The sequence below is a fragment of the Mustelus asterias genome, chromosome 21 (assembly GCF_964213995.1).
Source record: "Mustelus asterias chromosome 21, sMusAst1.hap1.1, whole genome shotgun sequence".
NCBI classification, from domain to species: Eukaryota; Metazoa; Chordata; class Chondrichthyes; order Carcharhiniformes; family Triakidae; genus Mustelus; species Mustelus asterias.
In genome coordinates this window covers 66,482,795-66,626,973 of record NC_135821.1, presented here as the reverse complement: position 1 = coordinate 66,626,973, position 144,179 = coordinate 66,482,795, and the positions used below count along the sequence as shown (strand labels likewise).

The window sequence follows — 144,179 nt, the reverse complement described above, 5'->3', positions numbered from 1 at the left end:
TTTTAAAATCTGAGCATTATAACTTCCACATCCCCATAACCCCATCTATTTACCCTGCTAACCCCCTGACAATAAGGGGCAATTTAGCCAATCAACCTAACCTATACATCTTTGTGTTGTGGGAGGAAACCGGAGCATCCGGAGGAAACCCACGCAGACATGGGGAGACTGTGCAAACTAGGCACAGACAGCGACCCAATGCCGGAATTGCACCAGGTCAATTAGGTGCTCGTGCTCAATTCCCCCAGTCCTCATGCGCCACTTTACCTGTTCTGGTGGGTTCCATTGAATCCACCCTTCGTGTGCTGCTCAACTCTCTATCTCATGGTCTCATCTTGCACAGTCCTCAACACATCACAAGCTGAAAGAGTTATTAATGCATGCTATTGAGGTAAACCACTGTTAGCTTATTACCTGTATATGTGATATGCCTGGATACATCCCTGTCGGGCCTACCCGAGACTCCTCCCACCGCCCTCCCTCCCCCCCTCCCCCCCCCGGTCCAGGTATACAGGCGACTGCTCCCCACCCCCCTGCCTCAGTCTGGACCAGTTCATCAGCATGGGTGTGCTCCAAGTCTTTTGCTAATAAAAGCCTATTTGTTCTTGCATACAAACTAGTCTTTGCTCGATTGATGGTGCATCAGCTATTCAATCCCAATACAATACAATGCAACACTCTCACACAATGTATTATGAGTCTGATTGACATTTCCTCTGTCACCACCTCAAGGACAAAAGCACTCAAGAAAATAAAGAACAAAATGGAGTAAATACCTTTATTCACAATCCATCTTTATTGAAGTCAGTAAAGAACTGAATGTTATGGTATAGCGTTGACACAAACTGGGACTTGAGGTGCAATCAATTCATCCAAGTGAAAGCAATGCTAAGAATAACTGGTGATCAATTTATATTAATTGCATTTGGCAATCTGCACTGAGCACTTGACATTTATTTTCTGCTCCAGGGAACTATAATTGCATTTTCAGAAACTTTCCTTTCTGTGACATTATTGTAATTTGCCATCCTCAAGTAGTGAAGCAGAGAGTAATTCCGTTTTAATGACAGTGGTTTCAAACTTCAACCCATGATTTCCAAGGTGAGTTTGCCCAGTTAGAGGATCTCAGTAAACAGCAGAAGTCATTTTTAATCTGGGCTGGGGTGGAAGCCGGAAACAGCGCGCCAGCGAGATGTTACACCCATGCCCAATTCACCGATTCATTGAAGTCAGTGATGTATAACAGAGAGTTGCTTCATCACTGAACGATCGCCATCACCAACAGAAATTGGGATCATCCCTTCTGCAAGACTGCAAGAAACTACAAAGGATCGTAAATGAAGCCCAGCCCATCGCGCAAACCAGCCTCCCATTCGTTGACTCTTCACAGCCTCAGAAAAGCAGCCGGCATAATTAAGGACCCCACGCATCCCGGACATTCTCTCTTCCACCTTCTTCCTTTGGGAAAAGGATACCAAAGTCTGAGGTCACGTACCAACCGACTCAAGAACAGCTTCTTCCCTGCTGCTGTCAGACTTCTGAATGGACCTACCTCACACTAAGTTGATCTTTCTCTACATCCTAACTATAACTGTAACACTACATTCTGCACTCTCTCCTTTCCTTCTCTATGAATGGTATGCTTTGTCTGTATAGCGCACAAGAAACAATACTTTTCACTGTATGTTAATACAGGTGACAATACTAAATCAAATCAAATCAATTTTTGCCATGCACAATCTAATAGTTGTGTTATCACTACCTCCTTCATTTATATAAGGTGATAATGATGTATTAACTTACTGACCATAAATTATCTACATTTCACTCATTTTGCCAATAACAAAGATAATAGATTATTGATTTTTCTCTCCACCGCTAGACAAGCACTTTGTTGTTGTCACCCACTTCTCCAAAATGTCAATTTTCTAGAAATATATAATAAATGATTGTTTTTTTTACAAACCCATTTGCCTTGAGATCCTTTCAAAAAGAGAGCCATTAAAGTAAATATACATTAAAATTGTGTACAGATAATTGGGCATTACTCCAAATTAAAGCAGAACGTCAAACATTTTATCACCGCTTTCTTTGAAACTTGATTACTTAGAATAAAGCAAAGTGAGATTTCTTAGTGTCCACCTGATCCCTCCTTTTGAATGGATCATCGTAGAGTATGGTTAGAGCATAGAACATAGAACAGTACAGCATAGGAACAGGCCCTTCAGCCCACAAAATCATGCCAAACATGACATCAGATTAAACTAATCCCTTCTGCCTGCCCTTGGTCCATATCCCTCTATTCCTGGCATATTTATGTGCTTATCTAAAAGTTCCTTAAAATCCCCTATCGTATCCACTTCCACCGCCACCCTTGGCAGCGCATTCCAGACACCCACCGCTCTCTGTATTAAAAAAAACATGCCCCTCGCATCTCCTTTGAACTTTCCCCCTCTCACCTTAAGTGCTTGCCCCCGAGTATTAGACATTTCAACTCTGGGAAAAAGATTCTGACTGTCAGTCATATCTATGCCTCTCATTATTTTATAGACTTCCATTAGGTCTCTCCTCAGCCTCCGCCACTCCAATAATCGAAAAATTATTTTCATTTTACATTGAACTGTGAAATATCCTTTTGGTCACTTGTAGCATTTTATTTGGAATGTTTGGGGTTGAACTATCTTCTTGCTTCTGTTATTGATATTGGTACAATGGAATTGTTGCATCTTGCTGGCTGCTGAGGAGGCAAGGAGAGAAGAATACAGTTTCCATTGTTACACGTGGATTAATTCCTTCAATGGTTCAATGTCTGCCACTAACATTACGAACAAATCTTTAACTTCAGATAAATCGAAAGGAAAACATAAATGCAATTAATTCTACACATTTTAATAATTGACGTTTCACTTCATTCCCTCTTTCTACACTCACTTTCTACTACTTGGCATGTCAGCTACGACTCTCACCAACTTTTACAGATGCACCATAGAAAGCATTCTTTCTGGTTGTATCACAGCTTGGTATGGCTCCTGCTCTGCCCAAGACCACAAGAAACTACAAAAGGTCGTGAATGTAGCCCAATCCATCATGTAAACCAGCCTCCCATCCATTGACTCTATCTACACTTCCTGCTGCCTCAGAAAAGCAGCCAGCATAATTAAGGACCCCACGCACCTCGGACATTCTCTCTTCCACCTTCTTCCGTCAGGAAAAAGATACAAAAGTCTGAGGTCACGTACCAACTGACTCAAGAACAGCTTCTTCCCTGTTGCCATCAGTCTTTTGAAAGGAACTACCTCACACTAAGTTGATCTTTCTCTACACCCTAGCCATGACTGTAACACTACATTCTGCACTCTCTCCTTTCCTTCTCTATGAACAGTATGCTTTGTCTGTGTAGCATGCTAGATTCAATACTTTTCACTAATACATGTGACAATAATAAATCAAATCAAATCTCATTTACCCAGATTGCTTCAAACTTTAATAAAAAGAGTTTCTGAACTTTTTCAATCACATTTACAACGAAATGATACTTGCTTTAAGTGCCACTGCCTATCTTCATGATAAAAAGTTATTGTGAATGTCGAGGTAAACACCCTGTGCAAATTTCAAACCATCTGTCACTTTAATTTGCTGCAATTTATCCTTCAGTAATGACAGAGCGTCACTCACAGAAAAACACAACCAAATTCACATCAAGACAGCAGTCCAGCACTCAGAGACAAAACAACTGTTGGGAAAACGACATCTCCTCCGGAGCCTTCAACATGTCATTGATGAAGACAAACATCTCGCCAAGGCCATCCCCACACCCCCACTTCTTGCCTTCAAACAACCGCACAACCTCAAACAGACCATTGTCCGCAGCAAACTACCCAGCCTTCAGGAGAACAGTGACCACGACACCACACAACCCTGCCACAGCAACCTCTGCAAGACGTGCCGGATCATCGACACGGATGCCATCATCTCACGTGAGAACACCATCCACCAGGTACACGGTACATACTCTTGCAACTCGGCCAACGTTGTCTACCTGATACGCTGCAGGAAAGGATGTCCCAAGGCATGGTAAATTGGGGAAACCATGCAGACGCTACGACAACGGATGAATGAACACCGCTCGACAATCATCAGGCAAGACTGTTCTCTTCCTGTTGGGGAGCACTTCAGTGATCACGGGCATTCGGCCTCTGATATTCGGGTAAGCATTCACCAAGGCGGCCTTCACAACACACTGAGCAGAAACTGATAGCCAGGTTCCGCACACATGAGGACGGCCTCAACCTGGATCTTGGGTTCATGTCACACTATCTGTAACTCCCTCAACTTGCCCGGACTTGCAAAGTCTCACTGGTTGTCCTGTCTGGAGACAATACACATCTCTTTAACCTGTGCTAATGCTCTCTCCACTCACATTGTCTGTACCTTTAAGACTTGATTAGCTGTAAAGACTCGCATTCCAATCATTATTCATTATTCTGTAAGTTGAGTTTGTGTCTTTATATGCCCTGTTTGTGAACAGATCTCCCACTCACCTGACGAAGGAGCAGCGCTCCGAAAGCTAGTGGTGTTTGCTACCAAATAAACCTGTTGGACTTCAACCTGGTGTTGTTAGACTCCTTACTGGGAAAATTGTGGACATGCTCAATTCAATCAGCAATTGTAATGTTCAGATTACTGCAGATTTCACAACAATTAATAAACCTGATCAAAGTGAATAAGAATTCGTAACAGCATTTGTTGTATATTGTTCCCAAAATGTGAGCCACAGGGGGCACACGTTTAGGTGCAGGAGTGAGGAGGAAGTCATTTCAACTTTTTTTATTCATTCATGGGACATGGGTGTTGCTGGCTGGCCAGCATTTATTGCCCATCCCTAGCTGCCCTTGAGAAGGTGGTGGTGAGCTGCCTTCTTGAATCGCTGCAGTCCATGTGCTGTGGGTTGACCCACAATGCCATTAGGGAGGGAATTCCAGGCTTTTGACCCAGTGACTGTGAAGGAACGGCCGATATATTTCAAGTCAGGATGGTGAGTGGCTTGGAGGGGAACTTGCAGGTGGTGGTGTTCCCATGTATCTGCTGCCCTTGTCCTTCTAGATGGAAGTGGTTATGGGTTTGGAAGGCGCTGTCTAAGGATCTTTGGTGAATTGCTATTATGCATCTTGTAGATAGTACACACTGCTGCTACTAAGCGTCAGTGGTGGAAGGAGTGGATGTTTGTGGATGTGGTGCCAATCAAACGGGCTTCTTTGTCCTGGATGGTGTCAAGTTTCTTGAGTGTTGTTGGACCTGCACCCATCCAGGCAAGTGGGGAGTATTCCATCACACTCCTGACTTGTGCCTTATAGATGGTGGATAGGCTTTGGGGAGTTACTTATTAAGATATTGTAAAATAATTTTCAGCAAAGCATTCTCCATCTCTTTACTTCAGTCGACTGGCAAATTTAATTCAAATCACACACTACCCTGATCTCACCAGTCATTCGCTGTTACTGGATCCTGGAACCCCCTCCTGAATAGCATTGTGGGATTAACAATCGACAATGGTTTCATGGTCATCAGTAGATTACTAATTTTTTTTTAAATTCAAACTCCACCATCTGCCATGGTGGGATTCGAACCCGGGTCCCCAGAACATTAGCTGAGTTTCTGGATTAATAGATTAGCGATAATACCATGAGGCCATTGCCTGCCCTTCAAGAAGAAGGTACCTTCTCAAGGGCAACTGACGATGGGCAATAAATGTTGTCTCTGCTGGCAAATCCAAAATTCCAAGAAATTGTTTAAAAATAAGCCCTGATTGAGCAAGTGGTATCTAATTGTGCTTTTCAACTTCTGCAATTGGGATAAAGAGTTTTATGAACAACACCTTCTGGGCAATATTTCACAAACAGAAGGAACAATGTGTGGCATTGTGCCCCCTGTATCCCACATAGATTATTAGCATGGGCACAGACCCTGAGGTGTAACTGCTGTCACTCTTCTGCCTCGGTTATTAGCCTGATGGTTAGGTTTAAGCAGTGAAGTCTGATCTTGTGTAAGGTATCATAGTGCTTGTAATCCATTGCGAGTTCAGATCCCATCACAGTACAATTGGATTTTATAAATCCAATCGTCTGTGAGATGGCATCAGAAAAATGACCACAAAATCATTGTGATTTTGGACTCTCGTTTCCTTCTCTATGAACGGTATGCTTAGTCTGCACAGCACGCAAGAAACAATACTTTTCACTGTCTGTTAATACATGTGACAATAATAAACCAAATCAAATCAAATCAAGTTTGACTCTCTGGTAGATAGTGGCGATCTGCGCACTCACCTCCAAGGTCGCCCTCGGAGGTGAGGTCATCGGGTTCACATGTTTATAAAGCCGGCGATGTTTGAATATCAAGGCAGGTGGAAGTGACAGTACAATTGCCCGCTTAGTAGATGTTAATATGTTGAAATGAGGTTCCCAGCCTTCCTGGGTAGGAATCTCGTTGCGTCACCAGCAAAGGATGGGGGAAAATAAGATCTCACCGGCAAGAATCTTGTTCTCCAACTCTCAATATTTTGAGAGCACTACGGGCTCAGAATCACCCCCACAATCCATCGTTCAGATACCATCTTGCCTGTCAATCTTTGATTCCAGCTGATCTGGACCAGATCTTTTCTCACACCAATGAAGTTGGCTTTTTGGATTATCCTTTTCCATTACCAACCAGAATCTTATAATACAATGATCGCTGTCCTCTAATTGTTCCCCCACTGAACTTGATCCATTCGGACCATCTCCTTCCCAAGGACTGGAAACATAGTACTGCAGGATGTTTTTCTGAACACATTCTAGGAACTATTCGTGCTTCAAACTATTCCTCTCCCAGTCTGTATTTAATGAAAGTCTTCCATTGTAGCTCCTCTATAATTCCCGGACTCTGTAATTTCCATGCAAATTTTTAACATTTGTTGGTAACCTGTCGCCTACACTAAGCAATGTGATTGCATCATTATTATTCATTAGCTCTCGCTAAATAGATTCGGTCCTTGACCCTTCTGGGACATTCTCTCTCACTCCAACATTGCAATGCTCTCCTTAATCAATGCTTCTATTCCTCTTCCTTTCCTATCTTTCCTGAACACCTTGTAATGAAGAATATTTAACACTTGTTAATTACTTAATTAATTAAGTCCTGTTCTTCTTTGAGCCAAGTCTCTGTCATAGACACATTGGGGGCGATCTTACCAAAAAAATTCTAAGTGCTGAACGAGCGTGAAAGCAGGAGAGAATTGCACCCCATTATTTTTTTCAGCAAGCTTTCAGCCACGATTTTATACCACTCAGTGCAAAAAATGAGGCAAAGTGTGATTCACGCCAGTAGGGGCAGTGGATGGAGTGTATTCGCGCCAGAAAGCCGGCTGCTCACAGCAAGGGGATGCCATTGCAAATGCACAGATCTCTGTGTTCTGTGTAAAGTGTACATAGGTCCCTGACCATACGTGATCCTCGCCAGTGAGAACCACCACCAGTGAGGCCATTAATGCAAGTGAGAATGAACAATTCCATCCCGTGCCCACCGACCATATTTTAATGACGATTTAAAGTTTGTGAGAGGCCGGAAACTGGGCGTGAACCCAGTTTTTCACCTCTCTCGCAATCTTACCGGCTCGCCGCACTGATTGACAGGTGTGACAAGCCAGAAGGATCAGCCCCTCAGTCTTTAAAGAGCAATACTCACCAGCCAATCAACTTATGACTTTCATAAGTTGACACGGTGGCACAGTGGTTAGCGGTGCTGCCTCACAGCGCCAGGGACTCGGGTTCAATTCCAGGTGACTGTGTGGAGTTTGTACATTCTCCCCTATGTCTGCGTGGGTTTCCTCCCACAATCTAAAGATGAACAGGTTCAGTGGATTAGCCATGATTCCTGCATGGGGTCACGGGCAGGGATGTGAAAATTGAATACTCCTGCGGAGGGTTGATGCAGACACGATGGGCTAAATGGCATCCTTCTGCAATGTAAGGAGCTTATAGATTCCTGCAATGTCATGGTTTGGGTTTTTTTGCTTGCTGTCAATTTTTAGACATCCATTTTCAATCTCAAAAGACACAATCAAATTTTGCACATGAGTTTGCATTAATCACATGCAGCTATTGATTCGGGCCTCGTAGAGACAAGTGTGTTTGAAAATGCTAAGTCATGTAGTTTAATTTCTGGATGATTAATTATAAATGTTCAAATGACATTTTCATTTTATTTAAAGTTTTGCTTCCCTGAGATAAAGGTTCACTCCGAGGCTACTTTCTGAGGTAAATTTGGAAATCTGATACATTAACTGAGTGGAACAAAGGGTATAAATTAATTCTGTGCGCTTGGTGTTTCCATTTTTGGATAGGTGGTCTCTCCTCTCTCTAACCACCTAAAGTGTGAAGTGAAATTATTTCGATTAAATTCCTACAGTGCAGAATGAGGCCATTCGGCCCATCCAGCAACTCTCTGACAGAGGATCCTACCAAGGCCCACCCCTGCCTTATCCTTGTGACCCCACATATGTAGCCCAATAAACCCCTCCTATACATCTTGGGATGCTAAGGGGCAATTTAGCATAGCCTAATCACCTAACCTGCACAGAGAATCTTTCTGCACTACCAACCGACCCATCTAGTCTGCGCTGGCTCTCGGAAAGAGCATTCCACCTAGGCCCTCCTCTCCGTCCTATCCCCATAACCATTTACCATGGCTAATCCACCTAATCTGTACATCTTTGAACACTAATGGGCAATCTAACATGGCCAATCCAACTAACCCGCACATTTTTGGACTGTGAGAGGAATCCGGAGCACCCGGAGGAAACCCACGCAGACACAGGGAGAATGTGCAAACTCCACACATGACAGTGACCCAAGGCCGGAATTGAACCGAGGTCCCCGGTGCTGTGAGACGGCAGTGCTAACCACTGTGCCACCATGCCGCCCTTGGATTTGATAGATTTGACAGCACACCTCAAAGTTGTCTTGCATCTGGAATTCATTTGCAACAACATTGCAACCTCTAAGAGGCTGTGAGAAAGCTTTGGAACAAATGTTTTGCACAGTGCTAGAACGAGTTAGTTTTAAATAAAACATTAGTGCCGTGTGGAAAGACCCTTTCAAACATAATAACAGAAAATGCTGGAAATACTCAGCAGGTTATAGCAGTAATGCTTCATGTCGATGACTTTCCATCAGACCTGGGAAAATCGAAAAGCTGAGGTACTGTTCCTTTTCACCTTTCGATCAGGCACTTACAGCATTCTCGGCTGAACATTGAATTCAACAATTTCAGGCTATAATCTCCATTCCATTCTGTTCCTTTGCTTGCTTCTCTTTCAGTCAACGGTACTGTGACCAACGCAGCACTGCATGCACAAATCCAGTGTGGAATTAATTCTGAAACCCTAGGCGCATCTTTAGTGGCTACAAGAGCAGATCAGAGGCTAGGAATACTGCGGCGAGTAACTCACCTCCTGACTCCCCAAAGCCTGTCCATCACCTACAAGGCACAAGTCAGGAGTGTGATGGAATACTCCCCACTTGCCTGGATGGGTGCAGCTCCAACAACACTCAAGAAGCTTGACACCATCCAGGACAAAGCAGCCCCGCTTGATTGGCACCACATCAACAAACATTCAACCCCTCCACCACCAACATTCAGTAGCAGCAGTGTGTACTATCTACAAGATGCACGGCAGCAATTCACCAAAGATCCTTAGACAACGCCTTCCAAACCCATGACCACTTCCATCTAGAAGGACAAGGGCAGCAGATAAATGGGAACACCACCACCTGCAGGTTCCTCTCCAAGCCACTCACCATCCTGACTTGGAAATATATCGCCGTTTCTTCGCAGTCGCTGAGTCAAAATCCTGAAATTCCCTCCCTAACAGCATTGTGGGTCAACCCACAGAACATGGACTGCAGCGATTCGAGAAGGGAGCTCACCACCACCTTCTCAAGGGCAGCTAGGGATGGGCAATAAATGCTGGCCAGCCAGTGACGCCCGTGTCCCATGAATGAATTTTTAAAAAAGTTTCTTTGTCAAACAAAAGCAGGACATGCTGGAAAATCTCAGCAGGTCTGACAGCATCTGTGGGGAGAGAATAGAGCCAACGTTTCGAGTCTGGGTGACCCTTCGTCAGAGCTCCAGCTCTAACAAAGGGTCATCTATACTCAAAATGTTGGCCCAGCTCTGACGAAAGGTCATCTAAACTTGAAACATTAGCTCTATTCTTTCCCCACAGATGCTGTCAGACCTGCTGAGATTTTCCCGCATTTTCTGTTTTTGTTTTGGATTCCAGTATCCACAGCATTTTGCTTTTATTTTAGTTTTTTAGTTTGTTATTCCATTACAATCTATGGCCCTGGAAGATTCTCTTTTCCATCATCCAATATCTCTTGACTTTCACCCTTCACAGACCTTCCTTTTCTCCGTGTCCCACCCACACCTTACTCAAAGACTTCCGACAACTCTAATTTTTCCCAGCTCTGAAGCAAGGTCATCACCTGGAATGTTAACTCTGTTTCTTTCGCAGATGCTGCTGTGACCTAGTGAGTTTTGCCTGCGTGTTGTGTTCCTACTTGAGATTTCCGCATTTGCAGTACTCTCCTTTTCAATTGCACTTTCATGCATGTTGCCTCTGCCCCCCTATTCAACAAGGATGATTTGCTCTTCTCTCCAGCACTGCTGAAGTTGCAGTAGTATATAGAATACCTACAGTGCGGAAGAAGCCATTCGGCCCATCGAGTCTGCACCGACACTCTGATAGAGTATCTTACACAGGCCCTCCCTCCCACCCTATCCCCGTAACCCCACATATCTCCAATAGCTAACCCTCCAGACCTGCACATCTTGGGACACTAAAGAGGCAGTTAAGCACGGCCAATCAACCTAGCTTGCACATCTTTGAACTGTGGGAGGAAGTGCCCAGAAAGATTATAGTCCACAATACACTCACCCTTTCCAGAAAGAGCTTTTACAAAGCAGAAAATAATCTCTCAAAGAGCCAAGCCAACAGCTGCCACAATAATGATATTTTGCTTTACAGAACCTCATGTATCTGCTTTCTCTAACCAGACTTTTTTAGTGCATTTTAATTATTGTAGATGAATATAATTTCATAGTAACTTCATTGGAGTGCTAATGTCAGCCCATTTGTGATACTAATAAATGAACTTTAAAAAGCTTTTAAAACTTTAAATTTTAACGCTATAAATTCCGAGGAGTGGCTATCGCAGTCAGATTGCTGTTCTGCTCCCAGTTACTTACCCCTAAACGGAGCCACACCTTCCTCACCGAGCTTTCTGATTCAGGCTGGGTGACAGCAGTGCAGCGGATTCCTGAGACCGTCCGTCGAGGGAAGGCACCTTTTTTAACGGTGCTGTGTATGCGGTGTCTGTCTCTTTAAGACTGATGTGGAGATGCCGGCGTTGGACTGGGGTGAACACAGTAAGAGTTTTAACAACACCAGGTTAAAGTCCAACAGGTTTATTTGGTAGCAAATACCATTAGCTTTCGGAGCGCTGCTCCTTCGTCAGATGGAGTGGAAATCTGCCAACAGATTTCCACTCCATCTGACGAAGGAGCAGCGCTCCGAAAGCTAATGATATTTGCTACCAAATAAACCTGTTGGACTTTAACCTGGTGTTGTTAAGACTGTTACTGTCTTTAAGACTGTACAGTAGATGTGGGTCACCTGACTTGAAGAACCAATGGGGACTGAGAGTGAGTAATCACCTCAGAGGGTGAAGTCCTCTCTCAGGCAGAATCATCAAGCAGCCATGTAGTAAGCATGTAAAGACTGGAGATTCTGCTCCAGGCAGCTCAGAGCTGCCAACCTCCCATGCCTAAGTTTCTCTTAGCAATAAATACTGTTTGTTCTGAATAAAGTCTGAAATCTCTTGATGACACCATAACAGCCATAACATGGAATAGAATCATAGAATCCCTGCAGTGCAGAAAGAGGTCATTTGGCGGGGGGGGGGGGGGGGGGGGTGGGGGGGGAGGGGGGGGTGTTGGGGGAGGGCGGGGGGGGGCGGTGGGGGGGGGAGGGCGGATGAGGACCATGCAAAGTCCGTTGACCTCAGGTGGGATTTTCTCGTTTTGGGGTGAGTGCAGCCAGAAAATTCCACCCATTATTTTTTTCACAGTCCAGCCTACACAATGTGGGAACTTGGGAAAAGGCAATTATTTCTAGACTGTTTCAGCAATTGTCGCCTCCATCATCGCACAAAAAGGTACCTGCGTCTGTGCAATTCTGACTTTGTCTCTTGAGTTATTCAAACTGCAAGTATTTTACAATGGTTATTATCTCACGCCGGAGCAGGTGTTGGAACTCAGCCATCTCAAACAATCGAGACTTTGTGCAACAATTTTGTTTCTTTCATCATTTCACAATTCCAATGTTTAGTCGTGAAATACAATTGACTTGTTGAGGCCCAGACAGATCACTTGGTGGAGGGCAGGCACAGGGGAATGGGGACCAGAGGAGGGGGCCCGTAACAAGGGCTGCTTCCAGGATGCGTTTGTTAGCGCTCTCCGTAAGGACTAATGCCACAGACCGTTTTGTGAATTTGCCTTGACTGCACAGAGGTTTCTGTAGATTCTGTTGGTTAAGGTGTGAATCATAGAATCCCTATAGTACAGAAGGAGGCCATCAGCCCATCGAGTCTGTACCGACCACAATCCCACCCAGGCCCTATTGAACCCACATTGTTGGTGTCGTTCTGGATCGCAAAGCAGCCATCCAGCCAACTGAGCTAACCAACCCCAAGCTAATTTGTACTTGTAGGTGTTGTAGTGTTTGAATTTTTTTGGGTGTGGCAAATGTGACCCAGAAATTTGTGTGTGCCCATCTTGGGCATGCTGGCCCATAGATTATAGTTATAGCCCATAGCTATAGTTAAGGAAGCCCCCCAATACTTTCTCAGGAGGCTAAGGAAATTCGGCATGTCCGCTACGACTCTCACTAATTTTTACAGATGCACCATAGAAAGCATCCTTTCTGGATGTATCACAGCTTGGTATGACTCCTGCTCTGACCAAGACTGCAAGGAACTACAAAGGGTTGTGAACGTAGCCCAGTCCATCACGCAAACCAGCCTCCCATGCATTTACTCTGCTAATCCCCCTGACACTACAGGGCAATTTACCATGGCCAATCAGCCTAACCCACAATTCTTTGGACTGTGGGAGGAAATCGGAGCACCCAGAGGAAACCCACGCAGACACGGGGAGAATGTGCAAACTCCACACAGACAGTGACCCGGGGCCGGAATTGATCCTGGGACCCTGGCGTTGTGAGGCAGCAGTGCTAACCACTCAGCTCATTGGGGGAATCCCATTTTTCCCCAAATCAGTTGTAAGCAAAATACTGCAGATGCTGGAAATCTGAAGCAAGAACAGAAAACGCTGAATAAGCCCACCCCCCACCTCCCACCCCGACCCCCAGGTTTGGCAGCATAGGTGGAGAGTGAAACACAGTTAATGCTTCAAATCTGCATGACCCTTCTACAGGCTCGAAACATTAACTGTGGGCCGAATTCTCCAACCTCGCCCTTGGCTAGGATTTCCGGTCCCGCTGCTGTGACTGGAGTTTTGGCTGGGCGCCAAGTTTTCCGTTCTCGCTGGCAACAGTGGTGGAGTGAGCAAGATTGGAGAATGCAGCATGCGTTTCTCTCTCCACAGATGCTGCCAGGCCTGCTGAGCTTATCCAGCGGTTTCCATTTTTATTCCCCAGATCGGTTCCTGGGATCCTGGATCCAGTCAATTGTCAAGAAGAGGGAGAATTTAGTCTTCAGGGTCCAGCTTTCGATGAAGAGAATGCTGGGGAAACTGTAAATATGTTATGATAAACTTGTTATGGAAGTTATGATAAACCTGTATAAAACATTAGTTAAGCCTCAACTGGAGTATTGCAAAGAGGCACCAGGTTTTAGGAAGGATGTGAATGTATTAGAGAGAGTGCAGAAAAGATCCACAGATTGGTCCCAGAGATGAAGATGGTTCTCCTTTGAGAAGGTTGAGAGAAGATTTGATAGAACTATTCAAAATCATGAGAGGTGTGGACAGATGGGGAGAAACTGTTGCCATTAGTGAATGGAATGAGACTAGAGGGCATGGATTTAAGTTTAATTTTAATTTTAATTTGTGTCACAAGTAGGCTTACATTAACACTGCAATGAAATTATTGTGCCACACTCCGGCACCTGTTTGGGTACACTGAGGGAGAATTTAGCACGGCCAATCCATCTGACCCACACATCTTTCAGACTGTGGGAGGAAACCGGAGCACCCGGAAGAAACCCACGCAGACATGGGGAGAATGGTAGCACAGTGGTTGGGGCGGCACGGTAGCACAGTGGTTGGGGGCCGCACGGTAGCACTGTGGTTGGGGGCCGCACGGTAGCACAGTGGTTGGGGGCCACACGGTAGCACAGTGGTTGGGGGCCACACGGTAGCACAGTGGTTAGCACTGCTGCTTCACAGCTCCAGGGACCAGTGACCCGGCTTGGGTCACTGTCTGTGTGGAGTTTGCACATTCTCCTCGTGTCTGTGTGGGTTTCCTCCGGGTGCTCCGCTTTCCTCCCACAGTCCAAAGGGTTAGGTTGATTGGCTGTGCTAAAATTGCCCCTTCGTGTCCTGAGATGCGTAGGTTAGAGGGATTAGCGGGTAAATATGTGGGGATAGGGGGGGTAGGGCCTGGGTGGGATTGTGGTCGGTGCAGACTTGATGGGCCAAATGGCCTCTTTCTGCACTGTAGGGTTTCTATGTTTCTATATGTTTTTTTTTAACGTGCAGACTCCGTACAGACAGTGACCCAAGCCGGGAATTGAACCTAGGTCCCTGGCGCGGTGAGGCAGCTGTGCTGACCACTAGCCGCCCCTTTTAAGATTAATGTCAAAAGAAGCAGTGGTGACATCAGGAAAATAAGACCATAAGGCATAGGATCAGAATTAGGCCATTCGGCCCATTGAGTCTGCTCCACCATTCGATGAGATCATGACTGATCTGATATAATTCTCAATTCCACTTTCCCGCCTTATCCCCATAACTCTTGGTTCCCTTCCTGATTAAAAATCTGTCCATCTCAGCCTTGAACAGACTTAATGACCCAGCCTCTACAGTCCTCTGCGGTAAGGAATTCCACAGGTTCACCACTCTCTGAGAGAGAAATTCCTCCTCATCTCTGTCTTAAAAACGTTTCACTGTATTGAGTGGTTGGGATCAGTGATGTACTGCTCGGGAGTTTGGTGGAGGTAGGGTCAACAGAAAAGGAAAAATTTGCACGGATGCAGGGAGTGGAGGGGAGTGACACGAGGCAAATTGCTCCTTCAGAGGGCCAGTATGGACATGACTGGCCAAGTGGCCTCCTGCTGTGCTGTAATCATTCTATTCTAACAGTAATATTAATTTAATGTTTCAATATATAATAATGAAGTTCCCATTCCTTTTTAGTGACAGCTGCTTCTGCCTGGTTTAAGCTCCCTTTGGAAGTGCACTGGTCAATTATGAATGGGAATCTGTTAATGCACCAATCCAGATCCTACTGTACATCAACAACAAATCTGATTCTCTCGTGTTCCTTTTAAGCTGTAACTTTAAAATTTGACAATCTTAATCCTGAATTTTAGGTTTTTTTTGTTTTTGTAACATGACGCTATAGTTAAGAAAGCCCACCAACGCCTTTACTTTCTCAGGAGGCTAAGGATATTCAACATGTCATAGAGTCATAGAGTCAGAGAGGTTTGCAGCATGGAAACTGGCCCTTCGGCCCAACTTGTCCATGCCGCCCTTTTTTTTTAAACCCCGAAGCTAATCCCAATTGCCTGCATTTGGCCCATATCCCTCTATACCCATTGTACCTATATAACTGTCTAATGCTTTCTAAAAGACAAAATTGTACCCGCTTCTACTACTACCTCTGGCAGCTTGTTCCAGACACTCATCACACTCTGTGTGAAAAAATTGCCCCTCTGGACCCTTTTGTATCTCTCCTCTCTCACGTTAAACCTATGCCCTCTAGTTTTAGACTCCCCTACCTTTGGGAAAAGATATTGACTATCTAGCTGATCTATGCCCCTCATTACTTTATAGGCCTCGGTAAGATCACCCTTCAGCCTTCTACGCTCCAGAGAAAAATGTCCCAGCCTTCCCACCAGAGACTAATTGAGGTCCTTAACAGGCTACCAAAGGGCATCATCACACTGTCGCTGGTATTCACCCAGCAGTGGGCAGGGACTCGCCATGTGGGGTGGCCACCCAAAACATCTGGTTGAGCTTGCCTACAGCCCAGCAGGAGGACAGTGTCCCTTATTAATAGGCTCTCCAATCAAGGGACTCAGTAGCAGAAAGGGGAAAACCTGCAGGAAGCCACCTCCTTCTCCTTGCTGTGGACCCTCTTCCACCTCACCGATGCCCACCTTCCCACAACCACCCATCCCGCCTGCACTCATCTCTGTCTGAGGGATCCATTGGCAATCCTCAAGCTCGGCCCCACTGTAGTATCGGCAGTGGCCACTGCACTTGGTGGTGCTGGAGAGCTGCCAACAGTTTAATTGGCTTGCTGCTCTCAGGGGCGGGAATTCCACCTGGCTGGGGGCCTTAATTCAGAACAAGGCCAGATGTTGTCCAGGTAACTGCCTGATTATCTCAGGATACCTCCAGGTCTCCCAGGGTAGAGCAATGCAGGTTTCCTGCTTCTTTTCCAATAGGTGGGCGAGTCCCCTATCACCCATAATAAATCCCAGCCAATAAACCTACCTTCCTCTCTCCAAAGTGTAATGACATCAACCAGGCCATTGAGGTTGGCCTATTGAATATGAACTCCCTGATTAAGGAGTGAATTTGTGAGCCAACAGGGTGTGTTTTCCTTGTATTTAACTGGGAGTGTCAGTTCCTCTGGCACTCCCGAAGGTAGACTGCTGACTGATAGCATTCTGTGTACTGCTGTTGGAATTGTAAATAAAGAAATTCTGGTGAAGGGACTTCTGCCTTTGAAGATTTATTACACAAAGATACTGCCTGAACTTTGATTTGATTTATTATCAAATCATAATACTATTATTGAGAAGAGAAAAGTACTGTTTCTTGCACGCTATACAGACAAAGCATACCGTTCATAGAGAAGGAAATGAGAGAGTGCAGAATGTGTTAGTCATAGCTCAAGAAAGATCAACTTAATGTGAGGTAGTTCCATTCAAAAGGCTGATGGCAGCAGGGAAGAAGCCATTCTTGAGTCGGTTGGTATGTGACCTTAGACTTTTGTATCTTTTTCCCGACGGAAGAAGGTGGAAGAGAGAACTTCTATAAAGGCAAAATACTGTGGGTGCTGGAATCTGAAACAAAAACAAAAAATGCTGGAAAAACTCAGCAGGTCTGACAGCATTTGTAGAGAGAAAATAGAGCCAACGTTTCAAAGCATTGGCTCCATTCTCTCTCCACAGATGCTGTCAGACCTGCTGAGTTAATGCCAGCATTTTCTGCTTTTGTTTCTACCTGAACTTCTAATCATTTCTAATATTTGTATTACATATATGACATTGAATGTAACTCACCTGATGACGAGGCAGTGCTCCGAAAGCTCGTGATTCCAAATAAACCTGTTGGACTTTAAACTGGTGTCGTGAGACTTCTTACTGTGCCCACCCCAGTACAACGCCGGCATCTCCACATCATGGCATTAAAGGTGCGATCATAGAACATAGAACATAGAACATTACAGCGCAGAACAGGCCCTTCGGCCCACGATGTTGCACCGACCAGTTAAAAAAAAAAACTGTGACCCTCCAACCTAAACCAATTTCTTTTCGTCCATGAACCTATCTACGGATCTCTTAAACGCCCCCAAACTAGGCGCATTTACTACTGATGCTGGCAGGGCATTCCAATCCCTCACCACCCTCTGGGTAAAGAACCTACCCCTGACATCGGTTCTATAACTACCCCCCCTCAATTTAAAGCCATGCCCCCTCGTGCTGGATTTCTCCATCAGAGGAAAAAGGCTATCACTATCCACCCTATCTAAACCTCTAATCATCTTATATGTTTCAATAAGATCCCCTCTTAGCCGCCGCCTTTCCAGCGAAAACAATCCCAAATCCCTCAGCCTCTCCTCATAGGATCTCCCCTCCATACCAGGCAACATCCTGGTAAACCTCCTCTGCACCCTCTCCAAAGCCTCCACATCCTTCCTGTAATGTGGGGACCAGAACTGCACACAGTACTCCAAGTGCGGCCGCACCAGAGTTGTGTACAGTTGCAACATAACGCTACGACTCCTAAATTCAATCCCCCTACCAATAAACGCCAAGACACCATATGCCTTCTTAACAACCTTATCTACTTGATTCCCAACTTTCAGGGATCTATGCACACATACACCTAGATCCCTCTGCTCCTCCACACTATTCAAAGTCCTCCCGTTAGCCCTATACTCAACACATCTGTTATTCCTACCAAAGTGAATTACCTCACACTTCTCCGCATTAAACTCCATCCGCCACCTCTCGGCCCAACTTTGCAACCTGTCTAAGTCTTCCTGCAAACTACGACACCCTTCCTCACTGTCTACCACACCACCGACTTTGGTGTCATCAGCTTCAGATCTTGGGGTTCTGTTGCGTGATATTAAATAAAACCTTGCAGATTAATGTCACTAGTTCATCCCACATAATCAGGTAGGAAAGACTAACAGATAAAGCTCGGCACAATATCGTGGGCCGAAGGGCCTGTTCTGTGCTGTACTGTTCTATATTCTATAGCTTTACAGCTTTGATTGAATTTTCCTTTTAATTTTACAATGATGAACACAGCAGGTGATCTTAGTGCAATTTTTAAGCTCAAAATTTAGTCGCAAACAGATCAAGCAGCAGCTGACAATTTTACTTTAAAATTCTGCCACAAGATAACAGAATCTATTTGACTAAATATAGTAGAAAGCTTATTAAGTAACTCACCCAGTCAGCCTTCAAATATTAGTTGCAATAATTGTCCCTGCACAGTCTTCTACTGGGGTGATGTATTTCGCTCTCTCACGAATCTGTTCCCTATTATCATCCTGTCTGGAATGCAGATTGCTAATCACGTAACTTCAAAATAATTAGTGGGATGTAGATGTGCTTTAATAAGAATGAAAAATGCACCATTAAGTAACAATTAGACTCAAATTCTAATTGACAATTTATTAATATTCCAGTGCATTCGTCAGGAACCTGTTCCGATCTGAGGAACATTTATAATGTTCAGCCTCAGATGCAGATCTCTATTGTTCTATTGAGCAGGTATAGACGAGCTAGAAGATTGCTTTTTATTTTGATTCAGGCAACTTTCTATCTGTTGCCATGACTGAAGTCTATTGTGGATTTGCGCACCTTTCCGTGTTTAGCATTTTTTTCCATTACGTCGTTCAGACTAATAGATTCAGCTGAAAGGGCCTCAGGTAGAACCCCAGAATCCCTCCAGTGCAGAAAGAGGCCATCCGGCCCATCCAGTCTGCACTGATCCTCCAAAAGAGCATCCCACCCAGGCCCTGCCCTTGCAACTCTGGACATTTACCCAGCTAATCCCCCACAATCTGCACATCTTGGGACACTACAGAACAATTTAGCATGGCCAGTCCACTGAGCCTGCACATCTCTCGGACTGTGGGAGAAAACCAGAGCACCCAGGGAAAACCCATGCAGACCCGGGGAGAACGTGCAAACTCCACACCCAAGGCCGGAATTGAACCTGGGTCCCTGGAGCTGTGTGGCAGCAGTGCTAACCACTGTGCACCGTGCCTCCATGAAATGGTTTCATGCAATACTTGGAGAGGGTACCATCAGTTATTGGGAATGGTTGTGAAGAAGGGAAAGGGTTAATGTTTCTTTTGTACTCAATGTATTTTGTACCTAAAGGGTTAATGGGTTTAGTACCTAGAATGTATCACAAGCATAACCCTTCATTATGGCTAGTCCCCTTGTTTATACTGCTTCTGACATTAATACAAGTTAACTTTTATTCTTGTAGTGATAGACGGTCAAATGTAAATGTAAATGTGTTTGTGAAGTCTTACCTTTCCTACAGGCTTGCATGGTAAATGTAAATGGAAGAAGCAGCTGAAGATGTGAAGTGCGATATCGGCCATTTGAAGAGAAACTCCCGCTGGGGCAGCTGCAAGTGCACCGGGAACTTCAAAGGGGAGCCGCGGAGAACAGGAAACCACAGCCTGCTTCGTGACCTAAGAATACCAGATACCCCTGGTTTATGGTCAGAAGCTGTAAATATATTTTTGAATCGTAACTGGTCTGCAGTTTAATTCATGAGCAGACCAGTGTTTGCGTTGTGACTGGAGCTGGGAGACATGCTGTATATATATGCCCACTTTTCTGTGTTCAGGGAGAACTTTGGCTTCTGCTGTCAAGGGGTCAAGTTCTCCCGCAAGCTTGTGAGAATAAAGCCTTTCTGTATTTTGACTCAGACTAGCCTCAGAGGTATTTTTACCTACAACAGTTGCGTAGTTGTCATGTTACTGGAGACCCCAGACTATCCCTCCAGAGACATAGGTTTAGATCCCACCACAGCAGCTAGTGGATTTTGAATTCACTGCCAGGCCAAGTCCCTCTGCCCCAGGGAGCTACACCGACCTTTGCACCATAGAAATCATAGAAACCCTACAGTACAGAAAGAGGCCATTCAGCCCATCGAGTCTGCACCGACCACAATCCCACCCAGGCCCTATCCCCATATCCCTACATATTTTACCCGATAATCCCTCTAATCTACACATCCCAGGACACTAAGGGGCAATTTTTTTAGCTTGGCCAATCAACCTAACCCGCACATCTTTGGATTGTGGGAGGAAACCGGAGCACCCGGAGGAAACCCACGCAGACACGAGGAGAATGTGCAAACTCCCAACAGACAGTGACCCGAGCCAGGAATCGAACCCAGGTCCCTGGAGCTGTGAAGCAGCAGTGCTAACCACTGCACTACCGTGCCGCCCTTTTAAGGATGACAGATTTCCTTTCCTAAAGTACATTAGTGTACCAGATGGGATTTTACAACAATCCTTTCATGATCATTATTAGATTAATTCCAAATAGTTATTGAATTCAAATTTTACCATGGTGGGATTTGAACTCTGGCCCCCAGAGCATTACCCCGAGTCTCTGGAATACTAGTCCAGTGACAATACCATTATGCCAATGCCTCCCCCTGAGGAATCATCTCAACAGGTTCATGTCTGGGTGAACCTGTTGTAAACCGTGCTGATGTGACATCACATTGGCAAGATATGAAAATCTCGTGAGGGGGAGAATCAGATGAGGGGGGTCTTTGATTACATTTAAATTTATTAAAATACATTGAAACCGGTTCGCGCCCATAAGGTGATCATATCACCAGCGAGGGGCAGCGAAAATCAGAGATCATGATCTCGCTGGTACCATTCGTAATTTCTGGGTTTCGCTGGACTTGGGCCCCTGCCACGATCTCGCGAATGGAGAGTGTGGGCTCAAGATCTCGCCCATTGACTCTGAACACACAAAGTGTCCGGCCAACAGAAGTAAGGAAACCTCCAGCTGATTACCACCTCTCACCCTTTGTCAGCTGATGAATCAGTTCTCTTCCATGTTGAACACCACTTGGAGGAAGCACTGAGGATGGCAAGGGCACGGATTGTACTCTGGCTGGGAGACTGTCTTGTCCATCACCAAGAGTGACTCGGTAACGCCACCACTGACTGAGCTGGTGGAGGCCTGAAAGACATATCTGCCAGACTGGGCTGGTGGCAGGTGGTGAGGGAACCAATAAGCGGGAAAGTCCTGCTTGATCCCGTCCTCACCAATCCACCTGTCGTATGTGCATCTGTCCATGACGGTACTGTTAGGAGTGACCACTGCACAATCCCTGAGGATACAATTCTCAGCTTTACATTGAGGATACCACCAGCATATTGTGTGGCACTACCACCATACTAAATGGGATAGATCCAGACAGATCAAGCAGCTCAAAACTGGGCATCCATGAAGTGCTATGGGCCATCAGAAACATAATTATATTCAACCACAATCTATAACCTTGTGACCCTGTATATCCCCCACTCCACCATTACCATCAAGTCAGTGGATCAACTCTGGTTCAATGAAGAGTACAAGAGGGCATACCAGGAGCAGCACCAGGCATATCTAAAGTGAGGTGTTAACTGGTGAAGCTACAACTCAGGGCTACTTACATGCCAAAGAGCAGACACAGCATGTGATAAGAACCAACAGATCAGATCTAAGCTCGGCAGTCCTGTCATATTAGGTCATGAATGGTGGTGGACAATTAAATGATGAACCAAAGGAGGAGGAGGAAGTTCCACAAATATCCCCATCCTCAATGGTGTGAAGCATTTGGAAACATCTTCAATCAGAAGTGCCGAGTGAATGATCCATCTCGGCCTCCTCCAGGGGTCCCCAGCAACACAGATGTCAGTCTTTAGCCAATTCGATTCGCTCCACATTTTATCAGGAATTGGCTGAAGGCGCTGGATACTGCAAAGACTCTGGGTACACATTGTCTGAAAGGGCGGTTGCCTCAGAAACTCTCGTAACATTTAAGAAGTATTTGGACATTCACTTGTGCTGCCGTAACTTCCAGGGCCACGGGCCAAGTGCTGGAAAATGGGATTAATGTAGTCAAATCTTTGTTGGCCGGTGTGAACACAATGGGCCAAATGGCCTCCTTCTATGCTGTAAATGGCTATGTATCTTTAAATATCCTGGCAATAGTATTGAAGACCTGTACTCCAGAACTTTTTGTACCCCTAGTCAGGCATCTGGCATCTACCTGAGAATGTGAAAAATCACCCAGGTATGTCCTGTATATAACAAGAAGCACAAATCCAACCCAGCCAATTACTGCCTCATCAGTCAACCCTTAATCATCAGTAAAGTGTCATTGACAGAGCTATCAGCAACATATACACAGCAATAACCAATTCACTGACACTCAGTTTGGATTCTGCCAGGGCCACTCAGCTTTAGGCCACATTAGAGCCTTGGTCTAAACATGGAGAAAAGAGCTGAACTCCAGAGGTGAGGGGAGAGTGACTGTCCTTGACATCAAGGTAGCATTTGACCGAGTGTGGCGTCAAGTCACCTCCGGGCAAAATCACATTTCCTTCACTGTTGCTGGATCAAAATCCTTGAACCTTCTTCCTGAGAACACTGTGAGGGTACCTAAACCACATGAACTGCAGCGGTACAAGAAGGCGGTTCACCACCACCACGTTCTCAAGGGCAATTAGGGATGGGCAATAAACGCTGGTGTCGCCAGTAGCACTCACATCCCCAAGAAAGAATTTGACAAATCATATTTGGTAAAGAGCTCAAAACATGATCATATTTCACTCCACGGGGTAGCATTTGGAACTAAAACATTATTGTAACGCTGACTTTCCAATCTACGCTCACTGTGAATCCAGCTCTCTTGAGGCGTTTGGAATCACGGAATTTAGCCTCGAATCCACATAGAAAAATACCTTTGAGACTATCTGTTACCTTTCAGATTCTTGCCAGTATTTCTTCACAAAACAATAAAATGTGTTCAAAAGGTATAAGAAGTGCAGTTATTTCCGTCGGGATATTTTTATGACTTTGAGATAATCATAGAATCATAGAATCCCGACAGTACAGAAGGAGGCCATTTGGTTCATCGAGTCTGCACCGACAACAATCCCACCCAGGCCCTATTGCCGTAACCCCACATATTTACCCTGCTAATCCCCCTGACACTAGGGCCAATTTAGCATGGCCAATCCACCTAACCCACACATCTTTGGACTCAAAGCTTGTGGAGGCAACAAGCAGAGGGGTCAAGCAGGAATCCTAACAACTGGCAAGATGCCAAGCTACAGAAAGTTTCATCAATAATTCGCTTTAAATTGGCCTCAGAATCTATTTACGAAGGTGTGGCGGTCATTCCTATTGAGCTAAGGAGCATTGAGGGCCAAGCTGCCTAGTGTAGGGGCAGGAGTCACATGTAGGCCCGACCATGTACAACCGTAAGGGATGTTTATGCATCAGTTGAGTTAACACAGCAGCTTTGTTCGTCATTTGCTCAGACCATCCGACAAACCCATTAAATTCCATTCCCCAGGAGCTGACTCATATGGGAAATTCTAGCTGAACACAATAAACAGTCCACTGCTGCTCCAAACATCCCTGAGGTCATTTCCTTCCAAATGTTTATAAAGTTCAAATGTTGATGAGGTAATTGTACATTGTTGCATGTCCAGTCTTTCCTGAAGAAATATTTATGCAATTAATGTGTGGACGTAATATCTTTCACTGCACAAAATGGTTCATTCCTAGCAGTTTAGAGTATAAATTATTCCAAAACATAATGCATAAGACATTAAAAGACGTTGAGAATCTTAAGTAACGTGTTCACACTCCTTGCACCAGACAGTTAATAGTGGCACAGTGATTAGCACTGCTGCCTCACAGCGCCAGGGACATGGGTTTGATTCTCGGCTTAGGTCACTGTCTGTGAGGGGTTTACACATTCTCCCCGTGTCTGCGTGGGTTTCCTCTGGGTGCTCCAGTTTCCTCCACAGTCTGAAAGACGTGCATTAGCCGTACTAAATTCTCCCTCAGTGTACCCGAAAAGGCGCCAGAGTGTGGCAAAAAGGGGATTTTCACAGTAACTTCATTGCAGTGTTAATGTAAGCCTACTTGTGACACTGATAAATAAATAATAGAATACAACTTACCTTATTTAATGAGACCTCTCTGGACCTCCTTTCATTCTTTGGTGCTCATTAAACACACCGGCTAAGAATTTTAGGTTCCATCTCTGTTCTCTGGAAGGGGAGATGATCTGTTTCTGTGCTGCAGATTCTATGTAATTCAATGGGCTGAATTATAGAATAGAGTAAGAAGTCTCACAACACCAGGTTAAAGTCCAACAGGTTTATTTGGTACCAAACGCCACTAGCTTTCGGAGCGCTGCTCCTTCATCAGGTGAGTGGGAGTTATTTTCACAAACAGGGCATATAAAGACACAAACTCAATTTACAAAATAATGATTGGAATGCGAGGCTTTACAGGTAATCAAGTCTTAAAGGTACAGACAATGTGAGTGGAGAGAGCGTTAAGCACAGATTAAAGAGATGTGTACTGTCTCCAGACAGGACAGCTAGTGAGATTTTACAAGTCCAGGCAAGTCGTGGGGGTTACAGATAGTGTGACATGAACCCAAGATCCCGGTTGAGGCAGTCCTCATGTGTGCGGAACTTGGCTATCAGTCTCTGCTCAGCGACTCTGCGCTGTTGTGTGTCATGAAGGCCGCCTTGGAGAACGCTTACCCGAAGATCAGAGGCCGAATGCCCGTGATCGCTGAAGTGTTCCCCAACAGGAAGAGAACACTCTTGCCTGGTGATTGTCGAGCGGTGTTCATTCATCCGTTGTCGTAGCGTCTGCATGGTCTCCACAATGTACCATGCCTCGGGACATCCTTTCCTGCAGCGTATCAGGTAGACAACGTTGGTCAAGTTGCAAGTGTATGTACCATGTACCTGGTGGATGGTGTTCTCACGTGAGATGATGGCATCTGTATCGATGATCCGGCACATCTTGCAGAGGTTGCTGTGGCAGGGTTGTGTGGTGTCGTGGTCACTGTTCTCCTGAAGGCTGGGTAGTTTGCTGCGGACAATGGTCTGTTTGAGGTTGTGTGGTTGTTTGACGGGAAGAAGTGGGGTGTGGGGATGGCCTTGGCGAGATGTTCGTCTTCATCAATGACATGTTGAAGGCTCCGGAGAAGATGTCGTAGCTTCTCCGCTCGGGGGAAGTGCTGGACGACGAAGGGTACTCTGTCCACTGTGTCCCGTGTTTGTCTTCTGAGGAGGTCGGTGCGGTTTTTCGCTGTGGCGCGTTGGAACTGTTGATCAATGAGTTGAGCGCCATATCCTGTTCTTATGAGGGCATCTTTCAGCGTCTGGAGGTGTCTGTTGCAATCCTCCTCATTTGAGCAGATCCTGTGTATACGGAGGGCTTGTCCGTAGGGGATGGCTTCTTTAACGTGTTTAGGGTGAAAGCTGGAGAAGTGGAGCATCGTGAGGTTATCCGTGGGCTTGCGGTACAGTGAAGTGCTGAGGTGACCGTCCTTAATGGAGATGCGTGCGTCCAAGATTGCAACTGATTCCGGAGAGTAGTCCATGGTGAGTCTGATGGTGGGATGGAACTTGTTGATGTCATCATATCGTTGTTTCAGTGATTGTTCACCATGAGTCCAAAGGAAGAAAATGTCATCGATGTATCTAGTGTATAGCATCGGTTGAAGGTCCTGTGCGGTGAAGAGGTCTTGTTCGAACCTTAGGACTTCTTCCTTCTTCCTTTGGACTCATGGTCTCCAGCCAATTCGATTCACTCCACGTGATATCAAAAAACTGTTGGAGGCACCGGACACTGCAAAGGCCCTGATAACATTCCGGCAATAGTACTGAAGACTTGTGCCCCAGAACTTGCCGCTCTCCTAACCAAGCCCTTCCAGTACAATTACAAAACTGGCATCTAACCAACAATATGGAAAATTGTCGCGTTATGTCCTGTACACAAAAAGCAGGACAAATCTTATCTGTCAATCTCATCAGTCTACTCTCAATCATCAGTAAAGTGATGGAACGGGTCATCGATAGTGCTATCAAGCAGCACCTGCTAGGCAATAATCTGCTGTAATATCCCATTTGGGTTTCGCCAGGGTCACTCAGCTCCTGACCTCATTACATCCTTGGTTCAAACATGGACAAAAGAGCTGAATTCCAGAGGTGAGGTGAGAGTGACAGCCCTTGGCATCAAGGCCACATTTGACAGAGTGTGGCATCAATGAGTCTTAGCGAAACTGGACTTAATGGGTATCAGGGGGCAAACTCTCCGCTGGTTGGAATCACACCTGGTACATAGGAGGATGGTTGTGGTTGTGGAGGGTCAGTATCTCAGCTCCAGACATCTCTGCAGAGTGCCTCAGGGTAGTGTCCTAGGCTCAACCATCTTCAGCTGCTTCATCAATGACCTTCCCTCCATCATAAGCTCAGAAGTGGGGATGTTCGCCGATGATTGCACAAATGTTCAGCACCATTCACAACACCTCAGATACTGAAGCAGTCCATGTTCAAATGCAATAAGATCTGGGCAATATCTAGGCTTGGGCTGACAAGTGGCAAATAACACAAATGCCAGGCAATGACCATCACCAATAAGAGACAATCTAACCACTGCCCCTTGACATTTAATGGTGTTACCATCACTGAATCTCCACTGTCAACATCCTTGAGGTTACCAATGAGGTGATCAAAAACTCAACTGGACTCACCACATAAACACACTAGCTACAAGAGCAGGTCAAAGGCTAGGAATACTGTGGCAAGTAACTAACCTTCTGACTCCCCAAAGCCTATCCACTATCTACAAGGCACAAGTTAGGAGGATGATAGAATACTCCTCACTTGCTTGAATGAGTGCAGCTCCAACAACACTCAAGAAGCTTATAACCATTCAGGACAAAGCAATCCCTCCACCACCGACGCTCAGTAGCAGCAGTGTGTACTATCTACAAGATACACTGCAGAAATTCGCCAAAGATTCTTGGACAGTACCTTCCAAACCTACGGCCACTTCCATCTAGAAGGATAAGGGCAACAGATACATGGGAACACCACCACCTGCAAGTTCCTCTCCAAGTCACTCACCAGCTTGGCTTGGAAATATGTCTCCGTTCCTTCACAGTTGCTGGGTCAAATTCCTGGAATTCCCTCCCTAATTGCATTGTGGGTCAACCCACAGCACATGCACTGCAGCGATTCAAGAAGGCAGCTCACCACCACCTTCTCAAGGGCAACTAGGGATGGGCAATAAATGCTGGCCAACCAGCGATGCCCATGTCCCACGAATTAGTAAAAAAGAAAGTGATGCAAGCTAGCGTATGATATGATAGTTGGAGCAGTGATGATAACACATAACACGTGCATGAAGCGTTCCCCTGGAATACAGTTAGTCTTCAATAAAGAATCCTTCATTAGATTATCAATCATTATCACAGTTTAGTACGTTTGTGTGAAGAGTCAAAAACACATCATCAATAGCAAATGGTTAATGTGTGGATTATTCTTGTCTTACTTTCTTTCCTGTATCCATTGTGCAGGCTGGATCCCTACAGTGCAGAAGGAGGCCATTTGGCTTCTCAAGTCTGCACCAACTCTCCAACAAAGCATCTTAGTCAGGCCCTATCCCTGTAACTCCACATATTTAGCCCGCTAATCCCCTAATCTACTGGGTAATTTAGCATGGCCAATCTACCTAACCTGCACATCTGTGGGAGGAAAATGTTAAAGTTAAAATTAAAGTTTATATATTAGTCACAAATAGGCTTACATTAACACTGCAATGAAGTTACTGTGAAAATCCCCTAGTTGCCACACTCCGGCACCTGTTCAGGTACACTGTGGGAGAATTTAGCATGGCCAATGCAACTAACCAGCACATCTTTCAGACTGTGGGAGGAAACCGGAGCACCCGGAGGAAACCCGTGCAGACACGGGGAGAACGTGCAAACTCCACACGGACAGTGACCCAAGCTAGGAATTGAACCCGGGTCCCTGGCGCCGTGAGGCAGCAGCGCCAACCACTGTGCCACCGTGACTGAATCACCTGGAGGAAACTTACGCAGACACAGGAAAAACATGCGAACTCCACAGAGTCACCCAAGGCTGGAATCGAACCTGGGTCCCTGGAGATGTGAGGCAGCAGTGCTAAGCACTGTGTTACCTTGCCATTATCATAATCCTTTGTCATGAATTGAAATTTTCTCCCTCGCGTGCCTTATATTCTTTCCTTTAGGCGTAACAATGAGTTTCCCTAGTCAGTTCATGATATTCAGGAAACAAATCTCAGGGACATAATCATAATTCTTCACTTTCTCCCAGCCCATGTCAATTCCTGACACGTCTAACTCGTGCCCTCAGAACATCACATTGGCCTTAGAGAATTCACACTTGTCATTCCTTTTGAAGAACGGCATTAATGTTAATCTCCCCATAGGGAGAATCCTCCAATTCTTTGTTGGTACAAATCACAGTTGGTACAAATGAATGCCTGGCTAAAGGACTGGTCCAGGAGGGAGGGCTTCATTTTCATAGATCAATGGGAAGTTTTCAGGAGAGGATGGCACCTGTACAAGAGGGAGGGGTCACAACTAAGTTGGAAGGGCACAAATATCCTGGCTGGGAGCTTTGCTAGTGCAGTTCGGGGGGGTTTAAACTAGTATGGCAGGGGGGTGGGGATCAAAATATTAGGTCTACAAGTGTGGAGGCTGGGGACGAGCTTGGGGCTGGGACAAGGCTGGCAAAGAAGAAGAGCACTCTGGGGGAGGACGACCTCACTGGGCCTGGAGGTCTGGAGTGCTTATACTTCAATGCAAGGAGCGTAGCAGGTAAGACAGACGAACTTGGGGCCTTAATGCGCACGAGGAATTTGGATGTGGTTGCGGTGACAGAGACTTGGTTGAAAGAGGGACAGGACTGGCAGCTGAATATTCCAGGGTACAAGTGTTTTAGGTGAGACAGAGGAGGGGCCAAAAGAGGTGGGGGAGTAGCGGTATTAGTTGGAGAGCATATTACAGCGGTGCAGAGGGAGGACAATTCAGAGGGGTCGTGTAACGAGTCACTCTGGGTGGAACTTAGAAACAGGAAAGGCGCAGTCACTATGTTGGGGGTGTACTACAGGCCAAGGGAAGTGGAAGAATGGATATGTCAGGAGATACTGGATAGGTGCAGGAAAAATAGGGTTGTTGTAGTGGGAGACTTCAATTTCCCTGGTATAGACTGGAAATCGCTGAGGGCAGGGACTCTGGATGGGGAGGAATTTGTAAAATGTGTACAGGAGGGTTCGTTGGAACAATATGTAGACAGCCCGACTTGAGAGGGGGCTATACTGGACCTGGTACTGGGGAATGAGCCCGGTCAGGTCTTCAAAGTTTTAGTAGGGGAACATGTGGCAAATAGTGACCACAATTCTGTTAGCTTTAGGATAGTGATGGAAAAGGATGAGTGGTGTCCCAAGGGTAAGGTGTTGGATTGGGGGAAGGCTAACTTTAGTGGGATCAGGCAGAAATTGGCAGCTCTTGATTGGGAGAGGCTGTTTGAGGGTAAATCCACATCTGGTATGTGGCAGTCTTTTAAGGAACAGTTGTTAGGGCTACAGGACAAGCATGTGCCTGTAAAAAAGAAGGATAGGAAGGGTAGGATTAGAGAACCGTGGATAACCAGGGAAATTGAGGGACTGGTCAAAAAGAAAAGAGAGGCGTATGTTAGGTCCAAGCAGCTAAAAACGGAGGGAGCTCTGGAGGAGTACAAAGAAAGTAGGAAAGTACTCAAACGGGGAATTAGAAGAGCAAAAAAGGGGTCACGAAATGTTCTTGGCAGACAGGATTAAGGAGAATCCCAAGGCATTTTATTCATACGTTAGGAACAAAAGGGTTGTTAGGGAAAAAATCGGACCTTTCAGGGACAAAGGTGGGGACTTATGCTTGGAGCCCAAAGAAGTAGGGGAGATCCTAAATGAATACTTTGCGTCGGTATTCACAAAGGAGAGGGATGTGTTAACTGGGAGTGTCTCGGAGGGGAGTGTTGAACCGTTGGAGAAAATCTCCATTACAAAGGAGGAAGTGTTAGGTTTGTTAGAGAATATAAAGGCTGACAAATCCCCAGGGCCTGATGGAATCTATCCAAGGCTGCTCAGGGAGACGAGAGGTGAAATCGTTGGGCCTCTGACGCAAATCTTTGTCTCGTCACTGGACGCAGGTGAGGTCCCAGAGGATTGGAGGATAGCCAATGTGGTCCCGTTATTTAAGAAGGGTAGGAAGGATAACCCGGGTAATTATAGGCCGGTGAGCTTGACGTCCATGGTGGGGAAGTTGTTGGAGAAGATTCTTAGAGATAGGATGTATGCGCATTTAGAAAGGAATAAACTCATTAATGATAGTCAGCATGGTTTTGTGAGAGGGAGGTCATGCCTCACTAACCTGGTGGTGTTTTTTGAAGAAGTGACCAGAATGGTTGACGAAGGAAGGGCCGTGGATGTTGTCTATATGGACTTTAGTAAAGCGTTTGACAAAGTCCCTCATGGTAGGCTAGTGAAAAAGGTTGGATCCAATGGGATAAAGGGGGAGGTGGCTAGATGGGTGGAGAACTGGCTTGGTCATAGAAGACAGAGGGTGGTAGTGGAAGGGTCTTTTTCCGGCTGGAGGCCTGTGACTAGTGGTGTTCCGCAGGGCTCTGTATTGGGACCTCTGCTGTTTGTGATTTATATAAATGATCTGGAAGAAGGAGTAACTGGGGTGATCAGTAAGTTTGCGGACGACACAAAACTGGCAGGACTTGCAGATAGTGAGGAACATTGTCAGAGGCTACAGAAGGATATAGATAGGCTGGAAATTTGGGCAAAGAAATGGCAGATGGAGTTCAATCCTGATAAATGCGAAGTGATGCATTTTGGTGGGAATAATGTAGGGAGGAGCTACACGATAAATGGAAGAACCATAAAGGGTGTAGAGACGCAGAGGGACCTGGGTGTGCAAGTCCACAGATCTTTGAAGGTGACGTCACAGGTGGAGAAGGTGGTGAAGAAGGCATATGGCATGCTTGCCTTTATAGGACGGGGCATAGAGTATAAAAGTTGGGGTCTGATGTTGCAGATGTATAGAACGTTGGTTCGGCCGCATTTGGAATACTGCGTCCAGTTCTGGTCGCCACACTACCAGAAGGACGTGGAGGCTTTGGAGAGAGTACAGAGGAGGTTTACCAGGATGTTGCCTGGTATGGAGGGGCTTGGTTATGAGGAGAGATTGGGGAAACTGGGGTTGTTCTCCTTGGAAAGACGGAGGATGAGGGGAGACTTAATAGAGGTGTATAAAATTATGAAAGGCATAGATAGGGTGAACGGTGGGAAGCTTTTCCCCGGGTCGGTGGTGACGTTCATGAGGGGTCATAGGTTCAAGGTGAAGGGGGGGAGGTTTAACAAAGATATCAGAAGGACATATTTTACACAGAGGGTCGTGGGGGCCTGGAATGTGTTGCCGGGCAAGGTGGTGGAGGCGGACACACTGGGAACGTTTAAGACTTATCTAGACAGCTATATGAACGGAGTGGGAATGGAGGGATACAAAAGAGTGGTCTAGTTTGGACCAGGGTGCGGCGCGGGCTAATTGTTCTTTGTTTCTCGTTTCAAGGCTTCATTCTATGATCATCTTGCTGGTGCCAGTACAGAGCGAGACTGCGGATAGTTGGGAACCTGTCTCGGGGGCAGGGAATTCAGATGGTGTTCGTAAAGCAAAAGTGGAAATGAATAGGGTTGGGAAGCATTTTCTGATCAGGGCCAGTGTGATCTCCTGGACTCGTTTCGATCGCCACAGGGGGTCGGAGAGGAATTTCCCAGATTTTCTTTTCCCCATATTGGCCCTGGGGTTTTCACTCTGGTTTTTCGCCTCTCCCTGGAGATCACATGGTCTGGAATGGGGCGGTGGGGGTGAGTTAATAGGTTGTGATGAACAAAGCATCGTAGCTGTGAGGGACAGCTCAGTGGATAGGATATTAGGATGTAGATAGGCTGGAAAATTGGGTGGGGATCCTGGATTCAGGATTCAATCCTGGACCGGGGAGCGGCACGGGTTTGGAGGGCCGAAGGGCCTGTTCCTGTGCTGTATTGTTCTTTGTTCTTTGTTCTTTGTTCTTTGCTGTGGACAATGTGGTTGCTGCATCTCCCACATGACAACAGTAACTGCATTTCAAAAGTACAACACCATTAGCTGTGAAAAACTTTGACATGAACTGAGGTCATGAAATGCACTGTTTAAACACAACCGTCTATTTTCTACCTGTATTAAATTTGCATTGAGTGTGTTTCTATGGTACATTTTGGATTCAATTGGCTGAAAGCACTTTGTAAAATGTATCATTTTAAGCGCAGTGGCTATATTATCATTGAATCAAAGAATCTCTGCAATGCAGAAGGAGCCCATTCAGCCCAGCGAGTCTGCACCGACTCTCGGAAAGAGCATCTTACCTAGGCCCACCCCACGCCCTATCCCTGTAACCCTACATATCCACCCCGCTAATCCCCCTGACCTACACATCTTTGGACACTAAATGGCAATTTAGCACGGGTAATTCCCCCTAAGCTACACATCTTTGGACACTAAGGGGCAATTTAGCACCTAACCTGCACATATTTGGACTGGGGGAGGAAACCAGAGCACTCAGAGAAAATCCGCACAGACACAAGGAGAACGTGCAAACTCCACACCAACAGTCATTGCACCCAAGGCTGGAACTGAACCGGGTTCCTGGCGCTGTGAGGCAGCAGTGCTAACATTGTGCCACCGTGCTGCCCAAAGCTCTTGGTGCTGAAGGGATCAAGAGATATGGAGGGAAGGCAGGATCAGGATATTGAATTTGATGATCAGCCATGATCAAAATGAATGGCAGAGTAGTCTTGAAGGGCCGAATGGCCTACTCCTGCTTCTAGTTTCTTTGTTTCTATGTTTCTACATGTGCAAATCTGCTAGCCATTTTGCCCCAACAGTGTTCCACGTGATGGAAAATTAGTCGGAGTAATTTGTAATGCTGATTTTTAAAGGAATATTGTCCAAGAGAAATTATTGGACACGTATCAAAGGGGAAGACTGGGAGTTTAATGTTGTTTCTTGCCAATTACTCACAACATAGATTTTTTTCTACTTCTGCTCTGTAAGCAGTAATTCAACTCCAGTGATTTATGTCACATCTTTTTTCCAAGTGGCTGGATGTTTATTCAGCTGCTGAAGTTTTCCCAATGCGTCCAGCTCTGGTTTTCCAATTACCAGGTTTCAAAATCCCAGTTTCCCGTGGTCATGCCTATTGTTATGTATAGTTTAAAGGACTGCAAGAAAACCGCCCCTACTTATTACAGTATTGTTTACGTGTCAACTTCACTCCAAATGAAATGACTAACAAGGCCACATGTTGAAATTCAATCCCCAGAGAGCCTTTAGAATGTGGAAGGCGATGCCACATGAAGTAGCCGAGGGGATCAGCAAACCAGCCTTTGACGTAGGAACATAGGGGCAGGAGTTCAGCCCATTGAATCTGTTCAATGATCATCGACCTTAACACCACTTTCCATGCTCTACCATGTCCCTCAATGTCATTAGTATCCAGAAATCCATCGGTTTGTGCCTTGCACATGCTCACTGATTGAGTTTCCACAGCTCTGTCATTGAGGGGAAGTTAGATTATTACCCGAGGGAAAGAGAATATGCTGATAGGGTTTGAAGTAGACAGCAAGGGAATATGCAAAGCATAAGCACTGACGTGGGCCATTGGGCCAAATGTTTCAGTGCTTTGGTTCTTTATAGCTGAAACATGAAGAAGAACACTCATTATCCAGGGATTCTGTCTTTTTTGCTGTATTTCAGTCAAAGATACAAATGAGAATTTTCATTTCCTTCAATGGTGTCAGCTGCTTTTTGCTTCTGCAGACTGCCTGGGAAAACTGTGCAATGTATAATGTATTGATCCAAGCCAGAAACTCCAAGGTGTTTTACAAAGTTAGCCTAGACCCTAATTTTTACATTTGAATTTGGCGCAGGTGGGCATAAGATGTTTCACTCCAGGTATGATTCAAGTGACCCACTAGGAAGCTTTTATCATACAAAGTTTATTTAACAACACAGTAAAATGTAATAAGAAAAAATAGCATAACTTTTACCACTTACAAGAAAAAAACCATGATATAATATAAACCTTAACATCGATGATGTTCCAAGTCAAACAACACCCACAAACATACACTCCTTTCTAGGTTTGGCACAAAAAACAAGTTTGCTCGCATGATGCTGGATTTTGCAGCTTTTTAACACTTGCTGTGAATCAGTTCTTTATATGTCAGATTCAAACTCTGAGGCTTCCCAGTTCTGAAACTTTCAGCACGCCTCGGGAGAGAGAGAAAGGCAGAGATACTGCCTGCCTCCACCATTTTCTAACTGCAACTAACAGACAGCAGAATCTTCAACTGCAGAGAGAGAGGAAAACCAGAGCCACTGCTTTCTGTCTCACATCCAAACAAATTCAAAACTGAAACTAAATCCTTGAACTTTTTCTGTGGAAAAAAACCGTCCCTAGGCAACACTTGACCTGTCAAAAATGTTCCACCCAACAATTTCAAAAGGACCATAAAACCCCCAGGACACTGCATTAGCCCAGGTTAAAAACAAACATGAAGTCTATTATATACTGCTTCAGCAACAAGTAGAGGACACCCAGTCACAGACAGTACCGCAACAATAAAATACCAGGGTCTATTTGAAAAATCTGCAAGGGAAGATTAATTATAATTAAAATATACCTCCCTAAGGTAGAGCATCATCACTATAACCCTTCTCTTTCTAGCTGGCTGCACATCTATAAGATCTAGGCTGAATGTAAAATATCCTTTGCAGCTCTTTATGACCTCTTCACTCAAGTTTGGCTTTGCTATAGAGTGGCTGGCTGCTTATTAAACTGATGGAGTTTCCCCAATGCTTCCAGCTCCCGTTTTCCAACGAGCAGGTTGTGAATCCCCACTTCTCTTGGTCTTGCCTTACGTTGTTAAATAGTAACGGACTATAACAAAATCTCCCCCTTTATTACAGTATTGCTTACGTGTCAAGTTCAGTCACAAAAATGTTATTTCTGCAGACCTCAGATCATTAGGTAAATGTATTTTCCTTCTGTTCGCTATCTCAGTTAATAGAGAATAGAGAAAACTTTGCTTCCTCCCTTTTCTCCAACTATTTATAGATCAACTCGTCCTTTCCACATAAAGAAGAAATATTTCTATGCTGTTCAAATCTTTGAAGAAAGGTAGCCCATTCCATCAGCTTTTTGAATTTAACAGGGTTATCATCCTTTCCAAGGTTCAGATGGAATCACAGGCACAATGGACATTTTTTCCTGGGCAGTATTGAATTGAGTTGAATTGAATTAAATTAAATTGAATGGAATTGAACTGATTTATTATTGTCACATGTATTGGGATACAGTGAAAAATATTGTTTCTTGCGCGCAAAACAGACAAAACATACCGTTCAGAGGGTGCAGAATGCTGTGTTGCAGTTACCAATAGGGTGTAGAGAAGGACCAGCTTAATGCGTAAAAGGACCATTCAAAAGTCTGATGGCAGCAGGGAAGAAGCTGTTCTTGAGTCAGTTAGTACGTGATCTCAGACTTTTGTATCTTTTTCCCGATGGAAGAAGGTGGAAGAGAGTACGTCTGAGGTGCATGGAGTCCTTAAATACGCTGGCTGCTTTTCTGAGGCAGTGGGAAGTGTAGGCAGAATCAATGGATGGGAGGCTGGTTTGCGTGACGGACTGGGCTACACTCACAACCCTTTGTAGTTTCTTGCGGTCTTAACTATAACGTCAGCGTAGATGGACCAGGATAGATTGTTGGTGACCTGAACACTTAGAAACTTGAAGTTCTCAACCATTTCCGCTTCATCCCCGTTGATGTAGACAGGGATGTCCTCCGTTATGCTTCCTGAAGTCGATGACTATCTCCATTGTTTTACTGACATTGAAGGAGAGATTATTGTCACCACACCAGTTCTCCAGGCTCTCTGAGCCCTATTTTACCATTTTCATAGAAACCCTACAGTGCAGAAAGAGGCCATTTGGCCCATCGAAGCTGCACCGACCACAATCCCACCCAGGCCCTAACCCCACATCCCCACACATTTACCCACTAATCCCTCTAACCTACGCACCTCAGGACACTAAGGAGCAATTTTAGCATGGCCAATCAACCTAACTCGCACATCTTTGGACATTTTGATTTTAATTGCTGGGTGGACTTGAAACTGGGAGTGTTTCGGATCCGACTTTTAGACCCGTTCTGAGGCGCCCCCATACGCACTCTGCCTGAAAAAATATCAGCGATTCCGAATCATGCTGCAGAAGCCTGTGAGTGGGGCTTAATGCACCCGAAACCCTGCAGCTCTGCTCGGCATCTCCAACTGTGCATACGCAGAAAATAAATGATGGAATAACGTCCCCCTGCCACATCCCTCCCAGGTCAATTAATGCTTCCCCAGGCCCCCACAGACATTGCTCCACCCCGACAAAATTACTGACCCCCTTATCCCCCCACCCCCTCCGCCACCCAGACCGATCGTGGGCCCCTCCCCCTTCCCCCCTCACTAATCTTAGGCAGCGTGGCAGCGGGCTCCCCCCCCCCCCCCCCCCACTGATCTCAGGCAGAGTGGCTGCAGACCTCGTCTTCCCCTTCCCCCTCACTGATCTCAGACAGAGTGGCAGCAGACCCCCCCCCCCCCCCCCACCACCGACCGATCTCAAGCAGAGAGCCGTTGGACACTCGGCAATTACCTCCTCACTAACTGGAGCACCCAAATTGGACTTTTGTGGAGCATGTCTGTTTTGCGCTGAATCTGAATGGGGGAATGCGGTGGTAAAGGAGGAAGTGCCGATAAGGTTGGGTGCCCAGGCCATTAAGTCAATTTAAATGCATAAAAATACATTTAAATGGCCGTTGCGCCCATTTCGGGAGCGGTCCCGATGGCTGCCATTTTCGGCTCTTGGTAAAGGGGGAACCGGCGCGGAGGCGGTCGTGGATCGCGACTTTACCAAGTTTTCACACCCAAAAATGAACGCAACTTGATGGTAAAATCAGGCCCTCTTTCTCTTTCCTGTACTCCATCTCATCATTGTTTGAGATCCAACCCACTACGGTGGTGTCATCAGCAAACTTGAAAATGGAGTTGGAGCAGAATTTGGCCACACAGTCATGAGTGGAGGTCTCACCTACCGGAATGCAAGTCAATGAGAACCCTGCATTGCCTCTTTCCAGTGAGGTCTGCCACATTAACTGGGCAGCAATCAGTCCATCCCAGGGTTAGCTGCCCAAGGGCTGGAAACCCCACCTGTCAAGAACTGCCAGCCAATCAGAAGCCAGCAGCTCTTAGGTGGTGGCTGTTGTTGGTACTACACCCACCCATGGACCCAGGCACAGGGAGGTGATGGCAGGATGAGGGGTCATGGGGTGGAGGCTCAGGGGAGGGGGTCAGCAGTTAGAGTACAAGAATGGCCTTCAGCAAGTTCCCTCTTCCCAATGCTGTGTCCTTCAGTCAAGCACCAAGTGCCTGACAAAGAATGACATTCCCCACCAACTTGGCACGACATAACATTCAGGGCTATGGGCCAAGTGCTGGCTGATAGGATTAGATGGGAGTTGAGGTGTTTCTAATGTGTCAGTGCGGATTCGATGGGTTGAAGGGCCTCTTCTGCCCTGTATGATTCTATATAAATACTGTGGCTACAAGAGCGGATCAGAGACTAAAAGTCCTGTGGTGAGTAACTCACCTCCTGACTTAGAATAGAATAGAATAGAATCATAGAATACCTACAGTGCAGAAGGAGGCCATTTGGCCCATCAAACCTGCACTGGCAACAATCCCATCCAGGTCCTATCTCCGTAACCCCATACATTTACCCTACCAATCAACCTAACCCAACTTCCCAAAATCCGTCCACCATCACAGGTCAGGAGTGTAAAGGAATACTCCCCACTTGCCTGGATTGGTGCAGCTCCAACAACACTCAAGAAACTTGACACCATCCAGGACAAAGCAACCCACTTGATTGGCACCCCTTGCATCACCTTCAACATTCACACCCTCCACCACGGATGAACAGTGACAGCCGTGTATATCATTTCCAAAATGCATTGCAGGTCCTTGGACAGCACCTTCCAAACCCACGACCATCTAGAAGGACAAGGAAGGCAGATACCTGGGAACATCACCACCTGGAAGTTCCCCTCCAAATTACTCACCATCCTGACTTGGAAATATATTGCTGTTTCTTCACTGTCGCTGGGTCAAAATCCTGGGACTCCCTCCCTAACAGCACTGTGGTTAGGTGCATTGGCCATGCTAAATTCTCCCTCAGTGTCCCTAGCAACCAGAGTATTTTCACAGTAACTTCATTGCAGTGTAAATGTAAGCCTACTTGTGATACTAATAAACAAACTTCAACTTAAAAAATGTTATTTAAAACCTCATATTAAGTTGATCTTTCTCTACACCCTAGCTATGAGTGTAACACTACATTCTGCACTCTCTCCTTTCCTTTTCTAAGTATGGTATGCTTTGTCTGTATAGCACGCAAGAAACAATATCTTTCACTGTATACTAATGCATGTGACAATAATAAATCAAATCAAATCAAATTTATTATGAGAAGGATTAAACATAAAAGTACGGGTAAAAGCAAAATACTGCGGATGCTGGAATCTGAAACAAAAACAGAAAATGCTGGAACAGCTCAACAGGTCTGACAGCATCTGTGGAGAGAGAACATAGCTAACGCTTTGAGTCTGGATGACCCTTCATTAGAGCTCTGAGTCATCCTAACTCAAAACGTTGGTGCTTCTCTCTCCACAGATGCTGTCAGAACAGCTGAGATTTTCCAGCATTTTCTGTTTTTGTGAAAGCAAAAAGGGTGTTATGTTTCAGTTATACAGGGCATTCGCGAGATTGCATCTCGAATACAGTTTTGGTCTCCTTAGTTAAGGAAGGATGTAAATGTGTTGGAGGTGATTCAGACGAGGTTTACAAGACAGATACCTGGAATGAGTGGGTTACGTAAACTGGGCTTGTTTCCACTGAAGTTTAGAAGAGTGAGGGGTGACTTGATGGAAATATATAAGAATCTGAACGGTACTGAGAAGGTGGACGTGGAAAAGATGTTTCCTGCTGTGGGTGAATCCGGAACTAGGGGACACTGTTTGGAAATTAGGGGTCGTCCTTACAGGACAGATGTGAGGAGAATTTTTTTCTCTCAGAGGGTTGTGCAGCTTTGGAACTCTCTGCCTCAGAGGCAGTGGAACTGGGGTCACTAAATATCTTCAATGTTTGATTCTTATTAGGCAAGGGAATCAAAGGGTATCAGGGGTAGAGGGGAACATGGAACTCAAAACACAAACAGATCTTCTTGAATGGCGGAGCAGGCTTGAGGGACCAATTTTTTTTATTCAATCATGGGACATGGGCGTCACTGGCTGGCCAGCATTTATTGCCCATCCCTAGTTGCCCTTGAGAAGATGGTGGTGAGCTACCTTCTTGAAATGCTGTAGTCCATGTGGACTGAAGTCCTTCAATGCTACATAATACACTAATTATTAGTGTCACAAGTAGGTTTACGTTAACAGTGCAATGAAGTTACTGTGAAAATCCCCTAGTTGCCACACGCTGGCACCTGTTCAGGTACATTGAGGAGAATTTAGCATGGCCAATGCAACTAACCAGCACATCTTTTGGACTGTGGAAGGAAACTGGAGCACCAGAAGGAAACCCATGCAGACACGGGGAGAGCATGCAGACTCAGCACAGACAGTGACCCAAGCTGGGAACTGAACCTGGGTCCCCAGTGCTATGAGGCTGCAGTGCTAACCACTGTGCCACGGAGCCGCCCTCCTCTCCATCAGGTCTTGCAGCATGAGATACAGCATAATATCGGGGTGGGGGGGGGAAGAAAAACATAGATAGTCAAGAGACTATACAGGCATACAGGACTAACTGAACCAAAGTGACCAGACAGAGACAGAATCACAGACATACACAGAGCAGAGAGATAATTACAGAGACAGAGAAAGAACCAGACACACACAGGAACAGAGTTAACACAAAGAGAAAATGCTGGAAAATCTCAGCAGGTCTGACAGCATCTGTGGGGAAAGAATAGAGACAACGTTTGGAGTCTGGGTGACCCTGAACACTTTTGTTCTCTCTCCACACATGCTGTCAGACATGCTGAGATTTTCCAGCATTTTCTGTTTTTGTTTCAGATTTCCAGCTCTTGCGGTAAATTGCTTTTATCTTACAGGGACAGAGTTTTTGTCCTTACTGTAATGGGCGGGCATGTGAATGAAGGCGGGTCTTTCAATGCATTTTCAAACCAGTTTGGACGCAACAATATTAAGTTTGTGTTCACCGACCTGCAGCTTGGAGAATGATCGAGCAACTTAGTTCTCCCTACTCTTAGAAGCGCTCACATCCGCGTGTGTATCTAGATCAACCATTCTCCCTTCGACAACATTGCTTTGGAACAGGGAGACACATTGCTTGACACTGGCTGGCTCTCAGCATCAGCCTGGCGCTGTCCACAGGGGGAGGTGCTGACATTGGGAACCGAGATTGCAATCTCCGCCTGCAACAGTTCTTAACACCCTCCTAGCAAGACCAGCCTCAACCGGAGCCAAACTGAAACATCCAATTACAAACCAATGTAATATCAGGGAGCTTTTGTTTTATTTCATTGAGAATCGTTGACAACATCTTCAACACTTAGAGGAAAATCTTTGCTGTTCTGTGATATTCCAGCGTGAATTCACACTCCGTGTGAGGAAGTGGCTGACGATTGTAACAGGTAATACAATTCGTTATTCATTCTGGGATAATACTGGCTTGCTTTAATAGCATAGTGTGGGGTTAGAGTCCAAATAAGATAGATATTCTGCGAATGTTCACGATTCTCAACCCCAGTTAAAATTCTTGATTCTGGCCGGGAGTGGGGTTTATTCATCGAAATGAATGTGCAGATTTTCAACTTAAATCTTTAACTTGACCTTATTGAATGGCGGGGCAGGCTCGAGGGGCTAGATGGCCTACTCCTGCTCCTATTTCTTATGTTCTTATGTAACTTCGCCGCGTTAAAATGCAACTGTTACCTTATATCGACCCTGAACTTGAAACTGTTCCCGCTGAAATGTTGTCCAATATTTTATTGGTAAATTATTGGTATACTGACTGCAATTGAATTCCCAATGGTTAACTGATCACTAGCCTTGGGCAATCGAAGACTTGGAGGAACAGCAGTAATTCTCCAGTATTCAATATTATTGGATTGTGTATTTAACCCCCAAACGCACCAGTTTGATGAGATTCGATAGGATTTCACCCGAACAGCAACTTCAAAGCATCAATTGAGTTCCAGGAATAAAGTAGAATTATTTATCGTCAGTGAGACCTATAAAAATGAAAGAAAATCAGAAAATGACTCCACAGTCTGAAGATGTGCGGGTTAGATGGATTGCCCATTCTAAATTGCCCCTTATTGTCCAAAGATGTGTAGGTGAGGGGAATTGGCCATGTTGAATTGCCCTTTATTGTCCAAAGATATGTAGGTTATGGGGATTGGCCACACTAAATTGCCCATTAGTGTCCAACGATGTGTAGATTAGGGGGATTGACCATGCTAAATTGTCCCTTATTGTCCAAAGATGTGTAGGTTCGGGGGATTGGCCATGCTAAATTGCCCATTAGTGTCCAAAGATGGACAGGTTAAGTGGTTTGGCAGTGATAAGTTATCCCGTGGTGTCCCAAGATGTGTAAGTTAGATGGATCAGCCATGGGAAATGTATAGGTTTCGAGGGATAGGGTGGGGAAGAGAGACTGGGATAAGATACTCAGTCAGAGAGCTGGTGCAGACTCAATGGGCTGAATGGCCTCTTCTGCACTGTACGGATTCTATGATTCTAAGGTACTTACAGTTTATTATAGGAACTCATTTATTAAGAATAAAGATTTTCAATCTACATTTAATCTCCTCATAAAAATAGCAACGTTCCAATGAGACAGGGAAGTTATGATAGGTTACAGGAACCGTGGTATACAAAGGTTGTAATGAATCTAGTCAAGAAGAAAAGAAAAGCTTACAAAAGGTTCAGGGAGCTAGGTAATGTTAGAGATCTAGAAGAGTATATGGCTAATAGGAAGGATCTTAAGAAGGAAATTAGGAGAACCAGAAGGGGTCATGAGAAGGCCTTGGCAGGCAGGATTAAGGAAAACCCCAAGGCATTCTACAAGTATGTGAAGAGCAAGAGGATAAGACATGAAGAATAGGACCAATCAAGTGTGACGGTGGGAAAGTTTGTATGGAACCGGAAGAAATAGCAGAGGTACTTAATGAATACTTTACTTCAGTATTCACTATGGAAAAGGATCTAGGTGGTTGTAGTGCAGACTTGCAGCAGACTGAAAAGCTTGAGCATGTAGATATTAAGAAAGAGGATGTGTTGGAGCTTTTGAAAAGCATCAAGTTAGATAAGTTGCCGGGACTGGATGAGATGTACCCCAGGCTACTGTGGGAGGCAAGGGAGGAGATTGCTGAGCCTCTGGCGATGATCTTTGCATCATAAATGGAGACGGGAGAGGTTCTGGAGGATTGTGGATGTTGTTCCTTTATTCAAGAAAGGGAGTAGAGATAGCCCTGGAAATTATAGACCAGTGAGTCTAACCTCAGTGGTTGGTAAGTTGATGGAGAAGATCCTGAGAGGCAGGATTTATGAACATTTGGAGAGGTATAATATGATTAAGAATAGTCAGCATGACTTTGTCAAAGGCAGATCATGCCTTACGAGCCTGATTGAATTTTTTGAGGATGTGACTAAACACATTGATGAAGGAAGAGCAGTAGATGTAGTATATATGGACTTCAGCAAGGCATTTGATAAGGTGCCCCATGCAAGGCTTATTGAGAAAGTGAGGGGGCATGGGATCCAAGGGGACATTGCTTTGTGGATCCAGAACTGGCTTGCCAACAAAAGGCAAAGAGTGGTTATAGATGGGTCATATTCTGCATGGAGGTCGGTCACCGGTGGAGTGCCCCAGGGATCTGTTCTGGGGCCCTTACTCTTTGTGATTTCTATAAATGACCTGAATGAGGAAGTGGAGAGATGGGTTGGTAAATTTGCTGATGACACAAAGGTTGGAGGTGTTGTGGATAGTGTGGAGGGATGTCAGAAGTTGCAGCAAGACATTGATAGGATGCAAGACTGGGCGGAGAAGTGGCAGATGGAGTTCAACCCAGATAAGTGTGAGGTGGTTCATTTTGGCAGGTCAAATAGGATGGCAGAATATAATATTAATGGTAGGACTCTTGGCAGTGTGGAAGATCAGAAGGATCTTGGGGTCTGAGTTCATAGGACGCTCAAAGCAGCTGTGCAGGTTGAGGCTGTGGTTAAGAAGGTGTATGGTGTACTGGCCTTCATCAATCGAGGAATTGAGTTTAGGAGTCGTGAGATAATGTTGCAGCTATATAGGACCCTGGTCAGACCCCACTTGGAGTACTGTGCTCAGTTCTGGTCACCTCATTACAGGAAGAATGTGGAAGCCATAGAAAGGGTGCAGAGGAGATTTACAAGGATGTTGCCTGGGTTGGGGAGCATGCCTTATGAGGATAGGTTGAGTGAGCTCGGCCTTTTCTCCTTGGAGAGACGAAGGATGAGGGGTGACCTGATAGAGGTGTATAAGATGTTGAGAGGTATTAATCAAGTGGACAGTCAGAGGCTTTTTCCCAGGGCTGAAATGGTTGCCACAAGAGGACACAGGTTTAGGTGCTGGGGAGTAGGTACAGAGGAGATGTCAGGGGTAAGTTTTCCACTCAGAGGGTGGTGGGTACGTGGAATGGGCTGCCAGCAACGGTGGTGGAGGCGGATTCAATAGGGTCTTTTAAGAGACTTTTAGATAAGTACATGGAACTTAGTAAGATAGAGAGTTATAGGTAAGCCTAGTAATCGTTGAGGTAGGGATATGTTCGGCACAACTTTGTGGGCTGAAGGGCCTGTATTGTGCTGTAGTTTTTCTATGTTTCTATGTTAAAAATGTTCTTGAACTGATCCAATGATAAATCCTGTGGGATTTGCAACAATCCAAACAATCCTATTGGAAACAGTTTTAAACTGACACCAATAGGGACAGACTTAAAGCCCTCAATAAGGTTGCCAGTTTTGACTAACATTTAGGAAGTGCCATAGACTGACGGCACTAAGTGTGAGTTTTCCCCATGTGGGTGAGGTTGGGTTTCGTTATCTTTGATGCCCTGGGAAAAGAGGGTGGGTGCGATTCAGTGTGCCCTGTCATCTTGGGGAACGCATGTTTGGCTAGAAGTGTCCCTTTAGTCTTTCCATAGAGTCACTGAGGGTGCGCAATCCTCGGCTGTGTTAAATGAAGCTCGTTGAAAAACTGGAAGAGCTAAAACCACCAGGACCAATGCAAATACAGAAGGGAATGTTGCAACATTGGATGGAAACAAAATCTGGAACAGAGACAAATGAACACAACAAATGATTGAATGTGGGTGAGAAATTAGTATTTATCACACATTTGAAGATGCTTTAGACAGGCAAAAGCTAGAAGCTCTAATAAAAACATTTGAAGGCATTTTGCAGGAAAATTGTATTAGCCGAGAGACACATGTTTAAGGTAGTCAGTAATGTCACGAGGTTAGTAATCCAGAGACTCAGGCTAAAGTTCAGGGAGGGGGTCATTTCATAGAATCACCACAGTGAAGAAGAGGCCATTCAGCCCATTGAGTCTACACTGATTCTCTGACAGAGTATCTTACTCAGGCCCTCTCCTGCCCTATACCTATAGGTGGGGTTATTGCTGATCCACTTAACCTGCACATCTTTGGACTGTGGGAGGAACCAGAGCAACTGGAGGAAACCTACACAGACACGTAGAGAACGTGCAAACTCCACACAGTCACCCAAGGTCGGAATTGAATCCGGGTCCCTGGCACTGTGAGACAGCAGTGCTAACCACTGTGCCACCATGCCACCCATTCCCCAGAAGAGTCATATTGGGCTGGAAAGGTTTACTCTGTTTTTGTCTCCACAGATGCTGCCAGACTTGCTGAGCCTTTCCAGCATTTTCTAATCTCATTTCAGATTTCTAGCATCCGCAGTAATTTGATTTTATAATACGCTGGGAGCATGGGTTCAAATCCCATTACAGCAGCTGACGGAATTGAAATTCAATGAATAAATCTGGAATATAAAGCTTATCTCAGTAATGGTGCCCATGAAACTATCATCGATTGTCTTAAAAACCCATCTGATTCACTAATATCCTTTCGGGAAGGAAATCTGCCGTCCTTACCTGGTCTGGCCTACGTGTGACTCTAGAGCCACTGCAATGCGGTTGACTCTTAACTGCCCTCTGGAAAGGGCTAGCAAGCCACTCAGTTAAATCGTATTTAGAGAAGGGCAATAAATGCTGGCCTTGCCAGGATGCCCAGGTCCCATGAAGGTATAAAGGAAAGCTTGTATTCAAATAGCACCTTTCACATCAACAGGGCATCTCAAAGTGCTTTATAACCAACAAATTACTTCTTAAGTATAGTCTCCATTTCAACAAAGGAAACATGGCAGCCAGTTTATCCACAGGAAGCTCCCATAAACATTAATGTGAAAATCATAGAATCATAAAATCCCTAAAGTGCAAAAGGAGACCATCAGCCCATTGAGCCAGCACCATCAACAATCCCACCCAGGCCTTATCCCCATAACCCCACGTCTGTACCCTGCTAGTCCCCCAATGCTAAGGCGCAATTTAGCATGGCCAATTAACCTAATCTGCACATCTTTGGACTGTAGGAGGAAACTGGAGCACCCGGAGGAAACCCACGCAGACACGGGGAGAACATGCAAACTCCACACAGACAGTGACCCAAGGTCAGAATTGAACCCGGGAGCATGGCGCTGTGAGGCAGCAGTGCTAACCACTGTGCCACCGTGCTGCCCCAAAATGACCAAATAACTTTTCTTGTGATGTTAACTGAAGGATAATTATTGGTCGGGGCACAGAGAAATCGCCCTTCTACCTCTTCAATATAATGTCATGAGATCTTATGTGTCCAACTGAAAGGGTAGACATAAGGTTTAATATGTCACCCAAAAGACGGTACCTCAGACAGTGAAGAACTCCCTCGGTACTTAGAAGAGTTCACACAACTGAGAGTAGATTGACCAATCTGTAATGGACTTTAAAATAAAGTCCAGGCCCTAAGAAGGGTGTACTGTGTGGAGAAGAGGGGGTCACTTTATTTGTATTTGACACTTAGGGCTCGATTTTACCAACAGTTTACGCCCGTTTTCGGGCGCGAAATCGTGGTAAAGTCGGGTGTGAGGCCTTTATCACGATCTGCACCCGCATCTGCGCAGATCGCCACTTTACCGAGACCCGCGAATGGCGGGGATCCGTTCCACGCCCAAATCGGGAGCAACGACGATTTAAATGTATTTGCATGCATTTAAATTGAATTAATGAATTAATGAACTGCCCGCCCAACTCTATCAGCATTTCCCCCTTTACCACCACGTTTACCAATCCGGAACCGCACTTTTAGGGACCTGCTGAATAAAACTCTGAATCAGGCGCTTCCTCAGTGAGGGTTGGCGAGGAGGTAGATGCATGGCGTCCGAAAGCTCTCCGCTACTCTCGGGTCTCCTGTTGTTGCGGCCATGTTGCCCTCAGGGCCCCCCCAACAGAATCCACGACAATTCATTAATAGGAAGGGGTTCCACTCCCTGAATGTCCAAATCGTGTGTGACCACAATATGACCATCATGCACGTCTGTGCCAGACATCCAGGCAGCGTGCATGACAGCTTCATTATAAGGAGGTCGGACATCCCGCAAGCATTTGAGGAGGAGCCCAGGCTGCGGGGGGTGGCTCCTGGGTGATATGGGTTATCCACTTCGGACATGGCTGATGACGCCTGTGCGGAGCCCTGTGACTGAGGCGGAGACCCGCTATAATGGGGCCCATGTAGCCACCCGCGCGACAGTAGAGAGGTGCATTGGGCTCCTCAAGATGCGATTCCAGTGCCTGGACCAACCTGGAGGGGCCCTCCAGTACAGCCCCCTGATCTCCTACCGCATAGTGGTGGTGTGCTGTGCCTTGCACAATCTGGCTCTGCAGCGAGATGACCTCTTGGAGGAGGAAGAGGACGTGGAGAATGACCAGCCGGCCGTCTCTGGAGAGGATGACCAGCAGGAGGAGGAGAAAGGGGAGGAGGAGGAAGAGGAGGATGAGAGCACCTTGGAACACCTGCCAGGTGGTGCAGGGCTGGCATCTCAGCTGAGGCATGGAAGGGTGGCTAGAGAGGCTCTGATAACTAGGCGGTTCAGTCGCTAGGGGATGGTGATTGTGGGTTCCATTCCCCCCCCCCCCCTCCCCCTCCCCCCGCCCCCCACCCCCGAAAAGTGCCTTCCATTTATCCTGCACATTGTCACAGCAGAGTGGTGGGCCTGGGGACTCTGTGCTCGCGATATTTTTTCTAGGCAGGAGGGTGATGACAAGCGCCACTCCTCCCAGCAGCCTCGCAGTCGGTCCAGTGTGGCTGTCAGTCCCTCCTGCATTCCCTGGCTCTGTTGCTGCATCTCCAGCAGCTGAGGGAGAAGTGATCTCAGAGGCCCAGCATGTAGAAACATAGAAACATGGAAAAACTACAGCACAAACAGGCCCTTCGGCCCACAAGTTGTGCCGAACACATCCCTACCTTCTAGACCTACCTATAACCCTCCATCCTATTAAGCTCCATGTACTCATCCAGGAGTCTCTTAAAAGACCCTATTGAGTTCGCCCCCACCACCACTGACGGCAGCCGATTCCACTCGCCCACCACCCTCTGTGTGAAAAGCTTACCCCGAACATCTCCCCTGTACCTACCCCCCTGCACCTTAAACCCGTGTCCCCTCGTAGCAGCCATTTCCACCCTGGGAAAAAGCTTCTGAGAGTCCACCCGATCTATGCCTCTCAACATCTTATACACCTCTATTAGGTCTCCTCTCATCCTTCATCTCTCCAAGGAGAAAAGACTGAGCTCCCTCAGCCTATCCTCATAAGGCATGCCACTCAATCCAGGCAACATCCTTGTAAATCTCCTCTGCACCCTTTCAATCTTTTCCACATCCTTCCTATAGTGAGGTGACCAGAACTGAGCACAGTACTCCAAGTGGGGTCTGACGAGGGTCTTATATTGCTGCATCATTATCCCCGGACTCCTAAACTCAATCCCTCGATTGATAAAGGCCAGCACATCATACGCCTTCTTAACCACCTCCTCCACCTGCGGGGCCGATTTCAGAGTCCTATGGACCCGGACCCCAAGGTCCTTCTGATCCTCGACAGTACTAAGAGTCTTTCCCTTTGTAGCCTGGTGCCAGCTGAGTCCATGCCTCCGGCAGGCCTCCGCATGCCAGAGGCCTCAGACGTTTCCTCCTCCACCCGATGTACATCAGCAGATGTGTCGTGCTCACCAGAGAGTGACCGAGAAGCCTCAACACTAACTGGACCCACCGACGTGTCTGTTTCTGCTATGGTGATTTGTGAGGTAGAAGCTGACGGATAAACGGTGCCACCCTCGGAGGTCCCTTCACCCATATCCTCCGAGGACTCGTCCGAGCTATCGGTCCCAGGATGGATGGGAGCTGTAGCCGGGGCTTGCGGTCCAGAAGGACCCGGGGCGTCAGGATCTGTCCCTGAAACACAGGACACAAGGTTAAGTGCAAGGGAGGGAGAGGAATCCGGGATGCCAAACACATGAATCACATGGCTCCCTTGAACATAGAACACTGAACCCAGACAATTACATCACAGGGATAGGCCCTTTGGCCCTCCAACCCTGTAGCGACCAGGCTGCCCATCTGATTTCTCTGCCCCTATATGCCTCTGCTCCATCCCATTCAGATAGCTGTAGAGATGCCCCTTAAATGTCCCTATAGTTTCCGCTTCCACAACCTCCCCGGGCAGTGGGTTCCAGGCACCCACTATCCTCTCAATGCAAATAAAATGCCTCATACATCTCCTTTACACCTTGCCCCTTGCACCCGAAACTCGTGCCCCCAATAAGTTGCCTCAAAGTGAGTGTAGGAATGACAGGTGCTCACGTCTGGATGGCAGACCGACCATGCTGTCACTGACAGCCCGCGTCTCCCCTTCTCTGGTGAGATCCAGCGCCCGCTCCTCGGACGGGGTGAGGACCCGGAGATCTGGCTCACCATCCCCTTTCTTCGCCCTCTCATGAGTGTTGTGCTCGGTCTTCCTCTGTGGAGACAGATGGAACCATGAAATAAATAGTGGCGTGACTCATGCAGAGAATCAGGTGGTGACCCTTAGAGGGCAAACACAGTGAGGCTCATTGGGGGGAAAGGAAGGAGGTGCTTGGGGGTCAGGAGCTGGAAGCATGCAGGGTGCTGGGAATAGGAGGATCTGGGGGAGATATGGGGGAGCATGCTGAATGGGGTTCAGCACTCACCCTTGCTGCACTGATTTGTTTCCGGCACTGCCTCACGGTTCGGGGGGCCAGTGCCCTGGCACTGACCGAGGCAGCGACTGCCTCCCAGGACGCATGGCCATCAACCCCCCAGGGTCTGCGTCCTCCTGGGAGGAAGAGGGAGGGGAGAGGGAGGGGGGAGGAGGGGGAGGGAGGAGGGGGAGGGAGGAGGGGGAGGGAGGAGGGGGAGGGAGGAGGGGGAGGGAGGAGGGGGACGGAGGGGGGGAGGAGGGGGGAGGGGAGGGGGGAGGGGAGGGGGGAGGGGGGGCGGAGGGCGGTGGTGGTGGATGAGTGCCTCAATGATTAGCGACAGGGGAGAGGGAGGGGGGTGTCACACAGCCATCGGAGTGTAAGTGGGATGGAGCCTTGTGCGGGATTATCCGGCACGGCAGTCATGTGACGGGTGCGCTTTTTCGATGTTTTTTCAAACTGCGCATGCACAGTTCAGAGCTCCAATCGTTCCGGCAGCACTAAGCCCCGCCCACAGCGCGAATCGGACTGGAGATGGCTGAGAGTGTATGGGGGCGCCTGAAAGCAGATTTCTAAGTTGGATCTATATTCCGCCCAGATTCGGCACTTAGAATGAAAATGGTAAAATCGGGCCCTTAGGGTGGGATATTACAGCCTCGCTTGTCCCGAAACAGTAACATCCCGCCGGAGATCAACGGACCTTCCCATTGTCCGCCCCTCGCCTGCTCCGATTCCCGTGGCGAGCGGGGTTGTAAAATCCTGGCCTTAATCTCCCTGGTGGCAAATACACTCTCTTTAAATCCTACTGCGGTGAACACAACAGGTCCCAACTGGGACTAAAAGGTTAATGGACCCTCTCAGGGTCTTGCTTTATACTGGGTTTGGTATACGAGCTCCGCCTGGTTGGCTAATTACCAATCCCCAGGGAGCTCGTATTTAATGAGCCCAATTGGGAGGTGGATTAGTGATTCCCCGTGCAAGTCATGGGGTTATCACATTGATTATTGTCGAATGCTGTCTCTTTCTCTCTCGATGTGGAGATGCCGGCGTTGGACTGGGGTAAACACAGTAAGAAGTTTAACAACACCAGGTTAAAGTCCAACAGGTTTATTTGGTAGCAAAAGCCACACAAGCTTTCGAGGCTCTGAGCCCCTTCTTCAGGTGAGTGGGGATTCTGTTCACAAACAGAACTTATAAGACACAGACTCAATTTACATGAATAATGGTTGGAATGCGAATACTTACAACAGGAGCTGGAAGCATGCAGGGTGCTGGGAATAGGAGGATCTGGGGGAGATATGGGGGAGCATGCTGAATGGGGTTCAGCACTCACCCTTGCTGCACTGATTTGTTTCCGGCACTGCCTCACGGTTCGGGGGGCCAGTGCCCTGGCACTGACCGAGGCAGCGACTGCCTCCCAGGACGCATGGCCATCAACCCCCCAGGGTCTGCGTCCTCCTGGGAGGAAGAGGGAGGGGAGAGGGAGGGGGGAGGAGGGGGAGGGAGGAGGGGGAGGGAGGAGGGGGAGGGAGGAGGGGGAGGGAGGAGGGGGAGGGAGGAGGGGGAGGGAGGAGGGGGAGGGAGGGGGGTGTCACACAGCCCCCTCCCTCTCCCCTGTCCCCTGAATGCAAACACGGGACACAGTGGACAGAGTACCCTTCGTTGTCCAGTACTTCCCCGGAGCGGAGAAGCTACGGCATCTCCTCCGGAGCCTTCAACATGTCATTGATGAAGACGAACATCTCGCCAAGGCCATCCCCACACCCCCACTTCTTGCCTTCAAACAACCGCACAACCTCAAACAGACCATTGTCCGCAGCAAACTACCCAGCCTTCAGGAGAACAGTGACCAAGACACCACACAACCCTGCCACAGCAACCTCTGCAAGACGTGCCGGATCATCGACACAGATGCCATCATCTCACGTGAGAACACCATCCACCAGGTACACGGTACATACTCTTGCAACTCGGCCAACGTTGTCTACCTGATACGCTGCAAGAAAGGATGTCCCGAGGCATGGTACATTGGGGAAACTATGCAGACGCTGCGACAACGGATGAATGAACACCGCTCGACAATCACCAGGCAAGACTGTTCTCTTCCTGTTGGGGAGCACTTCAGCGGTCACGGGCATTCGGCCTCTGATATTCGGGTAAGCGTTCTCCAAGGCGGCCTTCGCGACACACGACAGCGCAGAGTCGCGGAGCAGAAACTGATAGCCAGGTTCCGCACACACAAGGACGGCCTCAACCGGGATATTGGGTTTATGTCACACTATTTCACATAAATATTTCTGCTTTTTTCCTCCTGAGTCTTTATCATGCGATCCTAGAATCAGAATTTATGTCACACTATTTGTAACTCCCACAGTTGCGTGGACCTGCAGAGTTTCACTGGCTGTCTTGTCTGGAGACAATACACATCTTTTTAGCCTGTCTTGATGCTCTCTCCACTCCCATTGTTTTGTTTCTTAAAGACTGGATTAGTTGTAAGTATTCGCATTCCAACCATTATTCATGTAAATTGAGTCTGTGTCTTATAAGTTCTGTTTGTGAACAGAATCCCCACTCACCTGAAGAAGGGGCTCAGAGCCTCGAAAGCTTGTGTGGCTTTTGCTACCAAATAAACCTGTTGGACTTTAACCTGGTGTTGTTAAACTTCTTACTGTCTTTCTCTCTCCACAGATGCTGTCAGACATGCTGAGATTTTCCAGCATTTTCTGTTGTTACATCTTTAACCAATCAGATGGAAGAGTCCTCATTGAACCACGTAGGTCAAAAATCCCATTGTGCAGCAGCCATGCTTTTGGCTCCAAAGTGGCGCCCACAGTGTTGTTGCACCGTCCCAATGCTATCACGCCAGCCGTCCTGTTGGTCAGGCTGTGAGTGTAGGTACAGGGGAGTATGCGCTGAGAGGATGTAGAGTAAGCAGCTTGTCACATCAGTCTAACTGCGGGACTGATTTGACTGCAGCACTGCTGTTTTTGACCTGAACACACCAGCTGACCTGTGCCCAGCCACAGAAAATGCTGCCACTATTTATTGGGAAGGTGGCCTGTTCAGGTTAGCTGCTGAGTGATTTTTACCCAATGAGTTAATGTTTCGGTAGTTTGCAAATTATAGCTGTTGAAGTCCACAGGGCTGTGCCACCTGCTGTCAGCTTTCATTATGACTTCTGAGAATTCTGTTCAGACGACTTAATGCGTCATTGTAAAACTGAGGCTTGAAAATTCAGAGGCTACTTTGTGAGAAAGGTAGATTGCTCTATAACATAGACAATAATGAAGTCCCCAAAGTTCAGTGGCTGACATTTCAGTCCTTTCACATTCTGTTAAATCCAGCATTCCAATTCCACAGGGAGCAATAAGGCCATATCTCCAACATTTCCAAGCATTATTCATTGCTGAAAATATCTGTATAAAATCATGTTTCACTGCATTTTACCTTCCATGGCCTCCAAGTAGTACATGCTTCAGCTACAGGTTCAGGCAGCATGGTGGTACAGCGGTCAGCATTGCTGCCTCACAGCGCCAGGGACCCAGGTTCAATTCCCAGCTTGGGTCACTGTCTGCGTGGAGTTTGCACGTTCTCCCCGTCTGTGTGGGTTTGCACCAGTTTCCTCCCATAGTCCAACAATGTGCAAGTTATATGCATTAGCCACGCTTAATTCTCCCTCAGTGTATCTGAACAGGCGCCGGAGTGTGGCGACTAGGGGATTTTCACAGTAACTCCATTGCATTGTGAATGTAAGCCTACTTGTGACTAATAAATAAACTTTATCTCACCAATCATGCTACTTTATATAGTTGAAGAAAATCAGACTGACACAGGGGGGAGTTTTCCTGTCCCGCCCACCACGAGAATCGTAGTGGTTCGGGGAGTTGGACCATTGCAAAAGTCCGTTAATCTCGGATGGGATTTTCCAGTTTTGGGGTGAGCACAGCCGGAAAATCCCACGGATAATCTCTGAATAATAAGTGTGCTTCATATTAGCACATGATCAAAGTGTTTTTCCTATTTCCTGGTTGTACTGAACTAATATTCTTCCAGTATAGGAGGTCTTGTGGTGCAGTGGTAGCATCTCTACCTCTGAACCAAAGCTTCAGGTTCAAGTCCAACACCTGGACTTATTGGCCACGGGAGGAGGATTCATAATATGATTTAATGGGCTGATAATCCACTTGGGAATCCTTCCCCCACTTTTCCCCCAAAGGGAAAAAAGCTTGGTTGGAATTTTCCTGCCATTCGTGCTGGCAGGATTTTCTGCTTCCGCTGCAGTGAACAGAGATTTGGCTGAGTGACAAGTTCTCCATCCTTGCTTGCAGCGACATTGGGTGGGAGAGGTGAATGGTCAGAAATTCCAGCGTGTGTGTGTGTGTGTATGAAGATATGCTCAAACATTTTTTAAATTCTTATAATTATTGGACTCGCAATTAAGGACCCATTAGTAAAAGTTTATTCAGCTAAATTGACAAAAGTTATGTCCAGGTTAAGTTTCAGCTTGTCCTGAGAGATTGAAATTAATAAACTCACAATATCCAGTGACTTCAGCCAGTCAGGAAGGATTCAGAATTTCATACTTAAGACAAATCTTGATGATAGCTCATTATGCAAAGTGAGGGAAGTGATGGCCTAGCAGTATTATCGCTATTAATCCAAAAACTCAGCTAATGATAAGGAGAACTGGATTCAAATCCCAGCACAGCAGATGGTGGAATTTGAATTCAATAAAAAATATTTGGAATTAAGAGTCCACTGATGACCAGGAAACCATTGTTGATTTTTGGAAAAACCCACCTGGTTCACTCATGTCCTTTAGAGAAGGAAATCTGCCGTCCTTACCTGGTCTGGCCTACATGTGATTCCAGAGCCACAGCAATGTGGTTGACTCTCAACTGCCCTCAGGCAACTAGGGATGGGCAATAAATGCTGGCCAGCCAGCGACGCCCATGTCCCATGGATGAATGAATAAAAAAAAGATTCTGATACAGTCTTACTTGTCTTCAGGACCACTTAGAAATGGATACATTTTGATGGTTCTGGTCCAAATATCTTCCTTGTAGAAATTCTTACGAATGTTCATCCTATTTTTCAGGTTTTGGAGTCCTGATTACATTCAGCTATCTAAGTAACTACCTGACCGGCACAATGATGTTGGAGATGAGTTGTGCTGACATGTGCCCCAATTCCAGGGACACAACCGGATATTTTAATGGTATTTTCCGTGTGGTTAATCTGACCGCTCCCATCTCCAATGTGACACCGATAGGAGGAGCCAGCCTTGACAATGACGCTGAATTTCTGCAGTACATATGGAGGGAGTATCTCTATCCCAAGCAGTACGAGTGGGTCTTCATAATGGGGTACATTATTGTCTTTGTGGTGGCTCTGGTTGGAAATATTTTAGGTAGGTAAAAGGCTTTTAAAGAAAATAAATCCACATGTCGTTGAAAAGCTGATGAATTTCACTGCTGGTAGATACCAAGGTTGCTTTGGACACCAGCACTTCCCAACCTCCCTCCATTTAAGGAATACTCTGGCCGGAATTTTCTGGCTGTTCACGCCCTGCCTCCGATGCAAACAAGGATGGGGAATCTGGCGCTTAGCCAAATCTCCATTCACTGCAGCGGGACCAGAAATCCCGTCGGAATGAACGGCCGGAAAATACCGCCCCTATCTTCCTGATTTTTCTAGCAAAGTGGATCGCCTCACACTTATTCACTTTATATTCCATCTGCCAAGTTCTTGCCCATGCGATTAGCCTGCCCAAGTCCTTTTGAAACCTCCTTGGATCCTCCTCACAATTTACATTCCCATCTGGTTTTGTGTCCTCAGCAGGTTTGGACATATTACAATTGGTCCCTGCATCCAAATCAATTAAGTTCAAGTTCATTTATTAGTGTCACAAGTAGGCTTACGTTAACACTGCAATGAAGTTACTATGAAAACCCCCTAGTCACCACACTCCGCCGCCTTCTTGGATACACTGAGGGAGAATTTGGCATGGCCAATGCACCTAACCAGCACGTCTTTCAGACTTTGGGAGTAAACTGGAGCACCCGGAGGAAACCCACGCAGACACGGGGAGAATGTGCAAACTCCGCACAGACAGTGACCCAAGCCGGGAATCGAACCCGAGACCCAGGCGCTGTGAGGCAGCAGTGCTAACCATTGTGCCACCATGTGTGGATCCAGCACTGATCCTTGAGGTACTCCACTAGTAACAGTCTTCCATCTCAGGAATGACCCATTTATTCCTACTCTGCTTTCCATCTGTTAACCAATTCTCGATCCATGCCTGTATATTGCCCCCAATCTCATGAACTTCAATTTAGTTTACTGAAGTCCTATGTGGGACCATATTAAAAGTCTTTTGTCTGAATATTAAAAAATCTAAATATACCACATCCACTGGTTTTCCTTTATCGATGCTCCGGGCAACATCCTCAAAAGTCTCCAACAGGTTTGTCAGACATCTGGATGTGAACCAACTAACCGCAGGACTCTGCCACAGTTTGCACCATGCTTACTGTCCATGTTGACTGCCACGTTACAGTAAATAGCTCTCAGTCAAACAAGATCTCAATTCCAGTGACCTGCTTCAGAAAGTTGGGATACTTTCTGTTCACGAAGGTGACTTAGTTAAAGTCTGACGCTGCAATCACTGAATGAAGTGAGGTTAATTTGGAGGGTCTGCCTGCAATTGAACAATGGAGACTGAAATATCCTGGAGCGGTTGGTGGGCTGGGAGACAGTGGGATCAGTGGAATATTGGGAGGGGCTGCGTTGAGACGGTTTCCCAACACATTTCCACTACAGGGTCAATTTCCCGTTAGTAGGACTCGATGCAGAATGGTTGCCAGCTCCAAGGAGGTAGCCAACCATGTTGTATAGGGTCATAGATAGAGTCATAGAGGTTTACAGCATGGAAAAAGGCCCTTTGGCCCAACTTGTCCATGCCACCTGTTTTTTTTAACCACTAAGCTAGTCCCAATTGCCCGCATTTGGCCCATATCCCTCTATACCCATCGTACCCATGTAACTGTCTAAATGCTTTTTGAAAGACAAAATTTTATCCCCCTCTACTACTCCCTCTGGCAGCTTGTTCCAGACACTCACCACCCTCTGGGTGAAAAAACTGCCCCTCTGGACACTTTTGTATCTCTTCCCTCTCACCTTAAACCTATGCCCTCTAGTTTTAGGCTCCTCTACCTTTGGGAAAAGATATTGACTATCGAGCTGATCTATGCCCCTCATTATTTTATAGACCTCTATAAGGTCACCCCTCAGCCTCCTACGCTCCAGGGGAAAAAGTCCCAGTCTATCCAGCCTCTCCTTATAACTCAAACCATCAAGTCTCAGTAGCATCCTAGTAAATCTTTTCTGCACTCTTTCTAGTTTAATAATATCCTTTCTATAATAATATAAAATATCCTAATGCGAGTGACTGGCATCCTGCCAATGGCAGGGTGAGCACCCACTGCATGAGGAGGTGGTCACCATGCGGTTGCCCAGGGAAAGCGTCAGAACCGCGGGCTCTACGGCCTAAAGAGGGTACCACAGGTGGGGAAGCAGCCCCCCGCACCCCCCCACCCCCCACCCCCGGGCCCCAGTGATACCCCTAGAATGGTTTCCATTTGATCCACCGCCCCTCAAATTTTTATTATTTTTCTGGGACTTAACAGTCGGAGGCTCGAGGTCTCCTGCCTGCCCCAACATCACCCACCTCCCCCAGTGCCATCAGAGCTGCCAGCCCTCTGATTGGCCCAGCAACCTCAGGAGCACGCCCGCTCTCATTAGCTGTTGTGTCCACAAGCAGCCAATAAGGAGGCCCGTCTGTTGTCAAATGACTGGGACTGCCCCGTTGTTGATAGGTGCGGATCTCTACCCCGTTGGAATTCAGAAGGACGAGAGATGATCTTATTGAAGCCTCAAAGATGCTGAGGGAATTTAATAGGGTGGATACCCAGGGAATGTTTCTTCTTGTGGGGAATCTAGAACAAGGGGACACAATTTAAGAATAAAAGGTCCCCCTTTTAAGACTGAAACGAAGAGAATTTTTTCCTCTTGGGGAGATGTTAGTCTGATCAATTCTCTTCCCCAGAAAGCAGTGGAGGCTGGGGGTCATTGAAGGTAATCTAGGCTGAGTTAGACAGATCTTTGATAAACTAGGGAGACAAGGGTTTGAGGGAGGGGTTGGGGGCAGACAGGAAAATGCAATTGAAACCACAATCAGATCAGCCATGGTCTTGCCGAATGGTGGAACAGACTGGAGGGGCTGAGTGGCTTATTCCTGTTTCTAAATCTTACATTCCTCTGGGCCCAGGACCTGTTTTCCAGCCTGACGTTGGGACTCTGAGGTCTACAGTAAAACGGCCTTTGTTCCTTTGCCTGAAATTATCCAGATTGGCAACTAAGTCCAAAGTACATCAACAAGGGGTATGTGCACAGAACAACCAGAGCTTTTAGGATTGCCTAAGCATTTTGTACTGAAAATTTTGTTTAAATTAGCCAAAAATGTAGACTTTTCCTTCAGCAGTAACTCATTGTAACTCACCCATGTCCCACGTGTTGCAAAGTTTACTGATCCACTGCAAAACTGGTTTAACAGATTAAACCAGTTACTATTTATGTATTTAAGCAAAGTATGTTAATGAACCATGGAATTACCCTAGAATTTTCTTATATAATGTACCAGGTTAGTGCCCCCCCCACACCCCCCCCCACACCCCCACCACCACCCCCCCCCCCACCCCCCACAAACCCCCCCCCCCCCATCAATTTTCATTCCAAGTATGGGCAGCACGGTAGCACAGTGGTTAGCACCGCTGCCTCACAGAGCCAGGGACCCAGGTTCAATTCCTGGCTTGGGTCACGGTCTGTGGGGAGTTTGCACGTTTTCCCCGTGTCTGCGTGGATTTCGTCCGGGTGCTTCGGTTTTTTTCCCACAGTCTGAAAGACGTGCTGGTTAGGGTGCACTGACCCGAACAGTTGCCAGAGCGTGGCGACTGGGAGAATTTCACAGTAACTTCATTGCAGTGTTAATGTACGCCTTGCTTGTGACTAATAAACTTACTTTAAGTTTGTGCAATTCCTGTAATCCATTCTGTCCTCTGCTTGCAGTCAGCTCACTGATTGCTGTAAGGTTAGACTGCCCTCTGCTGACAAAACTGGGTTGTGAACCTGACAACATTCTGAGTTATTATTGAATCCATTTCTCAATGTGCTTGCAGTGATTGGACTGGGGGCACAGAATGACTGTCAGACACAATGAGGCAAATTCAAAACTCAGCTTGATTTGCTATTCTTCATTTGAAAAGTGGATGGTGCGATAAAGATAGTAATATAAATCTTTGGCAGTGAATCTCCTGTGCATCCCCTTTAGTTTCTTATCATTTGTACATGTTACTGCATCAGTCACGTAAAGGATGCACGGTTAGTGTGAATGGTGCTGTTCTCCACCTGATTCACTGCAGAATTGAAATAACAATTATATTTATCAGAAGAGATGTTTATTCCTGCTCATTACAGTCCATCTCTACTGACCATCAGGAAGGAAATGCCTCGAGTCCTGATCGTTGCAATGTCTTGACATGTCCGGATCTTTTCACTTTAAGGATCTAAACTCTAGTTTGGGAGATTATTTTTCTGAGGGTTTTTGGTAGTTATTATTCATTGTGAACTATTATTCATTAAGGACTTTATTTTAATATAAAACTCTTGTTATAACCATTGAAGAAGAATGAGGGATCTGTGTAACTCATGAAGTGGAATTTAATGCCCTCCCCTGGTGGCAAGTGGTATTAATCAGGCAGGAGGATGGCAAGTAGGGGCCCCCCTCCCCCGATTAAATCCATGGTAGAAAGACACCTGGACAACCTCCTGCCCTGCTGCCAATTGAGGCCCTTTCTTGGGTAATTAAAGCCCCCTGCTGCTGCTGTTACTAACCCAGTGGTGGGTTACGACTTACCAAAGGAGAGAGCAAGAAGCAAACCCTTGTAGGGTTGCTTGCAAGCTCACAGGAGGGTTCTGCTCCTCAGCTCTTGTCCACTAGGAGTGACACCCTGCCCTTTGGTTGATGCCCATCACCCTGTCAGCCCCATGACCCCCAAACCCCCTCCATGATCTCTCACCTGATCCTGGGGTCCACCAACTATCCCACACCCCTGAGTGGGTGCATTACCGGCAGCAGCCACCCTCTCCCCTGTGGCGCTGCAGTTCAATAGAGCTGCTGGCCTCTGATTGGCCAGCAGCTCTCTGGAGGCAAGAATTTCAACCACCAGCCTCTCCCCCACACCCCGGGGTCTTTGATCCCAGGGAAGATTGGCCACTGTCCAGTTAAGTGCCTGAGTGGCACTGTTTCATGCAGTCTTCTTCCATGTCTGTCTCAGTGAGAGGCTTTATTGAACCTTTATGGCAGCCTTCAGTGAGCTTACCTCATGGCAGAGTCACGTGACTACAGCAAGCCAGATGAGACATGTTGCACAGTTACATTTCAAAACCCAAACATCCCCTTCTTCATACCAAACAAAAGATCCAAACAGGCATTTAATTCAGCCTGCTATCCCTAAAAGAGGCAATGTTGGGGATCTCACCAGCTGTCCATCTCTGAATCTCCCGCCTGATTAAATGCCCTCTGCCACCAAACTCCTTGTGGGGGTGGGGGCGTATTAAATTCCACCAATGGCCCAGTGCCAAAAACTGTAGGAAAGGCACAATCAGAAACTCTAAATTCTCAAAAGTGCTAAATGGGCCAATCGGCATCTGAGAGAGAACTGATTTATAATTTTGGGGTGGGATTTTTCATTTTCGTTCAGTCTGACCTTTACCGTGTTCTAGTGTGCCTCGCAGTGTGGAGGAACCATCACATGCACACCGTGACAAACTACTTCATTCTGAACCTGTCAGTGGCGGACGTGCTGGTCACTGCTATCTGTCTCCCTGTCAGTCTGGTGGTGGACATCACCGAGACCTGGTTTTTCGGTCAAGCCCTTTGCAAAGTGATACCCTATTTACAGGTACGGCTAATCTTGTCACTTTGAACTGCCATTTAACCACTTAACCTCTCTGCCTTTGAAATTACAAGTGGGGACATTTTAACAGAGGCATTAACTCATTTAAAATAGGTGGAATATTACCTTCATGAGATCGGCGTGGAAAATAATTTCATATGAACATGCCTGAATCCCACAGCTCAAGTTAAGACTTCCGACCTTCATTTCATAGAATCCCTACAGTGCAGAAGGAGGCCATTTGGCCCATTGAATCTACACCGACTCTCCGACAGAGCATCTCACCTCCACCCTATTCCCGTAACCCCATATATTTACCCTGCTAATCCTCCTAACCTACACATCTTGGGACGCTAAGGGGCAATTTAGCATGGCCAATGCACCTAACGCGCACATCTTTAGATGGGAGGAAACCGGAACACCCGGAGGAAATCCACACAGACATGGGGAGAAAGTACAAACTCCACACAGACAGTGACCCAAGCTGGGAATTGAACCCCCTGGTGCTGTGAGGAGGCAGTGCTGACCACTGTGCCGCCATGTCACCCATTGTGCACTGTGCCGTCCATTTAACATTGTTCAATTATCATCGGACCATTTAAAAATAAATTCTAATCATCACTGCTTTTCTCTTCTGGATCGTTTCTATTTTCTTTGTCTCCTAATGGATGCTCCAGGCCAAAGACTCTTTACAGCTATTTCCTGTCTGACAGAGAGTAGGGTCATTGTGAGGAAAACCATTCCAGCCAGTAGTTTGTCCCTCACAACTCACCCACCAAGATCAATCCCAGCATCCTAAATGACAACTTGGCAAACTCTTGCAATGAGGACTTGTTTTCATTGAATCATAGAATCCTTACTGTTCAGAAGAGGCCATTCAACCCAATGAGCCTGCACCGACTCTGACGGAGTATCTTACCCAGGCCCTCTTCCCCCACTTCATCCCTGTAACCTCGCACATTTACCATGGCTGATCCATCTAACCTACACAGCTTGGGACACCAAGGGGTAATTTAGCATGGCTAATCCACTTAACCCGCACATCTTTGGACTGTGGGAAGAAGCCGGAGCACCCGGAGGAAACCCATGCAGACACGGGAAGAACTGTCAATTTTGTCAATCAAAGTGGAGCCTTGAACTTTCACCTTTTAATGGGAAGTCAAAACCCCATTGCAGTGTTGCACGTGAGAAGGACTGCAAACCAAATCCAGCCAATCGCAGCATTTAATGTCTTGCAGAATTTATTTTTCAAACATTTTCCATACAATGCCTCTTTGAGGTCAACTAGAAACATCGAAAATAGGAGCAGGAGTAGGCCATTTGAGCCTGCACCGCTATTCAACATGATCATGCCTGATCCTCTATCTCAACCCCATATCCCAGTGCTCCCCCAACACCTCATGACACCTTTAGTGTCCAGAAATCTATTTCTTTCTTTCTTAAGTACATTCAGTGACTTGGTCTCCACAGCCTTCTGTGGTAGAGAATTCCACAAGTTCACCATCCTCTGGGTGAAGAAGTTCCTCCTCATCTCAGTCCTAAATGGCCTACCCCGATCCCAAGACTATGACTCCTTGTTCTAGGCTCTCCCAGCCAGGGGAAACAACATCCCTGCATCCAGTCTGTCCAGCCCTGTCAGAATTTTATATGTTCAATTAGATCCTCTCTCATCTTCTAAATCCTAGCGAATACAGGTCCAATTGACCCAAACGTTCCTCATACAACAATCCTGCCATCCCAGGAATCAGTCTGGCGAGCCTTCACTGCACTCCCTCTATGTCAAGTACATCCCTTCTTATATAAGGAGACCAATGTTGCACACAATACTCCAGGTGTGGTCTCACTAAGGCCTGTACAGCTGCAATAAGACATTTTTGCTCCTGTATTCAAGATCCCTTGCAATGAAACCCAACATATCATTTGCCTTCCTAACTGCTTGCTGTATCTGCATGCTTGCTTTCAATGACTGGTGTACCCAGGTCCCTTTGAATGTGAACATTTTCCAATCTATCATCATTTAAATAACTCTGCCATTCTGTTTCTTATTCCAAATTGGATAACTTACATTTATCCATGTTATACTGCATCTGCCACACGTTTGTCCACTCACTTAGCTTGTCTAATCACCTTGAAGCCTCTTAGCATCCTCCTCACTATTCACATTCCCACCAAGTTTTGTGTCATCAGCAAACTTGGAAATATTACATTTGATTCCCTCACTGGGGCCCAAGCACTGATCCCTGTGAGACCCCACTAGTCACCTCTTGCCACTTCAGAAAAGACCCAATTATTCCTTCTCTCGGTTTCTTGCTTGCTAACCAATTCTTAATCGTGCCAATATATTACCCGAATCCACAGCACTTTAATTTTGCACACTAACCTCTTATGTGGTACTTTATCAGAAGCTTTCTGAAAATCCAAATACACCACATTGACTAGTTCTCCCTTATCTATTCTATTAGTTACATTCTCAAAAAACTCTAGTAGGTTTGGTAAACATGATCCCCTTTCATAAATCCATGTTGACTTTGTCTAATCCTGTTGATATTTTCTAAGTGTCCTGTTATCACATCCTTTATAATACTCTAGAATTTTCCCTATTGCTGATGTTAGGTATTTTGTCCCTCCCTCCTTTTTAAATAGTAGGGTTACATTTGCCACCCTCCAATCTGTTGCGGAATCTACAGAACTTTGGAAGATGACAACCAGATCATAGGATCGCTACGGTGAAGAAGGAGGCCATTCGGCCCATCGATTCTGCACTGACCGCAATCCCATCCAGGCCCTATCCCCGTAACCCCACATATTTACCCTGTTAATCCCCCAGACACTAACGGTCAATTTAGCATGGCCAGTGCGCCTAACCAGCACGTCTTTCGGACTGTGGGAGGAAACCGGAGCACCCGGAGGAGACGCACGCAAACACGGGGAGAACTTGCAGACTCCACACAGACGGTGACCCAAGCCGGGAATTGAACCCGGGTCCCTGGAGCTGTGAGGCGGCAGTGCTAACCACTGTTCCACCGTGCCGCCCAATACATCTACTATGTCCATGGCCACTTCCTTTAGTATCCTGGGATGTAGACTATCAGCCCTCGGGATTTATCAGCTTTCAGTCCCATTAATTTCTCCAGAATCATTTGTTTAGTAATACTAATTTCCTTCAATTCCTCCTTCTCACTAGACTCTTCCTTAGCATCTCTGTGTCTTCCTCAGTGAAGACAGAACTGAAGTAATTCTTTAAAACTCTGCCATTTCCTTGTTCTCTATTGTAAATTCTCCTGTTTTGGACTATGAGGGACCTACATTTGTCTTCACTAATCTTTTTCCTTTGATATACTTATAGATCTTTTTATATGCTCAGGCCACCTGAACTGCACTATTCAGATAAGTTTAAGTTTCAAGTTTCAGTTCAATACTCATCCCTTCATCTGACTGTAACATTCCCACTGTAAACTGAGGAAAATGACTTTTCACCAATTACCTTGTTATTGTTGGAACGGGACACATGTTACCCGAGATTTTCATCCTCCACCCATCAGGGCAAATACAAGAACACCAAATTTCAAACAATCACAACAATTTATGCTACAGGAGAAAAGGTTGCTGATTGATTGGCAAGTTGGATCTGATTGGCTGAGATGTTGCCATGGAGAAAGCAATGGGGAACCGTAAGCTCCCCAAGCTCCCAAGTAATTAAAAAAAGATGCCAGGCTTGAACATGTTCCTTTTGTTTGTAGATTGTGTCCTTGGAATGAATGTATGTCACTTTTAGCAAGTGTAAATGAGCCACATGAGAGTATTGTTAGCTGTGATTCCATAATTGGGCAGCACTTGCTGAACAATCCTGAGTGCGCTAATAGCTACATTAACAATTTAAGCTAATCAGTTGAGCTTGTAACATGACTTATTTCCACTTGCTAAAAAAATTGGTGTTCATGCATTCATCATAGAATCATCATAGAATCGCTACAGGACAGAAGAGGCCATTCAGCCCATCGAGTCTGCACTGACCCTCTGAAAGAGCACCCTTCCTAGGCCCAATTGCCCTCCCTAACTCCATCAGCCCACACATTTCTCATGGACAATCCACCTAATCTGCACATCCTGGGACACTAAGGGGCAATTTAACACAGCAAATCTATCTAACCTGGACTGTGGGAGGAAGCCTGTTCCTGTGCTGTACTTTTCTTTGTTCTTTGTTCACCTGGAGGAAACCCACACAGACACAGGGAGAATGTGCAAACTCCACGTAGACAGTCACCCAAGGTTGGAATCTGTATTTGAACCTAGGTCCCTGGCATTGTGAGGCAGCAGTGCCAAACACAGCGTCACCGTGCCGCCCCCCCCCCCCCATTAATCCTGATGAAAAGCTTTGGCAACATGTTTCTCTGTCCAGCAATATCCAAGTGCTGTTTCACTTCGCAAATTTCTGAACCAACTTGCTGTGAGTTAGCAGGTGGAGCAGAATGTGTCCTGAGAATCTAACCATCGCCTCTCCACTGAGCCCAAGGGTAAAAAGGATCAACACAGGACTAACCCTCGCCAATATTGGTTTTAAATTATCAAAGATTTGGTATAAAGGTGCTTGCGGGAGCGGCACGGTGATGCTATGGTTAGCACTGCTGCCTCGCAATGCCAGGGACCCAGGTTCAAATCCAGATTCCAGCCTTGGGTGACTGTCTAAGTGGAGTTTGCACATTCTCCCTGTGTCTGTGTGGGTTTCCTCCGGGTGAACAAAGAACAAAGAAAAGTACAGCACAGGAACAGGCCCCCTGGTTTCCTCCCAAGGGAACTCCCAGCACTGGTTGCCATCCAGTAGCACCCACTCCTTCAATGGCAACTGCAATATAAACTTGTCAATTTCACAAAGATGGGGAAACCTTGTAGAAAAAAATATTTCACATTGACATGCACCTGAAACGAATTTACATCAATTTTACAAAATGAGGATGCTACTTTTTTTAAAAATCGATTTGAAATAAAGATCCTTTACAGAAAAGCTCACAGAATAAGATTAGCATAAATTACTGCTACCAAAGCGGATAGAAGTGGTTTCAGATTCACAACAGACCAATTGTGCTTTGGTTTGATTCTGACAATGACCTTTCTTTTGCAGACAGTCTCGGTGTCTGTGTCAGTTCTGACTCTCAGCTCCATAGCTCTTGAGCGCTGGTATGCAATTTGCCATCCTTTAATGTTTAAAAGCACAACAAAGCGGGCAAGGAACAGCGTCATCGCTATCTGGATCACATCCCTGCTGATAATGATTCCTCAGGCGATTGTAATGGAATACAGCAGCATAATCCCAGAACTAGCCAACAAAACCCTGCTTTTCTCCGTCTGTGAAGAGCAGTGGGGAGGTGAGTACAGAATACATTACTGAGCCGTGTTGTATAATAGCTGAACTAAACAGACTCCTGTAGACGCGTATGGTTTAGTTAACCTTTATCTCTTGTTCTTTCTTTTCCCACCCCCAGTGGGGCGCAAGACTAAATGTTTTCACTGGAAAGATGGAGGCTGAGGGGAGACCTGATAGAGGTGAACAAAGTTATGAGAGGCATAAACAGGGTGGATAGCCAGAGGCTTTTTCCCAGGGTAGAAGTGTCAGTTACAAGGGGGCACAGGTTCAAGGCGAGAGGGGGAAAGTTTAAGGGAGACGTGGGGGGAAGGTTTTCACGCAGCGAGTGGTGGGTGTCTGGAACGCGCTGCCAGAGGAAGTGGTGGAAGCAGGCACATTGGCAACATTTAAGAGGCAGCTGGATGGGTCCATGAATAGGGAGAGAATAGAGGTAAATGGACTGGGTAAGGGCAAGAGGTTTTATTTTGTTTAGTTATGGCATCATGATTGACAGTAAGAAGTCTCACAACACACAACAGGAGCGAGCTGAAAAAGGGGCTTAGGAGAGCTAGGAGGGGACACGAGAAGTCCCTGGCGGGTCGGATCAAGGAAAACCCCAAGGCTTTTTACTCTTATGTGAGGAATAAAAGAATGACCAGGGTGAGGTTAGGGCCGGTCAAGGACAGTAGTGGGAACTTGTGTATGGAGTCAGTAGAGATAGGCGAGGTGATGAATGAATACTTTTCTTCAGTGTTCACCAAGGAGAGGGGCCATGTTTTTGAGGAAGAGAAGGTGTTACAGGCTAATAGGCTGGAGGAAATAGATGTTCGGAGGGAGGATGTACTGGCAGTTTTGAATAAACTGAAGGTCGATAAGTCCCCTGGGCCTGATGAAATATATCCTAGGATTTTTTGGGAGGCAAGGGATGAGATTGCAGAGCCTTTGGCTTTGATCTTTGGGTCCTCGCTGTCCACGGAGATGGTGCCAGAGGACTGGAGAATGGTGAATGTTGTTCCTCTGTTTAAGAAAGGGAATAGAAATGACCCTGGTAATTATAGACCGGTTAGTCTTACTTCGGTGGTTGGTAAATTGATGGAAAAGGTCCTTAGAACATAAGAACATAAGAAATAGGAGCAGGAGTAGGCCATCTAGCCCCTCGAGCCTGCCCCGCCATTCAATAAGATCATGGCTGACCTGACGTGGATCAGTACCACTTACCCGCCTGATCCCCATAACCCTTAATTCCCTTACCGATCAGGAATCCATCCATCCGCGCTTTAAACATATTCAGCGAGGTAGCCTCCACCACCTCAGTGGGCAGAGAATTCCAGAGATTCACCACCCCCTGGGAGAAGAAGTTCCTCCTCAACTCTGTCTTAAACCGACCCCCCTTTATTTTGAGGCTGTGTCCTCTAGTTTTAACTTCCTTACTAAGTGGAAAGAATCTCTCCGCCTCCACCCTATCCAGCCCCCGCATTATCTTATAAGTCTCCATAAGATCCCCCCTCATCCTTCTAAACTCCAACGAGTACAAACCCAATCTCCTCAGCCTCTCCTCATAATCCAAACCCTTCATCTCCGGTATCAACCTGGTGAACCTTCTCTGCACTCCCTCCAATGCCAATATATCCTTCCTCATATAAGGGGACCAATACTGCACACAGTATTCCAGCTGCGGCCTCACCAATGCCCTGTACAGGTGCATCAAGACATCCCTGCTTTTATATTCTATCCCCCTCGCGATATAGGCCAACATCCCATTTGCCTTCTTGATCACCTGTTGTACCTGCAGACTGGGCTTTTGCGTCTCATGCACAAGGACCCCCAGGTCCCTTTGCACGGTAGCATGTTTTAATTTGTTTCCATTGAGATAGTAATCCCATTTGTTATTATTTCCTCCAAAGTGTATAACCTCGCATTTATCAATGTTATACTCCATTTGCCATATCCTCGCCCACTCACTCAGCCTGTCCAAATCTCTCTGCAGATCTTCTCCGTCCTCCACACGATTCACTTTTCCACTTATCTTTGGGATGGGATTTACGACCATTTAGAAAGATGCGGATTAATCCGGGATAGTCAGCACGGATTCGTGAAGGGCAAATCGTGCCTCACAAAGTTGATAGAATTTTTTGAGGAGGTAACTAAGTGTGTTGATGAAGGTAGGGCAGTTGATGTCATATACATGGATCTTAGTAAGGTGTTTGATAAGGTCCCCCATGGTCGGCTTATGATGAAAGTGAGGAGGTGTGGGATAGAGGGAAAGTTGGCCGATTGGATAGGTAACTGGCTGTCTGATCGAAGACAGAGGGTGGTGGTGGATGGAAAATTTTCGGATTGGAGGCAGGTTGCTAGCGGAGTGCCACAGGGATCAGTGCTTGGTCCTCTGCTCTTTGTGATTTTTATTAATGACTTAGAGGAGGGGGCTGAAGGGTGGATCAGTAAATTTGCTGATGACATCAAGATTGGTGGAGTAGTGGATGAGGTGGAGGGGTGTTGTAGGCTGCAAAGAGACATGGATAGGATGCAAAGCTGGGCTGAAAAATGGCAAATGGTGTTTAACCCTGATAAATGCGAGGTGATTCATTTTGGTAGGACTAATTTAAATGTGGATTACAGGGTCAAAGGTAGGGTTCTGAAGACTGTGGAGGAACAGAGAGATCTTGGGGTCCACATCCACAGATCTCTAAAGATTGCCACTCAAGTGGATAGAGCTGTGAAGAAGGCCTATAGTGTGTTAGCTTTTATTAACAGGGGTTGGAGTTTAAGAGCCGTGGGGTTATGCTGCAACTGTACAGGACCTTGGTGAGACTACATTTGGAATATTGTGTGCAGTTCTGGTCACCTCACTATAAGAAGGATGTGGAAGCGCTGGAAAGAGTGCAGAGGAGATTTACCAGGATGCTGCCTGGTTTGGAGGGTAGGTCTTATGAGGAAAGGTTGAGGGAGCTAGGGCTGTTCTCTCTGGAGCGGAGGAGGCTGAGGGGAGACTTAATAGAGGTTTATAAAATGATGAAGGGGATAGATAGAGTGAACGTTCAAAGACTATTTCCTCGGGTGGATGGAGCTATTACAAGGGGGCATAACTATAGGGTTTGTGGTGGGAGATATAGGAAGGATATCAGAGGTAGGTTCTTTACGCAGAGAGTGGTTGGGGTGTGGAATGGACTGCCTGCAGTGACAGTGGAGTCAGACACTTTAGGAACATTTAAGCGGTTATTGGATAGGCACATGGAGCACACCAGGATGATAGGGAGTGGGATAGCTTGATCTTGGTTTCAGATAAAGCTCGGCACAACATCGTGGGCCGAAGGGCCTGTTCTGTGCTGTACTGTTCTATGTTCTATGTTCTCTATGTTCTAACACCAGGTTAAAGTCCAACAGGTTTATTTGGTAGCAAATACCATAAGCTTTCGGAGCACTGCTCAGAGCAGTGCTAAGAAAGTGACTCAATCTGACGAAGGAGCAGTGCTCCGAAAGCTTATGGTATTTGCTACCAAATAAACCTGTTGGACTTTAACCTGGTGTTGTGAGACTTCTTACTGTGTTCACCCCAGTCCAACGCCAGCATCTCCACATCACGATTGACACAGGCTTGAAGGGCTTGTTCCTGTACTGTACTGTTCTTTGTTCTTTATTCTAACTTCCATCTGTTCCCTTAGCTAGATTTTCCCCTCAAACTGGTCATTTGCCTATCGTCAGAGGGTTATATCTTGAGGGTCTTCACTCCACATCAAGATGGCTGACCAGAAGTCTCTCCTTCTCTTAACTGCCTACAATTGGTGTGTTGAAAGGATTTTACAAGTTGATACTCAACAGATTCCCACCTTGAATATTCAGATGATCATTGCCCTGCCATTTGAGATGGGATAGATACCACAGCAGCAGACAGAAACCTATCCCATCTCACCACTCTCCATCCCTTCCAGAGACATTGAGGGATCACCAAGCCTTACAAAACAAGTTCACATTAGTTCAGCGTTTGTTATAAAGCATTTGGTTGGTCAGACTCAAATTGGAAATCAAGGGATGTGGTACATTTGTAAATATACAGTGGGAATAAATCTTAGAAATAAACTTTCTCACCCATAATTGTTTTATGTGAAGGAAAGATCAAGTTTACATTTATTATGATGAGAGATTGGGACACTGTCAAATTAATTGGTTATCATAAACATTGAATCCCTACAGTGCAGAAGGAGGCCATTCGGCCTGTCGGATTTGCACCAGCTCTTCAAAGGAGCACCTTATCCAGGCCCTATCCCCTCAACCCCACGTATTTACTCCACTAACCTACACATCTTGGGAAACTAAGGGGCAATTTAGCACAGCCAGTCCACCTAAGCCGCACATCTTTGGACTGTGGGAGGAAACCAGTGCACCCGGAGGAAACCCACGCAGACACGGGGAGAACGTGCAGACTCCAGACAGACAGTAACCCAAGCCGGGAATCGCATCCGTGTCCCTGGCACTGTGAGGCAGCAGTGCTAACTGCTGTGCCACCGTGCCAACCATTGTGTTAAACAATTAAACATGGCTAAATTAACTAGGTAGCAAATTCATTAATTTTTTTGTGAAAATTTGATGTTCTAACTGATGGAGAGATACAGGAAGAGAGGAGGAGATCTTTCATCAATCTAGCAGCCTGGGGGAAGTTTAACTTGATGCTCATTGAAGACAGGAATGTCAGTAATTGGAATTCAAACACTTTCTAATTTTTGCTGCATTAATATCACAAATATTCTGCTCAGGTTTGTTAAAAGCAGCAGAATATTAAATGTTCCTGCACTCTGCCTGACAACACAGCTTAACATCAACATCAGAACAGCGTCCCCTGCAGCAGCAGTGTGGATTTTTCGATTTCCTGCATCTCCTGGATTGGGATTGCTGCGTCAATTTTACTCACATTAAACAGAGAGCTCCTCCAGCATAATGAGACACTGAATTCAGCACTGCTGCTTTTCAAAGGGATGCTGTTGCTGTTTTGAGCAGTGCTGCAGGAAGCCACTCCAGGAACACTGTCGCAGAGCAGCCATGCGGAACACCACAATGTGGTTACACAATACATTTTTAAAAATTTGTTCTTGTGATGCTGGCTAGGCCAGCATTTAAGTTTAAAGTTTATTTCTTGGTGTCACAACGAGGCTTACATTCATACTACAATGAAGTTACTGTGAAAATCCCCTTAGTTTTTAAAGTTTTATTTATTAGTCACAAGTAGGCTTATATTAACACTAGAATGAACTTACTGTGAAAATCCCCTAGTCGCCACTCCGGCGCCTGTTTGGGTACACGGAGGGAGAATTTAGCACGGCCAATGCACCTAACCAGCACGTCTTTCAGGCTGTGGGAGGAAACCGGAGCACCCGGAGGAGACCCACGCAGACACGGGGAAAACGTGCACAGACAGTGACCCAAGCTGGGAATCGAACCTAGGTCCCTGGCGCTGTGAAGCAGCAGTGCTAACCACTGCGCCACCATGCCACCTGATTGCCTGTTATTGCCCGTCCCTAATTGCCTTTGAGCTGAGTGGCTTGCTAGGCCATTTCAGAGGACATTTAAGAGTCAACCACATTGCTGTGGGCCTGTAGTCACATGTAGGCCAGACCAGGTAAAGACGGTGGATTTCCGTCCCTAAAGGACATGAGTGAACCAGATGGGTTTTTACAACAACCAACAATGGTCATCATTGGATTTATAATTCCAGATTTCTTTTGAAACCAACCACCATCTGCCGTGGTGGGATATGAACTCAGGTCCCCCAGAACACTACCCTGAGTCTCTGGAGTACTAGTCCAGTGATAATATCGCTAGGCCATCACTTCCCAATGTTAAAGGACAAACATTTTCACATTTTTATGAATAGAATGGTAGCAGAAAATAGCATCACCAATCACCTCACTGGGCCCTATTTGCTGCAGAGAAGGGCCTTGCAAGATACCTTATCATATTTTCTTACATCTTTCACAGTGCTCTGGATTGGCTCACTGTCTGCTGAGCCTTCACCCTGAATCATTTTATCTTGGCAGTTTTTTTGGCAGTGGCGGTTCGCATGCTAGCCATTTAGTCAACTGAGTCAACCAGCCCCCATTCACCAGAATAACACTGCCAATTTAAATGTGTCATTGCAAGTCGGAGTTTCTCTTCCACCCTTTCCTGGTGGCTGTGATGTCAATTTAATGGCTTGCCTTGTGCACAAGTGTTCCATTCAGATGGTTTCACATGGATCAGTGAAATAACTTGTCGTGTCCCTAAGACATAAAACGGACCAGGAACTGTTTAAATCAAACCTTACCTTTTTGCTTATTTAAAAAGTGGAACTTGCTCAACCAAAAAGATGGCTGTTACAGGTCTCATGATTCACAAGTTGGCAGCGTTTCTGGAAGTTTCCAACAGTAGTTATATAAGTTCAACCCACATCCTTGTGGAATCTCACAACTCCCATCACGAGGACACATTACAATCAATGAAACAAGGGACTAGCAATCTGTCTTCAAATCCTCATCCTTTAACAAAGAATTGAAATTCATTACACCTGCAGATAAGCTATAAACCATTTATCTCCTTTGGTGAACATTGGATTTTGACTAGAGGCTAGAAACTGCTTGTTAGCCTGCAACTGGCTCATTAATGGACAACATCATTGATCTAAGCTTCTGGCCTTTGAAAAGTTTTAATATTGCATTTCTAGACTCGGAACCTGGAGCAGCACGGTGGCACAGTGGTTAGCACTGCTGCCTCACAGCGCCAGGGACCTGGGTTCAATTCCGGCCTTGGGTCACTGTCTGTGTGGAGTTTGCACATTCTCCCCGTATCTGTGTGGGTTTCCTCCGGGTGCTCCGGTTTCATCCCACACTCCAAAGATACGCGGTTTAGGTTGATTGGCCATGATAAATTGCCCCTTAGCGTCAGGGGGATTAGCAGGGTAAATATGTGGGGTTACGGTGATAGGGCCTGGGTGGGATTGTGGTCGGCGCAGACTTGATGGGCCAAATGGCCTCCTTCTGCACTGTAGGGATTCTATGGATTCTGGCTCAGTCTGCTTTTTAGCCTCCAGCATGCAAACATCACAGCAGGACTCCAGGCTGACCAACAGCCTGCATCAGTCTAAACCTCCTCAGAGTCATTTTCTCTGCAAGATTTCTGTTTTCTTCTGCCAAGCAGACCAAGTCTCTGTGTACCAACCTCACCTTTGTCGCCATCGACTTTAAGCCAATTCTGCAAATTCTGTTTCAGCTCGCTGAACTGTAACTCCTCCATGACGAAACCCTCACCGAACTCTGACTTTGTGGACTCTGACAATCACATGAATTGATGTGTATAACTGTGGCGCTTTTTCTTTTAAGTTATTCAGAGTTGTAAAAGCTCCTCTTTTCGATCTTGTTATTGTGTGCTTGTTTGTGTGTGCGAAGTTACGGCCAATCCCCGGGTTTGAATGCGTGAATAAACTAAACTTCTGGGTTAATCCTAAAGAGAGTTTGCTGCAGGTCACTTTAAAAATTGACCTCACAAACGGACGGCTTGGGGAAATGGGCCACAGCCTGTTTCAAAAATTAAAACAACTCTGCTGCGGACAGACGGGGAGACAAATAAAAGGAATTCAGGTTTGCCTCTCTCCTCTGTTCGAAAAAGAAATTAATAACAGCAAAATATTTTGACAAATAAAGACTGATTTTGTCTTTTAGGGAATAAAGGGATGAAGTTTTAAAGCAAATACATAACGTTTGTCAGCCATAAATATCAACCAACAAGTAGGAAAGTTTAAATCTTGTTTCTGAGAATTCAGAAATTAAAGTGAACATCCTTCATCAAGCAGTGAGGAGATTTACCAGTCCAGAGGAGAGCATTTTCTCACACTTTTATTCAATGAAGAACAGTATATTATTACTGGGATCTTACATCTTAAGAGAGAGATGGTGGTGGAGTGGTAATATCGCTGGACTGGTAATCCAGAGGCGCAGGCTAATATTCTGGGGACACAGGTTCAAATCCCACCACCACAGCTGGTGGAATTGAAATCCAATTAATAATCTGGAATTAAAAAGCTTGTCTCAGTAATGGCGACCATGAAACCATCATCAGTTGTTGTTAAAAACCCATCTGGTTCACTTAATATCCTTTAGGGAGGGAAATCTGCCATCATTACCTGGTCTGGCCTACATGTGACTGCAGACCCACAATAATGTGGTTGACTCTCAACTGGCTTCCGAATTGGCCCAACAAGCCTCGGTTCAAGGGTAATTAGGGATGGGCGGACAAATGTGGGCCCAATCAGTGACACCCACATCCCATGAAAGAATAAATATGCAGGCTCAGAACTCAGGACATCCCAAGGTTGGAAAGAGCAGTGAAGATAATATAAACCCTGTAGCTGGGAGAAGAAAATGGAGATTGACAGAAGTGAAACATTCCATTGTCCCATTAACAATGACGATAAAATCTGCCTTCTTCTTTTCAGATAACATCTACCCCAAGGTCTATCACGTGTGCTTTTGTATAGTAACCTACGTGGCTCCTTTATGCTTGATGTTTCTGGCATATTTTCAAATATTTAGAAAGCTTTGGTGTAAACAGGTAAGTAAGTGCAGGAGCAGCATTTGGCAAACCAACATTTTAACATCTAGGAACTGGCCATTTCCTAAAAAAAGCCAATGAAAAATGGTGCCCTCTGAAAACATTATGCAATGTGTAAACTTTTTATTTGTATAAGACATGCCAAGTGTTCATGACTGAATACAGGGCGGCACGGTAGCACAGTGGTTAGCGCTGCTGCTTCACAGCTCCAGGGACCTGGGTTCGATTCCCGGCTTGGGTCACGGTCTGTGTGGAGTCTGCACGTTCTCCTCGTGTCTGCGTGGGTTTCCTCCGGGTGCTCCGGTTTCCTCCCACAGTCCAAAGATGTGCGGGTTAGGTTGATTGGCCGTGCTAAAATTGCCCTTAGTGTCCTGGGATGCGTAGGTTAGAGGGATTAGTGGGTAAAATATGTAGGGATATGGGGGTAGGGCCTGGGTGGGATTGTGGTCGGTGCAGACTCGATGGGCCGAATGGCCTCTTTCTGTGCTGTCGGATTTCTATGATTCTATGAATTTGAAGTTGATTGGATGGAGTGCATATATGTCAAAAGTCTGGTCATTCTTTCCAAAAGTGGCCATTTCTTCAAGGGAATGAATCAGTTTATCATCCAAAATATTTGTAAAAACAGTCACTTGTATTTATGTGTTGCCTTTTACCAATGTGGGCCAGCACGGTGGCACAGCACTGCTGCCTCATAGCGCCAAGGGTCTGGGTTCAATTCCGGCCTCGGGTCACTGTCTGTGTGGAGTCTGCATGTTTTCCCCGTGTCTGCGTGAGTTTCCTCCGGGTGCTCCGGTTTCCTCCCACAGTCCAAAGATGCGCAGGTTAGGTGCATTGGCCATGCTTAATTGATCCCTAAGTGTCCTATGATGTATAGGTTAGGTTTGTTAGCCATGGTAAATGTGTAGGATTACGGGGACAGGGTAGGGGGATAGCCTGAGTCTTTTGGAGGGTGGTGCTGACTTTATGGGCCAAGTGGTCTCCATCTGCACTGCAGGGATTCTAAGGTCCTAATAAAACAACATTTCCAAATATTTCACAGAGGTATTATCAATACTAATAGATGGCAAGAGGTCAAAAGAAATATTAAGGAGAGTAACTAAAAAACTGCCCATTTTCACCCCCATAATATTGCCCACCTCCAGTTCTAACTTATCCCATCTCATGGTCAAACTCTTGCCCACACTGTTACTACTTCCAGACTCAACAATATTCCAAATTCCACTTAACTCTCCTTGTTCCCGTAACCGTCACCAACCATAACAGTCTCTCAAAGCTCCCATTCCTGGGCCTCTGGGCCCTTGTGAAGGGAAGGAACAATTTGCAGAGCGCGTTGGGGATGGTGGGGCCTACTTACCTGAAGACATGAGTGCCAGTAATGGAATGAAGAGTGGGGGTCAGTAGGACGTGGCGCTGGTGAGGAAGCGGGAAGTGAAGTTTCAGATGAGTTTGGATAGAAGAGTGGCTGAGGGAGCATTGGAACGGTTGAAGATTCAGAGTGAGCAATCCCATGGGAGAGTTGCATGGCACATAAAGAGTAACAAATAAGTCATAAATAATTTGTTTCAAAATCAGAAACCTACATGGAAATGGTGGTAAAGACAAAAGTGGGTTGCAATAATATATTTTTATTTTTATTTTATTTATTAGTGTCACACGAGGCTTACGTTAACACTGCAATGAAGTTACTGCAAAAATCCCCTGGTCGCCACACTCCGCCGCCTGTTCGGATACATTGAGGGAGAATTTAGCATGGCCAATGCACCCTAACCAGCACGTCTTTAGGACTGTGGGAGGAAACCGGAGCACCTGAAGGAAGCCCACGCAGACACAGGGAGAATATGCAAACTCCACACAGACAGTGATCCCAGCTGGGAATCAAACCTGGGTCCCTGGCGCTGTGCAGCAGCAGTGCCAACCACTGTGCCACTGTGCTGCCCCACAGCTCCAGAGCAAAAGCCATACTTCCTGAGTGTCTAAAATTTGAATACTTTCGAACATTGATGCTGGGGAACATAGAAGCAGGATAAGGGGAGGCGGTGGCGTAGTGGTATTGTCACTGGACTAGTAATCCAGAGACCCAGGATCATGCGCTGGGGATCCGGGTTCGAATCCCACCATGGCAGATGGTGAAATTTGAATCCAATAAAAATCTGGAATTAAAAATTCGAATGGTGACCATGAAACCATTGTAATTGTCATAAAAACCCATCTGGTTCACTAAGGTCCCTTAGGGAAGGAAATCTGTTGACCTTATGGCCTACACGTGACTCTTAAATGCCCTCTGAAATGGAGAGCAGTTAGGGACAGGCAATAAATAATGCTCGGCCCAGCCAGAGCAACACCCACATCCCATAAAATGAATTAAGAAAATGTTCAATTGGTCCTTCGAGCGTGCTCCACCACCCTCCCCCCCACCACACCCCGATTAATAAACACCTGTCTAACTCTGCCTTGAATATAGGAAAATCATTTGGAAAAGCAGAGGAATATCTTCCTATAAAAACTATACTATAAATGTTTGATAAAATATACATGTACCTGCCACGTTTCATAATACGTTTGCCTTCAATGGCTTCATAAAATATTCACATGCATAGATTATTTCTAAGAATCCAATTTTAATTTTTTTATAAATCACAAAAGGAAACATATTAGAAATTGATCCAATAAAGAATTTTGTTTCTCCAGTTTCCTGTTTTATTCGTAACTCACTTTTATTTTTATACCCGCTTTTCACTCTGATATTGTTCTCATTTTTTCTGGAGTTTTCTTCTTGTAGCCACCCACAAAGTGCTGACTTGTGCAGTGGTGTGGTTCCCCCCACTCTGGTATTCCTCTGGCACCTGTGTAAATACGTGGCTCCTCGACAGTGAGTAGTAATGGGCTGATGGACCACAAAGGCCATCACAGTTAAGCCAAATTCTGGCAATCCTACCCTTCTCTATCACTTGGCATGCCAACATTCCCACCCATTTGGCACAACCGGAGTTCCAACTTGGGAGCCACGTGAGGTTGCCAACCACCCAGGAGTATTCCAGAGTCTCCAGAAATGGAAGATTTATCTTCTGTGGAGTTTGCACATTCCCCCCGTGTCTGTGTGGGTTTCCTCCGGGTGCTCTGGTTTCCTACCACAATCCAAAGATGTGCGGGTTAGGTGCATTGGCCATGCTAAATTCTTCCTCAGTGTACCTGAACCGCTGGAGTGTGGCGACTAGGGGATTTCCACAGTAACTTCATTGCAGTGTTAATGTAAACCTAAATAAACTTAAACTTTACTTTAACTTTGCTCGTCCTGTGAGCAGCCCAGGATGAAAATCCATTGAAAATCGTCGTGCTTTTTATTTCATTTTCTTTGACCACTTTTATTTCATGGTGGCACAGTGGTTAACACTACTGCCTCACAGCCCACGAACCACCAGTTTGATTCCCGGCTTGGGTCATTGCCTGTGTGGTGTCTGCACGTTCTCCCCATGTCTACGTGGGTTTCCTCTGGATGCTCCGGTTTCCTCCATCAGTCCAAAAGACGTGCTGGTTCGGTGCTACATTCTCCCTCAGTGTACCCAAACAGGTGCCGAAGTGTGGCGACTCGGAGATTTTCACAGTAACTCCATTGCAGCGTTAATGTAAGCCTACAAGATGTGCAGGCTAGGTGTGTTGGCCATGCTAAATTGACCCTTAGTGTCAGGGGGACTAGCTAGCGTAAATGCATGGGATTGTGGGGATAAAGTCTGGGTGGGATTGTGGTCGGTGCAGACTCGATGGGCCAAATGGCCTCCTTCTGCACTGTAGGATTCTATGATTCTACTTGTGACACTAATAAATAATAAATAAATAATGGTTATCAGAATATTGGAGATAAGAAAAAATGGCCTTTTGATTGAAATCTTTGGAAATGCGTCCAAGCTGATTTGGTAGCTTATTTGACTCGTGTATCTGGATTCCACACCTTGTAATCACTGAGTCATGAGAAACCCTCAGAAAATTCTCCTGTTTCTTTCCTCAGATTCCTGGAACATCATCAACTACGCTTGCGTGTAAATGGAAGCCACACTCTGCACATTGTTCCACTCATTCACAGGAAGGCACAGCGCAAAGGACACTGACAGCAGAGATGAAACAGATGAGGGCCCGGAGACAGACAGCTCGCATGCTGCTGGTGGTACTGCTAGTGTTTGCATTGTGCTACCTTCCCGTCAGTACATTAAACATCCTGAAGAGGTGAGTTAATGTGAGGAGCTCTCACACCTTTGCAAATGGGAGGTTAGTTAGGAAGGTTCAGTCGCTAGGTATACATGGGGAGATAGTAAATTGGATTAGACACTGGCTCAATGGAAGAAGCCAGAGAGTGGTTGTGGAGGATTGCTTCTCTGAGTGGAGGCCTGTGACTAGTGGTGTGCCGCAGGGATCGGTGTTGGGTCCATTGTTGTTTGTCATCTATATCAATGATCTGGATGATAATGTGGTAAATTGGATCAGCAAGTTTGCTGATGATACAAAGATTGGAGGTGTAGTGGACAGTGAGGAAGGTTTTCAAAGCTTGCAGAGGGGTTTGGACCAACTAGAAAAATGGGCTGAAAAATGGCAAATGGAATTTAACGCAGACAAGTGTGAGATATTGCACATTGGAAGGACAAACCAAAGAAGAACGTACAGGGTAAATGGTAGGACTCTGAAGAGTGCAGTTGAACTGAGGGATCTGGGAATACAGGTACAGAATTCCCTAAAAGTGACGTCATAGGTGGATAGGGTCGTAAAGAGTGCCTTTGGTACATTGGCCTTTATAAATCGGAGTATCGAGTATAAAAGTTGGAGTGTTATGGTAAGGTTATATAAGGCGTTGGTGAGGCTGAATTTGGAATATTGTGTACAGTTTTGGTCACCTAGTTACAGGAAGGATGTAAATAAGATTGAAAGAGTGCAGAGAAGGTTCACAAGGATGTTGCCGGGACTTGAGAAGCTGAGTTACAGAGAGAGATTGAATAGGTTGGGACTTTATTCCCTGGAGCGTAGAAGATTGAGGGGAGATTTGATAGAGGTGTATAAGATTTTGATGGGTATAGATAGAGTGAATGCAAGCAGGCTTTTTCCGCTGAGGCTAGGGGAGAAAAAAACCAGAGGGCATGGGTTAAGGGTGAAAGGAGAAAAGTTTAAAGGGAATATTAGGGGGGGCTTCTTCACGCAGAGACTGGTGGGAGTGTGGAATGAGCTGCCGGATAAAGTGGTAAATACGGAGTCCCTTTTAACATTTAAGAAAAACTTGGACGGGTTCATGGATGAGAGGGGTGTGGAGGGATATGGTCCAAGTGCAGGTCAGTGGGACTAGGCAAAAAATGGTTCGGCACAGACAAGAAGGGCCAAAAGGCCTGTTTCTGAGCTGTAATTTTCTATGGTTCTAAATATCATGTGCTTTGTGGTAGTCATAGAACCATAGACAATCTCTACAGTGCAGAAGGGGGCCATTCAGCCCATCGAGTCTGCACCGACAACAATCCCACCCAGGCCCTATCCCCGCAACCCCATGTATTTACCTTAGCTAGCCCCCCTGACACTAAGGGCAATTTAGCATGGCCAATCCACCTAACCTGCACATCTTTGGACTGTGGGAGGAAACTGGAGCACCGGAACTCCACACAGATAGTCACCCCAGGCCGGAATTGAACTCAGGACCCTGGCGCTGTGAGGCAGCAGTGCTAACCACTGTGCCACCCTTGTTATTTGAGCATGTCCAGGCGCTAAATGATTTCAGCATCTTCTGTGAGTTCCCCCCGTGTGGCTAAAGAGTTTGATGCAAATCGACATGAACATTCCGAGAAGCAGTGGCATGAAGAAGCCTCATGTTGTGATCAAATTGGAATAAATACCAAGGTGGGCAGTTTAATAATATAAAACAATGTTGATTTTCTGAATTGTAAGTTTGCTTGCTCTTCAGGGTCTTTGGGATGTTTGAAAACTCTGATGAAAGAGATGCCATCTATGCCTGGTTCACCTTCTCTCACTGGCTTGTGTATGCAAACAGTGCTGCCAACCCCATCATCTACAACTTCTTCAGTGGTAAGGCTTTGAGACTTTGAGGGCAGTGGAGAATATTACTGTCCCAGGAGAGCAAAGTTATTCTTCAAGTGGGCTAACACTAACGAAGAGATCATAATCTTACCAAGGAGAAAGACTTCAAAAGATAATTTACAGTACTGCATGATATCAGACTTGTTGAAGGCACTGCCCATGGGCCGGATGCGACACCCAAAGCCCCTCTATGTGGCACTGAATCCCCTCTATGTGGCACTGAATCCCCTCTATATGGCCCCAAATCCCCTCTATGTAGCCCTGAATCCCCCTATGTAGCCCTGAATTCCCTCTATGTGCCCCCAAAACCCCTCTATGTGTGCTCCAAAGCCCCTTTAGGTATGATTTGATTGACCCACTAGGAAACTTTTATTAAAACAAGCTTTATTCAAGAACAGTTAAGCTATGACAAAAATAATTAGCATAACGTTTACCAATTAAAATACTTAATATGGCAAAGTATAATTGTTAATAGCCAGACTTCAGAGAGACGCAGAGCTATTTCTGCTCTTTTCAGATCCAAACATCAACTGAGCTGGTTTTCTCTGTGTAATCCTAGCCCCGCCCAGTCATATGACCCTACCTGTCAATTAACCTAATCAAGCCCCATGGAAAACTCTAAAATAACAACCCTGCATTGGTCCAGATTAAAACAAACACTTTGGAAATTAAGATCAATTATGTTGCTGCAGTAACAACAGGGACTGCCAGATCCAGACAAAACGACACTGGGTAATAGAACTGACTGGTAAAACAGATCCTGCACAAGAAACATGACCTAAATACAGTTCTTAAAGGCAAGTATTGTCACAGGACTCCTACAAGTACACTTAAACCAAAACACTTTAATGTTTTGTGATACTACTGTCACCAGTATTTTGTGTTGATGCAGCTCATCCCAAAACAATCTCCCACAATATATAAATCAAAGATTTACACAGGTAGCAGAGGAATGCCAAAGATTGTACAGCTGACTGAAGTCAAACGGACTTGGTGTGAAAATCCAGTAACCCTAATGCCCTTCATCACATCACTAGCACTGTTGGTAAATGCTTGTTTTGCTCATGTACCTCCAAATGTTACCAATAGAAATGAGACATGGAAAGAAATAAATTAAGTTAATGGCAAGTAAAAATGTCCAAGACCTAAAGTATACTCCGGGAGGTGTGTTGACTAAATGAACTGTTCTCTTTTCTCAGGGAAGTTTCGGGAGGAGTTCAAGGCAGCATTTTCATGCTGTCTACCTGGAGCTCAGTCACGAAACAAGTTCAAAGGTCAAACACACACAAGGAGCCAAAAATCTATCACTGTGAAGCATGGCAAGTTCGACACTGTATCCAGAGTTTCTGAGCCTCTTGTTCTGACTGGCGTTGCCACTGTGCTCTCATAGATCATCCAGAACCAGGAGCAGCCAAACATATAGGCCGGAATTCTCCAGCCGCTCATGTCCCGCCGCTGCTGCCAGAGAGAATTGGGCACTCAGCCAAATCTCCATTCACTGCAGCGGGACCGGAGAATCCCAGCTGCGGGCAAGGTCGGAGAATCCAGCCCATTGTGTATCTGAATAGAAGCTCATAGGAGAATTTGGAACCTACCCCACCTGATCACTAGTTTAGCATCAACTGAAAGGTTGGCTTTTCGGCCCCTGAATAAGCAAAATGGAAATTAATTTTTTGCAGCACTGAAAGATTTGAACACCAGAAAAAATACTTGTGCTGCAATTATTTCAACTGAGCAGATATTGGGTATTACTTATTCTGATTCGCACTCTTTATTGACTACAGCTCAGTCTTCAACAACATTATCCCAACAAAACTCATCTGCAAACTCCATGGCCTAGGGCTCGGCTCCTCACTCTGCAACTGGATCCTAGATTTCCTAACCTACAGACCGCAATCAGTAAGGATAGGCAACGACACCTCCTCCATGATGTTCCTCAATACCATGCCCCACAAGGCTCTGTCCTCGGTCCCTTACTGTACGTATACACTTATGACTGTGTGGCCAAATTCCCCTCCAATTCCATTTTCAAGTTTGCTGATGACACCACCATTGTGGGTCGGATCTCAAACAATGATGAGACAGAGTACAGGAATGAGATAGAGAATCTGGTGAACTGGTGTGACGACAATAATCTCTCCCTCGATGTCAACAAAACGAAGGAGATAGTCATCGACTTCAGGAAGTGTAGTGGAGGACATGCCCCTGTCTGCATCAACAGTGATGAAGTGGAAATGGTCGAGAGCTTCAAGTTTCTACTATCCAGATCACCAACAACCTATCCTGGTCCCTCCAAGCTGCCGCAATAGCTAAGAAAGCCCAACACCTCTACTTTCTCAGGAGGCTAAGGAAATTCAGCATGTTCGCTACGACTCTCAACAATGTATACAGATGCACCATAGAAAACATCCTTTCTGGATGTATCATAGCTTGGTATGGCTCCTGTTCCATCCAAGACCACAAAAAAACTAGAGTTGTGAACATAGCCCAGTCCTTCACGCAAAGCAGCCTCCCATCCAGTGACTCCATCTATACTTCCTGCTGCCTCAGGAAAGCAGCCAGCCTAATCAAGGACCCCATGCACCCTGGACATACTCTCTTCCACCTTCTTCCGTCGGGAAAAGATACAAAAGTCTGGTACCAACCAATTCAAGAGCAGTTTTTTTCCCTGCTGCCATCAGACGTTTGAATGGCCCTTTCACATATTAAGCTGATGTTTCTCTACAGCCTAGCCTTGACTGTAACACTACATTCTGCACCCTCTTTTTCTCCCCTATGTACTCTATGAATGGTATGCTTTTGTCTGTATAGCACAGAAGAAACAATATTTTTTACTGTATCCCAATGCATGTGACAATAATAAATCAAATCAAGTCAAACTTGAAGATTTTCATCATTTTTTCATCTGTAGAAGTGATTTCCAAGTTGAAATTCCAATTATAAATATTTCAATATATAAATGCTCATTTGCTACACAATATATTCTAATGAAATCAGATTTCTAACAGTACGGAAGAGGCCATTCAGCCCATGGAGTCTCCACCGACTCTCAGACCAGGCCCTCTCCCCCACCCTATTCCTTTAACTCCATGCATTTACCATCCACCTAACCTGCACATCTTGGGACATTAAGGGGCAATTTAGCACGGCCAATCCACCTAACTTGCACATCTTTGGACTGTGGGAGGAAACCAGGGCACCCGGAGGAAACCCACACAGACACAGGGAGAATATGGAAACCCCACACAGCCACCCAATTGAATCTGGGTCCCTGGAACTGTGAGGCAGCAGTGCCAATCACTGTGCCACCATGCTGCACCCCCCCCCCCCCCCCCCACACCGGACAGAGATAAAAAGAAAATAATTAGAAATGACCCTAATGAGTAAACCTGATAAAGTTCTTTGAGAAAGCAAGAGACATAGTGGAGAGGAAATGTGGATTTTTCAGAAAGCCTTTGACAGGGTTATTGAAGTTCAAGGTGTATACAGTTCAGGAGGAAGCAAATAAATTGGATTGAAGTTTTATTAAAAAGAAGCAAGCAGAAAATAGGAATTAATCAACCATTTCTCTGAGATTGTAGTGATGTTCTGCTCAGTTTTCAGTGATGGCTTATGTTTATCTAAAGCTTAAATGCTGCCCTTCAGCATCATCATGCAAAAACACAATAACAGCTTCCACACCTACAGGAGTCCAGCTCTACCTCACCACCAACTTTTTCAGTTCCTCCACTATTTGTCACCCTGCTTGTCTGACATCCAGTATTGGATGAGCAAAAACTTATTTCAATATTGGGCACCTGAAGCCATTTCTTTCAGCCTTTGCCATTTGCTAGTCATCAATTCCATCCTCCTCTCTGGCCAATGAGGCTGCTCCAACCTTGTCACACACTTGGCATTTGACCACCCCCCCCCCCCCCCCCCGAGTTCAGCTTTTGACCCCATGTTCTCTCCATCACTAACACTACCTACTTTCTTCATCCCTCTCTGTTCCTGCTTGCTATATAAGTATAGACTTATACTTCTATCAGCCACTCCATCATTGCTGCAGGATCACATCCCTGGATCTCCCCAAAAGTAACGTGGGAGCACTTGGTCATTCTATTATAGAAAGGATATTATTAAACTAGAAAGAGTGCAGAAAAGATTTACAAGGATGCTACCGAGACTTGATGGTCTGAATTATAAGGAGACGCTGGATAGACTGGAACTTTTTTCCCTGAAGCGTAGGAGGCTTAGCGGTGATCTTATTGAGGTCTATAAAATAATGAGGGGCATAACTAGGATAGTCAACATCTTTTCCCAAAGGTAAGGGAGTCTAAAACTAGAGGGCAAATGTTTGTGAGACGCAAGAGATACAAAAGGTCCAGAGGGGCAATTTTTTTCACTCAGAAGGTGGTGTCTGGAACAAGCTGCAGAGGCAGTAATAGAGGTGGGTACAATTTTGTCTTTTAAAAAGCATTTAGACAGTTACATGGATAAGATGGGTATAGAGGGATATGGGCCAAATGCAGGCAACTGGGACTAACAGTGGTAAAAACTGGGCAGCATGGAGAAGTTGGGCCAAAGGGCCTATTTCCATGCTGTAAACCTCTACAACTCCATGACCTCACAACACAAACTTTAAAGTGACGATCCACCTTACTTTCTCAAGTACAATTAGGATTGGGCAATAAATACCAGCCTCGTAAATGGCCCTGCATCCCAAATAAAAGAACAAAAAATCATGGGTGGAAATTTTAGATAACACAAGCCTAAATACAGGGGCACACACACTGTTCCAAAATTTTGGATTAAAACGTTATGCAAAAGAAAAAGCAAATAGGTTAAAAGGATAGCATTTAATGTACTGCTGACGACAGTTCTGCGAACAGTAACAACCTGAGATTTTTTTTAAATTCCTTCATAGGACATGGGCATCGCTGGCTGGCCAGCATTTATTGCCCATCCCTAGTTGCCCTTGACTTTGTAGTGACTGATACAACTGAGTGGCTTGCTAGGCCATTTCAGAAGGGCAGTCGAGAGTCAACCACATTGCTGTGGCTCTGGAGTCACATGTCGGCCAGACCAGGTAAGAACAGATTTCCTCCCCTAAAGGACATTACTGAAGCAGATGTTTTTTTCTGACAATTGGCAATGGTTTCATGGTCATTGGTAGATACTTAATTCCATTTTTTTTTATTGAATTCAAATTAATGATAATATCACTAGGTCATCGCCTCCCCATAAAATGCTGTGGATGCCAACAAACCCCAATATAAAACTGTTCACAATTCTAAATCACATTACTTGCTAACATTTTTATGAATGCGAATGAATTCAGTTCATGGCATATTTATTTTTTGTGTTTAAATGATGCTGAAGATTACAGAGATACAGTACTGTTGCAAAGGCACAAGTATAGGTTGGTGTTTGTTTATATGCTGCTAGATTCACAACCAGTAAAAATGATAGCTGCAGTCCAAAAATATTTAATCAACTTGTCCAAACCTCAGCAGTACAAACAAATCCAGCACTAATCATTATCAAGTTTGCAAAAGGCTTACACAGCTTCTGTGTAGAGTTCTCCTAGAAGACAACTGAAACACAAAATCTGATGCGATTTTTTTTTATTGCGCTATTGATGTTTCTTGACTGATTCCGGGGATAACAGGATTGTCATAGGAGGAGAAATTGGGTCAACCAGGCCTGTGTTAACTGGAGTTTAGAAAAATGAGATGGGATCTCATCGAAACATATAAAATTCTGACAAGGCTGGACACACTGGATTCAGGGATGTTGTTTCCTCTGGCTGGGGGCGGGGGTATCTAGTACAAGGGGTCACGGTCTCAGGATAGGTAGAGTATTTAGGACTGAGGTAAGGAACAATTTCTTCACTCAGGGTAGTGAACCTGTGGAATTCTCTAATACATTAGGCTGTGGAGGACAAGTCACTGAATGTACTTGAGGAGGAAATAGATAGATTTCTAGACACTGAAGGCATCAAAGGGTATGCGGAGAGAGCAGGGTGTGACATTGAGACAGAAGACCAGCCATGATTATAATGAACAGTGGAACAGGCTTGATGGGCTGAATGGCCTCCTCCTGCTCCTATTTTTTAATTCCTTATATTTCCCCATGTAATAAATCACAATCAGGATGTCGCTGAAATTTTCTTTTTAATTTTTGGGAGGCAATATGGCAAATAAAAAAATCAAGATGGAAAAAAGTATGATCTATTCCATGTATGTAATGTTACTCTATACAAAAATTAATAAAAGGAGTTTTGTTGGAATGACACCCATTTCGAATCATAGGCTATAATTCTGGACTATGTTGCACAGGGTCATTCTTAAACACCGAATCCACTTTCTGCAGGTCACTACTACGTTGGAAGTGGATTCAAACCAAAACGTTATTCCCATTTGATTTACAGCAAATTTTAAAAATAAGCATATACTTTAATAGATTCCAAGCAATGAGTGTTTGTTATATGCAAATACATTACTAAATACAGTGCTATAATTACAGTGCATTGAAAGTACAGCATTGGTCCATAACTGGTGGTACAAGACGTCACAGCGCTGTCAACCATTTCAAATTGCTCCCTTTGTTCACATTACACTTTAAAACTTGCAACCCTATTTTTAATCAATTTAGTCGACCACAGTAGGTGAATGGACACTCAACCTAGCTCTCCCAACTGCTTTCCTTTGCTGATATCACAACAGATCATAGCATGCATGATACAGCAAGAATGAGGAAGTCCTCATAACTGATGCGGACATTTCCAGTACGGCTGGTGTCTTTCTCTTTGAAGGCGTCGGTTGTACTCTGTAGCTGTGTACAAATCTGGATGAAACTGTCCAGCTGAATGGTGGACTGAGCTGTTCTTTGTGCGTACCGTGTTGTTAGGAACTGGACAAACTGTGGGCTTAAGTTGTAACCCATTTGAGAGAGAGCTGCAAAACAGAACAAAATTCAAACAAAGAAAAAGTGCAAAATGTTATAAAAGATCCTAATAAAAGATTAATGAGCATCTAATTAAATTTCAATTCCAATTTACACAGTAAATTAAAGTTACTTGCACAAACATAGCGTATGCTATGGACCAAGTGCTGGAAATGGGATTAGAATAGATAGGAGCTTGATGACTGGTGCAGGTATGATGGGTCTGTGCTGTAAAGCTCTGCGACTCTAGGCAAATCATGGAAGCAAATTACTGAGGCTGACAGAAAAACAAATATCAAAATCCAGAAGGATGGATTGATGAAATAAATGTTAATTGATACAAATTATAAAAACCAGTTTAACAATTTTACTAAATCTCAATTGTTCAACACACGTCATTATTCAGGACATTTCTATCCAGTCGAGTGAATATTTTACACCAATGAAAGAACTTGAACTTTGATAATCTTCAACCCGTGATTTTTAATTACGTTATCACATCGACCCACTTCACCCCGTTAGTGTACAGTTTTTGTATTCAACTAAGCCTATGGTAAACAAAACCATGTTAATCCTGCTTCGCACCCATCAACCTCTCTACTGCTCTCGTTTTGTTTAATTCAAAGATCACTCTGTACATTGAGATGCAATCACCGTGACGTACACACAAGGAAAACAAACACAAACCAGCTCCTTTGCCTCACCTTGGTGTAGCTCCTGGGGGTTTATGGTTCCTGATCTATCCCGATCAAACTGCTGGAACATGTTGCGCCACTGCTGAAGAAATCCCCACAATGCAGAAAATCCATACATATCGATCTTACCAAGTTTGTTTTTATCAAACATATCTGCAGGGACGAAAGGTTAAATTGCCTTCAAGAATTTATCACATGCAAACTCAATAGTTGAGCCTGAGAAAAATGAAAACTACTCTGGGATGAGCATCAGGGGCAGTTGGGAGAGGGACGAACACCAGGCAAGACTTGCGCACCGCGTGGTACTAGCTCAGAGTAGCATTGCGTTGCCAGTAACCTGAGTAGATCACCTAATGGGTGAGTGATCTACTCTTAATCCTTGTTAAAAAGATAACCCAAGTTTTTGTTTGAAAGTAACATACCCTTTAATTGATCATAATTTGCTAAAACGAATAACACACGATACACTGAAGCCACCAAGAGCATACGATAAATCATTTTGCACAACGCTGATATAAATTAAACGGATCTTTATACTTCCCAGATTGATTTTAAAAGAATATAATTTTCTAACACACTAGCTCTATCATTTAAAACACTTGCTCGATGCTGAACTGAAAACTTTCAAAAATAATTCACTAAAAATACTGATTTTGCAGGAAGGCACCTGGGAAATGATTCAGTTGAACTCAAAATGGCTTGCTGGCCTGTCATTATAATACTTTCTTCCAAAAATAAAACTTTGCTTGCTTCAGCAGCCCCTAAAATTTGGACCAGATGTCACTTTGATCACCAGTCCAGAAAGAAAGGCCCATTTCATCCTCAATTTACAAAAGAGAGAAAGCCAAATTCAAATCTGGTTTAATTGGATCAATTAGTTAGCCCATTTAGCAGCAGTAATGCACTTACATTTTAGAAAGATAAACAGGGTTTATATTGAGTTAGTATGTTCTGAGAAGACAAGGTTATGATTAACCAAACCAAGATATTGCATATTATGGTCAAGTGGCACATAATACCATATTAAATTAAAACTTAAAGTATGCTTTCACTTTGGATAAATTACAGGCAGTCTGAACAAAACCCCAACAACCAGTCACAAAGTATTGAGAACAACAGTTTTGATTTTATTCTTTAGCTCTAATAGTTTTCTCAGTACCCTTCCCCTGGTGATTTTAATTGTTTTAAGTTCCTCCCTCCCTTTCACTTGCAGGTATTTCTCAGATGCTTTATGTGTCCTCTACTGCGCAAAGTATCTGTTCAACACTTCCACCATTTCCTTATTTCCCATTATTAATTTCCCAGATTCACTCCCAAGGGGACCAACGTTCTCTTTGGTTACTCTTTTCTATTTTATATACTTGTAGAAATTCTGCCCATCTATTTTTATATTCCTAGTCAGATTTCTCTCATACTCTCGAATATCTCTCGTGTTTTTTTCCCAGTAGGCTTTGCTGGTTTTTAAATTCTGTCCAGTCATCTGTCCTGCCACCAATCTCAACAGAATTGTGAGCCCTTTCTTCTAGTTTATTATCCCTTGGGTAACCACGAATTGTGCATCCTTCTCCTTGAATCTTTCTTTCTCAATGGAATGTATCTTTGCTGAGTGTTATGGAATATCCCCATAAATATCTGCCACTGCATCTCGACTGACCTACCCCTTAATCCAATTTCCTAGTCCACTTTAGCCAGCTGTCCTCATACCCTCGTAATTGCATTGTAAAGTTTAAAAACTTGTCATAGATCTACTCTCTCTCTCAAACAGAATGCAAAATTTGATTGTTGCATGTTATGAGCTTTGAAAAGTCACACAGATTTGAAACATTAACTCCGTTTCTCTGTCTACAGATGCTGCCGAACCTGCTGCGTTTTCTGTTTTCATTTCTGATTTCCAGCATCTGCAGAAATTTACTTTTATTTGATTATGTTATGATACCTGCTCCAAAGAGGTTCTCTTACTATGAAGTCAGGTCTAGAAAAGTCTGCGCCCTGGTTGGCTCTAGAATGTGCTGTTCTAAGAAACCATCCCAAAACACTATTAACTCATCTTCAAAGCTACCTTTGCCCATCTAATTTGTCAACTCTATACTTAGAATAAAATCACCCATGATTATTATTACATCTTTCTGATAATCTCTCTTATTTCTCATTCCTACAGTGTAACTACAAGGGCCTATAAACTACTTCCACAAGTGACTTCTTACCGTTGCTATTTCTTATCTCTACCCAAACTGATTTGACACCTTGATCTTTAGAACCAAGGTCGTTTCTCACTATTGTAATAATGCCATCCTTATCTAACACAGCAACCCCATTACCTCTTCCTAGCTTTCTGCCTCTCGAAATGTCAAGTACCCTTCAATATTCAGGCCCCAGCCTTGGTCACCATGCAGTCATATCTCTGCAATGACTATCAAGCCATACATATTTATTTCTATGCTGTCAATTCATCCAATTTGTTATTAATCCCTAATATTGCAAACCCTTTGCCAATTTACTCTTGGTTCAGATAATAATGCACAGATTATTCCCTTTGAGGCTCCGCTTTTAAATTTACCCTTAGCTACTCATAATTCCCATGCAGAATCTCTTTCTTTGTCCTAACTATGTCACTGATACCTACTTGGACCACGACAACTGGATCCTCCCCTTCCCACGCAAGTTCCTCTCCAGCCCTAAGCAGATATCCTGGACCCTGTCAGCATGCAGGCACATTGCCTTCTGGACTCTCACTCTCAGCCACAGAGAACTATGTCTATCCTCCTGGCTATACTGTTCCCGACAACCATTACACTCCTGTTTATTCCCTCCACTTGAATGGCTTCCTGTACTATGGTCAGCTTGCTCATCTATCCTGCATTCCCCCCCTCTCATCCGTACAAGCTGATAGACCCTCAAACCTGTTGGACAATTGCCAGGGCAGAGAGTCCTCCATTCTGCCTGTGAGTAAGTTTAAAAAAGATGAGAATCATAGAATTCCTACAGTGCAGATGGAGGCCATTCGCTCCATTGGGGCTGCACTGACAACAATCCCTCCCAACCCCAGCCCCACAACCCTATGTATTTATCCTGCTAGACCCCTGACACTAAGGGGCAATTTATCATGGTCAATCAATCTAACCTGCACATCTTTGGACTGTGGAAGGAAACCGGGGCACCCGGGGGAACCCCACACAGACATGGAAGAACGTGCAAACTCCACACAGACAGTCACCCGAGGCCAGAATTGAACCCAGGTCTTTGGCACTATGAGGGGCGAACACGGTAAGAAGTCTCACAACACCAGGTTAAAGTCCAACAGGTTTATTTGGTAGCAAATACCATAAGCTTTCAGAGGACTGCTCCTTCGTCAGATGGAGTGGAAATGTGCTCTCAAACAGTGCAAACAGACAATTTTGTCTGTTTGCACTGTTTGAGAGCACATTTCCACTCCATCTGACGAAGGAGCAGTGCTCCGAAAGCTTATGGTATTTGCTACCAAATAAACCTGTTGGACTTTAACCTGGTGTTGTGAGACTTCTTACCGTGTTCACCCCAGTCCAACGCCGGCATCTCCACATCATGACAATGAGGGGCAGCAGTGCTAACCACGGTGCCGCCCTAAATTTTCAGTTCCAAACTTACTGAGCAGCATGTAGCAGGTGTCATCATTAAACGTTGACCAGTTGCCATTGACAAGTGCCTGCTTGAGTTCCTTCAGCGAGATGTAGCCACTATGATCTGCATCCACCGACTGGAACCAGGAATAGGCTTCGGGATCTATACCTGCTGGTACACCACCTGCACAATAGCAAGTTTCACAATGTTATTTTAAATGGGGAATAGGGTGGGCTACAATACAAATAGCAGGAATGAACAAGAGATTAGAATGAGAAGCATTTAAGATTTGCATTTTCCACTTAATTGAAAGCCACATTCCCACTTAAAAGGTCTAACAAGAGAGATAAAAATCTTAAAAAGAGATAAAAAATTTTAAAGCCTTCCAAGCAACAATACTAAACGGAAAATTTATAACAGACCAATTCTTAAAGAGACAAAACTAATGGCAGCTTATTGTAACGTATGTGCCCATTAAGACCAGGCCTGGAATGATTAACAGAACAACACGCCTTATTTTTGTCAAAATATAGGTAGACAGCCCAAGTAAAATCTGTTCATTAAATGACATAATCCAGTCATGTGTAAATCTCGGAGTAAATGAAAGTAGGTTTTTCTGCACAAGCTTAAACAGAAGTCACATTGAGTATCTTATGTATTATAACATATATTTTCTTAAATACTCAATGTCTTTTATGAAATGTTTCCTCAGAGATCTACCTTTTTGGGTCTCATTATCTGTGGGCTGTTCCAGTGGCATTGCTGAAGGAGAGAGATACTGTATATTCCAAAGCAGTTTCAGTTACTTTAATGAATGTGGCAATTTCCAGCAGGGAAATGTGTTACTGGCTGGGGACTGTACATTCACTACAATTATCCCGTTTCACCACATTCATGGCATTCTACAGTGTTATAATGTTTAAACCTCTTAAGTTTGCCAACAGCCTCATCTCAAAATACAACCTAAAAGGCCTGGCTATGATTTAGACAACATAACTTTTAAAAGAATATTCTGGGCAAAGTTTTGTAACACAACTTCAGGATTCCGCTTACAGACCTCCCTCAAGTGCTAACTGATCTATTTACTTCAGAATACATGCCTCTACTACACAACCACAAAGGTAAGAGAGACACTGCACGATCAAGTTACAGCGCTTGACATTGATTCCTAATTGGTACATTAGTACCCGAGGTGGTTTCTTCTCAAGTTCCGGTGTTCACACACTTGTACACACAACAGTCCTATTCACTGTTCTGAGTGCCTGACATTTGAATCCAAGAGTGCGGCATTGAAATTGAGACGAGTTCCAGATCTCAGCCAGCCTGCTTCAAGGGATAGTTCAGGGAGAAAAGTAAATAGTAAAAAGTAAATATCCTGTTGCCCCACCCCAAACGTTGTTAACTTACTGGCTGCATAAAATGGAAACTGAATACTACAGCTTACACATTCACCTCCAGAAGTGTTACGTGGGCAATCCTACTGCTCTTGGAAGAGTAAATCTGATTTAGTTCCTCAGGTCATTGACATTAGCAAAGCACATCTCCGATTTCCCTCCAGAAACAAGCCAGCTTACTGCAACAGATAGTTACCAGCTGAAGGAGCACCTGATCCATATGGCCCTTGCTGTGGAATTCCATATGGCTGTCCTCCATATGGACCACCTGGTGCTGGCCTTCCATATGGTCCTGCTGAAGGTGCACTTCCATATGGTCCTGCTGAAGATGCACTCCCATATGGTCTTGCTGAAGATGCACTCCCATATGGGGCCCCTGGAGCTGAAGGTCCATACTGGCCTCCTTGCGCAGGGGCTCCAAAGTGCCCTCCTGGTGGTGGAGCTCCATATGGTGCACCTGGTGCTTGGTTTCCATATTGCCCACCTGCTGCTGATGTTCCATAAGGTGCGCTCGGTTGTGGCCCTCCGTAAGGACTACCTGGTGGTGGACCCCCATACTGGCCAGAATGGGGGCCATATTGACCTCCAGCTTGGTGTTGCCTCGAGAAGTAGCTGCCTGGTGGAGCCCCTGGTGCAGGTCCTGATGATCCAGGGTAGTTCTGCAAGATGAAAGGTAAATTATATAACACAATTCACAAAGGCCAGAGCTAATGGTGCAAGTCTATGTACCATTCCACTTGATGTATGAACAGAATCCATTACCAAAAAGAATCAAAACCAAATGTTGGCAGTATGACAAGTCAAAAGGCGGCATGAAGCTGGAGAGAAATCCCAAGTAACAACTGGGAGATGGAGAACAAGATTGGAGTGGGGGGAATGGTGTGAAGTGAAAACAAGTTTGATAAATGGAAGGATAATGACAACACAAAGTCAAAGGTTCATTTGTTTTTCTCTTACCAGGTATTTATATATTCCCTGTTGAGAAACATGCCACTGGCGCACCATCCCCCAAGTGGTTTGAAATATTTTGATATGTTGCATTGTGAAACACAATAAATACCTCTTTACATTTCAGGGTAGCAGGGAGATACATCTCAGGGGATGGTTATTCCTGTCCTTTCAGGAGTTGCCCAGGTCACGGTCCCATCCTCAAGGTTACCAACAGTAGCCAATGGCGGAAGCGTCAAATTTTCCGTGGCAATGGTGAAAGAACCTCCAGGGACAACAGCTACTCAGGTGAAGGATCCTTTGGGACCAAGACTTCTGTTTCCTTGAAGCTCACATGAGGACGGCAACAGGAAACAACCTCCTGCATTCTTGTCCCTAGTCTATTGCTCACTCAAGTTGTAAATAGGAGGCTCCAACGAGCAACCGGAGAGGAAAGCGCAAGACCGCGAAACGGGAAGAAATGAGTGGGACTACCTGTTTTTGAGCAGGTTACTACTATAACATGCTACATTTAGTTACAAATTCATTTGGTCATACTAAAATACTCTGAATATTCAGTCAGCAAAATTCTAATCATAGAATCCCTACAGTAACGAAGGAGGCCATTCGGCCCATCAAGCCTCCTCCGATAACAGTCCCAACCAAGCCCTATCCCCATAACCCCATGTATTTACCCTGATAGCCCTCCCCGCCCCCGCTGATAGTAAACAGCAATTTAGCATGGCCAATCCATCTAACCTGCACATCTTTGGACTGTGGGAGGAAACCAGAGGAAACCCACATAGACATGGGGAGACTGTGCAAACTCCACACAGACAGTGACCCAAGAAGGGAATCGAACCCGACTCCCTGGCGCTGTGAAGCAGCAGTGCTAACCACTGTGCTGCCCCAGGGCACAAAATGAACATTTTTTTGCTATTTTAAAACTACACTTAGAAGAATACATTGGCTGACTGTTGATCATATACTGGGAGGTATATCCCACAATATCAAGGCACATATTGACCAGTGGCCGGGGGGGGGTAATCCGAAACGTATACACACCACACATGTGCCAGACACGACAGTTGTGATAGAACTAAACTTAACCAGAGTGGGAAATTCATATCCTTATATGATGTTTCATTAACCAGACTTATTGCGAAACAAAAAGCTCAGCTAACACAGACGACGAGTAAACACGAGCCTTGGTCTGGAGAGGCTGTACAGTCAACCATAGATTCAATTGCACGGCTACAATAACAGGACATGAACAAAACATCTACACCAGTGTGCCATTCTGGTTAATAGTTATTCCCTGTCAGCACATCCGTGGGATGAACAGAATAAGCAATTCGGAGCAGCCGCTCATGCATAAATGTAACTTTTTTTTGAAAGGGATAGCTGTTCACAAATATTTCAAACCACTTGAGGAATGGTGTAAAAAAAACATGTTTCTCAACAAGGTATAAATGACAGATGAGAGAAAGACAAATAAGCTATTGACTGTGTGTCATCATCATTATTTCCCCCAGCCTGCCAGAAGAAATGTTTTATCCCACACAATCATCATGAATCTGAGGCTGCCTCTGTATCTTTCTTGCTGTCTGATGGCCTACATCTCTTTCTGAGGAAGCCTTCAGGCTTCTGTACTGGCTTTTGATTGGAGACGAAGAAAGTGAACAAGGTGGAAGAGGCACATTGCCTCAAAAAGACAGCTGTAGTCCACAAATCCACCACTCCTGGAGCAGTATCCACGTTAGCTTATAAATCCCTCCAAATAAACCGCAAGAAACTACAAAAGGTCCTGAATGAAGCCCAATCCATCACACAAACCAGCCTCCCATTCATTTATTCTGTCTACACTTCCTGCTGCCTTGGAAAAGCAGCCAGCATAATTAAAGGACCCCATGCACCCCGGACATTCTCTCTTCCACCTTTTTCCGTCGGGAAAAGGAAACAAAAGTCTGAGGTCACGTACCAACCAATTCAAGAACAGCTTCTTCCCTACTGCCATCAGACTTTTGAATGGGCCTACCTCGCATTAAGTTGATCTTTCTCTATACCCTAGCTATGACTGTAGCACTACATTCTGCACTCTCTCGTTTCCTTCTCTATGAACGGTATGCTTTGTCTGTATACTGCGCAAGAAAATACTTTTCACTGTATACTGATACATGTCAATAAAGCAAATCAAAACCTGCCTTGAAGGACTGATATCTGCAAGGACGGCAAGGAAATATTGCCTTCTGATTGTTGGAAAGATAATGGAAAATAATGTGGAAAAATGTGAGGTAATCCATTTTGGTAGAAGGAACAGATGTGCAGAGAGTTTCCCAAATGGTAAATTAGAAAGTGTAGATGTACAAAGGGAAATGGATGTCCTTGTCCATAGGTCACTGAAGGCTAGCATACAGGTGCAGCAAGCTATTAGGAAAGTTAACGGAATGTTAGCCTCTATCGCAAGAGGATTTGAGTACAGGAGTAGTGAGGTCTTGCTTCAATTGTATAGGAGCTTGGTTAGACCCACACCTGGAGTACTGTGTGCAGATTTAGACCCCCTACCTCAGAAAGGATATTATTGCCTTAGAGAGAGTGCAATGAAGGTTCACCAGACTTATTCTTGGGATGGTGGGACTGTCTTGTGAAGAGAGATTGGGCAAAACAGGTCTGTATTCTCTAAAGTTCCGAAGAATGAGAGGTGATCCAATTGAAAACTACAAAATACTGAAAGGAAAAGACAGGATAGGTGCAGGCAAGATGTTTCCGTTGGTTGGGGAGTCTAGAACCAGGGGGCACAACTTCAAAATAAGGGAGATGTCATTTAGGTCTGAGATGAGGAGAAATGTCTTTACTCAGAGTATTTTGAATCTTTGGAATGTTCTACCCCAGAGAGCTGCGAAAGCTCAGTCAGTGTATGTTTACGGCAGAGATTGATAGATTCCTGATTAACAATAATGTAAAGAGTTATGGGGAGAGTGGGTAAAAGGCATTGAAGTGTCCGATCAGCCATGATCATATTGAAAGACGGAGCAGGCTCGATGGACTGAATGGCTTATTCTTGTTTCTATGTTCAGATGCTCCTTTAAGCTTATCTTGACAATACCTTCTACCAATGAAATGGCACTGGTAAAATCTAAGACCAAAAGAACTCTACTGTCCAAGATCAGGGAGAGATAGTTGGAATTTCTTGGGCATGTAATAAGAAATCATGATTTAGAAAATCTGATGCTGGTGGGAAAGATCAAGGGCAAAAGAGATTAAGACAAAGAATGATCTTTTTAAAAAGCCTCGCAAACTGGATTGATGCACCAATGACAATGGCACACAAGTCTACAGCAAGGAGCTCTATGGTCACCAATGCCCTCTTAGGGCATGGTACCTGAAGAGAGAAAAAGAGAGATCTTCGTAGTGTCATTTTAAAATCACACCACCAGGTTAAAGTCTAACAAGTTTGTTTGGAATCACAAGCTTTCGGAGCGCTGCTCCTTCATCAGGTGAGTGGCTCCACTTTGAGCCGGCGGTTTGCGGTGTTGGTGGCAGCCATGATGTGGAGATGCCAGCATTGGATTGGGGAGGCACATTAAGAAATCTCACACCAGTCCACCTGATGAAGGAGCAGTGCTCCAAAAGCTCATGATTCCAAATAAACCCGTTGAACTTTAACCCAGCGTTGAGAGACTTCTTACTGTGCCCACCCCAGTCCAACGTCTGCATGTTAGAATGCACAATCTGAAATTTTCTTTTTCATAGAATCCCTACAATGCAGAAGACGCCATTTGGCCCATTGAGTCTGCACCAACTCTGACTGAATATCTCACCCAGACCCTCTTCCCCCACCCTATACCTGTAACCCCACACATTTACCATGGCTAATCCCCCTAACCTACACATCTTGGGAAACCAAGAGGCAATTTAGCGTGGCCAATCCACCCAACCTACAAATATTTGGACCGTGGGAGGAAACTGGAGTACCCGGAGGAAACCTACACAGACTGGGGAAGAATGTGCAGACTCCACACAGTCACCCGAGGGCAGAACTGAACAGGTTCCTGGCGCTGTCAGGCATCAGTGCTAACCTCAGCTAACAGGATCAACTACACCTGGAGCTGCTGGACCTCCAGTCCACATCCCATCACCTGGGGAGCCTCGAAGGGTAGCAGAAGATTTAAACATATAAAGGGCAAAAGAGATTAAGACAAAGAATGATCTTTTTAAAAAGCCACGCAAACTGGATTGACGCACCAATGACAATGGCGCACAAGTCTACAGCAAGGAGGTCTATGGTCACCAATGCCCTTAGGACATGGTACCTGAAGAGAGATCTTCTTTGTGTCATTTTAAAATCACAACCCCAGGTTAAAGTCCAGTTAAAGTGGCAGTTTGAAAGTGCTCAATAGGTTCAATGCCCGAAACTAAAAAAGTTCCAACCTGAAGCAAAAGATGCAGAATAATCACTGCCCCAGATATGAGAAGCTTACAGGTGTGGTGGGGCAGTGAGGGAGGTGTCTCTGGATCTGGGCCTTCCTGGGCTAAAGGGGTTTGGAGAAATCCCTTTCCAAATGTGTAAATAAACCCACAGGATCGCTGACTGATCCGATAACCAGCCCCGAGTCCGGCCTCACACCTGGAGCAGCAATTCCAGAGGGGAATTCCAGCCACCAGCTCTCTCCTGGAAGGGAGGACTCTGCCCTTCGGCCCCTCTATCCCCACCCGTGCCCTGGCCGCAGAGAGAGCTGGGGCTGGAGCTCCCGGGGCACAGCCTCCCTCTCTCACCCCGGGGGTTGGTGCTCCCCGGGCTCGGTCTCCCCTCACTCAGCCCGGGGCCGGAGCAGGCCGGCCCAACGCCTCGCCCTCAACTTTCAGCCCAACTTCCCTCCCGGGCGAGGCCGCCTCCCAATCAGCGTCTTCTTCTGCTTCTCCTCCCACTCCCCACTCCCGGTTGCGGTCCAGGCGCTTCGGCCCGAAGCCCCGCTCCTGTTCCCCCTCTCCTCAGGTACTCACCGAGCCGTACGGGTTGCTGGCCATCTCCGACTGAACAACAACAACCCGCCGCGCTCGCGCCCGCACCCGCCCGCTCCTCACCCCATTGGCCCCTTCCCCCACTGCTCCCTGGTCGCTGATTGGTTCGTTCTTCTGTCAATCACTAGTTGCCACGACGCGCCCTTTATGACGTCTTCTGCCTGTGACCTCAGACCGTCACGTGCTCTCCGCCCCCCTGGGTCTCAGGGAGGAATGGCCCTCACTCACTCCCCCTGCAGGCGCTGCCTGACCTGCTGAGTATCGTAAGGAGTCTCACAACAGCTAGTTAAAGAGATGTGTATTGTCCCTGTATGATGTGTATTTCGCAAATCTCACTGGCTGTCCTATCTGGATGTGGAGATGCCGGCGTTGGACTGGGGTAAGCACAGTAAGAAGTCTCACAACACCAGGTTAAAGTCCAACAGGTTTATTTGGTAGCAAATACCATAAGCTTTCGGAGCGCTGCCCCTTCGTCAGATGGAGTCCTATCTGGAGACAGTACACATCTCTTTAACCTGTGCTTAATGCTCTCTCCACTCACATTGTCTGTACCTTTAAGACTTGATTAGCTGTAAAGACTCGCATTGCAATCATTATTCATTATTCTGTAAATTGAGTTTGTGTCTTTATATGCCCTGTTTGTGAGCAGATCTCCCACTCACCTGACGAAGGAGCAGTGCTCCGAAAGCTAGGGGCGTTTGCTACCAAATAAACCTGTTGGACTTTAACCTGGTGTTGTTGGACTTCTTACTCTGTTTACCCCAGTCCAAAGGCGGCATCTCCACAACATGTATTGGGATACAGGGAAAAGTATTTATTGCACCTCAAAGCATACCTTTCATAGAGTACATAGGGGAGAAGGAAAGGAGAGGGTGCAGAATATAGTGTTGCAGTTATGGATTGGGTGTAGAAAAAGATCAGCTTAATATATGGTAGGTCCATTCAAAGGTCTGATGGCAGCAGGGATGAAGCTGTTATTGAGTCAGTTGTTCTCAAAGAATCCCTGCATAGCAAAAGAGACCATTTGGCCAATCAAGTCTGCACCAACTCCCTGACAGAGTATTTTACCCAAGCACCCTATCCCTGTAATCCCACACACTCCCCATGGCTATTCCATCTAACCTACACATCTTAAAGGGCAATTTAGTATAGCCAATCCACCTAACCTGCACATCTTTGGATTGTGGGAGGAAACCGGAACACTCGGAGGAAACCCACACAGACATGGGAAGAACATACAAACTCCACACAGACTGTCACCCAAGGCCGAAATTCTCTCCAGGTTCCTGGTGCTGTGAGGCAGCAGTGCAAACCATTGTGTCACCATGCCGCTATGAGGTGTATAAAATTACGAGGACCATACATAGGGTAGATAGGAAGAAGCTTTTCCTATTAGCAGAGAGGTCAATAACCAGGGGCATAGATTTAAGATTATGGGCAGGAGATTTAGAGGGGATCTAAGATAAAACCTTTTCACCCAGAGGGTGGTGAGAATCTGGAACTCGCTGCTTGAAAAGGAGGAAGAGGCGAGAACCCTCACAACATTTAAGAAACATTTGGATGAGCGCTTGAAATGCCATAGCATACAAGGCTACAGACCAAGTGCTGGAAAATGGGATTCAAATAGATAGGTGCTTGGTATCCAGCATAGTCACGATGGGCCAAAGGGCCTCTATTTGTGCTGTAAAACTCCATGACTTTATATATTCTGTTTTGCTCTGATTTTTGTATGAATCACAATTCTTCCCATTTTTGTTCCTTTTTTTATTTTTAAATGTATTTCTGAACTGAGCTTCAAGATCATTTATCCAGTCCATCAACAAGGCCACCTCTTGCCACCTTGAAAATATGTTTTCCAACTCTGTCCTTGACTGATCTACATCTCTACTGGAACCCTCACCTCCGATTCAACACTTCCAGCTTCCAGCATTGTTTATGCTAACTTTCCAGGCTCTATTTTATTCCAAGTTCCATTGTCTGCATTTTACCGCACACCAAGTTCTGCTTACCTGTCATTCATGTCCTTTCCTACTTTTATTATTGTCCTCTGTACACCAACTTCAAAGTCCTTCTCTAAAAACCTAAAGAAAAAAATAGTAGAAATACCTTTATACATATCTAATAAATCGTTAGAAAAAGGTGTAGTGCGAGAGAACTGGTGAATCATTAATGATATACCTATAAGAAGGGAGATGGAACAATGGACTGGTTAGTTAGCTTATCAGTGGTAGAAAAAAATGGAATTCCTACTAGAGGAAAAAAGTAGAAAAACATCTATGGCGGCACGGTGGCACAGTGGTTGGGTGTCATGGTGGTACAATGGTTAGCACTGCTACTTCACAGCACCAGGGACCCAGGTTCAATTCCAGCCTTGGGTGACTGCATGGAGTTTGGATGTTCTGCCCATGTCTGCATGGGTTTCCACTGGGTGCTCCGATTTCCTGTCACAGTCCAAAGATGTGCAGGTTAGGTGGATTAGCCACGGTAAATGTGTGGGGTTATGGGGATAGGATGGAGGGGTACAATGCTCTTTGGGAGAGTGCAGACTCAATGGGCCGAATGGCCTCTTGCTGCACTGTAGGGATTCTAAGCTAAAAATATTATAATGAATGAATTTTGAAATTGAACCTCCTATTTAATCAGTCTCCTTATGTTATTTGCAGAGGTAACAAAGAGAGTAGACAAGGGTAGTGTGGTAGATGTAATTTATCTAGACTTTCAAAAGATCTTAAATAGGTACAATTTAATAGACCAATTAATAAAGTTAAAGTCCAAACAAATTGCAGAATTGACAGCAAATTTGCTGCAAGACAGAAAACAGTAGGAATGGCAGGAGGTGAAAATTGGGGTACCACAATACACAGTGCTGGAACCACTGTTATTCACAATTTATAGAAATGATTTAGACTGGTATGAAAACGCAATTGCTAAATTTGAAGATGGCACCAAATTCAGGAATTGATCAATACAGAGGTGGATTGCAACAAATAATGAGAAGGCATTAACAAAATTGCAGATATGGCATATAATTGGCAAATTTATTTCAACAAGTGTGCATTATTACACCTTGGTAAGAAGATTAAGAGGTCTGCATATTAATTGAAAAATTAATCTAAATGTGGTAGAAGAACAAAGATCTAGGAATACAATTCACAAGTTGACAATGCAGGAGGTTAATAAAGCTATAGAAGAGCAAAGCAAGTGCTAGGGTTTCTTTATCATGGATAAAATTGAAAAGCAGAGAACTCAAGCTAAACATGCTTGGAGGACATGTGGAATACTGTTAACACTTCCAGTTGCCCTGTTATGTAAATAATACAGGTGCAGCGGAGAGGGCACAAGAAAGATTTACGAGGATAATACGTGAAATTGAAAAGAAAAGTTTGAGAGGTTACCTTATGGACATCTTTAAAACCATGAAAGGTTTTGATGAAGTTGACAGAATGTGGGAAAGAGCATAACTAGAGACCATCAATATAAGATAGACACCAAAAATCAAGTTGGGAATTCAGAAGAAACTTCTTTACCCGGAGAGTGTTGAGAATGTTGAACTCCGGGTGTGGTTGAGATGAATGGTATGGGCGTATTTAATGGAAAGTTAGAAAAGCATATGAAGGAGAAGGGAATACAGACATGTTGACAGAGTTCCATGAGGATTGTTTCAGGTGAAATATAAATCTCAGCACGGGCAAGACTAATTCTATGTTGTACATTCAATGTAATTTTATATAATGCAAGTTACATAATTCTATATCTACTTTGTATCTAGTGCCACTTTCAATCCAACTTCTGCAACCTCAACGCTGCCTTCTCCCACTCGTCATTCTTCCCAATCTGGTCTCCACTCCCTCCAGTCTATCATTGGCTACAGAAATTTCAGCAATCTTGCTCCTACCCTCTGCAATTATAAATATAGGAACATTAAAAATTACAGTACAGGAGGAGGTCATTCCTTCTTCTGATAGAAGTCTACAAAATATTTACAGGAAAGGACAGGGTGGATAAGGATAAACTGTTTCCAATAGTTGAAGACACGAGAATCAGGAGCCATAATTTAAAAATGAGGACCAATGGAGAAATGTTAGAAGACACTTCTCCATGCAGAGAATGGGGGAGGTTTGGAACGCTCTTCCTCAAATGGCGGTGGATGCGGTTCCATTGTTTGGTTTAAGTCTGAGATAGACAATTTTTTATTGAGCAGGGGTCTCAAGGGATATGGGCCTAGGGCAGGTACATGGAGTTAGGCCACAGATCAGCCATGATCTTATTGAATGGCAGAGTGGGTTCAAGGGGCTGAATGGCCTACTTCCATTCCTACATTTCTATGTTCTTTAACCCTCTGCCTTGCCAGTTTTCTCCTTACCTTCCAAACTTCCTTTTGGTTTTCCTTTTATACAGATGTATTTTTTTTTGCATTTTATTTGAAAGGTTTGTACCTTTTACCATTTGTCATTCAAAGGAATGTTCCTGTGATTAATATAGGCTGGAAGAATGGACATTCCTTCTGGAATTCCTCACCCTCAGCCAGCTGCCGGACAAGGATCATTTCCCAGGGATTATCAGAAAGAGGTCCGAGTGCTGGAAGTTGGTGGTTATAGAACACACCAGATCTACTGTAGCATATCAGGGAACAGTGCATTCACCACATATGCTTGACTAGTGAGTCTTTTGTCCACATTGGGATTGTACCTCAAAATGTTATTTTGTTGTACCAGGCTGCAGAAAGCAGTAGAGAAATCTATGCCTCATGATCCAAAAGAACCACAATACCATGTTGCATTTTTTTTGTTTAATACTCAAATTTTAATAGAACTATTCTTCATTCTTTAAAAACATGTCTCTATGTAAACTTCCATTACAAAAAAAAACAAGTATAAATGTTAGCTTTGCTGCTAAACTCATCGGCCCCGATGGAACAAGTTCTACCAGTTCTCAGGAACAGCCCCCACTCTGAGAAAAAACTAGAATGTCCCCCCATCCTGCACAAATATAACTCCACTGATATGAGCTGTCACCGTTTAGAAATTGAGACTCTAGATTCTTTATGTAGGCCATATTTGGCAATTAGAACAGTGTAAAAACTTGTTTCTGAAGTTACCAAAGCTTAAGATATTTATTTTGAATTTCAGATAAGGGCTTTGCTTAGTATTCTGAAGCAGAAACAGTTCATTTTAGTTGCAAAGGGCAACAAAGTATATTCAGGCCCATCAAATTGGAGTTGTGTAATGATTTCACTGCGGTATGTTTCTAGAAAGTGTTGATATGTTCACAACTAACCTGTAGGTGACACTATTGTTTCTCTCCCTGCTTGAGAGACTATTGATAATTTTCAAGTAGTTGTAATCTTTTTCAAAGTCAGACCCTGTCATTACAGCTCAAAAGGAGACTATTTAGCCCATCCAGTCTATGCCAGCTCTGTAGAGTAACCAAGTCTGTCCCTTTCCCTATTTTATCCCTGTAACTCTCCAGGTTCATTTCCCTCATGTGCCCGCACAATAACCTTTTAAATCACTGTTCCATCATCCTCATAGGCAGCAAGTTCCAGGTCATTACCATTTGCTGCATACGAGTTCCTCAACATTCCCCACCGCCCCCATATCCCTTGCCCAAAATATGTGTTCCCTTAGTTCTTGTACCATCAACTAATGTGAACAGTTTATCCTCGTCTACCTTATCTAAACCGGTCTTATTTTGCACACCTATCAGACCTTCTCTCAACTTCCTTTGCTCCCAAGAACACCCCCAACTTCACCAATCTAATCTTGTAGCCACTTTTCTTCCCTTGTGTTATGTTTTAAAATGTTATGTTAATATAATTATTTGCTGATGTATACACTTTTTGCCTTGACTTTCTTGAACCATTTCTTCATTTGGGATTTTTGACTTGCATCATTGAAGTCTGCGTCACCCCATATAACAAACAAAAGAAATCTTGTAATATCTAGAAATTTCCCCCGAGATTGATGGATTTTTAAAAAGATGTGACTACAATTTGATGAACCAAGATTGTTGGAAAATGCATAGCTTCTATGCTCTGCCATGAACTATATCAATGGTTTAATGACTATCGTCAGGTGGCTCTGACATCCATCATTATGAAGTGCTTCGAAAGGCTAGTCATGGCACAAGTCAATTCTTGCCTCCCAGACTGCCTGGATCCACTTACAGTTTGCCTATCACAACAGGTCCACAGCAGATGCCATCTCCCTGGCCCTACATTCAACCCTGGAACACCTAGATAACAAAGACATCTATGTCAGACTCCTATTCATAGGCTACAGCTCAGCCTTTTAACACCATTATTCCTACGAGACTCATCTCCAAACTTTGTGGCCTGGGGCTCAGCTCCTCCCTCTGCAACTGGATCCTAGACTTCCTAATCCACAAACAGCAGTCAGTAAGGATAGGCAACACCTCCACAATCATCCTCAACACTAATGCTTTGCAAGGCTGTGTCCTCAGCCCCCCTACTATACGCCTTATACGCCTGACTGTATGGCCAGATTCCCCTCCAACTTGATTTAAGTTTACTGATGACACCACTGTTGTGGGTCAGATCTCAAACAATGACGAGACAGTACAGGAAAGAGAGATAATCTGGCAAACTGCAATAATATTCTCTCCCTCAATGTCAACAACATGAAGGAGATAGTCTTCAAAGTCAGGAAGCGCAGTGGAGGGCGTGCCCCTGTCTACATCAACAGGGACGAAGTAGAAATGGTCGAGAGCTTCAAGCTTTTAGGTGCCCAGATCACCAACAACCTGTCCTGGTCCCTCCAAGCGGACACTATAGATAAGAAAGCCCACCAACACCTCTACTTTCTCAGGAGACTACGGAAATTTGACATGTCCACTACAACTCTCAAACTTTTACAGATGCAGCATAGAAAACATTCTTTCTGGTTGTGTCACAGCTTGGTATGGCTCCTGCTCTGCCCAAGACCACAAGGAACTGCAAAGGGTTGTGAACAAAGCCCAGTCCATCACTCAAACCAGCCTTCCATCCATTAACATTGTCTATACTTCCCACTGCCTCAGAAAAGCAGCCAGCATAATTAAGGACCACACTCACCCCGGACATTCTCTCTTCCACCTTCTTCCATCAGGAGAAAGATACTAAAGTCTGAGGACACGTACCAACCCACTCAAAAACAGCTTCTTCCCTGCTGCCAGACATTGATGATCTTTCTCTACACCCTAGCTATGATTGCAATACTACATTCTGCACTTTCTCCTTTCTTTCCCTGTGTACGGTATAGCATACAAGAGACAATACTTTTAACTGTGGATTTATACATGTGACAATAATAAATCAAAATTAAAATACAAGTGCTTGGAGTCTGGCCTACATAGGTTTGCAAAATAATAGTTGTGTAATTTATTGTACATGCCTACAAATGAAAGAAAAATGAGGAAATGGAAATAATGAAGATACTCTGTTTTAACTGAACCCTTGCAGATTCATCCCTGAGTTAATACAACGGGAGAATTCTCATTTCCTCCCTCCCAACAGAAAAACCTCAAATTATCCCTTGTACAATTATCTCTTGGATAAGATCCCTATAATTTCCAAATAAGCGGTCAAGCCCAAATACCACTTTTGTTTTTTTTCAATTAAACATCAGGAACTGTTTTTGTTACAAGCTCTACTTCAAACCTAGGATGCAACTAAAATAGATTTGGAAGTCATATTCCACAATAGTTTATCAACTTTCTGCTAAAGAGACTTTTTTAAACCTTGGTCTATTAATGCCTTACCTTTGGTTTCAGAATCCTTCATGAGCCAGAATAGGTTTGGCACGGTGGTTAGCACTGCTGCCTTGCAGCGCCAGGGACCTGGGTTCAATTGCAGGCTCGAATGACTTTGTGTGTGGAGTTTGCACATTCTCCCCGTATCTGCGTGGGTTTCCTGTGGGTGCTCCGGTTTCCTCCCACAATCCAAAGATGTGCAGGTTCGGTTGACAGGCCATGCTAAATTGCCCCTTAAGTGTCAGGGGGATTAGCAGGGTAAATACATGGGGATAGGGCCTAGGTGGGATTGTTTTCGGAGCAGACTCAATGGGCTGAATGGCCCCCTTCTGCACTGTAGGGTTTCTATGAGGCATTGCTACTGGTACGTAATCCCATTACTTACAATCTACTCACAACTATTATCCAAATCTGTGTTTGGAATAAAGAGATGGAACCTGTTATCTGAAAGAAGAAACTATTTTGGACTTTTACAGATCAAGACAGAGATCACAACTGTGGTAGAAGCATACCATAATAAATTATTTATTATTTGGTAGAACTGCCTATGAGAAAGGTTAATAGTAGCAAGAATGAATATCAGAATCAATTGGGTCCATTTGTGAAGAATGTTTTATTTGCATTGCATATTACTTTGTTACCAGCTTCAAACTTTAAAAACAAAATAGGGTAATTCCTTCATTAAAATTTTACGTACATATACATATGTATGTATATATTAAAACACAGCAGTGCTGGATTAAATACTGCCAATATTTCCACGATGACAAAACTACGATTAAACCTGACATACCATAGGTCCCTTCAAGTTCTTTTAGTCCAATTTGTTTTGTCAGTTTTCACCTCAAAAATATTTCATAGTAGAAAATAACACAGCACTTCATAGATCTTGAACTGAATCAATAACTAATAAAACAAGTTACTTCTTAAAATAAAGGGCACAGAGTATCTAACACTGCATGAGCCAATAAGAAATATACCAAACTACAGTAAGCTATAGGAAATGGTTCAGTTAACATTTTGCATTTTTACCAAAACACCACAGATTGACAGTCAGGTATTCTGTACCAACAGTAATTTCTCCCTTTCATTAACCTAGCTGAAACTGGATTTCTTTCTTACATTTTTTTCCAATCTAGTCTATCCTCCTAGTCCTAAACTGGTCAAGTTTACTGACGAATGAATCTGGAGTACAAGAGTGACTGACTGATTTGGTAGGATTGGAAGAGAAAATCTTACAGTTTGGCTGGTTTAAAGATGAGAATAGAAATCGATTCAGCAGGGTTAGGAAAGATCACTAACCTACATAGTTAGGATTACAAGGTCCGTTATTACCAAAGAGCAGAGGGGTGGAGTTATTTAGAATCCTGTCTGGCTGACACTTGCTTTTAAACAAACGTTCCTCATTTCTCCACCGCCCCTACCATCCCACATCAATCCCACCCAACAAAAACAAGACTAGTAGCTGCCATGCAACTTCCTTTTAGTAGGAATGAGAAGCAATACAAAATTTGACTATAATGGGGTTCCAGCAAGGCATCTGAACAATAGAGAAAACTCATTATACAACGGGTTCAGAGCAACAGAAAGCCCTGGGACTTGAACCTTGATCGGCCAGCTCAGAACACAAAACGTAAAATGCTAGATTGCCAAGCAGCTCCAAAAACCTCGTTTTAATAAATATTGATCCACCTTCAGGACCATGACACTAAAAACTGAATACACAACTTTTGGGCAACAATGTGCTTATATCTGACATACACCATTTGGTGTATATCAAAGTATGCACATACTAAACCTGAAATGTCAAGCAACAGTCTTTAAGAATCAATGGCCATATATAAAGTGCTATTCAAACACTTTCTATTCTGTGTTTTGGATTTTAGTAATTTTCCAGTCTCCATTCATTAAAAATAGCTGCTCTTGGCAATCATGAACTTCCTTTGCAAACCAAAAAGGACCTACATCAACTTATTCACAAATACGCCGCAAATTTAATCTCTGCTGTTTGTGTAGCAGGTGCCCAACTGCACACTACAAAGTCAGAACAATTAGCAAAAGAAAGCTAAGGAATGGCATTTGTTCCAAGCTGCAGATTTTCATAGGCTAAATTGTGGCATTCACATGTGCATCTATTCAGTATTGGTGATTGAGAAATTCCTTTCTTGGAATTGTCAGTGGAACACTAAGGAATGAAGACATGTAAAAGAGGATTGGACAGCAGCTCCCTCTGTGCAATTAGTTCTCTCCCCCTTCTCCACCATCAGCGTCATCTGCTGCATTATCTGATGTCCATAACTGCAAAATAAAAAGAACAATCTTTTAAGCCTACATTTAAAAAATAACTGACAATAAAGTATACAACTAGAATTCAAATCAAGTGCTACTTGGCCCAAGTGACCAAATATTCTTTATAGTTGTCTGGAAACATATTTCCAAGGCTGCAAAAGCAGACTTGTGAGGGAGATACGTGTCCCAGACCAGAGGGGGTGGGTTAAACCCTTATGAGGGAACTTCCTAGAAGGATTCCCCAGTGCATCATTGGGATACACCCCAAATATAATGCTGGGAAACCTGAAGTTAGGGTTCAATGCTTTTTGCTTTAGTAAGGTGCCATTAACATAGTAAATTATCAAGGTGCCTCGCATAGGAAAAAGAAGCAGGAGGATTGAGAGAGGTTAACACACAGATGGATCTGGGCATGCAAATCCACAGTTCCCTGAAAGTGACAACACAGGTGGCCAAGGTGATTAAGAACGCATACAGCATGCTTGCCTTCGTCAGCTGGGGCAGAGAGTACAAGAGTTGGGAAATCACATTGCGGGCTATGTAAAACCTTGGTTAGGCCGCATTTGGAGTATTGCGTGCAGTTCTGGTCACCACCAGAAGGATGTGAAAGCTTTGGACAGAGTGCAAAGGAGGATGTTGCCTGGTCTCAAGGGTTATGGCTATGAGAGGCTGAATAAATTAGGTTTGTCTTTCACTGGAAAGACAGAGGCTGAGGGGAGATTTGATAGAGGTCTACAAAATTATATGGGGTATAAACAGGGTGGATAGTCAGAGGCTTTTTTCAAGGGTGGAAGTATCAATTAGAAGGGAGCACAGGTTCAAGGTGAGAGGGGGAAGTTTAAGGGAGATGAGCGAGGGAAGTTTTCACGCAGAGAGAGTGGTGGGTACCTGGAACACGCTGCCAGAGGTGGTGGTGGAAGCAGGCACATTAGCAACATTTAAGAGGCATCTGGATGGGTACATGAATAGGGAGGGAATAGAGAGATATGGACCGAGTACGGGCAGAAGGTTTTTTCTTCAGTTAGGGCATCATGATCGACACAGCCTTGGAGGGCCGAAGGGCCTAGTCCTGTGCTGTACTTTTCTTTGTTCTAGGTAATCGAAAGCTTGGTCAAAGAGAAGGGTTTGGAGAAATCTTTTAAACATGCAAGGAAGGAGATAAACAACCAGCTTTGGGTCAAACAGAACCCAAGTTTGCAAGCACTCCAGTCCAATGAGGGCAAGCTGGCAAGAGGCAAATGGAGTCAATCATGAAGACGTAAAGTTTTTGATGGGTGCTAAAAAAAATACCTCTTTCTGTGGTTTTTCTAATGTTCAGTTAAAGGCATTTCTGCCGTGGTTCACGATGCCTGAGAGGGGTTATTTGCACTTCATATGTAGGACCAGGCCAAAAAAAAGATAAAATTTAAGAACGATAGAATCCCTACAGTACAGGTGGTGGACACTTGGCCCATCGAGTCTGCACCGACTACAATCCCACCCAGGCCCTATCCCTATAACCCCACTTATTTACCCCGCTACTGCCCTGACATTAAGGGGAAATTTATCAACCTACCCCGCACATCTTTGGACTGAGAGAGGAAACCGGAGCACCTGGACACGGGAGAAAGTACAAACTTCACTGACAGTCACCCATGGCCAAAATTGAACCTGGGTCCCTGGTGCTGTGAGGCAGCAGTGCTAACCACTGTGCTGCCCATTAAGACAACACTTAAAATGCATGTATATCCCCAGCTTGCATGAGATTGCTGACCAAGAACTCACTAGGATTGACTAGTAGCATTCACCCAGAAGCTGTCCAATGTCCCAAATAGCTGCAAATGTTATATCAGTTTGGATAAGAGCCCATTTGAGAACTTTCATTCGTTAGGATGGTTTGAAAATAAACATTTTATTCATATTCTTAACAATATCACCCATCATATTGAAAACCAGGAACCTGTCTTACTGGTCGTCAAAGACATACTGGATTTTATTGCGCCCCACTCTTTGAAATGTTGCTGCAGTGTTGTGTAATTTCACTCACCGTCAGGTTATCTCTGAGTAGTTGCATAATGAGTGTACTATCTTTGTAAGAGTCTTCATTCAGTGAATCCAGCTCTGCAATAGCTTCGTCAAATGCCTGAAGACAGCAGAGAACAAGATATTTTTGAACACCACAAATCAGTTTCAGAAATTCAAAATATCCTTGCAAAAATTTAACAAAAACGTTACAACTTTATCAATGAAAAATATGCCATTTTGGAGTGGAATGGCAAGCTTTGGGAAGCACCCAAAAAATAAATATCACAATGTAAAACACTGGAATTCTGCAATTAATTATTTCATGGTGAAAATTACTGGATTTAAATATTACGGAAGAAATCATAATCAAGGAAGGAAAAGGCTCGATTCTTGCAGTCAAGGGTTCAGGTGCAAGGGATCAGGTTAAAACAACAGAAGCTCAAAGGCTGGCAATCACTGGATTACTCTGTCACACACAAGTGACTGTAGAAATAGTAGGATAAAGCACGTTAGGATGCAGCTGGAGAAATGCTGCAGGAGGCAGGCTTCCGATTCCTGGAGCACTGGGAGCAGTTCAAGATCGGATAGGTTACACTTTAAAGAGAGCTGGGCCAATGTTTTCATAAGAAATTTAGCAGGAGGGTGGCATCAGATTGAAGTATTACAGAACAGAGATATGGTGCACAGAGGAACCAAATATTCCTGGCTACAGGGTATTCAGAAAGTGATCACAAAAAAGAGGCAGGAATGTGATACAAGAAAATGACATTTGATTCTTTATCACTTTTTTGAGAGGCCATGTGTAACTTATGCTGCCATAAATTATCCTATCCCGAGGGATATAACTGACAAAATCAAGAACAAACTGAAATGTTTCTAACCATCCTCCCACCAAACCGACAAACCTTACTTTTGTATCAGCATTAGTAAATTTGAATTTACTTATGTAATTAAAACCCAATAAAATTCCAGAACATCAAATATTATTTTGCTCAGCTGGCAGCACTCGCTTAAAATCAGAAAATTATATGCTGAAACCCCACTCCTGGATTTAAACTGGAAACTAGGCCATCAGTACAAAAATAAAGTGCTACATTGGTTGACGCTTTAACTTTCAGAAAAGATCTTTAACCAAAGGACATCTCTGTTCAAGTCAATGGAAAACTTTTCAAGGCACTAGATGGCCAACAGTTGAACCAGAGGTAAAAGAATTAAAACCTGGAGGGTCAGTGAAGATCCTTTAGGAAGGGGACATGTATTATCACACACACGAGGAGGCTAATGGGAAACCACCTCACGGATTATTTCCTAGCCATACTGCTCATTGAAAATGGGAGGTTCCTAGAGCAAAGAGGAAAGCAAAAAGCCACAAGATATGGAGAAATAGAGAACATGTTGTTAGGCAGGTCACTACTGCGACACTACATCCTACAGCCTAGGATGCACTGTAGAAATTGCCACAGCTTCTGTGACAGTGACTCCAAAACCAATGGCCTTGAACAAGGACGGACAGCAGGCATGCATGAGGACACCACCACCCAAGTTTCCTTCCAAGTAATATATCATCCTGACTTGGAGATGTAGCGCAGTTTTTGTCGTCGCTGAGTCAAAATCCTAGAACTCTATTCTGCCTTCACCACATGATTGTAGGGGTTTAAGGTAGCAGCTAATCGCTACCTTCTCAAAGGCAAATAATGCTGACCTTGCCAGCGATGGTCACATCCTCTGAATTTTTTTCAATCCATCTCACACACAACTAAGTCAGCGGTTGCATAATAATGACTACAACTCAACAGCAATTCACTCAATATGAAGCATTTGTAGGACATGTGCCTTCTTACATTTTTACACTTTTGTGGTTATCTTTTCCATAGCTAACAGCTGAAAATCATAGGATTTAACCAATTTTTATAACTACCGTTAATAATCTTGGATCTCCTCTTAGCCATGTATTTATCCACTTTTTTGTGAAAGAATTACGTAGCATTGACTATAATAATCAAAGGATGCCCATTCTACAGATCTACAACCCAAAGGGAAACAAACAAATAGAAAGCTTCTCAACTTGCTTGACGTTTTGCTACCTTGTATTTATTTATTTTTTTAAACTGTATTTTATTTGATCAACTTACCCATTTTCCCCATATAGGATCTAAATCAACCATGATAGAATTGGACAAAATAGCAAAGTAAGCAAAACAAATGAATTATCTAAATTTTTGTTCCCTGTTCAAGTATGTTTTCAATATTTTCTACCTCTATTCTCTCTCAAAACGGATCCCACAGACAATCTGACTACACAGGAAAAAATCAGGCGGCCTCTTCTGATACTTATTCTTCAGGTTTGATACCAAAGGATAGGGCAAATGTAGATATTGAAATTTAGGTACATACCAATTTTAAGCCCAATAAACAATTCTAGGATTTAAGATTTTTAAAAAATCAATAAGCAGAAGGCACTGTATGCTTAGAAGATTAGTTGTTTCACCCAATTATTTCAATACAATCTACTGATCATAAAACTGAATAGTGATTATGAAGGAGGAAGGAATAAAGAATGATCCAATTTAAACCAGCTATTTTTTTCTGAAGTGAGGGGTAAGGAACTATTCCAGACCTTTGAAGCATAATCCTTTCTACACTCCAACGTTACAACGTGGTCAATTCAACCAGAGATCTAAAATTTTAACTGGACAAATAGCAAGAAATTCATTTAACCAATCCCCTGGAGATTCTGCATTGAAACCAAATGACCGGATAAGGTCCATGGATTTAACAGCATGCTATGGAGGTGGAAGGAAACTAGCACATATAATTTGCAAATGCCCCAAAATCCAAGACTTTTCACCTGTAGTCTGGAATTCAATCTCAACACCATTACAATGTTATCCCTGTACAGGTTCCAGAAAACATTAAATAGGTTCAAGCGAATGGCAAATCAAAATAATTCACCACAGTTGCAACATTGCTAAAATATTAGTTAAGTGGATATTAACAAGCTACTACGTGCAAAAGAAAAGCTGGCTTTTAATAACACCAACTCAGAAAAAATCCTAATACCAAAGTTTAATCGGGTTATATCAAGTCTACAGCACAGAAACAGGGTATAAGTGGTCAATGCCAGCATTTATGCCGCACATGGATCTCCTTTCCTACTTCATCTAACCGTGTCAATTTACTCTTGTATTCTTTTCCCCCTCATATGCATATCTGGTTTATTCTCAAATGCATATATGCTATTTGCCTCAACTGCTCTTTTTGAAAGCACACTCCGTACATTTACCACTTTTGGGATAAAAATTATTATCCTGAATTCTTTATTCGATTTCTTATATTTATGACTGATTTCTTGAAGCTTCTAAAGTGGACACGTGGTCTTTACGTCTGTCCTATGGGTTCCTTCCATCAATTCTTGGCCTTCTCTTTTCTAGAGAACAGAAGCTCAGCACATTCAGTCTTATCTCATTTGTAAAACACCTCAGCTCTAATATCATACTTGTGAATCTAATGTCCACCTTCTCCAACGCCTCTATTAGTTTTATAATATGGAGACCAGAACTGGGCACAGTACTCCAAAACATTCTATACATGCTGAACGTGACTTCCCTGCTTTTCAATTCCAACCTTCTGGAATTAATCCTCAGTGCTAGTTTTGCTTTGTTTTTTAATGGCCTTATTAACCTGTATTACTACTTTTGTGATTTGTCCTTCAGTAACTCTAGATCCCTTTATTCCTGTACCACAATGGATCTAAGCAGCATGTGGCTTCCTCATTCTTCCTATATCCTTGCCTACCATTTACCTATATTGAAATTAATTTGCCGATTAGATACCCATTCTGCAAAGTTCCTCAATGTCTTCTTTTAATTTGTCAATTTTAAAAATTCTTTCATGGGATGTGGGCATCGCTCTCTAATTGCCCTTGAACCGAGTGGCTCGCTCGGTCAAAGGCAGTTAAGGGCCAACCCCATTGCTATGGGTCTGGAGTCACAAAGGCCAGACTGGGTAAGGACAAAAACCAGATGGGGTTTTACAACAATCAACAATGGTTTCATGGTCACAATTATGGTCATCTGCCGTGGTGGATTTTGAACCCCAGGCATTACCCGGGGTCTCTGGATTACTAGTCCAGTGACAACACCGCTACGCCACCACCTCTACTAATCTGTCAATCTTTCGTATTCACCACACCTCCCAATTTAGCATTGTCTGCAAATTTAGAAATATTACTCGCAACTCGAGTCAGAGTCTAAATTGTTATTGGTAAATTGTAACAACAATGGTTCCATTTTAGATAAATAGACGGAGCAAGTTGCAGCGATAAGGCGAAGCAGTACTATTGACAAATTTAAAGACAAGAATAAGGGTTCGAAATGCGAGACTTTGGGAGGTGGAGAGCCAACATAGGTTGACAAGAACAGACAATGAGGAAGTGGGACTTAACACAGGACAGCATTCAAGCAGCAAGGTTTGCAAGGTAGAGTCTATGGAAGGTAAATAACACATAATATTAGTCAAGTCTGGAGACAATGGAAATGATGTTATAAGCATTTCAATAACAGAGGGTTAAAGTTAGTGCAAAGGTAGGCAATTTTTCAGAAGTGAAAATACAACTCGAACTGTCATCATCTGCCTGAAGTTAATCTGAGAGTTAAACATGCCTGTCATTTCTCAGTAGACATTCTTAGATAAATCATATTTGAGCCTTACTGAAAAAGAGACATGCTAATGCTGTCAAAGCTTTTCATCTTGCACTCAAAGGACAGAATCACAAGGAATTTCAAAAGGAACAATTTACACTGCATGAGGAAAAAAATCAGTAATCTTTTCTCAGGCAGTATAAATTGTTCCCTTTGAAATTTGCTATTCTTGCAACACTCAAATTCTGGACGACCAAGTGACTATTTGAATCATATTGGAAATATTCTCATTATTTACTGAGCCAGCTTAAGATGGAAGAAAATTATAAAGAGCTATTATAAAGAGAATTATAAAGAGTCTTCTCCAAAATTATGTGACAATTTCATCAAACATTTATCCACCCCAACCAAAAGAGACAGTATGTCCAACGCAAAAGATAACTAGGAAGAATATTTAAGAAAGTTTGTCCCTGTCTTTATTGCTTACCGACTTGGCCAGTGCACAGGCTTGCTCCGGAGAGTTGAGAATTTCATAGTAGAATACTGAGAAGTTCAGGGCAAGACCTAATCGGATAGGTTGTGTTGGTTGCATGTCCGTCTTACTGATATCAAATGCTTCTTGATATGATGACTGGGAGTTCTCAACAGTTTCTGTAGCAAGACAGAATAAAAACTGAAAATATCCTCTCTTTCAGCAGTGTCCTCACTTAGAATAAAAAAACTCCTCAATTATTAATGAGTATTTCCTTGTCTGTCATTTTAATCACTTTCTCTCTCTCTGTCACACACCAATTGCTTCCATCCCATTGTAGCCTCATTCTCACAATCCTCTTCTCAGAAGTTGCCTTTATCTGTTAGATATATAATCAAAAGACATATTCAGTGGATGGTGCAACCTCAAGGCACAACCATCCCTGCTCACAGGAATGGTCAAAATACCACAAAGATTTATACACCACACTTGATCTTCCTCCACTGACACCAATATGACGCAAATCTGACGCAAATCTTTGTCTCGTCACTGGACGCAGGTGAGGTCCCAGAGGATTGGAGGATAGCTAATGTGGTCCCGTTATTTAAGAAGGGTAGGAAGGATAACCCGGGTAATTATAGGCCGGTGAGCTTGACGTCCGTGGTGGGGAAGTTGTTGGAGAAGATTCTTAGAGATAGGATGTATGCGCATTTAGAAAGGAATAAACTCATTAACGATAGTCAGCATGGTTTTGTGAGAGGGAGGTCATGCCTCACTAACCTGGTGGAGTTTTTTGAAGAAGTGACCAAAATGGTTGACGAGGGAAGGGCCGTGGATGTCGTCTATATGGACTTTAGTAAAGCGTTTGACAAAGTCCCTCATGGTAGGCTGGTGAAAAAGGTTGGATCTCATGGGATAAAGGGGGAGGTGGCTAGATGGGTGGAGAACTGGCTTGGTCACAGAAGACAGAGGGTGGTAGTGGAAGGGTCTTTTTCTGGCTGGAGGCCTGTGACTAGTGGTGTTCCGCAGGGCTCTGTATTGGGACCTCTGCTGTTTGTGATTTATATAAATGATCTGGAAGAAGGTGTAACTGGGGTGATCAGTAAGTTTGCGGACGACACAAAATTGGCAGGACTTGCAGATAGTGAGGAGCATTGTCAGAAGCTACAGAAGGATATAGATAGGCTGGAAATTTGGGCAAAGAAATGGCAGATGGAGTTCAATCCTGATAAATGCGAAGTGATGCATTTTGGTAGAAATAATGTAGGGAGGAGCTATACGATAAATGGCAGAACCATAAAGGGTGTAGATACGCAGAGGGACCTGGGTGTGCAAGTCCACAGATCCTTGAAAGTGACGTCACAGGTGGAGAAGGTGGTGAAGGCGGCGGTGAAGAAGGCATATGGCATGCTTGCCTTCATAGGACGGGGCATAGAGTATAAAAGTTGGGGTCTGATGTTGCAGATGTATAGAACGTTGGTTCGGCCGCATCTGGAATACTGCGTCCAGTTCTGGTCGCCACACTACCAGAAGGACGTGGAGGCTTTGGAGAGAGTACAGAGGAGGTTTACCAGGATGTTAACCTGGTATGGAGGGGCTTAGTTATGAGGAGAGATTGGGTAAACTGGGGTTGTTCTCCCTGGAAAGACAGAGGATGAGGGGAGACTTAATAGAGGTGTATAAAATTATGAAAGGCATAGATAGGGTGAACGGTGGGAAGCTTTTCCCCAGGTCGGTGGTGACGTTCACGAGGGGTCATAGGTTCAAGGTGAAGGGGGGGGAGGTTTAACACAGATATCAGACGGACATATTTTACACAAAGGGTGGTGGGGGCCTGGAATGCGCTGCCAGGCAAGGTGGTGGAGGCGGACACACTGGGAACGTTTAAGACTTATCTAGACAGCCATATGAACGGAGTGGGAATGGAGGGCCGAAGGGCCTGTTCCTGTGCTGTATTGTTCTTTGTTATGACATTAGTAACTCAGCATTTAAATAATACATAAATACAATCTTTTTGACCACCATTCTACACCACAGTATGTTGGTGATTTTACACACAGTACCACAAATACCTTCTACATATTGTTCACAGAAAATATGCAACTTACGTTTTTTGCTTTCTGCTATAGCTACTTCTGCAAGGTATCGGTAATAATCTCCTTTCATCTTAAGATAGAAGACTTTGCTCTCTGAATTGGTAGAATTTGGTATTAGATATTTATCCAGCAAACCCTGCAAGAAATAAAGTTATTTGTGTTATATAAAACTCTAAAGTATCCAAAAAGTCAATTATAAAAACCTGTAGCAACAATTATTACAATTCTATAAAACTTCAGCAAAAATATAATACAAAAATATTTGTTGATGTGGAACTTGTATTTTTTTATTCTTGGGATGTGGACAAGACTGGCAAGACCAGCATTTGCTGCCAATCATGGGGAAAAAAACAACTTGATTAGAGCTGTACAATATCTGAGTTGCTGTATAAATTATGATGGGTTAATTTTAAGAATGTCAGGAGTTACAGACCAAAGTACACAAATGGTAACTACAAAAAAGTAAAATAAATTGTAACTCAGTGCTAACAATATGTGTGATCTGTTGAACACTTAAGACTGTTAACTATTTATCATACAATTATTTAGTAGCAAAATACAGCAGTACATTGAGGCGCCTGGGGGAGGAAACATCAATGGTCAGTGTACGGAAATGTTAATCTTGCAAATATGGAAAAAAAGCTCCCTTCACATGCTAGCACTAAATAAGGAAAGAATATTTAGCATAAAACATTTAAAAACATAATATGTCTTCCTATCATGTAATTGCAACTTTGCCCTCCAACACCTGTTTTAACTAGAGTGATGGGACATGGTAAACATAAACCAACTACACATATTTCTCCCTCCTTTTAAGATTAATTTCTATAAAGTTTTAAAATGTATTTATTAGTGTCACAAGTAGGCTTACATTAACACTGCAATGAAGTTACTGTGAAAATCCCGTAGTCGCCACACTCCAGTGCCCATTTGGGTACAGAGGAGAATTTAGCATGGCCAATGTACCTAACCAGCACGTCTTTCAGACTGTGGGACGAAACCCCACGCAGACATGGGGAGAGCGTGCAGACTCCGCAGTTGGTGACCCAAGCCGGGAATCAAACCCGGGTCCCTGGTGCTATAAGGCAGCAGTACTAACCACTGTGCCATCATGCCGCCAACGTCCCCTATAGCACATTCAAGCATTTTTCTTTTTAAAAAGCCTGATAAGCTTTGAAACATCTCTGGTTTCGCTAAAGGGACTGGATGATGATAAAATTCTGAATGCAAGCATATATTTTTAAAAAGGAAAATATACTGCAAATCAAAATCCTTAGTTCTGAAGGTTCAAATATACAGGAAATTCAAAAGAATAAAGACTGTAAGTTAATTAAAATATTTGCATTTCATTTATCTTCTATTTGCCACCAACCAACACCACAACAAATTACCTCATTGTTTCTTGTAGAATTTTTAAATCCTCAGATAACGAGGCAATTCTTTTCTGCAAGAAGCCAAGATCTCGACAACATTCAGGGTTGGTTTGGTTAAGTTTACACCACACAAATGCCAGGCAATGACCATCTCCAATGAAGAGAACCTAACCATCAACCCATGACATTCAACAGCACTATCATCACCAAATCCCTCAACATCAACGTCTTTGGTGTTAACATTGACCAGAAACTTAAATGGACCAGCCACAAAATTGTGGCTACAAAGAATTCAGGTGCTGGGATTCATAAGATTACATAGGGTAAATGGCACAGAGACAGGCCATTGGGCCCAACTAGTCCAAATCAGTGCAACTCTTCTTCCTCAGATCCTTGTCTAGCTTCCCCTTAAATGCATAAATAATATTTGCTTCCAATCACTCAGTGATAATGATTCACATTCTCACCACTCTGAGTAAACAGGTTTCTTTAAAATTCCCTATTGGATTTCTTGATGTTTATCTTATATCGATGCACTTCCCCACAGGAGGGAACACTATCTCTGTATCCACTCCAACAAAATATTTTATAATTTTAAAGACCTCTATTAGGTCACCCTTCTCCCCACCACCGCCCACTGCTCGTTCCAGAGAAAAAAAGAGGCTGCCTATTGATTCTGTCCTGATATTTATACCCATGCATTTCTGACATTATTCCTGTAAACCTTCTCTGCACCCACCCTGTAGAGTGCCTCTCTATCCTTCCTATAATATGGCGACCAGAACTGCACACAGTATTCAAATTGTGATCCAACCAAGTTTCAATACTGGTCTAACATCAATCACTTCTATACTTTTCAACTCTATCCCTCGAGCTGTTTGGTTTGATTTGTTTAAATGGACTTGCTTAACCTGTGACACAACCATTAGTGTTTGATATATTTGTACTCCAAGGTCCCTTTGTTTCTCTACCCCAACGAGACTCGCACCTTCCAACAAGTAACACCCCTATCCTTCCTACTAAAATATACTGCTTCACATTTATTTGTGTGGAACTTCATCAATTATTTGTTCACTCTGCACATTTAGTAATGTCTTCCTCTAATTTGTTGTCAGCCTCAGTATTGCCCATATCCACACACTCCCCAATTTGATGTCATCCACAAATTTAGAAATTGTGTTTGTCATCCTAGTCTACGGTCAGAGTTCACGCTCCGCTGCCGCAAGCAAGGATGGAGAATTTGGCGCTCAGCCAAGTCTCTGCACACTGCAGCGGGACCAGAGAATCCCGCTGGCGTGAATGGCCGGAGAATTCCAGCCAACTGTTAATGCAAATTGTGAACAGTAGCCTCAGCACTGATCCTCATGGAACACCATCTCCCACTCCAAAACAATTAATCTTTACTCCCACTCTCTGCCTTGAAGCCAGAATCCACTCAACCACTTACCCAACTCAATGTTCTCTGATCTTATTCATTAGTCTATTATACGGCATTTTATTGAAGGCCTTTTCAAAATCCAGATAAATTAAATTACATCTGCTGCATTTACCATTGTTTACTCTGTTACAGTCTCAAAAAATTCAGTAAGATTGGTCAAACAGTTTTCCCTTTGAAAACTATGCTGATTTTTCATTACTACCATTTCTAGATGTTGTTCAATTCTCACCTTTCGTATCAATGCCTTTATTTTTCCTACAACCACTGTTAAAGTGACTGACCATTGGACATATTCTGTCCCCTTTCTTAAATTTTGGAATTATGTTAGCTATTTGCCACAGAAGCAGAAGTGAACTATTTGGCATATTAAGCCTACTCCATCATTCAATATTATGGCTAATCAGACTGTGGCCTCAACTCCACTTTCCTGCCATAATCCTTGACTCTCTTGTAGATCAAAAATCTGTCTAGCTCAGCCTTGAATATATTCAATGATGGATTCTCCCACAAGGGGAAAGATCTTTTCAGCATTTAAGATCTTGTATGTTTCAATAAGATCACCTCTCATTCTTTTAAACTCCAACATGTATAGGCCCAGCCTGCTCAACCTTTCCTCATAAGACAGCCCTTCACTCCAGGTATCAGTCCAGTCTGAAAAGTTTCCAATGCAAGTACATCTTCCTGAAGGATGGAGACCCAGACTAGACCCAGTACTCTAGGTGCGGCATCACCAATGCCCTGTACAGCTGGAGCAAGACTTCCCCACTTTTATACTCCATTTCCCTTACACAAAGACCCCAACATTCCATTGGTCTTCCTAATTACTTGCTGTACCTTCATGCTAACATTTTGAGATTCATATACAAGGACAGACCGATCCCTCTTGTGCGACAGCATTCTGTACTATTTCTCCATTTAAATAATTCTGTTTTTCTATTCTTCCTGCCAAAGTAGACAACCTCATTTTTTCCCATATTATTCACCATCAGCCTAATTTTTGCCCACTCATTTAACCCATCTATATCCCTTTGCAGACTCTATCCTCCTCAATTTGCTTCCCTGCCTATTGTCAGCAAATTTGGCTACAATACAATCAGTCCCTTCATCCAAGTCAACAATATAGAGCGTAAATAGTTGAGGCCCCAGCACTGTTCTGTGGCACTCCACTTGTTAGTTTGCTAACCTGAAAATTATCCATTAATCTCAACTCTGCTTCCTGTTAGTTCACCAGTCTTCTATCCATGCTAACATATCACCCCAACACCATGAGCTCTTATCTTGTGCAGTAAGCATTTGTGTGGCACCATATCAAATGTCTTTTGGAAATCCAAATATGCTGCATCTACTGGTACCCCTTTATCCACCCTGTTGGCTGTATCTTTGAAGAACTCGACAATTTCACAAATTCACAAAAAAGATTTTGCTTGATTGTATTATGATTTTCTAAATATCCTGCTATTAGCCCCTTAATAAGGGATTGTAATATTTTTCCAATGATAAACGTTAGACTAACTGACCTTGTTTCCTGCCTTCAGTCTCCCTCCTTTCTTTATGAGAGGTTATGCCATTTGTGGTTTTCTGCTGAGGCCTTTCCAGAATCGTAGAAACCCTACAGTGCAGAAAGAGGCCATTTGGCCTATCGAGTCTGCACCGACCACAATCCCACCCAGGCCCTACCCCCATCTCCCTACACATTTACCCGCTAATCCCTCTAACCTACGCATCTCAGGACACTAAGGGGCAATTTAGCATGGCCAATCAACCTAACCCGCACATCTTTGGACTGTGGGAGGAAACCGGAGCACCCGGAGGAAACCCACGCAGACACGAGGAGAATGTGCAAACTCCACACAGACAGTGACCCAAACCGGGAATCGAACCCGGGTCCCTGGCGCTGTGAGGCAGCAGTGCTAACCACTGTGCCGCCCTCTTGGACGATTACAACGAATACATCCACCATCAATGTAGTCATTTCTTTTAATACCCTAGGAAGCAGGGTATCAGTTCCAGACTTTGGTCCAATTAGTTTTCCAAGCACTTTTTCTTGAGTGATTATGACTGTTTCAAGTTCCTCCCTCCGTGTCCCAATTTTCTATCATTCTTGGAATGCTTTTTATGTCTTATACTCTGAAGACAGATACAAGGTACTTGCCCCAAATCTCTGCTATTTCTATTTTCCCCATTATTAAATCCTCAAGTTTCATAATCTTAAGGGAGCAATACTCAGTTACTACTCTTTTTATATTTTTATTGAATTTTTTTTTACTGCCTTTATAATTCTTGTTAGTTTTCTTTCATGCTCTAATTTCTCCCTTTTTTAAAGTCATCCTTTGCGGGTTTCTAAAGTTTTCCTAATCTTCCGGCCCACCATTAATATTTGAATCTCTTCTTTCAATGTGATACCATCTGTAATTTTCTAGGTTGGCCAAACTGGTACATCCTTCTCCTGAGTCATCTTTTTCAATAGAACACATTTTTCAGTTCTGAAATACCTCCTCAAATGTCTGCCACTGCTTCTCTACCATCTTACCTTTTAATTGAAGTGGTAAAATCATTGAATGCAGAAGAGTCGCCCTGTGAATTAAGTACAGCACAAATCCCTGGTAAGCGGCTATGAAGATGTTTTAGTGCATTTCCCACCTTGCAGATGGGCAGCACAAACAAACTGACCAAAGGACAGAGGGTGAGAACTCTGATAACCACAAGCTGTAACAGCAGGTGTAGATGTTTGGATGGTGTAACCATGTAGGCGTACTTAGTTAGTAATCATTATAATTAGACAAGCATATAGAAGCTATAACTGGTTCAGCTGACAGATGAAGCTATCAGAACTATTAGTTGTAATTGGATATCAATGACTTGTATATCAGTCAGGGTGTCAGTACACCACCCGGTGGAAGGCAGGCACCCTCACTTTAGTGTGAATAAAAGACCAAAAGCTTCATCTGGTGCATCAAGGATGTAAAGTATGCATTTAGCTGGACAGCGGCAAAATTCCGTACCATAGCCCATTTAATTTTAGCCAACTCTATGTTCATTTTTTATTCATTCGTGGGACATGGGCATCGCTTGCTGGGTCAGCATTTATTGCCCATTCCTAGTTGCCCTTGAACTGAGTGTCGCATTTGGTCATTTCAGGGGGCAGTTGAGAGTCAACCACATTGCTGTGGCTTTGGAGTCACATGTAGGGCAGACTGGGTAAGGATAGCAGATTTCCTTCCCTGAAGGAACATTAGTGAATCAGATGGGTTTTTCCAACAATCAACAATGGCTTCATGGTCATCAGCAGATTCTTAATTCCAGATTTTTTTTTATTGAATTCAAATTCCACCATCTGCCGTGGCAGGATTCGAACCTGGGTCCCCAGAACATTAGCTGAGTTTCTGGATTAATAGTCTAGCGATAATACCACTAGGCCATCGCCTCATGTCCTTGTAATTGCCTTTATTTATGTTTAAGACTATTTTCCAAACTACATTTCTCATCTTCAAACTGAATATGAAATCCTATCAGATTATATCACTTTAACCGAGAGGATTCTTTAGTATGAGGTTATTAATTATCCCTGTCTCATTACACATTACCAGGTTTAAAACAGACTCCTCCCTGGTTGGTTCCAGAATATATCATTCTGAGAAACTGCCCCAGATACACTCTTATGAACAAGACCTACAGGCTACCTTTGCCAAATTGATTCATCCAATCAAGAAGATTAAAATCTCCCAGAATTATTATAGTACCTTTCCTACAAGCCCCCACCATTTCTTGATTTATATTTTGTCCTACAGTTTCGTTACTATCGGGGGGCCTATAAACTATTCGCACCATCAGGGTTTGCTGTTGCTATTTCTCATCTCTAACCAAACTGATTCTACATCTTGATCTTCCAAACCAGGATCATTTCTCACTATACCTTTCTCTAACAAATTATTAAATGTGCAGCAAAGCCTCTATCTTTTTCCTTAGATTCTTTTAAAATGTTTGGCAGCAATCCATTCTTCCACCACCTCCCGAATTCTTATATTTTAAAAGCATTTCTCATTACTCACACATCATTCAATGTCATAACTGTTATATCTCCCTGATAAATAACAAAGTGAAATTATTTAATATTTCTGCCATATTTCTAGTATTACTTGTGGGATTATCTTGCCTATTGATTTATGGTCCTATTCCTAACAGTCTTCCTTTTATCATTGATGTGCCTGTAAAATATTTTGCTATTTTGCTCATGTCCCCTGATAATGCATTATGGGTCTTTTGTTTTCCAATTTTTTTTTATTTCTCCAATTCCTTCATAGTCTCTCTCATCATACAGTCCTCTGCTGTGCACTTAATATATGCTTCTTTCCTAAACCTCAATTGTTCTCTTGTGTCTTTATTCATCCAATGGAGGCTCAACTTCTGTTTGATTTGTTTCCTTTTACTGGAATATATATTTCCTGCACTCTGCTGGAAACAATTTTAAATGTTTCCAATCATCATTCTCCATCGTTGTTTGTCAATGCTGTTGCTAAATTTTATTTTCACCCCCACAAAATCTTCAATTTATTAACCTGGTTTTCGCCATAGATATAATCAGATTAAAGCATATTACATTATGATGCTATTGCTTAGATGTTCCCCTTCTTTTATTTTTCCTCATCTTCTCTGGCTCATTCCATAGAAACATAAAAACCAGAAGCAGTAGGCCATTCGAACCTGCTTCACCATTCATTTTGATCATCAAATTCAATATCCTGATTCCCCCCCTTCCCCCATATCCCTTTAGCCCCAAAGAATGTATCTAATTTCTTCTTGAAATCATTTCCGATTACAAGATAATGTTCCTTTGTTTGTTGATATATTGGATTAGAAGGGAGTCCTGTATACATTGCTGGAGCTCCATTCCCTCTACTACCTTTTCTGTCCAATTAATTTCAGAGTAATTGAAAGCCCCATGGTTATATATTTTTTATTCAATTCCTTAATTGACTCATATTTTGTCCGCTATTGTGTGTTCTGTAGAATAAATCTTTTGGTATGATTGGTTCTAATATTTTATCTCTATCCATACAGATTTGATTTCTATCTTGCCAATCACTGTGTTCCTTTTTTCTACTGCCAAGTTACTCACCTCAAAAGCCTGCCCACCACAAACCAACCAATGACCCCCCCCCCCGAACGAATGCAGTTCTAACACCCAAGTAAGTAGCTCAACACCACCCAGGTCAAAGCAGGGCGCTTGACTGACACCCTAACCACCATCTTAAACATTTGCTCCTTCCACAACCAATACATCCTGGCAACAGTGTGTGCCACTTACAAGATACAAAGCAGCAAATCACCAAGCCAGCAACACCCAAACCCTTGATCTCTGCCATTTTTAAAAAAACACAAGGGCAGAAGGCACCACCACCTGCAAGTTCCTCCCCAAGTCACACACTGTCCTTACCAAGAACTATATTGCCATTCCTTCATTGTTGCTGGGTAAAAATACTGAAACTTCCTCCCCAACAGCACTGTGGGTGCAACTACATCACACACACTGCAGCAGTGCAGGAAGTTGGCTCAACACCTTATGGAGGGTGATTAGGGATAGAGAATAAATGCTGGCCTTGCCAGCAATGCCTGCATCCCATGAATGCATTAAAAAAGCTCAAATTGCTTTCTACAAAAGAGTAGTGACTATATTACAAAATAGCTAATCGACTCTGAAGAGAGATATCCTGAGGATGTGAAAAGTGCTTAGTTTGCTCCTCCTTTCACATCAAGGGGAACCTAGCACAGTGGTGCTGTTACAGCAAGAGCAACATGTGACCCTTCACCTTTGGTGCAGCACATCTCCAGACATCCCTCCTAAGGAATGTTGACCAAATTGGAATCTAGTGCCAGTGCTCTTTCACTTTGTTCCTAAGCAGAAATGTTTGGTCTTTTCACAAAAAACTACTCAGTAGCACAATTGAAATCTAGAACACTGAATGTGGTGATCAAAAGTCCATATCTTGTGCAATGTTCTGCCGTTTAATCCATGTCTTTCATCCCATCTTCGACCTTCCTTTTGCCCTCTTTCCCATCCTCTTTCCTTTCACTAACTGTGCCTGTGTAAAATCTATTACATCACTAACATTTCATGGTTTTGATGAAAGGTCATTGATCCCAAAACATTCGCTCTCTCCACAGATGTTAAGGACTAGAATATTTCCAGCATTTTGAGGCAATTTCGAGTGCTCCACTTGTCTTCATTGAAATGGAGTTCCTAAATTCATCTGTATTTACTCTCAGTGAAAATCCCCTCTCACGATACACAGCCAACAACGCCAAGAGAAAACCAGATGAAGGACAGGTATATAAAATTAGTAAGGCAAGTTCTTGACACTAAGCATTTTAAAAGCACAGACATCACCAAAGTTTCAACAGACTTATCCGCAGTAAGGAAAAGACATTGAATGAAGAATTTATCTTCCATTGACAAAGCCACATATCAACGGGGAACAAGGTTAGCATGATATAATAAATTGTAATCTGCTGTGGGAAAAAGATGAACAAAATACCACGATTTGACTTTCAAGGCTTAAATTACTGCACAATTTCAATTGTTTCTTTTCTTTATGTAAATAAAATAAGGACAATCCTGAGCCAATACAAACATGGGTAATTCTGGGGGCAAGGGAGAGAAAAAAGATTTTAAAAAACTGACAGCTACCTCTTTGAAGAACAGTGCTCATCCCACCCCTCCAAATGCAATCAAGCAAGATCAGTTAAATCAATACTGCAGTTAGTTTTTACTGCTCAATGATACCGCAATACGGTATCACCCATCAAGCCATCCTTGCTATAGCACCCAGAGTTTAAACCTAGTGACAATATCCATTCTTTATCCTTTTTCGGAGCCTTGTTTCTTCAGAGGCTACTCATTGCCCAAGTACATCAAGAGTTTAAAAATATGAATGATTTCATTGTGGAGCAGTGCAGAGCGAAACTTGGAACAAAATGTTATTTTTAGTAGGAACCAGGCTCTTTCGTTGCCAAAAAGGGATGAAGGATGTATTTCCTGGCTAGCTTTAAGCTCTCGGTGCTTCAGCAGGAGTCATTCCTACTTGTGAATTTTCAAAGCAAAACTTCAAATTTAATTCCCGCTTCTTTCCCTCCACCCCCTTAAACTAAAAAAAAATTCAAATGGCCTTGGATTATGGGGGGAAAATATAGGAGCCATTTCAGGTCACACGCACATGCTGGCTAACCTTAGCAGTTGGTTCAACTTGCAGCTAAAAGGAGTAGTAAATGACAAGTGTCAATGGTTCACAACCAAAAACATATAGATAAGTGTTCTGCGGAAAACTGGAAGCACCAACCAGTTTTCTAACACAACACTTCACCACAGCTATTGGTTCAATAAACAGCTGGAACTATTCCACGTGTGTGCTTCTACCATCTGCTCAAGTATTTTCCCTTAAGTGAAACTTCTTCAGAAATGTAATCAACACCATAAAACTCGTACTTCATAGGATACACAATGTTTTTTTAAAACCCTGGTTATTGCTGAGAAGTGTGGCTGCAGAAAATAAAGGAAGTTATTGGAAATTTATGGTGATCATGTTGGGAGAGATAAGAAAATCCAAATACTATGATGAGATTTTTAAAATTGAAACAATTCTATAAAGTGAAATTGCTTGCAACAAACCAGAGGTATCAAAGAACAACATAAAACAATATTAAAAAGGCAATGAAAATAAATTTGATGCCAATCCTAACAGCAGCTCATTGAGGCAATTCAGTATTCCTGGCATGGGAAATTAAAATATGCACACTGGTACAGTGGGGGAGGTACACAAACTAAAACAAAGGTACGGAATTACAGCATTGTACATGAAACATGCATATGCCCCACCCCAGAATGATGAGTATACCAAAGGCTGACAATGGGCATCACAATTAGAAAGCTATTCCATTCTCAGCATTATTTTTCCCCTGAAAAAATACAACTGGAATTGAAGATAATGAAATGATTTCTCAGAAACTAGAGAAGATAACTTAAGATACCAATTCATCATGACTTATTGGGTAAATGCATCACATCATAGAGTGCTAAACCATACAGACTAGGTTTGATTCCTGCTCTGTGCTATGTTAGCTGATCTCAGCTGGATATAGCATTTAGGCATGTCCATAGCACAGGGAGGGGAGAAACAGACAAGGGTCATGCTCCTGATTGTCTGGTGGAAAGTATGAAGCTGTGGGTATTGAGTAATACAGTCAAGTGTAATCTGAATTTTCTTAATCTAATGTAGAGGTATTTTTATGGTTGTGTTTTCAGCCTGCCACCAACATCCCTCGCTTAGAATAAAATCACTTCCAGCACCTTGCACATCTCTCTCTGAAATTAAAATCACTTGTATAATTCAACACTTCATTTGAGACCCTACAACTGCCTTAGCTTGTGAAGCACTCCAGCTGGCCAGCAACTCCATTATCACTGCACTCAACTTCCAAGATAGTTGGAAAACTAGTTTTTTTTCATCTAGCAATTCATATGTTAGTTGTCCACGGGGATGGTGCCAGGGGACTGGAGAGTGGCGAATGTTGTTCCTCTGTTTAAGAAAGGGAATAGAAATGACCCTGGTAATTATAGACCAGTTAGTCTTACTTCGGTGGTTGGTAAGTTGATGGAAAAGGTCCTTACGGATGGGATTTACGACCATTTAGAAAGATGCGGATTAATCCGGGATAGTCAGCACGGATTCATGAAGGGCAAATCGTGCCTCACAAATTTGATAGAATTTTTTGAGGAGGTAACTAAGTGTGTTGATGAAGGTAGGGCAGTTGATATTATATACATGGATTTTAGTAAGGCGTTTGATAAGGTCCCCCATGGTCGGCTTATGATGAAAGTAAGGAGATGTGGGATAGAGGGAAAGTTGGCCGATTGGATAGGTAACTGGCTATCTGATCGAAATGTGGAGATGACGAAGGAGCAGTGCTCCAAAAGCTTATGGTATTTGCTACCAAATAAACCTGTTGGACTTTAACCTGGTGTTGTGAGACTTCTTACTGTATCTGATCGAAGACAGAGGGTGGTGGTGGATGGAAAATTTTCGGACTGGAGGCAGGTTGCTAGCGGAGTGCCACAGGGATCAGTGCTTGGTCCTCTGCTCTTTGTGATTTTTATTAATGACTTAGAGGAGGGGGCTGAAGGGTGGATCAGTAAATTTGCTGATGACACCAAGATTGGTGGAGTAGTGGATGAGGTGGAGGGCTGTTGTAGACTGCATAGAGACATAGATAGGATGCAAAGCTGGGCTGAAAAATGGCAGATGGAGTTTAACCCTGATAAATGTGAGGTGATTCATTTTGGTAGGACTAATTTACATGTGGATTACAGGGTCAAAGGTAGGGTTCTGAAGACTGTGGAGGAACAGAGAGATCTTGGGGTCCATATCCACAGATCTCTGAAGGTTGCCACTCAAGTGGATAGAGCTGTGAAGAAGGCCTATAGTGTGTTAGCTTTTATTAACAGGGGGTTGGAGTTTAAGAGCCGTGGGGTTATGCTGCAACTGTACAGGACCTTGGAATAGTGTGCGCAGTTCTGGTCACCTCACTATAAGGAGGATGTGGAAGCGCTGGAAAGAGTGCAAAGGAGATTTACCAGGATGCTGCCTGGTTTTGAGGGTAGGTCTTATGAGGAAAGGCTGAGGGAGCTAGGGCTGTTCTCTCTGGAGCGGAGGAGGCTGAGGGGAGACTTAATAGAGGTTTATAAAATGATGAAGGGGATAGATAGAGTGAACGTTCAAAGACTATTTCCTCGGGTGGATGGAGCTATTACAAGGGGGCATAACTATAGGGTTCATGGTGGGAGATATAGGAAGGATATCAGAGGTAGGTTCTTTACGCAGAGAGTGGTTGGGGTGTGGAATGGACTGCCTGCAGTGATAGTGGAGTCAGACACTTTAGGAACATTTAAGCAGTTATTGGATAGGCACATGGAGCACACAGGATGATAGGGAGTGGGATAGCTTGATCTTGGTTTCAGATAAAGCTCGGCACAACATCGTGGGCCGAGGGGCCTGTTCTGTGCTGTACTGTTCTATGTTCTAGTTTGTCAAGCTGTGTCCTTGAACAAAGCTATGTTATTACTTAATTGAATTAAATTGTCCCATCTCTATTAACTGGAGCAATATCCCTAGATTTGTTTGAAACATTACTTACTCAAATGACTCCATATAATCAACCTCACGACAACAGAGAAAAGTATAGACCAAACAATTTAGAGGAAATAGGAAGTGAACTCAGGGCATGTATCACAAGTGTTGAATATCACTGACAATTAATCATTTTGATCGGGATTTAACCTTAGATTTCAATTCTTAACTTCAAATCAAGGCTTCTAACAAGAGGTTTATAATTGTTATAAAAACAGATTTAACTGCAGAATAAAGCATGATAGGTGCATTGTTTAATTAGGATACATTAAAAATACAGAACCCACATAACATAAGGAAGCAGGTGACCATGATTTATTTGTGGGGAATTAGAAGAGGATAAGATGTATTTGGGAAACAGGAGACACGAAGATATAATGCTTACTATTTTCAAATTAAGCCCAAACAACTGAATCCCACTGACGTAGTCAATAGGGTCAATTTGGCATCCAGATATCTTGCGGCATGGTTGCTTTGTTTTACTGATAGAGATTCAGAACAAATGGGACCCAAGTGAGTTAAAAGGCAGTTAGTTATTCTGCTTACTTTGCTTGTTAAATGTTACAAAGCCATTTTACATTTTGCAGTGCTGTTTCTGCAGAGATACAGAATGTACAGTAATGTTGAAAGTGATAATCCCAGAGGATCTGAATAATACAAAATATTCTCATCCATAGAAAACACTTTCCATATACTGTATTGAAGAAAAAGCATCTCAACATTTGTAAATACGTGCTTGTAGCAAAAATATTTAAAAGGTTTAACTTGCGAAATATAAACACGCTGCAAATCACTCAGTTAAAAATAAAATTATGTTTTTGCTCATGTTAAAAGTAGATCCTTTTTTTTTAAAAGAGGAAATGACCGTGAAGCAATTCAAACTTGCTCTTGTACTGACCTTATCTATCCTTATTATCAGAACCTCCATTTTAAGGCCAAGCTGCCAGATAATCACACCTAGTGGATCTAATAATGTTTAATATTGGCAGCAGTGGTGGTGTCTTGGGCAGCATTCTTAGAATTACCCTTATTGCATTTGAAAACTGTTTTAGAATGCTAATTGATATCACTTCATTTATTGTTTAAACTGCATTCGCTTATGATCAATAAGGTTTGAAAGAGTTGAGTGAAGAACTGAATCAGCACAAGACATGAATTATGAATCATTCTTCTAACTTTATAATACCATCTATCATTCCCTGCTTCCTTTCCCCTTCCTCTTACTGAAACTGCACCTTTGTGGATATATTGGTCTACAAATGCCAAATAGCCTGTAATACTTCAGCCAAGTAACCACTTTGCATGTGATTTCTGATAGTATGTATTGGTAGCCTATTCAACCACAAGGGGCAAAGCTAGCCCATCCTCACCTGACATCTAGGAACGGTCATTTGGAATTGTGAATCCTGATCTACTGCTTGCTAACCCATAGCACTACGGTCAGTTGTAGTAACCTTACTGCCATTACCAGCTAAATCAGCAATTCCAAGTTCAAACCTGGGTCTGCATGATTTAGTTACTGACTGTCTTAGTCAGATGAGTCAGTGCTTTTGCTTCCAACGTAGCTCACTGATGCAGCGTCAAGTGCAACGTCTAGTCTTGGCAAGGGGATGAGGAGAAAAATAAAAGTGATCAATCTATCTACAAGTATGAAAATGGCCTTCAGCAGTTTTATTTTTCAAATCTGCAGTATCAATGAATCCTCTAACTTAGACATTAAACTGACGGACAGAAATATTCCACAGCAACATCTGAAGAGTAGTGTGCTCCAGGTACAGAAGCTAACATTTACCCAGCAAGCAACACCTCAAAAACAGATTAACTCATTGCTGTTTGTTTAGCCTTGCTATATGCAAATTGGCTGCTGCATTTGCCCACATTATGATTTATACATCAAAAGTAATCAATTGCCTGTGAAGCACATCGAGATATCTGGAAGATATGCAGAAATTCATGCTCTCTCTATTTTTTTCTTTATTACTCCTCATTAGATGAATGCACCATTCAGTGGAACAATGGGTTACATAAGAAAGTCTTGAACTTGGTTCCCGCTAATTTGGGAGGTACAAGTGGCATATGCACATCATTTTGTGTGGGTGGGGCAGAAGGGTAGGTATTAGAAGCACAGAGAAAAGAAAGAAATCAACCAGGGTTGCAATTCAGAATCAAACAACTGCTGCTGGAAATAAAAAATAAAATATTAAAAGTTTCAAACAAGAAAGCAGAAATTGCTTGATAGCTGGAAATACTGGCAGTCAGGCAATATCTATGTAGATAGAAAACTGGTTTGATTAACTTTCTGGGTCTATGACTTTTAGTCAATTGATATACTTGAATTATTAATTTAATCATTTTTCCCCCTTTCCACAGCTGCTGACTGACCTGCTGAGTGCTGCAGGATTTGACTCTGTCAGCAAGTGAACACAAGTGATTACAGCAATGAGCCCAGTGGTCAAATAGCTTTCTATTCATTTAGGATGTGTTCATTCTCACGAATAGCCGACTGCACATACCTGTGAAACTGTATCCCAGCAGCACAACTGTCTCCAGGAAAGGAAAAGAAAAAGGGAGCAAAGGATTGAGGATAAAAACACCCCTGAAAATTTTAAAATAACCATATAACGCTTTGGAACAATCTCACGGTTCAAATGATATGGACTTGGTTTACAATTTATGGTCTCCATTAGATTAGTGACTTGCAGTTAATTGAAATTGGTGTTCTTTACAAATACATTTAGACTCCAAATATGTACGTATTGTAATAGCACCCACTCACCCAATAGTGCACAGTATTAAGACATACAGTCAAAAGTCTATAAGTGGTTTATGTCATGTGAAGAAATTAGGGGGAGATGATAGCGTAGTCGTAATGTCACTAGACCAATAATCCAGAGGCCCAGGCTATAGGCTCTGGACATGGGTTTAAATCACACCAGGGCAGCTGGCAGAATTTAAATGCAAATAATAATCTGGAAAAGCTAGGAAGCTGAAAACTCACAACCAATGGCAAGTGATCTCTCAGGTTATTGAGGCCATTGGTAAGAAGCAGAAATAGAATCTAACTGTACTAGAAGTCATGTTCATGATGAAAAGGGCATGGAAGATGAAGGAAGCCATGATTGTCACCTGCTTCCACCATGTGTGGTTCAAAGTGCATCAGATGATGAGAATGAGGAGGAGCAGAGCATGCTCAACCAACCTGGTGACAAGGGATTTTCACCTGGCTGTGGAAGGCTGGCATGGAAATTCCAGCAGACAACCGTGGAAACTGTGGAGATGGATGATGCGTGATAGAACTGACAAACGCTGCCATCATGGATCATAGAATCCCTACAGTGCAGAAGGTGGCCATTCGGCCTGCACCGACAACAATCCCACCCAGCCCTATTCCCGTTACCTCACGTATTTGCCCTACCAGTCCCCTGACACTAAGGGTCAATTTAGCATGGCCAATCCACCTATCCTGCACATCTTGAGTGTGGAAGGAAACCTGAGCACCTGGAGGAAACCCACACAGACATGGGGAGAACATGCAAACTCCACACAGATAGTCACCCAAGGCTGGAATTGGACCCGGGTCCCTGGTGCTATGAGGCAGCAGCGCTAACCACTGCCACCATGCTGCCCCAATGGATGCATACATGTCCTTCAACCGAAGAGGTTGATGATCCTGAAGAGTTCACTGAATGGTCATCTACTTACTCTCCCTAACTGATGCTTCAAAGACCATAGAGATGCTCAGGTATTTTGCACTGCATGTTGAATTGCATTAACTACATGGTGGAATGTTTTGCACACAATCCACATCAAAACCAGAAAAAGATTAGCGTTCTCCCAGAGCTAAGTCCTGGGCTTCAATGCAAAGCCTCAGCCTTTCGCAAGGTCATATCATTGCATGGTATGCACAAATTGAATCAAGACTTTTTCACACATTTACTGCATTATTGTGTTTTCATTCGACATTTAAATCTATCATTTCAATGCAGACCACATTTGTAGGCATATTGAGTTACATAGAGACACAATCATGTGGTCCTCTTCGGCTATCACAAAGCTCTGTTTAACAAATTTGGCGGCAGTTCCCCTGGGAATTGATTCATTTTTTTAAACCCCATTCACACGCCAAACTTGCATGAGCAGAAGCATCATGCAGCAGAGCTAAACAATTCCACAATCAATGGATCAGATTATAGCTCTGCAGTCCTGCCACATCCAGTCATGAATGATAGTGCACAATTAAACAACTAACTGGAGGAAGAGCCTCCATAAATATCCCCATCCTCAAAAATGGAGAAAGTCCAGCAAAACAGTGCCAAAACAAGCCAAAATCAAGAGGGGAGGTGAGAGCAACCACACTTGATATATTTTGACCAATTATAGCTTCAAGGAGTCCTGGCAAAATTGAAGTCATTGGGAAACGGGGCGGAATGACTCTTCACTAGTTGCAGTCATGCCTGGCACTAAGGAAGGTTGCTGGAGGCCAAGTCAGTCCCACATCATTACTGCTGGAATTCATCAGTGTAATTTCCTAGGCTCAACTACCTTCAGCTGCTTCATCAATGACATTCCTTCCATCATAAGATCAGAAGTGGGGATGTTCACTGATGATTACACAATGTTCTGTACTAGTGCAACTCCTTAGGTACTGAAGCAGTCTGTGTCCATATGCAGAAAAGTCTAAAACATTCCGGTTTGGTTGATGTGAGGGGTGAATGTTACTTGCCACTTAAGCGGCAGGTAATGGCCATCTTTAATAAGAGAGAATCTAACTATCTCCCCTTCCATTCTTACCATTAACCAAAGACTGAACTAAAGCAGCCATATAAATACAAAGGCGACAAGGACAGATCAGAGGCTGAGAATTCCAAAACAAGTAACATTTCTACTGACTTTCCAAAGCCTGTCAACCATCTACAGGACACAAGTCAGGTGTATAACGGAATACACTCCATTTGTCTGGATGAGTGCAGCTCCACTGTCAGGAAGCTCAACACCATCCAGAACAAAGCAGCCTACTTGATCAGCATCTGATCCTCCAAACTAAATATTCACTCTCTCCACCAACAACAACACAGCAGCAGCAGTATGTAACATATACAAGATGCACAAGGCTCCTTTGACAGCAGCTTGCAAACCTGTGACCTCTACCACCTAAAAGGACAAGGGCAGTAGATACTCGGGAACACCACCACCTGCAAGGTATCTTCCTAGTCACACACCATCCTGACTTAGAACTATATTACTATTCCTTCAATATCCTTGGATAAAAATCCTGGAACTCCCTCCCCAACAGCACTGTGGGTGCACCTACATGACCTGGAACTACAGCAGTTCCAGAAGTGGATCAACATCACCTTCTCATGGGCAATTAGGAACGGGCACCAAATGTTGGTCTTGCAGTGAAGCCCAAATCCCATGAAAGAATAAAAACACAAATAAGCATAAAACATTGAAAGGTTCAACAGGTAAATGTGAATGCTTTGCAATCAATTGGTATTATCTACTTCATCTGGGACTGCCAAGCAGCTGGGAAGTGTTAACATACTGACTGAGGACTGAGACTGTTTTTTTTGTTGGGTATGGAAAAGAAAGTTTGTACATGGTCATTGTGAACAGAACTGATATTTTCCAACATTTAAGAATCACTAGGTGTTATCTTTACAGCAGAATCAGACAACACAGAAACTGTATCTCATTTTTCTTTGTCTGCACTCAACTGATTTCAAATGATTGTTTTCTACATCTTTGATGCAAACTGGAAGAGGGCTTTTGGTAAGTAATGCAAGGATAACCAAGTGTCTTTTAGAAGTGCATTTTGATGCTGAAGATATAATTGTAAAATTATATCTCACACACAATAATATAGTGGAAATCTCTGTTCTGTGGTAATATTCTTGTTAGAATCAGAAGTCATAGGGTCAAATACACTCATGGGATTTGAGTACATTATCTAGAATGACACTTCAGTGCATTACTTAGGGAGTGCTGCACTGTGCAAAAGATAGCATCTCTGACAAAGTATTAAAGAAAGACCCCTCTGTCCTCAGGTGAAAAATAAAAGATCCCATGATAGTACGAGCAGCACAGAGCTCCCAGTGCACTACCTAACATTTATCCTCAAACATTAAAAAAAGGTGAACTGTTCATTTGTGGGATCTTGCCTTGCACAAACTGGCTGTAGCATCTACCTACATATGTGGCTACACTTCAAAAAGCAATTAAATGGTTGTGATGAATTTTGGGATGGCCTGAGGATGTGAAAGGCAGTGTGTCACTGCAAGTTTCTTCTTTTGTAAAACAAACCACTGATTGCTTTCAAACATCTCCCAGGAAGAAAGTTCGATGCTCTGGTAATAACTGGTCAAAAATTGACATAGAATATTTAAGACATTTGATAAAATTTGAATTTGTAGTGTCACTGATCGGAATTCCAGCAGCTAAAAACAGTTAGCCATAAATTGCAGGTCAACACTAATTTATATGTAGATCTATATAACGCAGTGCTACTGGAGGTTTCCTGCGGAACACAGTGCCCCCCAATTGTGGCCTCCAACAAGCACATTGTTCCATAGCTTGCCAGCTCAACAGTCAGTAAAAATGCGTGTCCTAGCTTCTTTTAACAAAGAGCAAAATAAACAGTGCAATTATGGCCTGGATATGTTAAATGCTCCAAACTGCATTACTGGAGTACCAGCGCAAAGAAGAACTTATTACAGGGTCTATGTGAATTAATCAATATAATACACTGATCTATAATTCCTGGAAGCCAGAAAGAGGCAAACATTTTAAGTCTGCTGACTGACATTATGGTAGGGACAAGGATACTGTTAGTTACTTTCAATTTAACCACTTCTACATAAAATTTAAAATCAGTGGATGTTAGGCCTCTCTTGAAGACTACTGGTGAAAACAAGGAAGCATCGAAGGCGGCAGAGTGGGTTTTCTGCCCACCTCTCGGTCAGGAATAAAATACAACTTGAAGCAACACAAAGCAGCGAAAAATATCAAAGGGGATATGAAACAATGTTTTGGAAGTCTACATCATTTGCAAAGATCATACATCCTAAATTCATGCATAAAAGGATGCCAGCTACATCCTAGCTCATTTAGGAATTGTGTCTAAACTTGGAATCAATATTCCCAGTACAATCGATAAATCTACAAATCAATATCTAGGTTCAATTAATAAAGTTACTATCTGCTGGAAAACTGGTTAAAAAGACTCAGATATAGTCCCTAATTTATGCATGTCCAACTAAACTCAGTCTGGACAGCAGCAGAGGGCTACCATTGGCCTTAATGGTTCAGCTGGGAAGGAGTGGCAGCCAAAGTGTTTACTTCTAATCATTATCCAGTATCCCTTCACGGAAAATCAAAGACAATATGTAATGGGTGAGAAGATCTGCGGCACGGTGGCACAGTGGTTAGCACTGCTGCTTCACAGCTCCAGGGACCTGGGTTCGCTTCCCGGCTTGGGTCACTGTCTGTGTGGAGTTTGCACATTCTCCTCGTGTCTGCGTGGGTTTCCTCCGGGTGCTCCGGTTTCCTCCCACAGTCCAAAGATGTGCGGGCTAGGTTGATTGGCCATGCTAAAAATTGCCCTTAGTGTCCTGAGATGTGTAGGTTAGAGGGATTAGTGGGTGGATATGGGGGTAGGGCCTGGGTGGGATTGTGGTCGGTGCAGACTCGATGGGCCGAATGGCCTCTTTCTGTACTGTAGGGTTTCTATGATTTCTATGATCTGGCATGACTATAATATTCCACAATTGTGCAACTTGTCAGTAGGTTCACATAGGAACATGGGACACTTGAGTGAAATACTAGTCATTTATGACGCTGCAGCCCAACCATGAGAAGTTTCAAATCCATGAACTACCCGCACAGATTAGCGAAAATTTCAAATCTGCTAAGTCTCTAAATGTAGACAGTTTGGGCAGATTCCAGTTGGAGGAATTTCTTCTTGCTCATCATATTCGATGCTTAAAAATACTGTAATTAATTTAAAACCAATTCAACACCTCTGTTGTAAGTGCAATCAACAATTTGACACACATCTATAAAGAGAGGTTACCAAATATCTGATGCCCAAAGTGACCCATTATCCACCTTAATCAGATAAACCCATTTCTGTGCACCTCTACAGTATATATTTTACTGTATATAGGAAGGAATAACAGTCATCTCATTGGTGCAGAATTTCAGATGTCCTTATCAGCGGTCCTCGACACACTCCACTGGTGCTCAAAATCCCTCCCACGTCATTGTCACTTTCAGAATTAACTTTTCCAAAGCCCCCGTCACCTCTTCCCCCCCCAACCCACTGTATTCTATAGCACTCAAAATCCTACTAAAAATCAAATATACTGGATCTCCATCTTATCAACTTCAACATGGTCAATCTCACCTTAAGTCTACCACAATCCTTCCCTGATGTTTGCAGCATCCTCAAGTCCTGCAATTCTGTTCGACATCCTTTCTTACTCCAAGATCATTCTATATAGTTCCCCCACACGGTCTGCTTTGCCAACAATGGCAGAGCCTATCCTCATATAATTCTTAAACTCTGGGACTTCTCCTCTAATCACCTCTCTTGCTGCACCTTTCCATACCTTCAAAATTCTTCCATAAATAAACACAGCATCTTTGGCCAAATTCCCTTCCAACTTGGATCTAAAGTTAAACTTCACCAAGTCAGCGCAAGTAGTTGCTTGTCCTTGCTACAATTAGTTTGTGTTAATTATTGTATTTTCTTTTTAAAACATTTTATCTCTCAAATCTGAGTATCCATCTTATAAAATATTGAAATGGGCAGAAAGTCTTGCTTAATACAAATACAATTCATGAGAAATGCTAGTATTTGAATTTTAGTTCTCCATTGCATTTAAATCTGAGACCAGATAGCTAAACAGCAGCTTTGCATCTTTAATACAGAGCCAGTCTAACCCTATGCAAATGTACATTGATGAGGCAGTCATTTGCTTTCAGTCTGTGAATAGAGAACTTTTTATTATATAATCTGGAAGCATGAATGACTAAAAATTTGACACAAGGCTGGAATTTTCTCATAAATAGTCTTGGGCTTGGCTATTCAAACAGTACATTAATGGAACAAAAAATGCATGCCAGTTTAGTTGGAGACTCAATGTACAATCAATTGCTTTGTGTGCATTGCCACCTCGATTAAATATAATAAAATGTCATCGATGAATTACAACAAATCTCCACCTGGTGAATTTTGAATCTGAGGCCTTAAGCAGTGCTTAAGTGCTGACAATACATCTCCTCATAAAAATTAATTTTTAATGAATTAGCAATTCACCCTCTGACCCATTTCAGTGTGGTAAGCAAAACTATAATGAATGACCTCTGAAGAGGTCACCTGCATGAGTTGATAGTTACAGGGGGGTGGGTATGTGCTCTCATACCCGCTCATCATTCCTGTACCATCAAACATGGTTAACGCCAACTTGCTAACAAAGCATGAGGTTATTCTTTTCACATGGGGATGACAAATTGCCCATTTAACAATGGCAGCCTTCTCGACTCTGAATCTCAAGTCCCCACAACGCTCCCTCATTTATAAAAGGGATAAATATCCATGCAAAGACAAAATTGTTTCATACAAGGGGGAGGAAGAGAGGGAAAAAAAGGGAGCCCCGTTTATATTTAGAAAAAAGGACCACTCGCTTTTCAAAAAACACCGTTTCATTCGAAATGAATGAAATGTGCCACAGCCTGGCAATCGCGAATCTGGCCGGATGAATCTTAATTTTATCTCTTTTGGGTGCCAGAGCAGGGTGAGGCACACAGGATGCCGAGGGCGACGTGTTTGCTGGGATGTACGTTGGCGTTTCCAGCCGCCCACCCCGCCCGATAACTGCAGCTCAATGCAGAGGAAAGGTTGTCCTCTCCTCCATTTTCTACAGGTTACACTGTGTGTGTCTGAATGGTGGAGGAGCGGCTCTGGAGCCAGCGGCTGGTTAATTAATTAACCAGCTCCCCAACATGTCAGAGGGTGAAGGGGAGGGAGGGGGTGGCTCTCCCTCCTTTACCCCTTTGCGATGATTGAATTGAATGTGAGTGTATAGATTCACCCCCCCTCCCCTCCTTCCTTCCTCACCAGGACATCATTGCAGATCTCCCGGAGCTCAGCCTCCACCTTCTCCCGGTACTCCTTCACCATGTGCAGCTTCTTCTCGCTGCCGCCGCCCTCGCCGGTCTTCTGCTCGATGCTGGAGATGACCCTCCAGGCCGAGCGGCGGGCCCCCACCACGTTCTTGTAGGCGACCGAGAGCAGGTTGCGCTCCTCGTTTGACAGCTCCTCGCCCCACTCGGTGACCGCCTTCATCGCGGCCGCCATGTCCTCGTAGCGCTCCGCCTGCTCCGACAGCTTCGCCTTCTGCACCAGCTCGTTCTTATCCATGGCCGACCTGCTGCTTTTTTAAAAAAAATTTGTTGGGTTTTTTTTTAATGTTTAAAAATGCCCCCCCCACTGTTTGGATCTTATGCTTTCTCCCCGGTTGAGCGGTGCCTGCTGAAGCCCGGAGCTCTCTCTCCCTCTCTCTCACTCACTCGGCTCCTCGAAACCAAATGGCGGTTGAGGTCTCCTTCCCCCGGACAGCGTGTCTGCGCATGCGTCGCCCCCACCGCGCGCCCTGCCCCTACCAAGGGCTGACGTCATTGAGTAGACCAAAAAAACTGCAGAAGACTTGACCCATCTGAGTCATCCCAAATTCTGATTATTTGATTGATTTATTATTGTCACGTGTATTGGGATACAGTGAAAAGTAATGTTGCTTGCGCACTATACAGACAAAACGTACCATTCATAAAGTACATAGGGGAAAAAGATTTGATTTATTGTTGCATATATTGGCATACAGTGAAAAGTATTGTTTCTTGCGCTACAGATAATCCATACCATTCATAAAGTACATAGGGGAGAAGGATGTGATTTGATTTATTATTGTCACATGTATTGGGATACAGTGAAAAGTAATGTTGCTTGCGCACTATACAGACAAAACATACCATTCATAAAGTACATAAGGGAAAAGGATTTGATTTATTGTTGTCACATGTATTGGGATACAGGGAAAAGTAATGTTGCTTGCGCACTAGAACATAGAACAGTACAGCACAGAACAGGCCCTTCGGCCCACGATGTTGTGCCGAGCTTTATCTGAAACCAAGATCAAGCTATCCCACTCCCTATCATCCTGGTGTGCTCCATGTGCCTATCCAATAACCGCTTAAATGTTCCTAAAGTGTCTGACTCCACTATCACTGCAGGCAGTCCATTCCACACCCCAACCACTCTCTGCATAAAGAACCTACCTCTGATATCCTTCCTATATCTCCCACCACGAACCCTATAGTTATGCCCCCTTGTAATAGCTCCATCCACCCGAGGAAATAGTCTTTGAACGTTCACTCTATCTATCCCCTTCATCATTTTATAAACCTCTATTAAGTCTCCCCTCAGCCTCCTCCGCTCCAGAGAGAACAGCCCTAGCTCCCTCAACCTTTCCTCATAAGACCTACCCTCCAAACCAGGCAGCATCCTGGTAAATCTCCTCTGCACTCTTTCCAGCGCTTCCACATCCTTCTTATAGTGAGGTGACCAGAACTGCACACAATATTCCAAATGTGGTCTCACCAAGGTCCTGTACAGTTGCAGCATAACCCCACGGCTCTTAAACTCCAACCCCCTGTTAATAAAAGCTAACACACTATAGGCCTTCTTCACAGCTCTATCCACTTGAGTGGCAACCTTTAGAGATGTGTGGATATGGACCCCAAGATCTCTCTGTTCCTCCACAGTCTTCAGAACCCTACCTTTGACCCTGTAACCCACATTTAAATTAGTCCTACCAAAATGAATCACCTCTCATTTATCAGGGTTAAACTCCATTTGCCATTTTTCAGCCCAGCTTTGCATCCTATCTATGTCTCTTTGCAGCCTACAACAGCCCTCCACCTCATCCACTACTCCACCAATCTTGGTGTCATCAGCAAATTTACTGATCCACCCTTCAGCCCCCTCCTCTAAGTCATTAATAAAAATCACAAAGAGCAGAGGACCAAGCACTGATCCCTGTGGCACTCCGCTAGCAACCAACCTCCAGTCTGAAAATTTTCCATCCACCACCACCCTCTGTCTTCGATCAGATACAGTAAGAAGTTTAACAACACCAGGTTAAAGTCCAACAGGCAAAAGCC

The 144,179-nt window shown here is 44.1% G+C and overlaps 3 protein-coding genes across 3 annotated transcripts; 1 reads left to right on the top strand and 2 right to left on the bottom strand.

Moving 5' to 3' along the window:
- Positions 1 to 51,099: 51,099 nt before the first annotated feature.
- On the top strand, positions 51,100 to 82,546 carry LOC144508908 (orexin/Hypocretin receptor type 1-like). The gene is made up of 8 exons (XM_078237121.1): positions 51,100 to 51,148; positions 55,259 to 55,570; positions 61,003 to 61,181; positions 66,295 to 66,538; positions 74,975 to 75,090; positions 79,097 to 79,311; positions 81,023 to 81,144; positions 82,356 to 82,546. Exons 1-8 carry the CDS (start codon positions 51,100 to 51,102, stop codon positions 82,544 to 82,546), a joined length of 1,428 nt encoding a protein of 475 aa, XP_078093247.1.
- Positions 82,547 to 85,979: 3,433 nt separating this feature from the next.
- pef1 (penta-EF-hand domain containing 1) lies at positions 85,980 to 99,784 on the bottom strand. The gene is made up of 5 exons (XM_078238100.1): positions 99,701 to 99,784; positions 93,966 to 94,428; positions 92,403 to 92,558; positions 88,788 to 88,931; positions 85,980 to 88,094 (listed from the first exon to the last, which is right to left on the bottom strand). Exons 1-5 carry the CDS (start codon positions 99,722 to 99,724, stop codon positions 87,865 to 87,867), a joined length of 1,017 nt encoding a protein of 338 aa, XP_078094226.1. The 5' UTR covers positions 99,725 to 99,784; the 3' UTR covers positions 85,980 to 87,864.
- Positions 99,785 to 108,061: 8,277 nt separating this feature from the next.
- Positions 108,062 to 142,587, bottom strand: LOC144509368 (14-3-3 protein beta/alpha-1-like). The gene is made up of 5 exons (XM_078238101.1): positions 142,078 to 142,587; positions 118,981 to 119,104; positions 116,888 to 117,051; positions 111,783 to 111,878; positions 108,062 to 109,765 (listed from the first exon to the last, which is right to left on the bottom strand). Exons 1-5 carry the CDS (start codon positions 142,378 to 142,380, stop codon positions 109,706 to 109,708), a joined length of 747 nt encoding a protein of 248 aa, XP_078094227.1. The 5' UTR covers positions 142,381 to 142,587; the 3' UTR covers positions 108,062 to 109,705.
- Positions 142,588 to 144,179: the final 1,592 nt, after the last annotated feature.

Coding starts and splice junctions, on each gene's coding strand:
- LOC144509368 (XM_078238101.1), bottom strand. CDS start 142,380: ATGGATAAGAACGAGCTGGTGCAGAAGGCGAAGCTGTCGGAGCAGGCG. Junction 119,105..142,077: donor AGATCTGCAATGATGTCCTG/GTGAGGAAGGAA, acceptor TATTTCTTGCAG/GGTTTGCTGGATAAATATCT. Junction 109,766..111,782: donor TACTCAGAGATAACCTGACG/GTGAGTGAAATT, acceptor TTTATTTTGCAG/TTATGGACATCAGATAATGC.
- pef1 (XM_078238100.1), bottom strand. CDS start 99,724: ATGGCCAGCAACCCGTACGGCTCG. Junction 94,429..99,700: donor CCAGCAACCCGTACGGCTCG/GTGAGTACCTGA, acceptor TTCATCTTGCAG/AACTACCCTGGATCATCAGG. Junction 88,932..92,402: donor CACCTGCTACATGCTGCTCA/GTAAGTTTGGAA, acceptor TCGTCCCTGCAG/ATATGTTTGATAAAAACAAA.
- LOC144508908 (XM_078237121.1), top strand. CDS start 51,100: ATGAGCCCAATTGGGAGGTGGATTAGTGATTCCCCGTGCAAGTCATGG. Junction 55,571..61,002: donor TCTGGTTGGAAATATTTTAG/GTAGGTAAAAGG, acceptor ACCGTGTTCTAG/TGTGCCTCGCAGTGTGGAGG. Junction 79,312..81,022: donor ACATTAAACATCCTGAAGAG/GTGAGTTAATGT, acceptor CTTGCTCTTCAG/GGTCTTTGGGATGTTTGAAA.